The 135,598-nt window shown below is 34.3% G+C and overlaps 2 protein-coding genes across 2 annotated transcripts; one reads left to right on the forward strand and one right to left on the reverse strand.

Annotated features, from left to right (window-relative positions):
- The first annotated feature begins 50,351 nt into the window (after positions 1 to 50,351).
- Positions 50,352 to 90,257, forward strand: LOC147077490 (uncharacterized). The gene is made up of 4 exons (XM_085941706.1): positions 50,352 to 51,206; positions 74,812 to 74,964; positions 76,248 to 76,387; positions 90,152 to 90,257. Exons 1-4 carry the CDS (start codon positions 50,415 to 50,417, stop codon positions 90,255 to 90,257), a joined length of 1,191 nt encoding a protein of 396 aa, XP_085797832.1. The 5' UTR covers positions 50,352 to 50,414.
- An 8,803-nt stretch (positions 90,258 to 99,060) lies between these two features.
- On the reverse strand, positions 99,061 to 101,736 carry LOC147077491 (uncharacterized). Its single transcript, XM_085941707.1, has 2 exons — positions 100,861 to 101,736; positions 99,061 to 99,090 (listed from the first exon to the last, which is right to left on the reverse strand). Exons 1-2 carry the CDS (start codon positions 101,734 to 101,736, stop codon positions 99,061 to 99,063), a joined length of 906 nt encoding a protein of 301 aa, XP_085797833.1.
- Positions 101,737 to 135,598: the final 33,862 nt, after the last annotated feature.

A 135,598-nucleotide genomic window follows, 5' to 3' on the forward strand; every position in this document is an offset into this window, starting at 1 on the left:
CACGTGGCGGATATACCATGCCAACAGAAAGCCACGCTTGTTTCAACATTATAAATCAGTGTATCCCTTGAATTTTATAAAAATTCATATAACCACCTTTCAAGCACCCCGTGAACCTAATAAAGTGGATCAGTGTTACTCCAGATAATTTACCTAAAAAATATTTATATAATATTTCTAAATATATAATTGGTTAATTTAATAAAACGCAAGAGTTTTTAGTGCTTCATCAACTTCCGCGTCAGAGAGGCAATTTTAAAGTTATAATGTCCCTCTGAAACGGACGAAACTGGTCCAGATTTATTAAAAAGTGAAAATAAAATAAGTAGGTACTTATAATTTTTCGATTTATTAAATTAATAATACAATGTAGTTTTACCATTTACTGACAGAAAAGACATGTAAAGAAATTCCAATATGTAATTGACATAATTCATTATTTTAAAAAAATATTTATTGTTTTCCCTTGTCAGCTACACACACCACATTGCGCCTTCAAGAATACATGTCGCTCTGAAGTCTATTAGCATAATACCAAGTCATACCAACATTATGTGGGTCTCCAGTTTGCACTCTATAGATAGATGGTATATACCTACTTTACAGGAAGCCAGAATCTGGAAGCAGGTTGAAGTTTTCTCTCAAAACTCAGTAAAGCTACCTCTAGCCTTCTTGGTACCAAGTTTTTTTGCTGTAACGTTTATCCTCCAAACATTATGAATCCAGCGGGCTTAAGGGTGTATTTTTGTCTGCTTCCTTATTCATTAGTTTTTTTGCAATCTTTAACCGTTGTACCCAAAAAGCATCTTTTTATGTCAAGTTGCGTAAGCTTTACAATTTTTTTAAATTTTATCTTACATTAAGAGTTCATGTTTCTGACAGGGACGTGAGGGTTGGTAGCACACATGGGTTGAACACTTTACGCAGACACAATGTGAGGTAGGTCACTTGAAGATACTATTCAGGAATGCGAAAAGGATCAAATGCATACTATGAATAATATTGTTTTAAAAAGGTTATTCACCAACATGTCTCATTTCATGTTTTTTAAGATTACTAAGTTGCGAGGATCTATATGAACATACATTACATTTATAAGGTTTTTCACCAGTATGTGTCATTTTATGATTTTTAAGAACATCGAGTCTCGAGGACCCATATGAACATACATTGCATGTATAAGGTTTTTTACCGGTATGTGTCATTTTATGTTTTTTTAAATCATTGAGTCTCGAGGACCCATATAGACATATATTGCATTTGTAAGGTTTTTCACCGGTATGTGTCATTTTATGTCTTTTAAGATCATCGAGTCTCGAGGACCCATATGAACATACATTGCATGTATAAGGTTTTTTACCGGTATGTGTCATTTTATGTTTTTTTAAATCATTGAGTCTCGAGGACCCATATAGACATATATTGCATTTGTAAGGTTTTTCACCGGTATGTGTCATTTTATGTTTTTTAAGATCATCGAGTCTCGAGGACCCATATGAACATACATTGCATGTATAAGGTTTTTTACCGGTATGTGTCATTTTATGTTTTTTTAAATCATTGAGTCTCGAGGACCCATATAGACATATATTGCATTTGTAAGGTTTTTCACCGGTATGTGTCATTTTATGTCTTTTAAGATCACCAATCTGCGAGCATCTATATGAACACACATTGCATTTATAAGGTTTTTCACCGGTATGTGTCATTTTATGTCTTTTTAGATCACTAAGTTGCGAGCATCTATATGAACATAGTTTGCATTTAAAAGGTTTTTCACCAGTATGTGTCATTTTATATCCTTTAAGAGAACCAATTTGCGAGGATCTATATGAACACACATTACATTTATAGAGTTTTTCACCAGTATGTGTTATTTTATGTATTTTGAGCTTACTAGATGTCGAGGATTTATATGAACATACATTGCACTTAAAGGGTTTTTCACCAGTATGTGTCATTTTATGTTTCTTAAGATCATAAATTCGCGAGCATCTATATGAACATACATTGCATTTATAAGGTTTTTCACCTGTACTTGTATTTTTATTTGCTTTAATATTACTATGTTGAGAAAATACTATGATTTGATTTTGATCATCAATCACGTCCATGTGATCAATTTTGTGAGTCTTTAGAGCATTTCTGCTATCAAAAACTGCGCTACAAATGCAGCAAATTAAATTACGTGAGAAATGGATTACTCTTCTCAGAATAAGTCGAAGTTCCTTCGGCGTATCTTGTTCTAAGATTTCTTTTTTAATGTCTTTCTCATCTATCGTGACTTCTGAATACTGCATCATTCTATCCTGGATTCCACCATCTGAGGATTGTTGACTGTCGCCTGTATCGTGATGCTTTGTGAAAAATCCCTTGGTAGAAACCTAGAAAAAAATTCAATATTATCAATTGTTATGTGTTATAATATTCCATTTGTTATTTTTTTTCACTTTGCTTTTCAGCATCTGCAGACATTATTAAATAACGAAGCGAGAGTAAAATGGCAAAAGTATCGTTGGAGAGTGTGCATAAGCCTATGATACTAACACAAGAGCACTGACCTTCAGTTGGTGTTCGTGGAGGTGAAATTTTGACGACATAACTGCATATTTCAGCCTTATAATAAATCCTGTCGCTAAATAAAAAGACGTTAACCACACATAACAAAACCAAAGTAAGAACCAATGTGTACGTTCCGCAGTTCATACTGACCGGTTTAACAACTACTCAGGATGGGCTGTGGATGCCAAGAGTCGACCTAAGCGGTAAGTATTATAGATGTAGTATATAGGATTTATTTAATATATTTATAGGTATTACAGGTATGCATAACGAATTAATATGTATTTAAATGTTTAATTGTATTGTTAACATAAGATTACTGAGCAAATTTAATATGCCATTACTCAATGTATTGAATCGATTAAATTAATAATCATTATATTATGATTGCCATTATATTATATACAAATGACGTATCAGAATACCAAGTTGTTATATATAATCATGTAAAAAGCAGCATCTTTTAAATATGTATTATTATTATGCAAATTTACGTACATTTAATAATATAGTGCAAGCTCTCCTTCTTATAATTGCTATATAACTCCGTATGTCAGACAGAGCCCGCGCACGGGCCAATTTTCCACACACGTTTTGTTTGAAGTATAAGGTGCAGTGAGTCGAAAGAGCATATACTAGGTGGGAAATTTTCCATAGATAAACTCTATACGAGTGAGCGAGATAATACCGTAATGCTAAAACAGAATTAATTAAAATTTCCTTGCACATTAATTATTTGTGATGCCATAATTAATTTATATAAACATAGATATAAGGCGAACATAATAATATTAACTAATAGACTAAGATAAGCTTAAGCCTTTATAACTTTGTATCTATCATTTAGACGAGTATGTCCAAACATAAGTAGAGATGAAAAATCATAGTTTGTATAGCTCAAAACTGGATGATTTAACCATAAAGTGTAAACTTACATCCTTACAAGTCCAGTCGATGAGCTAAGGGTTCATTATGTGTGCAAACTATTAACTTCTCTTGTTCAAGATGTAACTATTTGAGATGTAAAACTTTAATCCGCGCAGCGTATCTCTTCTTTTTCTGGTCAAACCTGATGAGAAGCCGCGAGTACATCCTAATTACGTGTGCGGTTCTTCAACTTTCTAATTTGCGACTATATATTATTAAGACATTATTAAGACTTTTATAAGTCAATAAAAATTAAATAAATAAATATATATAAATAAATTTGGACTTTATTCCTCAATAAAATTCTACGAATTAGTTCCTATAATTATAAATATAAACTATATATAAGTTTTTCTAAGAACTATATTGTACAATATATAAATTATATTTGACCTTGGCCATGGAATATAAGTAGTTAAAATAACTGAAGTGAAGCACCATCATCGAGTGTTTCCACAATGTACTCTAAGATCCTCACATAGATGACCCCCAGATCACATATCTGAGCTAGTCGAATCTGGGTGACTGTCACCTGCCTAGCTTAAAGGCGAAACAAAGGTCAAAAAAATTATTCAAATCTCACCAAACAACCTCGATCAATAGTATAAACAATATTTTAATATCATACTTCGAAATTCCACATGATTTAATAGAACACTCACTACACGATACTACGCCATAGTAGAGAAAGTGTTGTGGGGTGCGGGAATGACTATTAGACAACGAAACTCAAAATTACTATATCCGGTGAAAACTTCTACGGTTGATTTCAATATTTCGTGAATTTGGAATATTATTATTAAATATCACTATAATTAATTTGTAAATTAAATTAATAACGTTTGGCTTGCCCACTCTTGCGGAACATCCCGCTTTCGCCTATTAATTATAGGTCGTTAATGAATGAATAGCTGTATGAGGTTTTCCATTTTGATTGTATAATCTAATGTATAGTAAGGTGAGGGGTGCAATCACTTATCCATACTAAAAATACACACAACATACAAGGAGAAGTGGACAAAGGATATCTTACTTAAGAGATGATTTTGTATCCACTGCACTAGTTAAAGATGAGAAAGACAATCGAGATTTTGTATTTTATAGCAGGTGATATATTATAATTAGGTACTACATTAAATCACCGATTTCGTGATATTTCAACTCGATTCGCATGAAATACCATTACCTCTCTGTTTTCAAGATTCCACAACGGAAAAAGAGTTTTATTTTTTGCTTAGATAGAACTTACGAAAGGGCGTAACATAAACAATATAACAAATTAACGTTATTTTTTTTTACATATCTTACCTTGCATGACTTATGAGGCACTCGCAGGAGATTAAGTTAACGTACAGTGGATCGCAATTTTAGATACCTATTCACAATAAAAATTGCTTTACATTCGAATGATTGTGATGTATGAATTATGATAACTAAATACTCATGATTTAACGAAAGATGTACAAATCTACACATATATTGTATTAATACATTATTAGTGTTAGCTAAAACCAACAAATGAAACAAGTTAAAGCGAATTAATAATGGTGTAATGAGTTTCAAAGATGCATTTGCAAATTCCAACCATCTATATAAGACAGTACACATTATATTTACTTACAATTGGCCTGTAATCTGAATAGGAACAACCCGGTTGAGGATATTCATCATCATATATTGGGTGTGAAACATCTTCAATAATCTCGCGCTTGACGACGGCTTGTTGATCATCTGTGTTAGATTTTATATTGGAGAGGTCAGCAATTGGGCACTGAAAGAAGCAATTATTGTATTTTGTAAACACGGTAAAACCAGTTTCAGTTCTCGTAACATCCATAAAACAATGTATAATAATTATATTAAACATGATTAAGTAGATAACCAAACCTAACCTATAATATCACATATGTATCGTAGCTGTCAAATTACTTAATCAAGTATTCTTTTAAAACAAAGTTTAATATCATCGCAAATTCCTACATTGTTTGTAAAAAGCAACATATTATTATACTACACGTATCGCTGTTATTGCCAATCTAACGTGTTTGTAAAAGATATCATTATCCAAAAACTAACCTCGAAATTGCAACTTAAAACGACCGCATTCTCTTGAGTTACATGAAAGCGAGGGTCCGGGTAGTTCGGATGGCAAGTCATCGTGTCAAACAAAGGCTTGCAATCTATATCGGAGTGTTCTCCATCATATTCTTGCTTTACATCCATGTTAAGGGTATATATTCCAAAAGAAACGTGTTACGTGACAGACAGGATCCTTCCAAGGTAATGTTAGAATAGTGTTGCCGCAATACTGAAAAGTATTTTCGTGAAAACTACCTATAATAAAAATACACACTTGACACGGTGACACAATTTAATAATATATATGTTTTGTTGTCTAAATAAAACAATGGTATTAAATGATCGTCAGCATTTCCTCAATCATAACGAGAACAGCGCATCTCGGAATATAATAACAAATAAATCAAATTGGATTTTTTTCTCATCTAATGTCAACACTGACGATTTCTTTTTCGTGACGGCTCCACTCGCTACTAGTCTCCAGTAGATATGGGAAATGAGTCACTTAATGAGGACTCCGACCGAATAGCTCAATTACGGATAGTGATTTGTTCGGACTAATTAGGTCAATTGTGTCTTTTGTTGCCGTAATAAAATGTATAGTTACTATTTCTTCCTATACTGCGCGCGCACTCTCGCGTATCTCGTTCGCCTCGAACGACATATTCCGTTCGCCGGGCAGTGTATTCTTCGCACCCACGTTTCTTCCTATACTGCGCGCGCACTCTAGTTCAACGGAACGACAAATTCAGTTTGTCTGGCAGCGTGTCCTTCGCACCCACGTTTCTTCCTATACTGCGCTCGCACTCTAGTTTAACGGAACGACAAATTCAGTTCGTCTGGCAGCGTGTCCTTCGCACCCACGTTTCTTCCTATACTGCGCGCGCACTCTAGTTCAACGGAACGACATATTCAGTTCGCCTGGCAGCGTGTCCTTTGTATCCACGTTTATTCCTATACTGCGCGAGCTGGCGAGCACTCTCGCGAATCTCGTTCGCCTCGAACGACATAAGCGCCAGGTGACACGGGACCGATTTGTTTGCTGGCTAAAGATTAGTTTTAAAAGATACGTTCGTTCGAGAACGACGCATGTCTAGACTCTCCAGCTACAGGACGTACGTTCTAGTTAAGATAAGTGTTCTACGTTTAGTCGGTGTTCTTGACATTGGCATCTGTACCATAATACCAACAAAATTCAATATGTACATTCTTGTTTATCAGATAATAGCATCACGGAATATTATTAATTGTATTTCGGCAACACGTCTTCATCTATACAACAAAACAGAAAGTTGTCAAGTTGTCTCTAGCACATTGCATACGATTGTTGATACGCAAACATGGAAGTCAAGCGAGAATGTGATGGAGACCAATCTGGTACTGAAGACAAGTTTGATGTAACAACTAGCCATCAAAACAGCACTGACACGCTCACCTATATAAAGCAGGAGAACACAGACGGTTTCAGTTGCGATTTTGAGGTTAGTTTTTATTTATTAAGTCCTTACATTTTTTACAAATTGTTTAAGAACATGAGAGGATGTCAAAATTTCTTTCAAAAATCTTTTGACATACCTATCTTTAGACAGATACCTACCTCAATTATATAATTAAGTATTGTTTTAAAATAGGGACACGAGCTCAAAATTGTTTTATTTTTATATGATTACAAAAATGTACTTATAACGTTTCTTTCAGAACCCGGCAACGCGTCTCGCTGAAATTAATCCCGAGATTGATCTCCAGCTGGTTGACGTTAAACGCGAGTTCGTTGCACACTCAAAACACCCATTCCATAATGAAGATCCAACACCTGGTTGTTCGCATTCAGATAACGGACCAGTACAGCAGGTAATTGTATATTATGCGTTATTTTCTTCCGTTGGCTATGTATCCTATCACAGCTTTGTGACTAAATTTTCATAGGCAGGTACATTTATCCTCGTCTCGGTTATACACGCTTCGTACAACTATTTCACTAAGCTATTTATCTGGTTTAGTGTGAGTGGGTGCATTGACCTACAGTGTTTGAAAGTGATGTCTGTCACTGATGATGACCAATCGACCGGTTCTTTCAGATAGTACTTTTGTCACAACATTATTGTTTGTAGGTAGCAGAATAATGCTTCGATGACATTATGCTCACGTCACATGCTGGCATGGCGACTAAGTTAGTCTGTGGTTTCGTCATTCCGCAAAATATTTTGAATGGTCTAATTTCAATGAACTTTAACGATTTATACGTATGCGAACTTAAAAATTTCTTGCGTCATTTCATCCATGCATAATATTGTGAACAATATCACCGCCAACTTAAGATGCGAGACACTGAGAGTATCTTTATGTGCAAGCATTTCTCAAACGAGTGATCCCAGTGTTCAGCTGTCAAAATCAGATTTCAGATTGCCTCCAAAACAACATATGTATAAGGTCTTTCACGTTTTGTATTGAATTATTATAAAAAAATCGCAAATCAAATTTATAACCTATCAGTGTTTATGTTATACCTTAATATACATTTCTGTTATTCGTCAGTTATCAAAGTCAAACTATTTCTTCATGCAAAATCTGTGATAACATCGATTTCCAAAAAATGTCTTATGTAAATAGCATCGAGCTCATTTATATACTACTGGATTAATCATATGCTTCTTAAAATGACGCCCGATTCTCAGCGACTCGGCCAGTGTTAAAACTTACTGTTTTATTATCAGCGGACTTAACTCCCCGATCTAGCTTGCATCTTACTCTAACTAAAGCCTTGTTCGGACTGTGCCAGTGACTTAGTAAAGTAGCGAGTGATTTGGTAAAAAACGGTGTCTGAACAGACCAATGACATTAATATGGACGAATCATCTGGAAAATGACACTCACTTTATTGTTCTGTTCTGTTCTAACGCCATTACAATAAAGGTTATATTGTTATAAATTCTTGATGCTTTTTGTCGGGTCTGCCGAATAGTTCGGTTCGAACGAGTTCGCTCAAATGAACATTGACATTAGAAACACTGCTCTAACGCCATTACAATAAAGGTCATATTGCTATAAATTCCCGATGCGTGATATCGCATAATGGAAATTGCGTGACGTCTACCTATACATGCGAATGCGCGAATTTACTTGCTAGCTACTGTATTGAGTGCGTCGTCCATTAATAATATCATTGGAACTAACAGATAAATTTAGTCGGGTAGTTAAGTAAAATGGTCAGTCAAGCCGATCGTTTTTATTCTATTATTTCGGGCGAGTAGCGATCCCCACCACCTCTCACTATATACTAAACAAGCCACGAAACAAGTCTGAACAGGCGAGCGCAGGCGAGTGCATTAGTTGTCGACTGCCATAGGAATGGCTCAGCGTTGAAAGAAAGATTACTACTCAAAAAATTAACTTATAATATTATTATACTTCAATGCGACAAAAAGTCGCGAACGTGTGTTGATAGATCCGTAGATAAATGGCGATATTTCACAGAAAGCTTGTTGTTATTGAGGATAGGTAAAGAGGTACACATAATCTTATAATTATTATAAATATTATATTATACTTAATATATAATTATTATATTCATTTATTATTCCGTTTAGGTACATTGTACACTCAGTATACACAAGGATATTGTGTCATGTCGGTAGGTAGTGTGGATAATCTGTTGATTAAAACTTTGATAAATAATGGAAATATTTCACAGAAAACTTGTTGTTATTCAAAGTAGGTAAAGATGTAGGTAGGTACACATTATCCTAGTGTTCATTAGAATAATATAATTTATAATAATTCATTTATCATTCTGATTATATTTTGTAGTCAGTAAGTACAATGGAGTATAAAATCAGGGGCGGATCAAGTCAAGCGGAGGCCCTGAGCGGTAAAAATTTCGGGGCCATTCGAGTCAATGACCACGAAAAAAAAAGTTCGAAAAATTTAAGTTAGGAAAAAAAAGTTTTATACGCAGAAAGTCTCATTAATTTAATAACATAAAATATAACAAAGGTAATAGAAATAAAATAAAAAAACATGTTTTAAATAAATTTTCGTCTTGCTTAATTTCTTGCAAATTCGTCAATTATTTTGGAAGTGTCAATTCGGTTTAAAATTTCTTGCTTTATATACAAAATGGCTATACTATTAAAACTTTCTTCTCCCATAGTACTTCTCAAATAATTTTTTACACGCTTTTAAATAGAAAAATATAAAATGTTAAAATGTTAAAAAAATATTTCTACATTTGGGAATGTGCAAGACATTTCTTTGGCGCCTCGACAGATGTCTGATGTGGTTTTAATATTGTGCATAAAGTACCTATTTATTACCTTAACAAACTACAAAAATACATAGGTAAGCATACAAAAATTTATGCAACCACAAAAATATAATAGGTAGGTATCCTACGTAAATTGGTATTCATCAATATGAATTTGGAGCATAAATCGATTTAATTCAACAACGCCGTTTTTGCACAGTGTCATTTGAATTATTTTTAAAGTTACGACAGACGGCAGCACTCTCGTGTCGCGCGAATGGTGTCCTCTTTGAATTATCCGTCGCTCTCTACGCTCTGTTCATTTTGACGCGTCACTCACTAATGCACTGTGTTCGGACACTTTTCAGTTACTAATTCACTAAATCACTCGCCACTCTACTAAATCACTCGGCTGGTCCGGACCGGCCTAAATAGTCAGCTCATGACGACTTGCTCTCTCCGCTCAGACATGAATTTTTGGAAGCTTGCAAGCTTTGGGTTGCAGACACCCTGAGGGTCACTATTCCAAATATTATAAGATGATATTCGTAATATCTTCTTCTATGGTACATTTTTAAAATGACACTTGTATGGGAACTCCTCATCTAGTAGTATATCAATGATTGAGCTTTACATTACGTTTATGGAAGATGTGTTAATGTTAGTATAGTAATTATGGTGTACCTCATCTATCAAAATCAAACCAATCCCATTTTCAAGACAGCTTCAAACCAGCAGACAATACATTAGGGATGGGCATACATGAGGTCAACGAGGACCTCATTCTGGATTTTCATAATTATATAAAGTACCACACCATAGTCACGTTCTCGCATATATCGAGTAGGTTTATAGAAAGTGTTAAATGACATTACAATAATCAATTTGTTTCTGATAGAAAACGCGTTTTATAAAATGATAAAAGTACCTATCTATTAATAATTATGATTATGTCAAGCTTTTTAAGATTGTGCTTGATTTAAATTGAAGTATCGGAGCTCCAAAAATTGAAGTAAAAACAAAGCGTATGTACTAATTTACACCACCCAGTACCACAGTCGGTTTTAATCGATCGATCACTCCGCGCAACACCGACTCAAGTACAAGCCTAAGCATTCGGAAACTTGCCGACAACAAGTGTTCTTACCTCTCCTGCGGCTCCCACTGCCGACCAATCATTATTCTATAGCAGTTATAGTGAACCTATGGCACGCGAATGTTTTATGTTAAAGAGAAAAATTATTACCTTATATAATAATAAAAAAAACCAAAAAAGTGATACAAATAAATATAAGTACTTATATACACTATTAAAAAATAATGACGACATAGCCATGCGTATTTTCTACAGTTTTTAATATTATTTTTACCAGTGGTATTTACCAATAGATGCGCAAACGAAACCGATGAAACTCGTGCATAAATGACAGATCGAATTGTATAAAAATATTTACAATGCTTGTGACCACTGTAGCGAGAGAATGCCTCATCTGTTCGCAGCAATTCTCTTGTGTTTCATTTTGTCAAATTCATTTTGTGTGTAAAAAACCAAGCTAAGTAATACAGTTACAAACTATTTCATTGGCACCAACAAAAATGCCTGTACCAAATAAGAAACAAAAACTTGGTGGAGCTAGTAGTAGTATTGCTGACAGACAGTGAAAATAGAAAACCATTCAGTTATGGGAAATCTATAAAAGAAGCGTGGTTAAAATGCGCTCACGACGTTTTTGAAAAATGTGAAAACAAGGAAAAATATATTCGAAGAATAAAAGATATGCCTTCATCTAGAAACTCGGTGAAAGATAAAATCTCCCATTGTAATTTTTAACCCTCTTTCCCAAAAAAAACGGCTCGGCACATCAGGCAGTCGAAAATATTATATTTTGAAAATTTCGGCACGCCTACCTACGTTAAAAATTGACTAACACCGTATCTAGGTATAATATTTCTACATAGGTCCCTTAATTATAATGAACTGTTATTTAAAAATCTCATAATTTAATAATACTTTTAAATGTCTTTTTTAGGTTATCCCTAGAAGCACTGTGCTGGCCAATGTTGCGAATCTCATATCGTCCTGGGACGTGACTGAAGCACAAGCGTCTAGCGAAGACCTACACATTGAGGAACAAGATATTAAGCAAGAACTCAAGGAATATATTGAAACGTTCAAAGATGTCGCCTGTCGCAACAGTAAACGTGATATTTTTCAATCGATTAATATGGTAAACACAGAGTTATTAGTGGCTGTTATACATCTGGAAAAAAAATCGATTCATAAAGAAAATTTTGTGTGCAGTATCTGTTTTGATTTTTTTTCATCGTTGGACCTAATGTTGCTTCACAAAGCGATACACAAAACCACAATTGTGAAAACGACCGATTCCGTTGCAAGGCTAGTTAATTGTGACAATGCTCATTTTTCAAGATTTCGTTCTAGTCACGTCATGAAGTTACTCAAAATGACTCATTCTGGTAAAAAGCGATTCAAGTGCTATATTTGCAATTACTCAAGCACAACGTCTAGTGTCATGAAATTGCACAAAATGACTCATTCTGGTGAAAAGCCATTTAAATGTAATATATGCAACTACTCATGCAGGCAATCAAGTGACATGAAAAAACACAACATGACTCATTCTGGTGAAAAGCCATTTAACTGTGATAAATGCAATTACTCATGCACGACGTCTGGTAGAATGAAAACACATAAAATGACTCATTCTGGTGAAAAGCCATTTAAATGTGATGTATGCAATTACTCATCCAGACAATCAGGTAACCTAAAAAGACACATAATGAGACATTCTGGTGAAAAGCTATTAAAATGTGATATATGCAATTATTCATGCAAACGATCAGATCACATGAATAAACACAAAATTACGCATTCATGTAAAAAGCTATTAAAATGTAATATATGCAATTACTCATCTAGAGAATCAGGTAACATGGCAAGACACGAAATGAGTCATTCTGGTGAAAAGCCATTTAACTGTAATAAATGCGATTACTCATGCACGACGTCTGGTAACATGAAAAAACATAAAATGACTCATTCTAGTGGAAAGCCATTTAAATGTGATATATGCAATTACTCATGCAAACAATCTGGTCACTTGAAAACACACAAAATGACTCATTCTAATAAAAAGCTATTTAACTGTGATAAATGCAATTACTCATGCAGACAGTCAGGTAACATGAAAACACATAGAATGTCTCATTCTGGTGAAAAACCATTTAAATGTGACACATGCAATTACTCATTCACGACGTCTAGTAGCATGAATAGACACAAAATGACTCATTCTGGTGAAAAACCATTTAATTGTGACACATGCAATTACTCATGCACGACGTCTGGTAGCATGAAAAGACACAAACTGACTCATACTGGTGAAAAGTTATAATGTGATAAATTGAATTACTAATGTTTAGTAGCATGAAAATACAGAATAAGACTGATTCTGGTGAAAAACCATTGAAATGTGATTAACAAAATTACTCATACAGACAGTCAAGTACTATGAAAAAAATACAAAATGACTCATTTTGGCAATAAACTATTTAAATGTAATTTATGTAATAATTACTCATGCATTAGATCTGGTAGTATGAAATTGCACAAAACGACTCATTCTTGTGAAAAGTCATTTACATAATTATTATGATTAATGCAATTACACATGCATATATTTTAATAAGATGAAATAACATGAAAGGGCCCCTTTTGGTTAAAAGCCATTTTGTGTAAATTCTTATACGCATGACAATTGTCTGTAAAAGACACAAAAATTAAAGACGCTGGCTGTGCTTTTCAGTGAACTGTGAAGTATTGATTCGTATGCTGCGAGGGGAGGGTATGTCTAGGATGCCAGTTACTGAACTTTTATGCTATTGAGGCTGGCTCCATGGTTTGGTTGTCAATCTTGGTCGTATCATCAGTCTCGTTCGGTATTGTTCATTGGGTTATCCGGTGCGTGCACTTGGCGGCTTAGCTTAGGTAAGTGTTTATATGCCCACGGTTGATGAATGACTGATCGTTATTTGTCGTGCTGGGCAAGGGTCAAATTGTCAGGTGGGTAGGAATTTATCTATTGTATTAGGGCCACCCTAATTGGCGTATTCAGACAAGGCCATTTGAATGTGATATAATTACTAATGCATAACTTCTGGTAGCATATTTCACAACTACTTATTTATTTATAAAAAATCCCGCATTTTTAGGACATTATTTCAATATAATATATTATACCAATAAAGGTGTTGGCTACCCGTTCACCATTTAGCTATGATAAAGTATCTGTAGTTAAGACTTTGAAATAATGGTCAGTCGAGAAGGGACCGAACGTGCGTACGTCATTTTTATCATCAACCGATAACGTAAACAATTAATATTTTTGTAGCCCATTCTATAGCGACATAATATTATTATGTAACCGTATGTAATATTATTTTAAACCATACAATACTAATTATTGCCTCTGTGCTAAATACAGTTTTTGAACACTTCAAACCCACTTGCTCTAAGAAATCTCGTTTGTTGTTTGGTGTATTTTGGATTTGTGTAAGTGGACGTTAGGTCTTAGTAACATAAATTGAAGTGTATCGAACTCTACTATCATAAGCTACTTGTTTTTTTTAACCATATCCGATCGTAATAGAAACACATGGGCCTCCAACAGATTTTGTTTTTACGAGAAACGAATGTCAACACTTTCTCATCCTATTAAGTCCATACTCTGACCCTACATAAATTAAAAAAAATATGTGTACATGCCAGACCCAGGATTAAAACCTTGACCCACGACGCTATAAGCCGACGCTTAAGCCGTGCGGCCATCGTGGGATCTAGGTCATATTATTATTCATATAAAATAAAAATATTATTCTATCTATAAAATATCTTGTTTTATGTATGATTAAAAGGCATAATTTCAGATATTTTATAGATATATGAGTATTTTTTATCAAAGTATATTCTGTTATGGTTTGGTTTCGCATAGTTTAAGGCGATAGACATTTTTTTTTTAAATTCACAATTTCAACTTGATCAATTAATAAATATTTAGGTATCTGAAAACATTGAAAAGAAAAATATTTTTTATTTTAAGTCAAAAGTAAACTTACAATTGTAAAAAAATGTTATAAAATGTAAAATTTGTCAAAGGACCCCATCTTATTATTAAGTTGGTAATATATAGGTATTATTAAAATTTATTTTATTAAGTTTTCTATTTTGTAATTGAGAGATTTTTCACTCGTTCATAATTTTAATATTTTCTATAATTATTTTAAAAACCATGGATTTTTCTAAAAAAATAAATGTGTGCAAGCTTCGTATTTTTACGCTAGGTGCCTTTTCACATCTATTCTGTACACAAGATTGCTATCGAGGGTAGTTTTTCATTTTTATATCGAAGTATTAGCACGTTTTGTAACAATTACAATAAGTTAGCCGTCTAAACAGTCAAAACTGGCTATTCCGCTATAAAATTTAACACAAAGAGGTGCTGTTAAACATAGCACGTATTGTAACAATAACAACCAACTTCTTGTAATTTTTACGATAAGCGTTAATACTTCGACACAAAAAATTAAAAACTACCCTCAATAGTTGCCGATAGCGGCCGATATCAGTCTTGTGTATAGAATAGATGCGCTGGTAGGTGAAGACATAATTGAATCGTAATACGTGTGACGTCACTAAACACAAAAAAAAATGTACAACTGTCATCGTATTTTCGTTTATGCCTGTAAATTGGTGTTATTTAATGTTCTATGCATGCTCCTCTTAGTTGTTAAGAGTTTGCCTTGTTATGGTAATAATAGTTATGTCCAAAGATATTGGAATTGGTTCTGTCTAAATAAAATGTCAGCCGACGGAAGTTTTTGTTTTGAATGAATGAACCCAACATTTTTAGCCGTTGACAAGTAGAAGGTACCAACCTGCTGAATATGACGATATGTTGGTTAAAAACTGTTTTAGTAACAATATGTATTATATTTTATATATAAATAAAGAAAATCGGAAACTTATTTGGTTTTAATCGCTTTTATTCACACTATCCCATTCATAATGAGTAGCACCGGTTCGCAAAAGGAAAGTACATTAATATGAGGTTCATCATTGTAACCCATATAGTTATTGCCATCTCCCGTCAGAGCGAAGAAGATGCATTCTCTTTCTTCCCTCGGTATGCTGGTTACTGGTCATCGTCTGTTATTTGGACTTGGGAGTGAACAAATAAATACCTCTGTAACAGCGATAAACGCGAGATGTATATTATGTTTATAATTGCAATCTCTGGAAGCTTCGCTTTCCATCTTGCTATTAACGAAAAGCGCTACAAGCGATCTCCCATCACAAAAGCGGTGGACACAAATACAGCATTGCATTTTTTTGCGTTCTGACAAACAACGTTGCCTGATATTTATTTTCTCGTTATCGACCCATTACTATGAGTCAGCTCGGAAATGGTTCCAGCCTCTCCAGGCCTTCAGAGAATAGTGTGACATTATATTATCTTCTTTTAAAATCGGAGACTTTTTTTTAATAAATTATTGACGTAGAAGTATCTTTCCAGCAGGTATGTTCTTAACGGTCATCACTTTAGTACGTTTCCATTATTTTCATTGTCCAAATTAATACTGAAGATATTCCATTCATCAAACAGTTATCGGCGGCTATCTCCAAATCGTAACATAGCGATAATTTAGGTTGGTAGACATGTCGGTCAAATTCGGATATGTTCGTGCTTCTTGTGAAGAGCGATCCTAAGCTGATGAAGCTGAATCAGCTCCGTCTAGTCGGTAACTCGGTAATGAGTCAGAATTGACGTTTTAACACCTTTTGATTGTAGTAGGTACCTATTTTTATTGTTTATAATAATTATAATGATCTATTCAACTACCTATTCATTCTACTTCAATTATTCATATTTTTTTTTATATATTTTTTTATTGTGACCCTTGATTTCATAGGTAGTGACACCTAGCTGTTATCAACAGGCTTTACTTGGTGTTCATAAATATTTAATAAAAGCGGACCGAACCGTTACCCTGATATCTACAAACGATTAAATAAAACACCTGATCTGGTTCCCTGCTCAACTACGTACCTAAATGTGTTATCCTTGGGTAAAGTCCATCGCCCGGTGTGTAAAAGAAAGATGAACAAAGATCCAGAAAAAAGGTAGGTAACAATAAAGTACACGAGATGACGAATGCAAATAAATAATCAAAAACGTACCCGATTTGTTTTATATAAAATAGGCGCTAGTATTAAAAAATAAAATGTTTAGGCATTAGTTTTATAAAGGAATTAATTAGTAAATATGTACGTAGTACCAATAAATTATGCAAGGGATGGACGATCGTGCTGCGTGGTTGAGATGACGTATGCTTTGAGGAAATTAGCATTTAGAAAATACTGTAATTTATAACTATAATACGCCAATTATAGGATAATTACCGAAGAAAGTTTTTATATTAAATAATAACTTCATTTTATAAATTCAGTTTTCAGATGGCAAAACCTGATATGTGCACTTCTGTTAATTGTGCAGGAGAGCTGTTTTAAATTTTGAGATTGTTTGAATCTTCCTGGTGAATAATATGTCTTTTGTTAATAATATAATGAAACGATGTATTCGAAATTAGTTTTAGATATAGAATAAGTATTTCAAAGTTTTGATTTTTCACGTTTGGTAGAAAAAAAGATTTTCCAGATTTGCCATGTTACCATTTTTTGCCATCTTATGTTCCAATAAGATGTTATTATATGGTAAGATAAACTAACATGATAGGTATGTGAGGTAATTGGATAATAAAACATCAAAAAATAGCTTAACATAATATAAATATGTTTAATGCTTGACACTTACTAATTAAAAATGTTACATAATATGTTCATTGGCATCAAATATTTTCAGAGGGTTGCAAAAAAATTTCCTAATGAGAATTTTCCGTTCCATGAAATAATATGAATTCCACATTAGGTATGTTCTTACAGGTACATATAGGTAGGTACTAATATATAGAAACGATTAAATCATTATAAATTTTTTTTTAAATTTTAATCCTTAGCAATATCTTTTACGTCTACATTGCCCTCAAGTTCATTGCCATCAAAGCCATCTAATTTTTAACAATTTCAACTTATTACCTTTATCTTATTTGCGATGAATTTATGAATTTTTAAGTACCTAGTTTGAAAAAGCAAAAAAAGTATTTTGGGACATTTTTATCTTCAAACGGCTTTCGATCTCAGGCCACTCTTACAAATTGGAATCAATTCCGGAGTACCATATTTTTTAAGTGCTTCCTTCTTAAGGTCTTCCTCTTAAATCTTGTCCGTGAAAGCCAGCTGGTGATGAATTTGTCAGAACGGATTGTTATTGTACCTAGTATCTGTTAATTCAGCACCACTAACTGACGTTTGAGAATCAGATTCGACGGATTTTGCTGGACAATTAATTCTTACACCGACTTCCGGATCATTATTTGCACCTGATGGTATACCTATAGAGAGAGAGAGGTATTTTTAAAATTACGTTACCTATGAGAGTATTCCTCTAGTGGATTTTTATTAGGGGTTTCTTTATCCTGCTGGTTCTTCGTTCTTCGTTAGTTCCAACCATCTTGTCATCTTAGTCATCTTATAATACCTACCATGATGTTAGCAAACAAAATATCGGATGGCAAAATCACAATAGGTATTGGCAGATATTATGTTTTGTCATTTATTATAAATTTCACTCAAACCTTGGAAACGAAAGATGGCAGAATGAGATATTTTGCTGTAGGTATAAGCTTCTGTCAACTTTCACCAATCAACATTTTGGGGATATAACAAAATGCACAACACTCATAACTCCAATACTAGTGGGTCTCGATATATTTATATTATTGGGTTTAGCCATCTTATAGATCTCAACGAGAGGAGTCTGAATATAATATTAGGTAACTCAATTTCGTCAAAAAGTCAAGTTATTAGGTTTTGTCATCTAAAAACTGACATAATATGGTAGTACCTAGGCAGGTACCTATTTATATTATCCCCCTAGAATCCCAAAATAAAATAACAACAAAAAATAATAAAAAAAATAGTTGTTGCAAATTTCATTAATGTACTTACCTCCAATAATAGACTGAACTAGCCCTACTTATAGCTAATTGGGGGGGGGTGTTAATACCTTGTTTTGAATGACAGTAAGTTTAAGTATAGGGCTAAAATAAATAATGTTATTAAATTAAAGAATGGAAACCAATCCTAACCTAACGTAGCAAATAATGCAGTATAAAAGGCTTTTTAAAAAAATTCTATGCTTTGGCTTCCTGTAAACCGACAAGAACCAACTAATGTTTTAAAATAATATGGATGTAACAGTAAAAGAATATTGTATTTTCCCCATAACGATAACGTCGAATCTCTTTTTATTTCCCCAGAGAGCATAGACAATTATATTTTTTAATCGAAGTCCTGATGTCTATGGTAGAAACCATAGCATATTTGCCAGTGAAACACGTTAGCCTGAGGTCGTGAAGCTATTGACAGATTTTAATATTAAATACCGCATAAAATGGAAGAAGAAACCGGTGATTTATCACATGACGAAACGGCGGAGGTAATCAGCGACGGTGCATACCTATCGATTGACGTAAATCACTTCAACAGCAAGGGTCGATTTGACGTGTCAGTCAAACAGGAAAACATCGAGGACAACAACAGTATCCACTTAAAAGAGGTAAGTAGATTTCTAATTTGTTTAGGCGAAGGTATTTAAAATTCTGTTTCAAATGCGCAGTAACTATGCACGACTAATCTACATAGTGAACATCAAATTGAAGACAATATTGTTTTAATATCTGACGGAACAAACACTATGTAGGTAATATACAGAGCTTTTTCATTCGATTTTACGAAATAAGTATTGCAAAAGTAATCACGGTTCTTGTCTGTTAAGTGGAAGCCAACGGCAAACAAATTTAATACAAATACCTTCTATATTAACTATACTAGATTAAGGTTAGGTTGGGGTGAATGTTATAGGCTAAGGCCACATAGTCAAGTGCCTTGCTTGGTAACTACGTGCTAGGTGACATATCCTAGCGAACGGACGTACACTATACCATCGCAATGCCACACTGCACGCTTCGCGCCTCGCTACCTGATTATTAGTCACCTCGTGAGTCAAACGTGTTGGTTATTATTATTGTATCACCTAGTGATTTTGCATGATGGCGGTGTTTCTTCAGTATGGCAAATGTCAAACACAGTATATTTTGAGGTTATGAATAATGACGCATGGGAAGAACAATTGACAGTAGGTACGCACGCAACAAGTTCGAATTTGAGATTTCCGAAATTTTAAACTTAAATTCACTGTGAGAAGTGGCTTTCTGGTTAGTTTTGAGAGTGACATATTATAGTTTTTGACTTGAGAGCTCCTAAATGTCAAATAAATTTGTACCTAAGCACGTAGCGTGCAATGTGGCGGTGTGAGTTTAGTAGACAAGCATAGTACCTACCTATGTGGCCGAAGCCTTAGTAAAATAATCTGCTGTTGATTAACACAGTGCATCGTATTAACCATGATCAGTTGAGTAGGTAATAAGACTTTGATTTAAGAGACGCTTTTAGTTTTTTAGTGTCGTTGTCTATGGGAAAATGCATGAGATTTCATCTCCGCCGTGCTCGGCGACGGTCGTTGCGAGTTCGCTCCATACATATTTCAATCTGCGAGTACCTATTTTCCTAACACGGCAAGGTTGAATTGCTTGAGCTCAGACTAAGGCCATCCCCTCACACAGAAACTAAAATCCGACAAACTGGCTGCTGATGGAATTCATAAACTGGCCAGTTACATGCTTCGCACACCGGGCTACTGAAACCCAATAATCTCATAACCTCAAACTGTCAAACCCATTGTCTTTTCTACTTCATCCTAAGCTTTTCCGTTATATCTTTACGGGAATATTCTGGTAGCCTGTAATTATTCAGGCAGGAGTTTTTGTAAACAGCTGCCACATGTTTTAAATTAAAAATAGGTTCGCCATCTCTAAATTTGGCGTCTTGACTTGTTATTGCTTGTGTATTTCAGTTCAGTGGTACCAATTTTGGTAAGACTATATGATTTTTCATCGAACCTACAGATATTGGTACTACTGTTTAATGGATGACTGGAAACGGAGAGACTGGGAGACTAGCATGGCGCGTCTCCTCGGTTTCAGTTGCGGAGATTTTGAAACTGAGAGGTTCCAGTCTTGCCGTCAGCGAGCCTCCATTGAAATACATTAGCTGGATACTGGTGTTTCAGTCACGTCTCTTTTGAGTATCCACGTGAGAGGATGGCCTTACTATGTTTCTCTATATTCTCCTGAATAAACCCGAAGAGGACCGAGCGTAACAGTGGGGTAGATCAGCTCAGCTAAGTTTTCTTCTTCTCACAGGAGCGCGGTCCTGTGGCAGTTCTTTGTGCCTATCAGCAGAAGCATAGGGCAGATAAAACCATAATGGCGTATACTATTTGACAGAAATATAAATTCCACCCTTATTACAACGCCATGCTCACGTTAATATTACAAATATTGTTTAATTTAATAAAACGCATTTTTGAGGCAGACGAAACCGGTCCTAATTTATTGATGGATAGTGGAATGTACCACAAAAAATGCGTTTTAATAAATTAAACAACAATACAATGCAGTTCCACCATGAATTGACAGTTTACAAAATAAAAGAAATTGATATTATGTATTATGAAGGTACTGTTATGGAACTTCATATAAACACCTTTAATATTTAAACTGCCTTTATTAGAATGTAATATCTATATATATATATATAAATAATGTTTGTTTGTCTGTCTGTCCCGTATGCGTTCCTCCTATCATTCATCTGATTGCGATAAAACTTTGGTGAGTGGTTGTGCGCAGACCCGCGAAGGTTTCTGAATTGGTACAACCACCTTCTTTTCTTCTATCTTCTTCTACTCGTATGCGTTCCTATACCAAATTTGGAAAATCTATGCTTCTCACATGGACAGCTGTATGTGGCCGTTGGAATTCGTGTACGCACTAGACGGAAAAACAAAAAATATTGTCTGTCCAAAAGCACTCCAATAAACAGAATTAAAACACAAACAATTTCTTTCTTTGAGTGGCATTGCAACGCATGCCGGTACTAGCTAGTATATTATATTAGTTTATGATTTACTTGTTAACACTATGATTTGATACAGTGATTGAATGCAGTCGATGCGTCCTTCTTTAAACTTGAGTTAATACTAAATTACGAACCTATTTTGATTCATTATAAAACAAACATTATTAATATTACGCATGGCAATCCATACGTTTAGTTTGATAATAACAATGGTACGATAAAGCAAGTCTTTATCAAATGTATTTCCAGCCATTCATTAAGCTTGCTTATTATTATTTGATAAGAATACAAAGATAGACTCAAAGCTGTGGGGCTGTGACCGTACTGGTTGTTAAGAAATAATAGCAGACTAAACGTATTCGACATGAGTTCATTTTTTTATTCAACCATATTTTGTTCGTCGGCTATCCGAAGTCAAGCTCGAAACAATACAACATGGGGACTAAGACTAATCACTAATGCCTCGTCTGCCGCAAATCCATAAATCAAACCTTCCAAGAACGTCAATCCGGTGTTGCATATGAAAACCGCGCACATCTACCTAGCGACAGTTGCACATAACATTCGAATCGTATAGGTAGATATTTTGATGCGGCGATCGTCGGTAAAGGAATGACCAATTCGTTGGTGTTGGTATACGTCCTGGCGTCCTCGATGCTCGACGTCTATGCCGCTTGACACGGTCTTTAAGACCTGGCAGCGAAAGTGAGACGAATCGACCAAGGGCCGGCACACATACACGTTTTTCCAGACAAAAAGTGGCGAATGGAAATAACCAAATATCTGACTCCTGAACATTACACCAGTCAATTTTTGACCGGACATTGTGGATTCGCTGGCAAGCTCTATGAGCTTGGACTTGCAAGCCGTCCGACATGTCCATGCGGAGGGGAAATACAGGATGCCAACCCCATGCTCTGGGTATATCTGAGAATGTGCTCTGAACGGGAGGAAATTTTCAAGTCGGTCCAACCAGCTGTTGGGCCCATCGGCCCGTCCGACCTGGTTTCTACAAAGGCCAATTATTTTGCTTTTAAAAAATTTGCGGCGTCTTACTACGGGCGTGAAGATCTCTTCACATAAATTTTGCTGCCCGTTTCGTTCTTTTTTTATTTATATCCAACGTCACTTCATTTTCTTTTTCGTAATTCCCATATACTTTTTCTCTCCCTGGCACTTTGCATTAAAGTAAACTCAGTCAGAGCTCACTATGAGCGTAGCAACCTAAGTCTTGGGCATCATCTCCCAGGACACTCCCAGTCCAATTGATTTCAGATGTTTCATATCACCAATTGATGGGTCCCGTTATACGCTCGATTAAGACCGAGCGTGGTGCGGGGCGGGGTTGGTGGAGGGCAAATTCTCAAATTAAAAAGTCGCATTTTACCAATTTTTGCAGATCCATTTGTCAACGTGTGTTTTGTGAATAACGCTGACGTCTTTGGCACATTCTGGGTGGACGAGTTTTGACGTGGGGCCGGCTTAACGTTAGCAGACACTGCGTTGTATTTCGAGCCATTAGTTCCACAAACGGCCGCACATCTTTTCACAAATCTTTGACTGTAATTTCGATAATAATTTATTGAGGCGCCTTTGATCTGCGTCACTCTGACACTCTAGACCAGTGGTTCTTATGTGCGGCCACCAGAGGATTTTACTGCGGCCACCAGTGCTTTACAGAATAGTATTTCAAAAATTTACTTATAAAATTAGTTGAATACCTTACAGACTTGTCTTAAATTTCTTTCCACACTCAAATGATCCATAATGTGTTTTTGTAATGAGATCATGTGTCTGAGAATAAAGTCAATTCAAAGAATTAGTAACAATTTCTTAATTAATATTGTCAATTTTTCCTACTACTGTATACTGTGAGAGATCATTCAGTGTAATTCACTTCATTAAAAACAAATATCAAAGCCAGTTCATATTTCCATTGCATTTAAATAAATATATCTGTACTAAAATGTTCAAATGCCTACTGTCTACCGTAACTCAATTTGGAGAGCGCTTGTGAGCAGGTATTAAAACGGCCAATACTTAAAATTTGTCGAAATCAAGCATGGCAGTCGTAGGATAATGGTAATGCACAGGGCGCTATACCCAATAGACGCAGGTTCGATTGTTACCTTTTTTCGAAAAAGATTTTTTCTATTGGCTATATTTTCTCACGAGTGTTTTCAAAATTATGTATGTTTAACATGGTAAGGTAAATACATATCGCACCCTGAGATCTATAAGGTCGTTACTGCAAAATAACCTAAAAATGAACACATAATTTATTTTTTCACACGAAAAAAACGCACTCGATTGGATTCGACGTCAGAGTGACAGTTGGTACTTTAAAAATAAAAACAACGATAAATAATTGTATAATTTAGTAATGCAAGTTAAAATTTATAGAAATAAACCAACGGCGCTTCAATAAGCGGCCCGTTTTCTTACGTGTGTAATTTAACAAAATAATTAAAAGTTAGTAGAAGAATCTAGGTTATGACAAGTTTTGTTTTTGTTTTGTTACGCCTAAGAAGTATGACATCTATCGTACATACGTACACACACCTATTTTTTTTAAAAGTCCGACATTAAAATAAATTATATTTAGAATCCTACTGATGATTAAGTTATTTTTAATGTTCTTTTTTATTTTTCTATCTTTTATATTATTTTTCTTAATTTTTTTATTTCTATAATAAAAGGATTTTTATATAAAACACTTATTTTAATAAAAATTATTATGAAAAAGGTGCATTTTGTTTTTTTCTATTAAAACTTTGGAGCCACATCTGGAAGTTTGTTCGCCAAATCTCAAAATATATGGCCGCAACTGCAAAAATCCACAATATAATTAAAAAAAGATATATTTATATATTTAAGAACTACAGTAGGGTAAAGTACACAAAGTTATTTTAACATGGTACAATTTTCTGCAGTCTACTGCAATTAATTAAATTGTAGTTAATTATTTTACATTCAAACTCAAATTATTTAAGATAATGTTATATGCAGTTACGACCCTATAGATCTCAATGTGCGATGTGTTTACAAAAGGGCAGATTAAAGTACGCAATGTGCTGCAGTTAGCTGGAATATCTCTCGGTGAGTATACATTCACTTTCCAAATGCAGTCGTACATTGGTGGCCACTGAAATCTGAGGATACAGCTGTGGCAGGTCTTATCCAGGAATGGATTGATTGTTACATAATATTATTAAGCATGTTGTTATTTTCAGGATTGTGAAGACAGCCTGATCAATATAAAGTCAGAGAATGATAATTTGGGTGTCATTATCAAACAAGAATTTGTTGACGATGCAATTTGCCAAATCAATAATGAGAATCCTCAACCCGGCCCCTCCGATCGACAATACAGCCCAGTAGACCAGGTACGTTCATTTACAGGTTCACTAATAACACAAATTTTTAAATTTTTTTTTATATTCGAAACATCGATATCTACAGGGCATTAAAATTAATATAGTCACCGCAGTTGTTCTCAACGAAGAAAATTCTGGTCACCCAATTTGGATGTCACTTATTCGAGCACTGCTGGTCGTATATCGCGAACAATATTGGCTTCCACATTGGGTTTATCAGGGTAAACCAGTGACTCCATGAAGTTTTACAGGAAATAATCCAGATATATCAAATCGCACGTCCTTGGAGGAGGCCAATAATTGTCAGGTCAATTTTCGAAATCAACTAAAGCAATCGTTTATGATCGGTTAGGGGAAGAAAATAAATGACAATCGTGTCCTGTTTTCCGATAATATTTTCGTAGTAAAGTCCATTTGTAGCGGTGACAAGAAATCCACAGCTGGCGCTGCCCATTGACGGATTAGGATTTAACCATATGTTAACTCCGTAGTTTTTTATCTCAGTCTTACGGCCATTCACTGCCGATCCATCATTATTCTATAGCAGCGATGTTGAATCTATGGCACGCGAATGTTTTATGTTGAAGAGAAAAAATATAACCTAATATAATAATGAAAAAAAAAAACAATAAAGTGATACAAATAAATATATATGTACTTGTAAACAATATAAAAAAATAATGACGACATAGCCATGAGTATTTTCTATAGTTTTTAATATTATTTTTACCAGTGGTATTTACCAGTCGATGCGCAAACGGTAACGACGAAACTCGTGCATAAATGACTGAAAAAATTAATAGGCAAAATACTCTTCAAGAATTTGTTTAATGTAAATATATAATTGAACAAATCGCTCATAATGCTTTATGCGTGACACATAATATTATTGCACTCACCTCATCAGGCGGCGTAAAAAGCCGCTCCGCGAACTTCTGATTATGATCGATTTACAATGCTCGAGACCACTGTAGCGAGAGAATGCCTCAGCTGATCGCAGCGAATTCTCGTGTCATTTTGTGTGTAAAAAACCAAGCTAAGTTAAACGGTAACAAACTATTTCATTGGTACAAACAAAAATGCCTACAGCAAATAATAAAAAAATACTTGGTGGAGCTAGTAGTAGTAATTCTGATAGACAGTGAAAAAGGAAAACCGTTCAGTCATGGGAAATCTATAAAAGAAGCGTGGTCAAAATGCTCCCACGACGTTTTTGAAAAATTTAAAGCAAGGAAAAATATATTCAAAGAATAAAAGATATGCCTTCGTCTAGAAACACGGTGAAAGATAGAATCTCAAGAACACGTTGCTATTTTTAAACTTTTTAATGCTACTTTTCTTTATTTCCCAATAAAAACTGCTAGACAGGTCAGACAGTCGAAAGATTATATTTGGGAAATTCTATAGAGGTCTTGTCGTGTTCACTTGTCAGGGCATTTCTATTGATTAAGATGGCTCTGCTCCGCGCAATAAGTGAATAGAGACGGCTTAACTTTTTTATAAGTCTGATACGTCATCACTGGTGTGTTTTGCTCCTTAACCTCGTAGTTAATGAATGATCAATGTGCTTTTACCATTGGTGTATGGTTGGGTCTTAACTTACTGATATCATCTCCTTGACAGTATTTGACTTTAGCCGTGTCTAGGCCTTAATGTTTCCACCTGATTTTTTTACTATTTTAACAGCCTAACAAGATAGAAAGTAAGAATAACATAAATATAAAGAAACTACTTAAGAAAAGTGAGGAAGACTAATGAAAAGACAAAAAAGTAACATATTTTTAAATGTATAAGTATATATATCTATTTATACAGAATTTTGGAGATAGCGCGTTTAAACGAAACAGGTGAATTATTGAATGGATCAACGGTGGAGAAATACATTGTGTAATAATTTAAACAAGAGCGCCGCATAAAAGAGTTTTGTGCATGATTAGAATAGCTACGACTGACATGGTTAAATGTTTTTGTTTTTAGATTATCGCTAGAAGCACTGTACCGGCCAATGTTGCAAGTCTGATATCGTCCTGGGACGTGACTGAAGCACAAGCCTCCTGCGAAGACATACACATTGAGGAACAAGACATTAAGAAAGAACTCAAAGAATATGTTGAAAGGTACAAAGATGTCGCCTGTCGCAATAGTAAACGTGATATTTTTCAATCAAATATGATAAACACAGAATTATTAGTGGCTGTTATACAACTGGAAAAAAAATCGTTTCATAAAAAAATTTTTGTGTGCAGTATCTGTTTTGATATTTTTTCATCGTTCGACCTAATGTTGCTTCACAAAGCGATACACAAAACCACAATTGCGAAAACGACCGATTCCGTTGAGAGGCTGGTTAAATGTGACGATGGACATTTTTCAAGATTTCGTCCTGCTCACATCGTGAAATCACTCAAAATGACATATTCTGATGAAAAGCCATTCAAGTGCAATAGAAACAATTATTCATGCAGACAGTCAGGTATCATGAAAACACACAAAACGACTCATTTTGGTGAAAAAACATTTAACTGTGATAAATGCAATTACTCATGCAGACAGTCAGGTAAAATGAGAAGACACGAAATGACTCATTCTGGTGAAAAGCCATTTAACTGTGATAAATGCAAATACTCATGCAAACAGTCAGGTAACATGAAAACACATAAAATGACTCATTCTGTTGAAAAGCCATTTAAATGTGATACATGCAACTATTCATGCAAACAGTCAAGTAACATGAAAATACACAAGATGACTCATTCTGGTGAAAAGCCATTTAACTGTGATATATGCAATTACTCATGCAAACAATCTAATCACTTGAAAACACACAAAATGACTCATTCTAGTGAAAAGCCATTTAAATGTGATATATGCAATTACTCATGCAGGCAGTCAGGTAAAATGAAAACACACAAAATGACTCATTCTGGTGAAAAACCATTTTACTGTGATATATGCAATTATTCATGCACGACGTCTGGTGGCATAGAAACACATAAAATGACTCATTCTGGTGAAAAGCCATTAAACTGTGATAAGTGCAATTACTCATGCAGACAGTCAGGTCAAATGAAAAGACACGAAATGACTCATTCTGGTGAAAAGCCATTTAACTGTGATAAATGCAAATACTCATGCAGACAGTCAGGTAACATGAAAACACATAAAATGACTCATTCTGATGAAAAGCCATTTAAATGTGATACATGCAATTATTCATGCAGACAGTCATGTGTCATAAAAACACACAAAATGACCCATTCTGGAGAAAAGCCATATAAATGTGATAAGTGCAATTATTCATGCACGACGTCTGTTGGCATAAAAACACATAAAATGACTCATTCTTGTGAAAAGCCATTTATCTGTGCTATATGCAATTATTCATCTAAACGATTACACAACATGAAAAGACACAAAATGACTCATTCTGGTCAAAAGCCATTTAACTGTGATACATGCAATTACTCGTGCACAACTTCTGGTGGAATGAAAACGCACAAAATGGCTCATTCTGGTGAAAAGCCATTTAAATGTGATATATGCAATTACTCATGCACGACTTCTGGCAGCATGAAAAGGCACAAAATGAGTCATTCTGGTGAAAAACCATTTAACTGTGATAATTGCAATTACTCATGCAGACGGTCATATAGCATGAAAAGACACAAAATTACTCATTCTGGTGAAAACTCATAATGCGATAAACGTAATTACTCATGCATAACTTCTAGTAGCATGAAAATGCACAAAAAATTCAATCTGGTGAAAAGATACTAAAATTGTGATTACTCATGCATAAATTCTGGTAGAATGAGATTGCATAAAAAGACACATTCTGATGAAAAACCATTGAAATGTGATTAACAATATTACTGATACAGAAAGTCCGGAACCATGAAATACACAAAAAGACTCATTTTGGTGATAAGCTATTTAAATGTGATTTATCTAATATTTACTCATGCATTAGATCTAGTAGCATTAAATGGCATAAAAGGACTAATTCTAGTGAAAAGTCATATACATAACTTTTATGATAAATGCAATTATCCATGCATATATTTTAATAAGACGACATTACATGAAAGGACCCATTCCGGTGAAAAGCCAATTCGTGTAAATTCTTATACGCATGCAAATTGTCTGTAAAAACACCAAAATAAAAGACACTGGCTTTGCTTTTCAGTGAACTGTAAACTGTGCAGGAATGATTCGGATGCTGGGAAGAGGGGAGGGTATGTTTAGGATGCTAGTTACTGACCTTCCATGCTATTGAGGTTGGCTCCATGGCCTGGTTGTCAATCCTGGTCGTATTATCAGTCTCGTTGGGTATTGTTCATTGGGTTATCCGGTGCGTGAACTTGACGGTTTAGCTTAGGTAAGTGTTTATATGCGCACGATTGATAAATGACTGACCGTTACTTGTCGCGCCAGGCATGGGTCAAATTGTCAGGTTGGTAGGAATTTTTGAATGTGATATAATTGCTCATGCATAACTTCTGGTAGCATATGTCACGACTTATTTATTTTTAAAAAATCCCCCATTTTTGGGACATAATTTCAATATAATATAATATTATACGAATAAAGGCGTTAGCTACCCGTTCACTTATTAGCTAGAATAAAGTATCTGTAGTAAATACTTTGTAATAATGGTCAGTCTAGAAGGGAACGAACGTGCGTACGTCATTTTTATCATCAACCGATAACGTAAACAATTAATATTTTTGTAGCCCATTCTATGGCGACATAATATTATGTAACCGTATGTAATATTATTTTAAACCATACAATAATAATTATTGCCTCTGTGCTAAATACAGTTTTTGAATACTCCAAACCCACTTGCTCTAAGAAATTTCGTTTGTTGTTTGGTGTATTTTGGATTTGTGTAAGTGGACGTTAGGTCTTAGTGACATAAATTGAAGTGTATCGAACTCCACTATCGTAAGATAGTTGTTTTTTAATGTTAACACATGGGCCTCTAACAGATTTTGTTTTAACGAGAAACGGATGTCAACCACTTTCTCATCCTATTAAGTCCATTCTCTGACCCTACACAAATTGTAAAAAAATATGTGTACATGCCAGACCCAGGATTAAAACCTGGACCCACGACGCTATAAGCCGATGCTTAAGCCGTGCGGCCATCGTGGGACTGTTAGCTAGTTCATATTATTATTCATATAAAATAAAAATATTATTCTATCTATAAAATATCTTGTTTTATGTATGATTAAAAGGCATAATTTCAGATACCTATTTTATAGAAAGATGAGTATTTTTTGTCAAAGTATATTCTGTTATGGTTTGGTTTCGCATAGTTTAAGGCGATAGACATTTTTTTTTAAATTCACAATTTCAACTTGATCAATTAATAAATATTTAGGTAAGTATCTGAAAACATTGAAAAGAAAAATATTTTTTATTTTTAAGTCAAAAGTAAACTTACAATTGTAAAAAAATGTAATAAAATGTAAAATTTGTCAAAGGACCCCATCTTATTATTAAGTAGGTAATATTAAGGTATTATTAAAATTTATTTTATTAAGTTATCTATTTTGTACTTGAGAGATTTTTCACTCATTCATAATTTTAATATTTTTTATAATTTTTTTAAAACCATTGATTTTTCTAAAAAAATTAATGTGTGCAAGCTTCGTATTTTTACGCTAGGTGCATTTGCACATCTATTCTGTGCACAAGATTGCTATCGAGGGTAGTTTTTCATTTTTATATTGAAGTATAAGCACGCAACGTAACAGTTACAATAAGTTAGCTTTCTAAACTGTCAAAACTGTCTATATCGCCATAAAATTTAACACAGAGAGGTGCTGTTAAAACATAGCACGTATTGTAACAATTACAACCAACTTGTAATTGTTACAATAAGTGTTAATACTTCGATACAAAAAAATGAAAAACTACCCTCAATAGTCGCCGATAGCTGCCGATATCAGTCTTGTGTATAGAATAGATGCACTGCTAGTTAAAGACCTCTCCTCAATTGAATCGAAATACGTGTGACGTCGCTAAATACAAAAAAAATGTACAACTGTCATCGTATTTTCGTTTATGCCTGTAAATTGGTGTTATTTAATGTTCTATGCATGCTCCTCTTAGTTTTTAAGAGTTTGCCTTGTTATGGTAATAATAGTTATGTCCAAAGATATTGGACTTGGTTCTGTCTAAATAAAATGTCAGCCGACGGAAGTTTTTGTTTTGAATGAATGAACCCAACATTGTTAGCCGTTGACAAGTGGAAGATACCAACCTGCTGAGTATGACGATAGCTTGGTTAATAACTGTATTAGTAACAATATGTATTTTATTTTATATATAAATAAAGAAAATCGGAAACTTATTTGGTTTTAATCGTTTTTATTCACACTATCCCATTCATAATTAGTAGTACCTGTTCGCACAAGGAAACTCATCATTGTAAACCATATAGTTATTGCCATCTCCCGTCAGAGCAAAGAATATGCATTCTCTTTCTTCGCTCAGTATGCTGTTGCTGGTCATCGTCTGTTATTTGGATTTGGGAGTGAACAAATAAATAAATACCTCGGAATGGTCTAAAACGGCGATTTTTATTTGACTTTTAATTTTACTATTTATTACATTTTTATCTTCATTGTTTATAATAATCTATTATACTATTCATTCTACTTCAACTACTCGTAATTTTTTTGTAATATTTTTTTATTGTGACCCTTGACCTGATAGGTAGTGACAACTACCTGTTATCACCAGGCTTTACTTGGTGTTTATAAATATTAATAAAAGCGGGCCGAACCGCTACCCTGATGTCTATAAACGATTAAATAAAACACCTGATCTGGTTCCCTGCTCAACTACGTAAATGTGTTATCCTTAGGTAAAGTCCTTCGCCCGGTGTGTAAAAGTAACACGCCGGGCAAAGATGAACAAAGATCCAGAAAAAGGGGAACAATAAAGTACACGAGATGACGAATGCAAATAAATTATCGAAAAACGTAGCGGATTTGTTTTATATAAAATAGGCGCTAGTAATAAAAAATAAAATGTTTAGTCATTAGTTTTATAAAGGAATTAATAAGTAAATATGTACGTAGTAATACTAATAAATTATGGTAAGATAAACTAACATGATAATATGTGAGGTAATTGGATAATAAAACTTCAAAAAATAGCTTAACATACCTATTATATATGTTTAATGCTTGACACTTATTAAAATGTTACATATGTTCATATTGTTACCAGACATTGACATCAAATATTTCCAGAGGTTTGCAAAAATAATTCCTAATGAGAATTTTCCGTTCCATGAAATAATATGAATTCCGTATTAGGTATGTTCTTACAGGTACATATACTATTATAAAGAAACGTTTAAATCATTATATATATTTTTTAAATTTTAATCCTTAACAATATCTTCTACGTCTACATTGCCCTCAAGTTCATTGCCATCAAAGCCATCTAATTTTTAACAACTTCAACCTATTACCTTCTTTATCTTATTTGCGATGAATATGTGAATTTGTAAGTAGTTTGAAAAAGCAAAAAAAGTATTTTGGGACATTTTTATCTTCAAACAGCTTTCGATCTCTGGCCACTCTTACAAATTGGAATCAATTCCGGAGTACCATATTTTTTAAGTTCTTGTAGTGAACCTTTTTTTTGCTATCTCTATTCTTGAATGGTCAATATCACATTCGAGTCAAGTATGATAGGATGGAAGAAATTTTTGGTCAATCATCAGCTTCTTCACCGAGGTATTTTTTATAATGCATAAGTAAACATACATGCCACACTAATATTTCTGTTCTGTCCATCTGCAGCATCTGAGTGTGTAACAACGTGTTTGGTTTCAGGTGAAAGATTCATGATTTTCTTAAATACACATGATGCGATGTCTTTAGAACCTCTCCACCGATTGACTATTGCCACATTATAATCTTCGGAGAATTCTTGAGAAGAACATTTTCTAATAAGTAGTTAAATTGTACGCAAACAATAATCTTTTATGGTAGGTACCTACACAATAATTGTGGATAATAGCAGACATGGTAGAACCTGTTATAAACAACTATAACTAGTTGGTTTGATCTTTCCTTAGCTGTAGTTTATCTCCTGGTTTAGTGTAATAACATTTGTGTGCATCAATGAATTAATGTACATTGTGTTGTTTGGAGATTTCATTCCTCATTCCATAGACATATAACGTTTACATGTAATATATTCATCGCCTTACGTAGGTATCTAATAAGGTTTATTGAATTTGATACCCGTTTTGTTAAATACATCATAATATACAGTTCTCACACTTCCATTTTCCAACTGCATTGTTTTATATTCATCATTACATAATTTTTAAATTTAAATGACTTGGTAAACATATTTAAATAGGAACATCTTCACAAGAGTACCTAATCGTGAGTGGAGGACTACAAGGTTCTAAGTCAGGGGGGGCAAACTTTTTGGCTGGAGGGCCAAATTCAAGAATTCAAAATGAGCGGCGGGCCGCAAGTAAATACTATTTTTAGATATACACTATTTATTATCACGAAAAATAAACATCACAAAATGTGTGTAAAAAAATTAATGAGAAGAATGAAACTATTGTACATTTTTTAACATTTTTTTTAAATTCAGGTGTTAATTTTGTAGTTGATATTCTCAAAACTGCTTGTAAATGGGCATCGGAGATATTTGATCGTAATGAATTTTTATTGAGGTTCATGATCGAAAATGTTTGTTCACATATCGCCCATCCAGAACAAAACAACCATAAGTGCTAAAATAGTGATTTCCAGTTTTAAATGCAACAATTTCCGTAGAATTCACATAATTATAGTATAAAAACACCACTACTGCTAGTCACTCCAATTCATTTTTGATGCTTTTAACATTTAACAAATTTAAAATATTTACAATGAAAAAACAACACATGTCGCGATATGTTCTTTTTTCACTCAAGTCAATGGAGTGCAATGTGGAGTGCAAATGAACCATAAGTGCAGTTGCGTTGTTTTTAGTGTATTAAGTAACTGTTACGCGGGAAAAATCGCGCACAATATCTGTCTGTTGGTTAGCGCCAGAGAAAAACGGTGTCCAGAGGACGATACATGGTATAACTTTTGGTAAACAGCATGTTACCATTTTTGGTAAGATCATTGCAACTAAGTGTGTCAAAGGCACTTGCAATGATAATTGTAAACTAAAATCATGCAAAAAACTTCCCCCAGATATAAAATCGGCCATAAGGGAGCATATAAATTCATTTCCGCATGTAGATTCTCACTACACAAGGGCTAGCACTTCCAAGTGATTCTTGGATGGAAGTTTAACGCTAGCAGAAATGTATGGGATGTATAAGCAAAGAGCTGAAAACCGTGTCATTGCAGTTATGCAATAATATTTAACGAGGAATTTAAGCTGTCATTTTTCTTACCGAAGAAAGATCAGTGCACACTCTGTGAAGGGTTTAAAAATGCTGACACTGATAAGCAAAAGAAATCGGAAAATGAGTATCAAACTCATTTACAAAATAAGCAAATGGCTGGTGATGAAAAACCCTTTGACATCATTGCCGCCAAGTCTGTGGATTCAATAGTACCTAGCATGCTTCTATCTACAAGCCGCGCGTTCCCTGTGATGATGTAACGGTGGTTTACTATAAAAGAAAATTAAATTGTTTTAATTTTACAATATTAAATATAATTATCAAAAGAGGTGAATACCATTTTTGGAATGAAGCTTTGACTAATAGAGGTGCCAATGAAATAAGTTCTTGCGTTTGGATGTACCTAAATGAAAATAGTACTGGCAAAGACATAATTTTCTATTCTGACAATTGCACTGGTCAGAATAAGAATAAAGCAATTGCCAGCATGTATCTATATGCTGTAGGAAACTTGGACATAATGACTATTAATTACCCACGAATACTTGGTTGTGGGTCACATACAAAACGAGGGTGATTCTATGTATTCCACTATTGAGCAACAGAAAAGGAGGCATCTGAAATGTGGTCCAATTTATAATCCGGCCCAATATACTCCTAAAAAGAATGTCAACCCATACACTGTCCATAAGCTGTCGACCTCATCATTCTTCAACTTTTTCACGATATCGACTGCTATGGGGACTAATTTTAATGTGAATACAGATGGTTATAAAGTTTTATGGAAGGATATTAAAGTGATCCAAGTGAGAAAAGAAGTACCTTTTACAATTTTTTTATAAATTAAATTATGCCGAACAAAATTTTAAAGCGATCGACATACGAACGCACAGAAGTCGGCGGTCGACAATGGAGCCAATTTTAGTTGCTGCATACGATAATCCACATAAACTATCAGCAGCAAAACTTAAAGATTTGTTGGATTTGTGCAAGTCTAACCTAATCCCAAACATGTACCATAAAATATTATGATAGTCTTGCGGCAGAGTGACCATTCCCTGTTAATGATGACAGAGAACATGATGATGATGAATAAGACTCACTTGCTAATCTGAGCCACTCCGATGCCATTTACTAATCGTGAGTCTACAGACTCACCATTACTCAGAATCACAAAATTGTTAGAGGAACTCTTTTTATTTGAATGTGTTATGTAAATTGGTTATTTACATTTAGAATATAAAAAAAAATAATACATACATTAACATATTTTTTGTTATAGCATTTAAGTCATTCCAATGTATATTTTTTTATAAAAATAAACACAAACTCTCAGTGTAAATATTTTTCATTGCCACACAAATTCATAAAATTGTAGATCATTACCAAAATGTCTAGTGTAAAAAGACCACTAGTGCTAAAATAAGGCTTTAAAAACATATTTTCAGATTTTTTTGCTGAAAGTAGTTTTAAGCACATTATTTTACTGTGGAAACAAAAAAAAAAATATCTTCATACCTGAGATAATTGATATGAAAAGAGTGTTTTAAATGGTTGAAAAACTTCAATTGCGATTTTCTCGAAACTATGAATTAGCAGTTATGGTTGTTTTGTTCTGGATGGGCAATATATAGGTTGTTCCAAAAATAACGAACATTTTTCTTGCATAATCTTTAAGTTGGTCGAATTTGTCTGAATTTGGAGATTTATTCACGACGATGCAATTCTCTTAAATCAGTGTCACACTGCAGATCAATAATTTCAAGTTGTAGCTCTATCGGTACACTATCAATATCTATTGAAAATGGATCGCGTACTATTGCTAAACAAGTTTTAATCTATTGTAAATATTTTTTAAAAAATACATAAAAAAGTTATTCGTAATGAGAAGTACAATTAATGATATCGGGCCGCAAAAAAATACCCCCCCCCCTGTTCTAAGAGTTTGTCCTTGAAACAAAAGTAACAATGAGGCAGCTTAGAATACCTACTTCATTGTTGGGTTTGTTTTCTTAAGGACGAATACTTAGAACCTTGAAGTATTATGCTAGCGTAATGGCTCTCGTGTTTTGAATGCTTTCTTATAAATGCCTCGATCTGGACTCGTTCATCAACCAATTTGTTTTTTTGTGGATATCTTCCTCTTAAATCTTGTCCATGAAAGCCAGCTGGCGATGAATTTGTCAGAACGGATTATTATTGTACCTACCTACCTAGTATCTGTTAATTCAGCACCACTAACTGACGTTTGAGGATCAGATTCGACAGATATTGCTGGACAATTAATTCTTACACCGACTTCCGGATCATTATTTTTGCACCTGATGGTATATAGAGAGAGAGAGGTATTTTTAAAACTACGTTACCTATGAGAGTATTCCTCTAGTAGATTTATTAGGGGTTTCTTTATTCTCCTGGTTCTTCGTCCTTCGTTAGTTCCAACCATCTTGTCATCTTATAATACCTACCATGATGTTAGCAAACAAAATATCGGTTGGCAAAATCACAGTATTGGCAGATATTATGTTTTGTCAATTATTATACATTTCACTCAAAACATGGAAACGAAAGATGGCATAATGAGATATTTTGCTGTAAGTATAAGCTTCTGTCAACTTTCAACAATCAACATTTTGGGGATATAGGTAACAAAATGCCAACGCTCATAACTCCAATACTAGTAGGTCTACGATATATTGGGTTTTGCCATCTTATAGATCTCAACGAGAGGAGTCTAAACATAGTGTTAGGTAGGTAACTCAATTTCGTCAAAAAGTCGAGTTATTAGGTTTTGTCATCTGAAAACTGATATAATAGGTAATAATATTTAGGTAGGTACCTAGTATGGATATAACCCCCCAGAATCCCTAAAAAATAAATAATCGTAATTGCAAATTACATTAATGTCCCTAGGTACCTCCAATAATAGACTGAGCTAGCCCTACTTATATAGCAAATTGGGGGGGGGGGGGGTGTTAATACCTTGTTTTGAATGACAGTAAGTTAAGTATAGGGCAAAAATAAATAATATTAAATTAAAGAATGGAAACCAATCCTAACCTAACCTAGCAAATAATGCAGTAAAATCGGCTATTTAAAAAAACTCTTTGCTTTGGCTTCCTGTAGACTGACGAGAAACAAATAATGTTTTAGAATAATATGGATGTAACAATAAAAGAATATTGTATTTTCCCCAGCGAGAATAGACAATTAAAAATTGTTATCGAAGTTTTGACGTCTATGGTAGAAGCCATAGTATTTTATGTTTGCCAGTGTAACACGTTAGCCTGAGGTCGTGAAACTATTGACAGATTTTAATATCAAATACCGCATAAAATGGAAGAAGAAACCGGTGAATTATCACATGACGAAACGGCGGAGGTAATCAGCGAAGGTGCATACCTATCGATTGACGTAAATCACTTCAACAGCAAGGGTCGATTTGACGTGTCAGTCAAACAGGAAAACATCGAGGACAACAATAGTATCCACTTAAATGAGGTAAGTAGATTTCTAATTTGTTTAGGCGAGGGTATTCAAAATTCTGTTTCAAATGCGCAGTAAGTAAGCACGACTAATCTACAAAGTGAACAACAAATTGAAGACAATATTGTTTTAATATCAAACGGAACAAACACTATGTAGGTAATATACAGAGCTTTTTCATTCGATTTTACGAAATAAGTATTGCAAAAGTAATCACGGTTCTTGTCTGTTTAGTGGAAGCCAACGGCAAACAAAATTAATACAAATACCTTCCATATTAACTATACCAGATTAAGATTAGGTTAGGGTGAATGGGCTCAGGCCACATAGGCAGTTGCCCTGCTTGGTGGCTACGTGCTTGGTGACATACACTACTATGCGGACGCACACTATACTATTGCAATGACCACACTGCACGCTTCGCGCCTCGCTATCTGATTATTAGTCACCTCGTGAGTCTTCCGGCGAACAAACGTGTTGGTTATTTTCATTGTGTTACCTAACCTAGTGATTTTGCAAGATGGCGGATGTTTCTTCAGTATGACAAACGTCGTGTATTTTTAGGTTATAAATAATGACACGTGGGATGAATTGACATTATGCACCCAACAAGTTATACTTATATTCACTGTGAAAAGTAGCTTTCTGGTTAGTTTTTAGAGTAACATATAGTTGTTGACTTGAGCGCTTCCAAATGTCAAATAAATTTGTACCTAAGCATGTAGCGTGCAATGTGGCTGTGTGTTTTTAGTAGACAAGCATTGCACCTACCTATGTGGCCGAAGGCTTAGTAAAATAATCTGCTGTTGGTTAACACAGTGCATCGTATTAACCATCATCAGTTGAGTAGGTAATGAGACTTTGATTTAAGAGACGCTTTTAGTTTTTTAGTGTCGTTATCTATGGGCGAATGCATGAGATTTTATCTCCGCTGTGCTCGGCGACAGTCGTTGCGAGTTCGCTCCATACATATTTCAATCTGCGAGTATTTTCCTATCCAACCAAGGTTGAATTGCTTGAGTTTAGACTAAGGCCATCCTCTCACGCAGAAACTAAAATCCGACAAACTGGTTGTTGATGGAATTCATAAGCTGGCCAGTGACATGCTTCGCACACCTGGCTACGGAAACCCAATAATCTCATAACCTCAAACTGTCAAACCCATTGTGTTTCCTACTTCATCCTAAGCTTTTTCCGTAATATCTTTACGGGAATAATCTGGCAGCATGTAAGTATACAGGCAGGAGTCTTTCTCAACATCTGCCACATGTTTTTAATTAAACATCGGTTCGCCCATCTCTAAATTTTGGCGTCTTGACTTGTTATTGCTTGTGTATTTCAGTTCAGTGGTACCAATGTTGGTAAGACTATATGATTTTTCATCGAATCTAATGATATTGGTACCACTAATTAATGGGTGACTGGAAACTGAGAGACTGGGAGACTAGCATGTAGCGTCTCTTCGGCTTCAGTTGCGGAGATTTTGAAACTGAGAGATTCCAGTCTTGCCGCCATTGAAATACATTAGCTGGATACTGGAGTTTCAGTCTCGTCTTTTTTGAGTATCCACGTGAGAGGATGGCCTTACTATGTTACTCTACAATCTCCCGAATAAACACGAAGAGGGCTGAGCGCGAGAGTGTGGTAGATCAGCTCAGTTTTCTTCTTCTCGCAGGAGCGCAGTCCTGTGGCAGTTCTTTGTGCCTATCAGCAGAAGAGCAGGGCAGATAAACCCGTAATGGCGTATACTATTTGACAGAGATATAATTTTACCCTTATTGCAATGCCAATAGAGTTCTTGTTGACATTTCTTGTGTAGGTATTATGAAACGTCGGGATCAACTTTACATAAACACCTTTTATATTTAAACTGGCTTTATTACAATGTAATATCTAAATATGATATAATATGTTGTTTTTTTTGTCTGTCTATCCCGTATGCGTTCCTATAACCTTCATCTGATTGAGATAAAACTACTGTCAGTTGTTGTGCGCACACCCGCAAAAGTTTCGGAATAAGTACAACCATCTTCTTTTCCCGATTGCGATGAAACTTTGGTGAGTTGTTGTGCGCACTCCCGCAAAAGTTTCTGAATAAGTACAAACATCTTCTTCTTCTATTCATATTTGTTCCTATACCGAATTCGGAAAATCTATGCTTCTCATATGGACAGCTGTATGTGGCCTGCTCGTCGGCAAAGGAATGACCAATTCATTGATGTTGGTATGACTCGCAGCCCAAGCATGCAACTTGTCTATTGCAACAATAGATTTTTTTCAAATTATAAAGTCGCATTCCACCAATCTGCGGAGCTCCATTTGGCAACGTGTATTTTGTGAATAACAATGACGTATTCGACACGTTGCAGACGAAAGAGTTTTGACGTGAAAACCGGCTTAATGCGGCAAAGACTACGCTTTGCACTTCTTCTTGGTCGTAAACTCATGGCTGAGGATCGTGACCACATTTAATTTCGTCATCCTTTGAGCGACCAAGACTTTCTATCCTTCTCGATCTTCCGATTCTCTCAGGGCAGAATGGATGGTGCCCCCAGTCTGCTCTTCCACTTGGTCGCATTGTATTTCGAGCAATTAGTTCTACATAAGGCCTGACATCTTTTCACAAATCTCTGACTGTAACTTAATAATTTATTGATCTGCGTCACTCTGCCGCTGTAGACGACCTTTGTTATCAAATGACAAAGAACACAAAATGTAACTAAGCAGTGCATTACTTTCCGCAAACAATACACGAAAAAAAATCTACTATTTCCTATATATAATATGTAAAGTTAATACGTATAGAACGAGTCGTTTCGGCTCTAATGGCGAGCTATGTAATGTCTAAATAATTGATGTTTCTTCAATTTGAACAAATAAAATATCGATGTGTGATTAACACAAAAGAAGTATAACTTCTAACGTGCGTACATAAGCACACACCGATTTTTTTTCCGACATTGAAATAAATTATATTTCGAATCCTACTGATCATTAAGTTATTTTTATTGTTCTCTTTTATTTCTCTATGTTTTATATTATTTTTAATATTTTTTTATTTCTATAATAAAAGAATTTTTATATAAAACACCAATTTTATATGAAAAAGGTGCATTTTGTTTTATTCAATTAAAACTATGAAGCCGCATCTGCAAGTTTGTTCGTTAATTCTCAAACTATATGGCCGCAACTGCAAAAATCGACAATATAATTTAAAAAAATATATTTATATATTTAAGAACTACAATAGGATAAAGTACAAAAAATTATTCTAACATGGTACAATTTTTTACAGTCTACTGCAATTAATTAAATTGTTGTTAATTATTTTACATTTAAACTCAAATTTTACTCATGATCATGTTATTTGCAGTTACGGCCCTATAGATCTCGATGGGCGATATGTTTACAAAAAGGCAGATTAAAGTACGCAATGTGCTGCAGTTAGCTGGAATGTCTTTCAATGAGTGTATATTCACTTCCCAAATGCAGTCTTATATTGGTGGTCACTGAAAGCAGAGGATAGAGCTGTGACAGGTCTTATCCAGAAATGGATCGACTCTAGCTGATCATAATGGTGATACTGTTACATAATATAATTAATCATGTTGTTATTTTCAGGAGTGTGAAGACAGCCTGATCAATATAAAGTCAGAGAATGATAATGAGGGTGTCATCATCAAACAAGAATTTGTTGACGATGCAATTCGCCAAATCAATAATGACAATCCTCAACCCGGCTCCTCCGATCGACAATACAGCCCAGTAGACCAGGTACGTTCATTTACAGGTTCACTAATAACACAACTTTTAAACATTTTTTTAATATTCGAAACATCGATATCTACATTGCATTAAAATTTATATGGTCACCGCAGTTGTTCTCAACAAAGAAAATTCTGGTCACCCAATTTGGATGTCACTTATTCGAGCATTGCTGGTCGTATATCGCGAACAATATTGGCTTCCATCGGGTTTATCAGCATAAACCAGTGACTCCACGAAGTTTTACAGGAAATAGTCCAGATATATCAAATTGCACTACCTTGGAGGACGCCGATAATTTTATTGTCAGGTCCATTTTTCGAAATCAACTAAAGCAATCGTTTATAATCTGTTCACGAAAGAAAATAAATGACCATTATATTATTTAGAAAAACACTAACTGAGAGAGTATATCACAACCAATAGAAAAAACTTTTTTGAAAAAAGTAAGCCAACCGGTCGGGAATCGAACCCGGCATCTCCAACGGGTAAACGCCCCAAACTAGTCGCATTCAGCCATTATGCTACGGAAGACATACTAATGACGACAAATATTTAAGCTATTGGCTATTAAATACCTACCACTCAGCGCTCTTCGAAATCATGTTACTTCGGCAATCGATTTTTGTTTATTAAATCAAAGTAGGTAGTTATTTTACTATTACAACGATTACTAACCGACGTCTAGGAATTTCTCCAATATTTTTTACTGAAGAAGCTGAGAGATTCCAGTCTCGCCGTCAGCGAGCCGCCATTGAAATACATTAGCTAGATACTGGCTGGAATTTTAGTTTCAGTTCCGTCGGACTTCAGTTGCGCCGTGGGAGGATGGCCTTAATGTATGTAATAAAAATATTAGTATCGACCGAAAACACTTTTCAGTATTGTGGCAACACTTTTCTAACATTACCCTGAATGTATCCTGGCTGTCACGTTGTTCCTGCCATATTTACACTTAACATGGATGTAAAGCATGAATGTGATGGAGAACACTCCGATATAGAAGGCAAGCCTTTGTTTGACGTGCTGACTAGCCATCCAAATAACCCGGACCCTCGAACTCATGTAACGCAAAAGAATGCGGACGTTTCAAGTTGCAATTTCGAGGTTAGTTTTTGGAAATTACATTATTTTAAAATAACATTAGATTGAGAATAACAATGATTCGTTTAATATTATAAACTGTGCCTTTTTTACAAACTATGTAGGAACATAAGGTGATATTAAACTTTGTTTCAAAAAATTACATGGTTATACAATTTGACAGCTACGATACATCTGTGATATTTATAGGTTAGGTTAGTTTATCTACTAATTCTTGTTAAATATAAATATTATACAATGTAATATGGTGATTACGTGACCCGAAACTGTTTTCACCGTGTTAACAAAATGTTATAATGCTTCTTTCAGTACCTTAATATGGCGGACCTCTCTAATATAAAATCTGAGACAGATGATCAACCAGCTGTCGTCAAACGCGATATTATTGAAGATATCACACACCCATTATATGATGATGAATACCCTCAACCGGGTTGTTCAAATTCAAATTACATGCCAATTGTAAGTAGTTATAATGTGTGCTGTCTTATATAGAAGGTTGGAATTAGAAATGCAACTTTGAAACTCATTTCAGCATTATTAATTCGCTCCAAATTGTTTCATTTAGTGGTTTAAGCTCACACTGATATTTTAAAACAATTTATGTGTAGGTTTATAAATCTTTCGTCAAATCATGAGCATTTATTTATGATGATTTATTATACATCACAATCATTCGAATGTAATGCTTCAAATACACTCTATGACGATCGGTCATATATATGTCGAAAAACCCGTTTCTTATGTTGGCGTCCTGTGTCATAGGGTGTCACAGAGTGTAAATACGATTTCATAGCTGTCATACAATATGTATGTATAAATGTCGGAATGGCATAGATTTGATCATAGACACTAAAACGCTCTTAGCATATATGTGCCCGATCGTCATATAGTCTATTTGAACCTTAAAGCAATAATTAATGCGATTATCTAAAATTGCGATCAATTGTATGGTGAATAAAATTAATCGCGCGTGAGTCCTTTTTAGGTATTTAATACAAGGTAAGCCTATTGTCTATAAAAAAACTACTTGCAGCTGTAAAATACCATCAACAAAAGCAATATCTACGTGAAATGGGGTGAGATTAGACCAATTATTCTATTGTCAAAACTTTATATAACAAATTAATAGTGTAAGCCTCAAATTATACTAAATTATCTACCATGCTGCATGACAACATAAATTTAGGCGTTCCAGCTAAACGGCTTAACAGTTCAAAACTGACGCACTGCGCATGCGTTATAAGTAAACCGGAATAGTTTTAGATTTAACGTTTATTTCTTTGTACCAGCAAACTTCAAACCATTTCCTGACTGTCACAAGTGGTATGAACTGAAACCTCAAACCATTTCTCACGATCTGTCAAAGTAATAACTATCCAGACAGGACTTACCTAAAAATCATAGTCATTTATTATATTCCGTAGCTATGTCATTTTCTCAACATAATATTGCGTTACCCATGAACATTATAAAATTTTTAGGATTAAGAAAAATTGAGATTCTTCTGCATTTATTACGAGAGATGTTCATATTAATATTTTAGACATTTACACAGTAGATTAAATATAGCATAGTAACCGATACCTTATGCCAAGTCCACACCAGAAACTTTTGTCGCCAACCTCATAAAATTTAACGACTATGTATCGGAATAGGGTAATAAAATCGAAGGTGTTGCTACTTTTTGACGTTGCTCATTTGTCCACAAAGAGAAACAACGTCATTTTTTCTTGTAAGCCACGGAACGTTTGCCTGATTATTATTATTTTATCGTATTTGTCGCGAGTCGGGACATGCTATACCTACCTATCAAAAGGCGTTCGATATTTGAGACTGGGACTCATCCACTCTTTAATATAGGTACCTATTATAGTGAAAAATATTATAGGTATTTATTTATATATACGTAGATATAGGTCAGTAGGTACCTACTTCAATTTGGTCAATATCAAACTTCGAGAAAAAGACACCAAAATTATTATTTTACTTTACTATAAATTCTTAATAAAAAGATAAACAATACCAATACGATAATAATCAGTATCATTGTCTTCATCTATGGCATATTATTTTAAATCAAACCTCGATGTAGATGTAGGTAGGTACATGTAAACACTTACATGTAGGTAATCATTCTTACCTATCAGAGAATTATGGTTATATTTTTTTATTGCTCGCGTGTTATAATAATGATGCAATTAGGGATTTCAATACCGGTACATATTTTGAAACCGGTATTCAATTATTTACCGATACCGAAATACCGGTTTCAAAAATCAATCAATGAGTCACCTGTACCTCGACCGCGCACGAAAAGTGACACACGGCGATTACATCGATGTTTCAATTCCATAGAAAAGTCAAAAATTTCAAGTTTTGAGCTATGTTGCCCATTATATTGGTATATCGCTCCTCTTCTGTTCCACAAAATTACAACTCAAAAAAATTACAAAATGTCATCGAAGGGTCGATGTTTTGTCGCTTTTAGGGGTGGCAAAACTGTGATCAGCCATTACTCAAAACTAGTAATTCCTAGTTCCAGCCATCGACATGCAAACGACTCAATTCACTTGTACCTGGAATGCGCACGAGTTTTTACGCGTGAGTCAAATCGCGCCATCTGAACAAGCCCAAAGTTACAATAGAAAGAAGTTACAGTTATATACCACAAACTCATCTAGCTATCTAGATAATAACATTATCTAGCTAGGTACCTATTCTAACTCGTACGGATTAAAGGCATACTAATAATGATTATCAGTACAATAATTATCACATTATAAAATTTTTTAAATATATAAAAAGTTCCCACCTACCTACGTAATAGTTGGATATGCACAAGTAGGAAAGTGGGTAACTCGGTAGGTACAGCATGCTGATGGCCTCAATTAAAAATATACCCCTTTAATTAAAGAAAAAATATTGTACAGAATAACTGCATAATAAATGCATGCTCATTTAAACAAAATTCTACATATTTCAAAAATAAGCCGATTTTTTTTTAATTCGTAGGGCGTGCCACGTTTTTAGATGTAGGTACACATGATAAATAATCTAAATATTCTAAATCGTATTTACTGAATATAAAAAAAAAATCATTAAGGTAAATTGGTAACTATTCAGTTTATTGAATATTTTAAAAAATATACACAAAAATGAAAGAAAATAAGGAAATATAAAAACATTTAATAACACACTAAGTAGGTAATTTATAATACTTAAACAAATTTTTTTATTCAATGAATAATTCACAAGATTTAAGAATGTACTATTATAACTCAATAATACATAATTTTGAAAACGCTTCTGAAAAAATGCATGCTATCCCTTTCTAAAATATTGCTGTCAAATGATGTCACCTAGCACACTGACTTAAGGGGGGACATGCTCGTCGTAGGTCAAAATTGAGTTTTTATTGTATTTTCAAACCATAATCCTGGACACTACTTAAACGTTGTAGATAATCTATTTATAAAATTTTGAAGCCTTATTATCCTTCATATTTATTTTAAGCATTTGATGACTGCATAAAGTATTTTTGTTACATAAAATAGTATTCTTTTAAACCTCTCGCTCTAATGTTTTAGAATATAGTCATATTTCGGTACATAACTGTGCAGTGGTGTTAAGATTTTTTTACATTTATTAATTTTTAAACGCATTTATAAAACCATTAGTATAATTTATTACGAGATAATTTTTGTAAAATATTCACGATAAAAAATTATATTGATAATCTCTGTGATCCCAAATTTGACAAGAATTAGGCATTTTATTATTCAAAAAATCGGCAAGATTAACACATTTGAAGATGATTCTAAAGATATTTATAAAAGGCTATGTCTTTGACCATTCAAGTGTGATAAACATTTTATGAATAATGATTGCTTTATAATAATTATTGAACTAAGAATAAGGTAGTGTTTTTTTGAAATACGCCATTTCTTATGGCATTCCCCAGGGGTTAAGCCACAATATACGGCCGTAGCCATAAATTGACAAACTATAATTAAAGTAGAATACAATAAAAACTCAATTTTGACCTACGACGAGCACGTGGGCCGTTAACAAAAATTTGAACATACATTAATATTGAACATACATCATTTTAAAAAACACTTTCTGAGAAAATATATTATAACCTTCTGGTTGACACCAGATCTTTGAATGTACGTGATGCAATATAGAAAAAATTGTCAAGAACGAGATTTCGGAGAGTCCGAAAATACTATTATTTTGGTTCTGTAAAAAATATCACAAAATGCGTAATAAGTAAGTAATCAAAATAAGTGCTAGACATATGCTCCAATTGATTGGCAATCGCTACCTACACGGGAGAATGAAGAGTAAAATATGTATATATGTATGTCAGTCGATATCACTAAATTCCTGTACCTACCTACTTACGTAGCACTTCGTATTAAAATCAACTGGTATGAATTTTATTAACAATAATTATTAATGATCCATTATTAAAGTATGTTGCTCACTCTTTTGATTTTCCGCCAGTCCTCGAAACAAGTGGTGACTTCGTCTCGCGACAGAAATTCGATCCGCAATACGATAAAAGTAATTAAAACTTACGGACTAAAGTGGTTATTTTTATGATGGCTGACTTCATTTTTAAATGTCGCCACATGTTTATCGCAATGAGGACGGATTTGGCAACTCCAACATTTGTCAACTTAGTTCAACAAACGATTAATGTAATTTATGGTCCAATAAAATATGATAATTATCGTTAAATTTTATGAGGTTGACAACAAAAGTCGCAGATGTAGATGGGACTTTACGATGATATTAAACTTTGTTTCAAGAAATACAGGTAATGGTGCCTTTTATAACTTTTTTTTAGACTAAACATAATCTGACCTTACTTAATCTAACCTAACCCGCTCCTGAGTGTGTGATAATGCTGCATCAAAATGTATGGAAATATCAAAAAATTACAAAAATTATTTGATCTGAAAGCATCTCCGCCGACAGAAAAGGGTATTTAACGTAATTGTCTACGTGGGATAAACTGTTTCCAAACAAAATAATAAATGGTCATGCGGTCATCTGCGGCACTATAACCGAAATACATTTATTATGTACCTACTTACCAATTCATTGTAATTATAACTATTGAACACTTAATGAAGTTACGTTAACTGAAACTGGTTTTACTGTGTATACAATGTATAATAACGCCTCTTTCAGTCCCTTGAAGCGGACCTGTCGGATATAAACTCTAAGACAAATGATCAACCAACCGTCATCAAGCGCGAGATTATCGAAGATATTATTGACCCATTATATTGTGGTGGTGACGATCCTCAACCGGGTTGTTCATATTCAGATTTCATCCCAATACGTGAGGTTGGTTCAATTATTGTATAATGTGTTATTTTTCTTACCATGGTGCAGCCTTATATTGAAGGTTGGAATTTGCAATATATATTATGTTTTAAACTTAGAGCCGTTTCACACACGACACCATTGCCTAGAGACGCTACATGAATAGGCGCTTTCAGCCGGAGACACAAATGTATGAATAAAAAACAGGTAAATAGTTATGTCAAAGCCATCGCTGTGGACAAATATTCTAAAGCAGGTTATTTTATGGCGGGCAGGCCGTAAAACCCAAGATTTACAAAGCGTTCTGACGTCCTGCAATATTGGATGCACGTTATAGTTGCGTAACAGACAATGCATATTATTAACATACAGACGTAACTATTGAAAAATAACACATTTCTTAGTTTATCCCATAATTTTCCATATTAAACATCTATCTGTAGCCTGTTATACCATACCAGGTAGGTTAAGCCAGTTCTCTGGTGCGAATATTGTAAAAAAAATAATCAAAACAATATTTTAATTGTTTGAAATATCGCTCGGTGAGTATATTATATTCGCATGCCAAAGTTATACATTAGCGGTCACTGATAGCAGAAGATAGACTTGTAGGCGGCCTACTTTGGCTGAACTGTGATACTGTTGCATAATATTAATAATGTTATTTTCAGAATCGCGAAAACGGTCTGATAAATATAAAGTCAGAAAATGTAGGAGTGGTCATCAAAAAAGAATTTGTTGTCAATGCAATCCGCCCAATCGATAATGGTAATACTCAACGTGACTGCTCGAATCCATTAGAACAGGTACGTTCCAATTATTATAAATGTGTTTTAAGCCCGATAGAACATAAAACTGTAAAGAATAACACAAGATAAATTTTGATAGTTTTTTTAATTTAAAAAACAGACGTGCATGGCATTTACATTTTTAATGGTTTATGGCATATTGCCACTGCAGCTGTTCTCAACGAAGCAAATACTGGTCGCCCAATTTAGTCCACTTTTTTCGTGCAATGCCAATTGTATCACACGAATAATGTTGGCTTTCAATGCGCCAATTTGCTTAACTATCGGCATCAGCCAGTGAATTCGCAAACCTCCACAGAAAATATCATCTGAATTTGGAGAACATTTGACAGGTCCAATCCATGTGCTAATAGCTGTTAAGCTACAATGAGCTAAATCACTAAACGCAATTTTGCGAGAAAATTCAATTATAGGTTGCGCGAATCGGCAACATATTTTCTAGGCAGATTTGGTAAATTTTTCAACGTGACTCTATTCGTGTTTCTTTGCTAGACTTAACCAATCAGTAATGTGATGTAATCAACGGGTGTCACACATTATACAACGATTTGACAGTTAACAATTTTGTAAGTTCTATCTTACCAAAAAAAAAAACACCTATTATTTACAACTTTACTGCTAACACACAATTTGTTTTTATTTGCTTTAATATTGTTGAATTAAATATATATACAACCCTATTTCTTTGTAGATTTCTTCCCAGCAATGTTTCACATATAATCTATTGGAAGTCGTTAGAAAAGATACGCCTGACAATAACCTGACCAATAACAACATAACAGATTCAACAAATAAAATGGAAAATATGATACAATATTCAGAGATAACTACAGATGTACTAAACGTAAAACAGGAAGTTTCGAAATTATACTTGCCAAAGGTGGTTCGAATTGTGTTGAGAAGAGTTACATATTTTCCACTTAACTTTATTTGCAATAATTGTTATGGAGTGTTTGAATCTGTAAATCATCTAAATAGTCACTACATTTCATGCACGGAGTCTCACCATCAATGCGGTGTGTGTTTTAAAAAGTTCAGCGCAAATAGTAAACTGAAAAGACATAAAATTATCCATACTGGTGAAAAACCACATCAATGCGATGTTTGTTTAAAAAAATTCCAGCTAATTTGTACTCTCAAAATACACAAAATGACTCACACTGGTGAAAAACCACATCAATGTCATGTATGTTCTAAACAATTCTCTCGAATTTCTAATCTTAAAGGTCATATATTGACTCATACTGGTGAGAAACCATATCAATGCGATGTGTGTTTTAAAAAGTTCAACGCAAATAGTAAACTGAAAATACATAAAATGACACATACTGGTGAAAAACCTCATCAATGCGATGTTTGTTTAAAAAAATTCCAGCTAATTTGTACTCTCAAAATACACAAAATGACTCACACTGGTGAAAAACCACATCAATGTCATGTATGTTCTAAACAATTCTCTCGAATTTCTAATCTTACAGGTCATATAATGACTCATACTGGTGAGAAACCATATCAATGCGATGTGTGTTTTAAAAAGTTCAACGCAAATAGTAAACTGAAAATACATAAAATGACACATACTGGTGAAAAACCTCATCAATGCGATGTTTGTTTAAAAAAATTCCAGCTAATTTGTACTCTCAAAATACACAAAATGACTCACACTGGTGAAAAACCACATCAATGCGATGTTTGTTTAAAGAATTTCCAGCAAATTTGTGATCTCAAAAAACATAAAATGACACATACTGGTGAAAAACCACATCATTGTAATGTGTGTTCTAAACAATTCTCTCTAATGTCTCATCTTAAAAGTCATATAATGACTCATACTGGTGAAAAACCACATCAATGCGATGTGTGTTTTAAAAAATTTTGGCGAATTAATCTGTTAAAAAATCATAAAATGACGCACACTGGTGAAAAACCACATCAATGTGAAGTGTGTTTTAAAAAGTTCATCGCAAATAGTGATCTCAAAATACATAAAATGACACATACTGGTGACAAACGACTTTAAGACCAGAATTATTTTTTTTTAATTATTACAAGTTGAAAATTAACCACACCAATTTATCGGATCGTGTACATGTATATTTTCATGGTTACCCACTTAAAAATATGCTGACATGTAAATTAGGATTGTATTAGTTTTATGTTCTATCATTTCATTTAGAAATTTGATAAAAAAAGTTAACTAGATATATTAATATTGGATTTGCTCATAAATATAAAATATAATTTTGTATACTTACTGATCATTGCTGTTACTTTACCATGTCATTTATCACCCAGTGTTGAGGCATATGGCAAGAACAATTTATTTCGTTCTACCTACCTAGGTCCATCGTCACGTCTCGCGATATGTGAGACGAGCAGTGCGTAGATCTCTTTTGTAGCATCGCTGCAGGGAAAGGGAGGGTCGTCCATGGTGACGGAACTCATGAGGTCTCGCGATGGGTTTGTTTTAGATGTTTTTTATATTCAGTATTAAAAAAAAATATTTTAAGTATATTGATTTTTTTTTATATTTTTGTTTTGAAAATGTAGTTTGCAGCCCTGTTATATTATAAGGTTTGGATAATAAAAATTGGTATTACTATTGTATATTATTCTTTCATTATAATCCACTGTAAATTAACATAATAATCACATAATACTTTATAATTAAAAAGTTTGAATACTTATTATATTGTTATTATTAATTGGCTTCACAACCCGGTGTGGATCTTGGCCTCCTCACAAAGAGGTTTCATCACATTATTTTTTACGCGAAATGGACGTTAACCACTTTGCTCAACCAAAAGGTTCATCCTCTGGATTCAAAAACACATTGAAAATCAATATGTGAATTTTGCCAGACCCAGGATTTGAACCCGAGACCCTCGCCTTACCACGCGGATACATTACTACTCGGCCATCGCGGGCGCTTATATTATAGCAGTTTTTATTATTGTTCAGAGTCCGACAAGAGTTTCGATTTCAGTGACATCCCTAGACAAAATGCCGCCCCTAGGCACCGCTAGAATGCTGCTCCATTTTTATACAGTATTTTTTATCATCTTTTCGAGAGTTCAATACCTACCTATCTGAGAAAAGTGTATACCTACATTCCTAACCAAATATATACCACTAAAATTAATTGAAATGTGATCTCTACTTCAATGGTCAATTTCACGAGTCCGCGGTTTCAGATACATTAAAAAATACCTACTATATATATACTATAAGTGGGTATATCTAACAACTTTCAAAACTTGCTGGAAAATATATTTTGATAAATTAATTAAATTAGCATGTACCAACCTATCATTCAAATATATTTCGGAAATACACACGTGTCATTGCTGGTCACCAAGGACGTGACGTCCAAGGATGACAGAAGTAAACTAGACATCGCGAAATACACAGAAAATACAGACTTGTTAAACCTTTTCGATTAATTAATACATTTTGTTTCCAACTAGTTATATCAATTTTTTAATGGGACTATCATTACATACTAAGTTTAGGTAGATACCTATTTCTATATATACTCGTAGTTTAATTTAAAGATTTATATATAAAATAAATAATCTTTCTAAAGTCTTATCGATATGTTGATACAAAATGATTCAGTTTATTGTAAATCCTTTAAGATCGCTGGTACTAATGAGAAAAGTTGTTGGAAACTCAGTACCTACCTACCTATCCAACTCATTTATAAAATAAACAAAATGGCTCGTGGTGAAAATCTCATGTTAGGTACCATTGCCGCCAAATCTGTGGATTCTATAGTAATATTTTTTGATTTACGCTCCTTCCTCAACGTTGCCTGTGGAATGTAAAGGCTTTTTTTTATAAAAAAAGTTAAACTGTTACAATATTTGAAAAACTTAATTAGGCAACAATAAAGGTCAATGCCAAAGAGTTTGCACTGTCCAATATCTTTGGTAAATGCCAGTTTTTTATTAAAACTTTGGCTAACAGAGGTGCCAGCGAAATCAGTTCTTGCGTTTTGCTGTACCTACACGAAAATAGTAGTAGCAGATACATCATGTTCTTTTCTGACAACTGCACTCTTCAGAATAGGACTAAACCAATTACCAGCATAAAATATATCTATCTTTCTAGGTATATGCCATTGGGAACTTGGACATACCGACCGCTGGATTGTAGGTCTTACCAAAAAGTCGTTGATTCTATGCATTCAACAATAAATGGCGCAACATAATATCTGTACCTCAGAAGCTTCAACTCCATTTTTGGGGAAAATGAGTCTTTTTTAAGAATCGTCATGCTAAAGGCTTAATTAATAAAAAGGCCTAGAGATGGAAGTCCTAGTCCAAGATATGCATAGCATAAAGATGCAAATGCCATACCTACCTTAGAAGCAGAGGGATGCAAATCCAATAATCCACTAAGATAAAATTCTCTCAAACCGTCTGCAATATGTACTAGACGAGAACCAGCCAGGAGAACGAGCTTTAGAGGAGGATACAGCACTATGGACCATATCCAAGTCATCGGAGAGCGGTAACAGGAATACAAGCTGCCGCTATCCATGGGTTATAAAAACTATGAGAAAGCGTTCGATTCCATAAAGAAATTTTCAATACTCGATGCACTCAGAAATCAAGGAATCCCCGGGCGCTATATAAATATTTTCAATAATATATACAGTAGCGCAATAACATCTCTATAAACCATCGCGCATTTCCTATCAGCAAAGGAGTCCGACAAGGTGATACAATCTCACCTAAACTATTTACAGCTACACTTGAAGACTTATTTAGGCAACATGACTGGAATGACAGGGGTCCCCATAAATGGAAAAAACGTGAGTAATCTGCGCTTTGCCGATGACATTAAATAGTAGTTTGCTAGACTCAGAAGACCTCAAAAGCAGAATGCAGGAGCTCGCTGGAGTAAGCTACAAAGTAGGCTTGAAAATAAATGTATCAAACAAGAATGTCATGTTCAATTGCGGGCCAAAAAGAAAACCTCACCAATGGCATTTAGCTCGAACAGGTGAAAAACTACATCTATCTGGCACAACAAGTGTCTAGAGATGAATGTATATTTTATGAAATTGTTTGCAGAGTAAAAGTAGGCTGGAGTGATTTTGGCCACCTGTATAATTTCTCCAAAAATGACCTCTCACTGTGCCTAAAGTGCAAAGTGTTCAACCAGTGTGTACTTCCCGTAATAACATGCGTGTGAAACATTGATCCTAAGTAAAAGAGAGTTCCAGAAACTTAGAGTAGCACAACGTGGTATCGAAAGGTGCATGCTGGGCATAACGCAAAAGGTCAAAAAGAGGAATGAGTGGATAAGGGAACAGACAAGGATTAATGATGTGATAGAGTTTGCTAAGAACCTCAAATGGAAATGGGCTGGACACATAGCTCGAAGAAAGGACAATCGTTGGACAAATTTAGTCATCCAGTGGTATTCAAGAGGTACAAAACATCCGCAAGGTAGACCAAGAGGCCGCTGGATCGATGAAATGATAAAGTTCTGCGGAAAAACTTGGCAACGCAACGCACAGGAACGACAGAAGTGACAGCTTAGAGATTAGCGAGGCCTTCATTCAGCAGTGTATAGATTCAGGCTGGTGATGATGATAATGACATAATAAAATTTAAAAAAAAAATGAGTTTGGCTTTATTATATTTATACCTATAAATTTTTTTAACTTATAAATTGTTTTATTTTGGCTAGGTAGAGGCCCACGGTGGACACGGGGCACATGCCCATCCTATTAGGATATGCATGGTCGAAAGAAAGAAATAATATACCAATCTACATTAACAAAATATCTTTAGAGGCAGAAGGATGCAAATCCACACTACGTTTTTTATTTTATTTTTAGATATAAAATTGTATTATATTTATTCCTTTCTTACATATTCCAGAAGTAATTTACTTGAATTAGAATAAAAAAAATAATGATCATTATATGTATATTTTCTTAGAATTTCCGAGTATTCGTTAAAATAAAAATTGTTTTTTTGGCTCTCCTGAACAATTGGGTATTTGGCACTTGCATCCGTCTGCCTCTGAGGTACAGATATAAAATGAGTAATTAATCATACTTCTCATTAAAGTAAATATTGTCAAAGTATTCAGCTTTCTGTGCTTGTTAAGTTTAAGTTATCTATGAGTTGATGAGTCTTGATTGCTGGCGTTTAAGACTGGTTGTGATCAACCAAGGATATCTTAATGGTACCCCAAAATAGCCACACATAGACAGCTTCAGTATTCTTATTTAACGTCTAGGCTTCGACTCCGCAGAGCGGAACGTACCGTACCTACATATACTTATTACTATGATGAATGTAGCATCTGATCTTTGCAATATTGGCATTTAATATAATAGGTACTGGGTGGTTAAGTAAAACCAATCTCCATAAAAACGATTACAATTTCATATCACAAATCTTACCTCAATAAAAAACATACCCCTCCCCTGATAAAAGTTAGCAAACCCTGAGAAATTTTATAAAATAAATAACATTACGCATCGATTTCTGCGAGAGGCGATCTTTGAGTACCTGCCCTGCGCCCAAGGCTATTTTCTGTCCCCAAACCTTGGCCGAGCCAAGGTCGCTTCGATCCCAAGAAACGGTAAATTATCAAAACCCAAAAAGACTTGAGAACATTCGGGAATCTAGCTATACTCTTCAGACTTCCTACGCATCTCCCTCCCGCCCTTCAAAAGATAATAATTAGAAATATTTTCCAATCAGTATGAAAAAAACTGCGAAAGCGGTGGTATCACGCAAGGGTCCACTGCCCACGCGGCGGATATACCATGCTAACAGAAAGCCAAGTTGTTTTAACATTATAAATCAGTATATCCCTTGTGTTATAATAATTCATATAACCACCCTTCAATCAGCCCGTGAGCCTTATAAGGTGGGTCAGTGTTACTCCCGATAATGTACCTAAAAATTAATTATATAATTTTCCTATATATCATCATCATCAGCCGGGGTCAGTCCACTGCTGGATGAAGGCCTCCCCAAGTTTTTTCGAACTCTCTCGGTCCTGTGTCGTTCGCTGCCACGTCTTTCCGCCGAACTTTACCAGTTCGTCAATCCAGCGGCTTTTAGGGCGACCCTGTGGCCGTTTCGTACCCCTTGGGTACCATTAGATGACGGCATTTGTCCAGCGGCCGTCCTTTCGGTGAGCAATGTGCCCCGCCTATCTCCATTTCAGCTGTTTGGCAAAGTCTATTACATCGCGTACTCTTGTCTGCTTCCTAACCCATTCGTTTCTCTTACGGTCCTTTCGCGTGATGCCCAACATACACCTCTCCATGCATCGCTGTGTAACTCTTAGCCTTTGGACATCTCTCGTGTTGAGGGTCCACGTCTCGCAGTCATACGTGAGCACGGGTAGCACACATTGGTTGAACACCCTACGCTTAAGACATAATGGTAGGTCACTCTTGAAGATACTATTCAGACGTCCGAAAGCACTCCATCCCAGCTTTGTTCTTCGAGAAATTTCATCGTGCATTCTTCCGTCTATGGACACCTGCTGTCCGAGATAGACGAAGCTGCTGACTTGCTCAAGTTGGGTGCCAGAAATAAAAATAATCGCAGTTTCCGAAAAACAGTTCCTCATCACTTTTGTTTTTGAGAGATTTATCTTTAGACCGACCGTTTGACTAGCTTCAATATATACGGTTTCATTGATCATTATAATTTCAAAATGTAAATTGATTTATGCTAATCTGATACAAATAAAGTTTGGTATAAATAAATGAAGAAATGATATTCATTTTGTTGTTTTTTATTTAAAAGGTTGTACTTACAAAGTTTTGCTTCTCAAAGAATGAGTGCAAGTATAAGAATAGATACTAAGATGTGAATTAGAAATAAACAGTGGATAGATGAAACGAAATCAAATTATAATAAAATAGCAACATTAACATGTAAAAATATTATAAAATTCGACATAAATGGATGTGAAATAAATAGATAAACATAAAAAGGTTGTCGATATGGAAATAATGTTTTCACAAAAAAAAATCACAAGTTACAGAATCATTGGCATATTTATTTAAACAGTAAAAATGTTGTGAACTCACAATCAATCTTAAAAAAATTATTATAAAAATTAAACCACAAAAATATTGACTGAGGTAAAAAAAATCTAATCGACACTGTCCTCGTTATCTTCAGTTTCCGTTTCTGGAAGTGTGTTCACTTTGTTTTAAGATACCGGTAAACTTTTATACCATCCATGCAGTTCTGTTGAAATCATTCCTAAGTCGTTCGTGATCCTTTTTCTTAGCAATCGATATAGGAAGTAGACTTTTGTTTAAATTATTTCCAGATTCAAGACTTCTTGTGGCTCTAATTCTTGTTATGTTCGTAAATATTTTTTTATATTCACCATTATGATCGTATCGATATTGAAATATTATATTATTTTTCAAATTTAAAACGTTTATTTTTAGCTAATAAACTGTGTTTCTATCATCTATTTTTCTATTACTAATTGTACCCTTGCATAATGCGGCAAAATCGAAAATTTCAGAAAAATCTAACTGCTTTGTCTTATGAGGGCAAGCAGATTTACGATTTCTCATGGAACGGACAGAGCGGAAAATATTCAGCAAATCAATCATGGAATACCCAGACACATGTTTTTTCTATGTTCGATTACGCTGTGGACAGAATCTACCTCCATATGTGTATGACCGGATTCTAGTAATATTTGCTCGATTGTAGATATTTCTGTGGTAGTTACGATATGTAGGAGAAGTGCTGCAATATCCTGATTTCTTTTCTATCCGCCGCATGTATCATAGAATAATCTCAAGTAGTGAATTTCAGAAGGCAGCTGCTTAATCTAGTAAAATAAATCACTTCGTCTTTTTTCATTCAATTTAGTCCAAGAGATGCAATATGCATCGTTTGGTAAAACAGCTTCGTAGACGGTCAAGTTATAAACATTATTTTTGAATAATACAGTTGGGAAGTTGAATCAGAAGGAATTTTCAAAATAGGTACTTTGAATGTCAAAATAAATGTAGCAGTTATGAAATTACGATCTGTCTCGCATCGCCTTTTATCAACTTCTTTTGCTTCATTACATTCCACCTATCTCTGCTTATGACATTGATATTCAACCTCTAAAGAAGCTCTTTCTGTACCAATTGCATTTTGATACCTTTGACAAAGAGTGCAGAGATCTTTTTTTGGTTTATAAAACAAGAGGTTTTGAGAAGAGAGACAACTTTCTCGTCCTTATATTCAGCAACATTTATAACTCGTACACTTAAGCAATAGAGAGTGACGCATCCAAATATTTTTTCGAAGTGTTTTTCCGGCAATAATGTGATTCAGTCACAGGCAACTTTTAAATGTGATTTTTAACCCAAGAGACCGTTTCTTCGGGGGTTTTGTTTATGGAGTGTGTTTTCCTCGTTGGTCAGGTTTTCCATTTAGACCTAAGGATTTTTTTGCCTTGAACGCATTTATTATAGGTCCATCACTAATGTGCAAAGTGCTCATAAAGAATTTTTGACACACACGATGAGCAGTTCCATTTTTTTCCAAATAATATGATCTGGATAATTTATGATTCGGTCTAATATTCGCATTTTTTTTCGAATATGAGAATTTTCATTAATATTATTAAGGTAATCCTTTTGTCTTGAATAATCTAAACTCCAAAATGATCGACAAATCTCATTTCCAGAAAATATATTTGTGCATCGATATCTACATGACTGTAGGTATCAAAATTAACTTCTTTATGCAATTTGCCTGGCATTTCATGATTTCTTACTTTATTGGTTTTATATGGTAATCCATTTTTAAGGAGAGATTTATTAACGTTGACTGCCCAATTACTGACAATTACAGCAAACTGACATATACGTAAGATTGACGTTTGACGCATTGCTGTCAGGCACAAATCAGTACCTATTAATAATTTATAACAAAGCACATGGGAGACTTCAAATTTTATGTCAGGAGAAATATTGCTAGTTTCATGACTACTTGGTGCGATTTGCATTAAATGTCATTTACCTTTCTGTTTGTTGTGATTTGACAACTATTTTTTTTGCTTAGATAGAACTTACGGAAGGGTTAACTGTCAGACCGAGCTGTGATACTGCGCATACTTTTTGACATTTATGAACAGTATTTAGACAGGCAACCATGAATAGAGTAACGATCGAGAACCGATTCCAAATTCTCAAAATAATCTTTGACTAAACGGATTGGTTAATAGACAAAATTGGCGTAGGTATATGGAGTCCAATCTAGGTGAGACCCTACAGACCTATTACATCAAAATAAATGCACTGCTTTTTGCGGTTCACATGCTGGTGAAATCATCAAACTTTATTTAATAAAAAATTAAGCCGGCACTCGCGTTACGCCAATGGATATCATTAGGCACTGGACATTGATCAATGATATTTGTTGCTGTTGCATGTATCCATTGATGCGGATAAGATGTACTACCTACAGGCTGAAACTACGTAATTATAACTGCTACCGAGGATGTTATACGTAGTTCAAATTTCAAGTAATTGATGGTTAATAAGTTGCTGATCAGCAATCACGTCCGTGTGAATCAGTTTGTTACTTTAGAGCCTTTCCGCATCCAAAACAGCGTTCCGAATGCTGCAAATCACATCACAACATCACAGAAGTTCCGGTGAACGGAAGCCGCGACAGCCTCTATGCAAAGCATAAAAGGAGATCTGCGGAAACCCCTACAACTAGCCCGCCTCGACTTAGGCCGACGATTCTCCCTACAGACGGACGCCAGCGAATACGGAATGGGGGCTGTTCTCTTCCAAGATAGGGACGACGGCGATCGACACAACATTTTATACGCCAGCGGTAGCCTATCGGCAGTAAAACGCAACCTAACTTCGCCCTGTTTTTAACAGAAAGTCGTTTTACCACCAAAATATCCACCAATATGTAGTCGTATAGATCTTATGTAGTGCACAATGATAGTGTTAATTTTTATTTTTATTGAAGTAATACCCTTTTCATACTAAATAATACAATAAATCACTATTTTTTTATATAGAAGAAGTTACGGCACGATTCCCTAACTTCGCCCAATGTGTTTTAATAGGTCCACTAAAAAAATATTGTCTTTAGATACTCGAGAAATTTATTAATAATTGACCTTAAGCAAATTGAGGTCTTATGCTAGAGACAATTTGACATATTTTAAAGAAATATCTACGTTGGCGAAGATAGGAATCACTTCAATGACAGTTTCATACAACCTACCAATTTACGCTAGGGCTGTCAAAACCCAAAGCATTATAGTATCATTTTTATGTATTGATTTACATACCTAGTATTTTTTTAATAATGGAAATATGAGAAAAATTGTTAACTGGTGATTCAAAGTGATGAATAGTTTTTAGTCTAAAAAGCATAAAAATAAAAAAACTTTGTGACAACCCTAAAGCCAGAGGAATTGTAGGAACAAGTAGTTCACAAAACATAGCCTGACATTGCATACTCAAAGAATTGATGTTTTATTATAAATATTGGAAATCGCACGTTACATTTGGCAAGCAGGCTATATCACTATATTATGTTAAAAATATAAAGAACCTACCTCTACAAGATTCGTGGAAATCAGCAAAAGTTCAGAGGTATTCCGAAAAAATCTCTTCAAACCGGACTCTAAAAAACGGCACTAACACAAACACGGTGAAAATAATGGCGGTTTGAAAATTGTGTGGTGGCAGGACGAATATTATCTTTAAAATCGCCTTAGTGGCTGAAAGTGGTACGATAGTAAAAACATGAGTTTTTAGTGTTTAATTGATTTAGGTGAAGTTAGGGACACTTGGCGAAGTTAGGGGGTTTTACGGTACCACAGCAATGAACAGGAGGCCCTCGAGATCATCTGGGATAATAAACGTCACAGGGTCTGCCTAGAATGATGAGAGTTCACCCTGGTAACCGACAATAAGAGGCTCACTTGGCTCCAACAAGCGAAAGACCAAAGAGCGAAACTAACCCGATGGGCGATCCTATTTTTCTTTCACCATTACCCACTCTCAAAAATTCCATTTTTGTTTTTATTAATTTTTAAAAACTGCCGTTTTTGTTTCCAGACACCTCATAATCATTCTGCTTCTTGCATCTCACCATTTTAAATTTAGTTCGTCTAAGACAATACACTTTCGGTATAGCAATAAATGTTGGGAACTTTGAAAAGCTTGGTATCAATGTGGGATATAAGCCATTTTCAAAAATTTACAGTAGACACAAACATGGGTGTTAAGTGTCAGTTTTTCATATAAACTACCAATATTAAACTCAATAATCTATAATGAAAACTTCCTTTTTTGATATTTTTGATGGATGTTTTTAAAAGAGCACCACTTGCACTAACATAATCAATCAAAACACGAATTTAGTGGCACATAAGCCATTTACAAAAAAAAACAGGAGACTCACAAACATGGGCATAAAGTGTCCGTTTTTCGTATAAACTACAAACATTAAACTCAATCTAAAATGAAAACTAGCGTTTTTGATACTTTTTGCGGATTTTTTGAAAAGAGCACCACTTGAACTACCATAATCAATCAAAACATTAATTTAGTGGGACGTGGTGCTTGTCCCACTTTGATATCAAGCTATTCTTATTATTTAATCTATGGTTGGTACCTACTTGTGCTTAAAATAAATAAAATTAGCTTGAAAATATTTTTTACTTTAGACGAAACCGCAGTATTACCGATCAAATCTTTACACTGCGCCAAATCTTTGAAAAGAAATGGGAATACGCCCAAGATGTACACTGTCTCTTTGTAAATTTTAAAACCGCATATGACTCTATTGATAGAGAAGCTCTCTGGAATATATTGAAAGAATTTGAAATACCGTCAAAACTTATAAATATAATAAAAGTATGCATGGACGGATCCAGACGGATTTTGAGGTGACAGCAGGACTAAAACAAGGCGACTTCTTATCACCCATGCTGTTCAACTTAGCTTTAGAGAAAGCCGTTAGAGAAGCTCTGAAAGCAGAAGGTGGAGTTACCCTGAATGGGTCCCATAAAATATTGGGCTACGCAGATGATTTGGTGGTGCTCGGAGAATCTGAAGAAGAAGTCAGAGATATTTTCACTCCTCTGGAGGACACAGCGAAAAGGTTGAACCTACGAGTAAATGTGGGAAAGACCAAGTATTTGAAAATGACAAGAGGCATTGAACCCTCTGGAAACATTGGAATAAGAAACTCCTCGTTCGAGAGAACCTCTCTCTTCAAGTACTTGGGCTCCAGCATTACCTCTAAAAATGAAATGTCCCTAGAGCTCTCTGACCGACTGAGAAGTGGAAATGCAGCGTACTTCGCGCTGAATTCCGGGTGTATAACGTGGTCATCAAGCCAATCGTCATGTATGGATGTGAAACGTGGGGTTTAACAGAAAAACAAGAAAAGGCGCTCCAAGTGTTTGAAAACAGAATCCTCCGGAGAATACTTGGACCCGTCAATGAGAACCACCGGTGGCGCATCCGCACAAACGCTGAGCTCTTCGACCGATACCAACCTAGAATCACTAATATTCTGAAGTCAAGAAGGCTCAGATGGGCGGGCCACGTTGTACGATCTGAAAGATCTAGAACTCTCTATAGGATTTACAAAGGCACACCAGCTGGCACTCGACCTCTTGGCCGCCCTCGACGGAGATGGGCGGACAACATTCAAAGGGATGCGGAAAGGCTGGGGATAATCAACTGGGAAGAGAGAGCGCTGGACAGAGATTCCTGGAGAAACGTTGTGCAGTCGGCCATGGACCTGAACGGCCCCTAGCGCCAGTTTAATAATTGAAAATATTTTTAGTGTCTTTTTCCGGGAATAACTTGAATAGGAACCTATGTCTTAACCTAAACGTATTATTTGTATTTTTGTTGAATAATCGTGAATAATTTAGCTATCCCGCATGGGACAATCAATTTTTGCTTTTCGGGAAGTCCCACAAAAATCAAACGTCTGGATTTGCTGATCGTGATCCTGAAATTCGCCTAGGTCAGGGATGGCAAACCTATGGCACGCGAATGTTTCACTTTGGAGAGAAACGAAATATTACTATTTTATATACTTATTTAAAAATGTTTTTTTATTTTTTTATAAAAAAGTTTTACAAATAAATATAATTATAATTAAGTACTTACTTATATAATATAAAACTTACTACAAAATAATAACGATATAGCCATGCGTATTTTCTTCGGTTTTTCATATTATGTTTAGGTACCCATGAGGAAACGGAAACGACGCATTTCATCCATAAATAATGACAAATCACATTGTATAAAAAATTGCAGGCAAATCATTTAAAAGGATATACATTACTTTTAATGTAAATATACGATTGTGTAGTTGGTCGTTAGGATCAGGGAATTAAAAATAAAAATATACAATCAACAAACCTTATGAAATTAATTATCGGCAGTCACTCAAATATAATAACTGCTTGTAATTTTTACTTCCAACATAATCTCTAAAAATGGAAAACCACTCAATGATAGAGAATATAATATGAAAGAAGAGTGGTTTAAATGCTTCCACCGATCTCTTTGAGTAATTTTAAACAAGGGAAAAAATATTCAAAGAATCAAAAATATGCCTTCGGCTAGAGATACGCTGAAAGACAAAATATTTATAACTCAATTGTAATTTTGAAACCTTTTTAATAGAACTCTTAAAAACTATTTCTTTAGAAAACTAAAAAAAAGTTCACCAAAAAAATGCTTGGCACGTCAGACGGTCGAAGAATATTATTTGGGAAATTTTGGCACGCGTACGTAAAAAGGTTCGCCATCCCTGACCTAGGTTTTATATTATGCTTCTGCGTTATATTATAAAAATTAGCTCGTTTTTGCATTTAGTAGCTAATTATTCAATGCATCATTGCGTTATTAATTCATACGAGTGACGTAAAAAATTACACATTATATAGGTAGGTATAATACTATAGCAAAGAAATTACTTATTAATTTTTGATCATTCAAAGACACTAATCCCTGTTTCAGACGGGACACCGGTGGCGTGCTCGTATATAATAAGGAGGTCTTTGTATTCGAACAAAAGGGTATTTGTATTATGTTATTACGCCCCGAGTTAATGAGTCAAAGCGTGTACGGTACACTTTTTCGTCGGCCGCTTCATTTTCAAACCGCCGATACACATGTTTTTATGATCGCAGCCAGTTTAATGTTTTAATTTATATCGCGAAATTATGCGTTGACTCATTAGCTCTGGGCGTTCATAAACATAGTACAAAGTCCCCTTTATTCGAATACAAAGACCTCCTTATTATATACGAGCGCGACACCGGTGTCCCGTCTGAAACCGGGGTAAGCGACAGGTCCATTTACCTGGATCACCCAATGTTAAAACTCCAACTTTTTTTGGGTGCATTTGTTTGTGCATCGTTAGTGCACGTTTGTGCACGATTTTTTTTCGTTTGTGCACATATAATAACAGAAAAATTCCAATTTCAAATTGGGTGTTCCAGCTAAACGTTTGGTCTCTAGTGACTTGATACTTGAACCAATAAATTAGCCTTAAATTTTTTTTGTTAAATGCATCTGATTAGGTATATTTATGTCAACTTTAAACACGATTTTTTAAATTTTTATCTCTTATATTAAGCTAGTAATTTAATTTTGAGCGGCCGTCAAGTTTAAAAACCAAACATTTTTTTTCCACATTTTTTAATTACACACCTTTGAGTATTTTAATTACATGATTTTTCATGAAGTTTTTATTGTTTTTTCATTTAAATTACGCGAAAAATTCGCATTTTTCCATTTTCACTAAGTACCCCGTGAAAATATCCCGAACAAAAAAGACCGCATCCGTTTGGAAAATCCAGTCAAAAGAGTATATACAAAATAGTCAAAACGGTGTAATGCTCACTAAATATGTCCGTTTATACTACCTAAAACTTAAAATTACTACCTTTAAATTGATATTTTGTTTACACAAAAGTGTCAAAATTACAAAAACATTCAACATTCTTAACATTTATCTTTTTATTTATGATTTTGAATAGATCAATGTCAGTTGCATACGGGAAAAGCAGTGATTAATAATTATTCTTAGGTACCTACTGTTTTTTAACAATATGATCCGTAATAAAAATAAATAAGTTATTAGAATACAATTAGGTATGCATATTTTTGAAAAATGCAATATATTTTCTGCAACGATATTTTCTTCAAAAGATAATATTGGAATGACATTTATATTTATTTTGTATATAGGAGTTACCTTGCAGGCACTTAACTCTTCCTAATAATATTTGCATAGGTATTATGATTTTTTTCTTTTTCTCTGTTTCTCCAGATGGTGCAACGTATGCTTGTAGTTCTGGTAGGTATTATGTTAGGAGAGAAGTGTTAGACAAAAACTTCATATTATGCTCTTCAGAATCGATATCAAATGAAGTTTTGTAGGTACTTTAAAAAGTTATTGCCTCTGACGGCTTCGACAATTGTTTCACGCAAATGGTTTTCTTCCGAATGTGTGAGTTTATGAGTTCTTAAACAACGTACCGACCAACATATCTGTTTACATTTATATTTAAATTCATCACGTTTATGAGTTTTTAAATGACATTTGTTTACATTTAAAATGAAATAGATCACACGCAAATGGTTTTTCTCCTGTTTCGTTTTATGAACTCTAAGATAATGTTGTGCCGTGGCTCCGTATAGGTAGTCAATTTATTTAAAAGGTTACTCACCATTAAGTATCTTTACATGTGTTTAAAGATTACTCCGTCGCGAGCATCCAAATGAACATGCATTGCATTTATAAGATTTTTCACGAGTATGTTCTATATATTATGTATATATTCATTTCATGTGTTTTAAGACAACTAAGTCGCACGCATTTATATGAATATACATCGCATTTTAAAGGTATTTCACCAGAATTGGTCATTTGTTTGTTTTTAAGATGACTAAGTTGCGAGCATCTATATGAGCATACATTGCATTTATAAGGTTTTTCACCAGTCACCAAAAATGCCGGCGCAGCTTAAGAGTTGGCCTATTGCGTCGAGGGTCTCAGGTTCTAATCCTCGGTCTGGCAAGTATGCATATTATTCGCGAGAATCTATATGAACATACATTGCATTTATTAAATTTTCTTCAGAATGCGTCATTGTGTCTTTTTAAAATATTAATTCGCGAGCATCTATATGAACATAAATCGCATTTGTGAAGGTGTGCACCAGTATTAATTGTCATTCAACATATTTTAAGACTATAAGGTGTTTTTAAATGACATATTTGATTACATTTCAAATCACAATCATCACACGCAACTGGTTTTTGTCCTGAATGTGTAAGTTTATGAGTTCTTAAACAACGTATTCAATACGTTGCTGCCAAAAGTTGGTTAGTCGATAGTTTAGGTATTTTGAGCTTACCACGGATAAAATTTCTATACTTAAATACGTTTGCTAGAAAAAAAAATCAAGGTCATCCGATTTTTAGAACATTGTATTTTTAGCTAGGTATTCATTATCTTGATAAAAATACGTAATCCTTGATTTTTCAATTTCCCAACTTCAAAAGACTGTAGAGATGTTTACAGTATTAATCTAGAATAATGTAATTACATTATTTTCAACAGAAGGTATATCGAAGAAATATCAGAAACATTATCAAATTACATAAACTTATTCAATGAAAGAACTTAAAGTTCTAATGTGTAAGTTCATAATATGAACAACTTACACATTCAGGAGAAAACCCATTTGCGTGTGATGAATGTGATTTCCAAGATAATCAAATATGTAATTTAAAAATACCTAATAAGCTTAAAACATATTATGGAATGGCAATTCTGATAAAAAAAACCTTATAAATGCGATGAATGTTCATATAGATGCTCGCAAATTAGTTGTCTTCTGCTCTCTTCTTGGTTGTATACTCATGGCTACCATGTCCATTACTTATAAGATCTTATAATCCCTAGTCCCATATGATCTTATTGATTCGATATACCTTCTGTTGAAAATAATGTAATTACATTATTCTAGATTTATACTGTAAACATCTCTACAGTCTTTTGATGTTGGGAAATTGAAAAATCAAGAGTTACGTATTTTTATCAAGATAATGAATAGCTAAAAATACAATGTTCTAAAAATCGGATGACCTTAATTTTTTTTTCTAGCAAACGTATTTAAGTATAGACATCTTATCCGTGGTAAGCTCAAAATACCTAAACTATCGACTAACCAACTTTTGGCAGCAACGTATTGAATACGTTGTTTAAGAACTCATAAACTTACACATTCAGGAGAAAAACCAGTTGCGTCTGATGATTGTGATTTGAAATGTAATCAAATATGTCATTTAAAAACACCTTGTAGTCTTAAAATATGTTGAATGACAATTAATACTGGTGCACACCCTCACAAATGCGATTTATGTTCATATAGATGCTCGCGAATTAATATTTTAAAAAGACACAATGACGCATTCTGAAGAATATCTAATAAATGCAATGTATGTTCATATAGATTCTCGCGAATAATATGCATACTTGCTAGACCGAGGATTAGAACCTGAAACCCTCGACGCAATAGGCCAACTCTTAAGCTGCGCAGGCATTTTTGGTGACTGGTGAAAAACCTTATAAATGCAATGTATGCTCATATAGATGCTCGCAACTTAGTCATCTTAAAAACAAACAAATGACCAATTCTGGTGAAAAACCTTTAAAATGCGATGTATATTCATATAAATGCGTGCGACTTAGTTGTCTTAAAACACATGAAATGAATATATACATAATATATAGAAAATACTCGTGAAAAATCTTATAAATGCAATGTATGTTCATTTGGATGCTCGCGACGGAGTAATCTTTAAACAAATGTAAAGATACTTAATGGTGAATAACCTTTTAAATAAATTGACTGCCTGCCTATACGGAGCCACGGCACAACATTATCTTAGAGTTCATAAAACTAAACAGGAGAAAAACCATTTGCGTGTGATCTATTTCATTTTAAATGTAAACAAATGTCATTTAAAAACTCATAAACGTGATGAATTTAAATATAAATGTAAACAGATTTGTAGGTCGGTACGTTGTTTAAGAACTCATAAACTCACACTTTCGGAAGAAAACCATTTGCGTGATACAATTGTCGAAGCCGTCAGAGGCAATAACTTTTTAAAGTACCTACAAAACTTCATTTGATATCGATTCTGAAGAGCATAATATGAAGTTTTTGTCTAACACTTCTCTCCTAACATAATACCTACCAGAACTACAAGCATACGTTGCACCATCTGGAGAAACAGAGAAAAAGAAAAAAATCATAATACCTATGCAAATATTATTAGGAAGAGTTAAGTGCCTGCAAGGTAACTGCTATATACAAAATAAATATAAATGTCATTCCAATATTATGTTTTGAAGAAAATATCGTTGCATAAAATATATTGCATTTTTCAAAAATATGCATACCTAATTGTATTCTAATAACTTATTTATTTTTATTACGGATCATATTGTTAAAAAACAGTAGGTACCTAAGAATAATTATTAATTACTGCTTTTCCCGTATGCAACTGACATTGATCTATTCAAAATCATAAATAAAAAGATAAATGTTAAGAATGTTGAATGTTTTTGTAATTTTGACACGTTTGTGTAAACAAAATATCAATTTAAAGGTAGTAATTTTAAGTTTTAGGTAGTATAAACGGACATATTTAGTGAGCATTACACCGTTTTGACTATTTTGTATAGACTCTTTTGACTGGATTTTCCAAACGGATGCGGTCTTTTTTGTTCGGGATATTTTCACGGGGTACTTAGTGAAAATGGAAAAATGCGAATTTTTCGCGTAATTTAAATGAAAAAACAATAAAAACTTCATGAAAAATCATGTAATTAAAATACTCAAAGGTGTGTAATTAAAAAATGTGGAAAAAAAATGTTTGGTTTTTAAACTTGACGGCCGCTCAAAATTAAATTACTAGCTTAATATAAGAGATAAAAATTTAAAAAATCGTGTTTAAAGTTGACATAAATATACCTAATCAGATGCATTTAACAAAAAAAATTTAAGGCTAATTTATTGGTTCAAGTATCAAGTCACTAGAGACCAAACGTTTAGCTGGAACACCCAATTTGAAATTGGAATTTTTCTGTTATTATATGTGCACAAACGAAAAAAAATCGTGCACAAACGTGCACTAACGATGCACAAACAAATGCACCCAAAAAAAGTTGGAGTTTTAACATTGGGTGATCCAGGTAAATGGACCTGTAAGCGACGTTTTGTGAACTAAACATAACTTAGGTACCTTGACGTGTACCTATAACAGAAAAAAACGTACATGTCAGTTTACTGGAAGGCAGGCGGGAACACCGGCAATTTACATTACTGAGTACCTACTTCAAAATGCTGTATAATTATTCAAGAATGATAACCTAAAGCTATCCTAAGATAATCCAACAAATAATCCAGTAATCGGCTCGGCTATTTTCAATTTATTCGCCGCTGGCTTCCACTAAATAATTGACAAAAACCGTTAAAGTCAATATTATCATTGTGTTCAAAACAATAGAAACAAATTCCACGACGTCGGTTAGTAATCGAAGTAATAGTAAATAGTTACCTACTTTGATTTAAGAAACAAAAATCGATTGCCAAAGAAGCTTGATTTGGAAGAGCGCTGATGAGTAGGTATTAAAATTGACCAATAGTTAAAATTTGTCGTAATTAGTATGTCACGCCGTAGCATATTGGTTAAATGCGACGGATGGGGCGTATACCCGGGAGATGCAGGGTTTGATTCCCGGCCGGGGTGGCTTACTTTTTTTCAAAAAAGATTTTTTCTATTGGTTGTAATATATACTCTCTCAGAAAGTATTTTTCTAAATTATATATGTTCAATAGAAACCAATGTCATTATTGTGTTTATACGGTTCAATATAGCAAGATGTGTAGGTATTTTGTAATAGGCGAAGTTGTGGTTCTGATTTATCTTCGTTTTCATTCACTTTTTATTGATAAACTTTGGTCAGGGTTGTGAATAAAACTAATATAATAATATACCTAGAATAAATTTAATTATTATTAAAACTGTGAAGGATGGGTCGATAGGGGAACGGGGGCTCGAACTTCGTATGTCTCTCGAACTCTATTTTCTGATAATAATAATGAATTAGGTAGGTACCTACCATTAATTACCAGCTTTAGACTAGGTAGGTAGGTAGGTACTTATTTTTTAATTATTTAATATGGTGAATCATTCAATTGATTTAAACAAGAGCTACTTTGATTTTTTTTATCTATATTAATGATTGTACCTACTTAAGTCTTTAAAATTATCTAATTATAAGTAACTGATGAATACTTTGTTTCACAAAATATTATTTTCTCGATTATAGCAACACCAATGAGGACGCTTCATTTTTCATTTTCCTTTCCGGCACTGAGCCTGGCCATAAATTAATATACGCAGACCAAAGCCCAAATATTGAAGCATGGATACTATTATCAAGCGCGATCCTGATGAGGAAGTGCAGTCTTGGTTTGAAGTACCAATAATTACGAACCCAAACGTCCCGGACGCCTCCACCATAAAGCAAGAGAATGCTGATGATTCAGGTTACAAGTTTGAGGTTAGTTTTTTTAAGAATCTGTCAAATACTACCTACTGCAAAACACCAGTATGGAGTAGGTATATTAACATGTTTCCATATTTTACAAACTATTTAGAAAGGTTTTCAAACTTTGTTTAATCAATTACCCTCCAACATTCAATTCGAGAGCAATTATTATTTTATTTTAGTAATAATTGTTCACGCTAGACTAAGGCAATTCTCTCACGCAGAAACTAAAATCCGACAAACTAGTTGCTGATGGAATTCATAAACTGCCCAGTGACATGCTTCGCACACAATGCCAAACTGTCAAACCCATTCATTGTCTTTCCTACTTCATCCTAAGATTTTTCCGTAATATCTTCACGGGAATATTGTGGTAGCCTGCAATTATACAGGCAGGAGTATTTCTCAACATCTGCCACATATTTTAAATTAAAAATCGGTTTGCCCATCTCTAAATTCTTTCCCCCAAATCTCATTTTTACATTTTGACTTGTTATTGCTTGTGTATTTCAGTTCAGTGGTACCAATTTTGGTAAGAAAATATGATTTTTCATAGAATCTATTGATGTTGGTACCACTGATTTATGGGTAACTGCACCGCCATCTTTTGAATGTCGGCAATGGTGACTGTCTACTGGGAGACTACATGTCGCGTCTCCTCTGTTTCAGTTGCGGAGAATTTGAAACTGAGAGATTCCAGTCTTGCCGCCATTGAAATACATTAGCTGAATACTGGAGTTTCAGTCTCGTCTTTTTTGAGTATCCACGTAAGAGGAGGCCTTTATATGTTGCTCTACATTATCCCGAATAAACCCGAAGAGGAACGAGCACGAGAGTATGGTAGATCAGCTCAGTTTTCTTCTTCTCGCAGGAGCGCGGTCCTGTGGCAGTTTTTTGTGCCTATCGGCAGAAGCGCAGGGCAGATAAAACCTTAATGGTATATACTATTTGACAGAGATATAAATTTCACCCTTATTACAATGCCAATAGAGTTCACGTTGTTATTATGTATTGTGTAGGTACTGATATAGAACGTCGGGATCAACTTTATATAAACACCTTTATATTTAAACTGGTTTTATTAGAATGTAATATCTATATAAAAAAATGAGTGTTTGTTTATTTGTCTGTCTGTCCCGTATGCGTTCCTATACCATTCGTCCGATTGCGATGAAACTTTGGTGAGTTATTGTGCGCACACCAGCAAAAGTTTCTGAATTAGTAAGAACATGCTTCTTTTTCTTCTTCTATTCGTATGCGTTCCTATACCATTCATCCGATAGCGATGAAACTTTTGTCAGTTGTTGTGCGCACACCCGCGAAAGTTTCTGAATAAGTACAACCATCTTCCTCTTCTTCTATTCTATCTTCTTCTATTCGTATGCGTTCCTATACCGAATTCGGAAAATCTATGCTTCTCACATGGACAGCCGTATGTGGCCTGCTCGTCGGCAAAGAACTGACCAATTCATTGGTGGTGGTATGACTTGCAGCCCAAGCATGCAACTTGTCTAATGCAACAATAGATTTTTTTTCAAATTAAAAAGTCGCATTCCACCAATATGCGGAGCTCCATTTGGCAACGTGTGTTTTGTGAATAACAATGACTATTCGACACGTTGCAGGCGGACGAGTTTTTACGTGAGAGCCGGTTTAACGCGACAAAGACTATGCTTTGCTCTGCTTCTTGGTCGTACACTCATGGCTGAAGATCGACATTTTTGTGTTTAAAATTTTTTCAGCTTTGGATAACGCTTATGAGTATTACAAAGGCCAATAGCTAAACTTTGTCGTAATTAAGCATGGCAGTCGTAGGATAGTGGTAATGCACAGTGCGCGACACCCAAGACGCAGTTTTGATTCTTAACCAACGCTAAAGCCGCGCGGCCACCGTGGGTGTCATGTCTAAATAATTGATGTTTATTCAATTGGAACAAATAAATCGATGTGTGATTAACACAAAAACATATCTACAAACAATGAGTTTTTAGTTGAGTATTCAGAATTGTTCACTATAATCGGTTCTATCTGTAACACAAAAGCGTATCTCCGTATTATGAGCAAGGACATAATCTAAAACGTATCTCAAAAACATATCAGCTGATACATTTTTGTGTTTATGGATTTTTTCTGTTTGGAGAGCGCTTATGAACAGGTATTAAAAAGGCCAATAGTTAAAATTTGTCGTAATTAAGCATGGCAGTCATAGGATAGTCGTAATGCACAGTGCGCGATACCCAAGACACGCTGGTTCGATTCTTACTTTTTTTCGAAAAAGATTTTCTCTATTGGCTATATTTTCTCATGAGTGTTTTCAAAATGATGTTTTTAACATGGTAAGGTAAATACATATCGCACCCTGAGATCTATAGGGTCGTAACTGCAAAATAACCCAAAAAGACTTATGAATGCGGTTCGATAGAAAAAAAAAAAATTTTAAGCTCTATGGCATTTACTGCTACTTGGAAGCAGTGGCCTCCTACACCATTGTGTCCATATGGTTATTTTATATAAAAAAAAATTCTGAGCTATATGGCATTATCTTACATGAGGTCCTTTTGCCTAAAAATATTTAATCTTTGGTACAATATTTATTGTACTATATAGCCGTATTTGCAGATGATTTGCATTGATCGAGTAAGTACATTCGCACATATATTTTTAAAGTTATACATCTTTTGTCGCGTTTAGGAAATCAGATCAGAGTGTATTTTTGGCGTGTGATATGTACCACATAATTAATTTGTTCACACGAAAAAAAACACACTCGATTGGATTCGAACCACCGATTGTTCGGTTATCAGCCGAACGTACTACCTTCACGCCACAGTACGATACTGCAATCATGATCGATTATACAGTATAATATTATGGTTTAGAAATGTTCCGTTGCCTAGGCAGCGAATCTATTATTTTTGGCCATTAGCAATTCCTTACCTAAACAAACTAATAAACGTCACAGTGACAGTTGGTACTTTGAAAATAAAACAACGATAAATAATTATATAATTTAGTAATGCAAGTTAACATTTATAGAAATAAACCAACGGAGCTTCAATAAGCGGCCCGTTTTCTTACGTGTGTAATTTAACAAGATAATTAAGAGATAGTCGAAGAATCTAGGTTATCACAAATTTTGTTTTTGTTTTGTTACGCCAAAGAAGTATAACTTCTAACGTGCGTACATAAGTACACACACCGATTTTTTTTAATTGTCAGACATTGAAATAAATTATATTTCGAATCCTACTGATGATTAAGTTATTTTTATTGTTTTCTTTTATTTCTCTATGTTTTATATATATTTTTTTAATTTCTATAATAAAAGAATTTTTATATAAAACACTAATTTTAATAAAATTTTATATGTAAAGGGTGCATATTGTTTTTTTCTATTAAAACTATGAAGCCGCATCTGAGAGTTTGTTTGTCAATTCTCATACTATATGGCCGCGACTGCAAAAATCCAGAATATAATTTAAAAAAATATATTTATATATTTAAAAACTACAGAAGGATAAAGTACACAAAGTTATTCTAACATGGTGCAATTTTCTGCAGTCCACCGCAATTAATTAAATTTTAGTTAATTATTTTACATTCAAACTCAAATTATTCAAGATCATGATATTTGCAGTTATGATCCTATAGATATCAATGTGCGATATGTTTACAAAAAGGCAGATTAAAGTACGCAATGTGCTGCAGTTAGCTGGAATGTCTTTCGGTGAGTATACATTCACTTGCCAAATGCAGTCTTACATTGGTGGCCACTGAAAGCATAGGATACAGCTGTGGCAGGTCTTATCCAGAAATGGATTGACTCTGGCTGATCATATTGGTGATACTGTTACCTAATATTATTAATCATGTTGTTATTTTCAGGAGTGTGAAGACAGCCTGATCAATATAAGATCGGAGAATGATAATGAGGATGTCATCATCAAACAAGAATTTGTTGACGATGCAATTCGCCAAATCAATAATGAGAATCCTCAACCCGGCCCCTCCGATCGACAATACAGCCCAGTAGACCAGGTACTTTCATTTACAGGTTCACTAATAACAAAACTATTAAATTTTTTTTTTATATTCGAAAGATCGATATCTACATTGCATTAAAATTAGTCACCGCAGTTGTTCTCAACGAAAAAAATTCTGGTCACCCGTTTTGGATGTCACTTATTCGAGCACTGCTGCTCGTATATCGCGAACAATATTGGCTTCCATTGGGTTTATCAGCATGAACCAGTGAATTCACGAAGATTTACAGGAAATAATCCAGATATACCATATCGCACGACCTTGGAGGAGGCCAATAATTTTATTGTCAGGTCCATTTTAGAAATCAACTAAAGCAATCGGTTTGCTAATGAAAACATATGACAATCGTGTCCTGTTTTCCGATTATATTTTCGTAGTAAAGTCCATTTGTAGCGGCGATAAGAGACCCACAGATGGCGCTGCCCATTGACTGGACGCCGCAAACGTTATATAGATGGATTAGAATTTAACCATATGTTAACTGCGTAATTTTTGTCTCAGTCTTACGGCCAGTCAGCTTAGCCTGATTAGGTCTGACCCTTTTGATTATACGTGCCCTCAATTTTGAAACTAAGCATTTGACATTATTAAGATTTATCTCTTATATTGTCGCACTCACTTCATCAGGCGGCGGAGGAAGCCGCTCCGTAAAGTTATGATTTGGATCGATTTATAATGCTTGAGACCACTGTAGCGAGAGAATGCCTCATGTGATCGCAGCAAATTCTGGTGTCATTTTGTGTATAAACAACCAAGCTAAGTAATACAGAAACAAACAATTTAATTGGTGCAAACAAAAATGCCTGTACCAAATAAGAAACAAAAACTTGGTGGAGCAAGTAGTAGTAATTCTGACAGACAGTGAAAATGGAAAACCGTTCAGTCTATAAAATCTATAAAAGAAGCGTGGTTAAAATGCCCCCACGACCTTGTTAAAAAATTTGAAAATAAGCAAAAATAATATATTTAAAGAATTAAAGATATGCATTCGTCTAGAAACATGGTGAAAGATAGAATCTCTCATTGTAATATTTAAACTTTTTTTAATAGAATTCTCAAAAACTACTTTTTCATTTTTTCGCTATAAAAAACTTTTCGGCTCGTCAGACACTCGAAAGATTATATTTGGAAAATTTCGGCACGCATGCCTATGTAAAAAGGTTTGCTTACACCGTGTCTAGGTATAATATTTCCACCTAGATCTGTTACTTATAATGAACTGTTATTTAAAAATCTCATAATTTAAATTTTATAATACTTTTAAATTTCTTTTTTAGATTATCGGTAAAACAACTGTAGCAGCCAATGTTGCGAGTCTCATGACGTCCTGGGACGTGACTGAAGCACAAGCGTCTAGCGAAGACCTACACATTGAGGAACAAGATATTAAGAAAGAACTCAAGGAATATATAGAAAGGTTCAAAGATGTCGCCTGTCGCAATAGTAAACGTGATATTTTTCAATCGACTAATATGGTTAACACAGAATTATTAGTGGCTGTTATACAACTGGAAAAAAAATCTTTTCATAAACAAAATTTTGTATGCAGTAGCTGTTTCGATTTGTTTTCATCGTTCGACCGAATGTTGCTTCACAAAGCGATACACAAAACCACAATTGCGAAATCGACCGATTCCGTTGCAAGGCTGGTTGAATGTGACGATAGACATTTTTCAAGATTTCGTCCTGGTCAGGTCGTGAAATCACTCAAATTGACTTATTCTGATAAAAAGCCATTCAAGTGCGATAAATGCAATTAGTCATGCAGACAGTCAGTTATCATGAAAACACACAAAATGACCCATTCTGGTGAAAAGCCATTTAACTGTGATAAATGTAATTACTCATGCAGACAATTAGGTAACATGAAAACACATAAAATGAGTCATTCTGGTAAAAAGCCATTTAAGTGTGATAAATGCAATAACTCATGCAGACAGTCTGGTGGTATGAAAACACACGAAATGACTCATTCTGGTGAAAAACCATTCAAATGTGATAAGTGCAATTATTTATGCACGACGTCTGGTGGCATAAAAACACATAAAATGACTCATTCTGGTGAAAAGCCATTTAAGTGTGATAAATGCAATTACTCATGCAGACAGTCTGGTGGTATGAAAACACACAAAATGACTCATTCTGGTGAAAAACCATTTAACTGTGATAAATGCAATTATTCATGCAGATATCCAAGTCACATGAAAACACACAAAATGTATCATTCTGGTGAAAAGCCATTTAAATGTGATAAATGCAATTATTCGTGTACGACGTCTGGTAGTATGAAAACACATAAAATGATTCATTCTGGTGAAAAGCCATTTAAATGTGATAAATGCAATTATTCATGCAGACAGTCATCTATCATGAAAACACACAAAATGACCCATTCTGGTGAAAAGCCATTTAAATGTGATAAGTGCAATTATTCATGCACGACGTCTGGTGGCATAAAAAATCATAAAATAACTCATTCTGGTGAAAAGCCATTTATCTGTGATATATGCAATTATTCATGCAAACGATTAGTTAACATGAAAATACACAAAATGACTCATTCTAGTGAAAAGCCATTTAAATGTGAAAATTGCAATTTTTCATGCACGACGTCTGGTAGTATGAAAACACACAAAATGACTCATTCTGGTGAAAAGCCATTTAACTGTGATAAATGTAATTACTCATGCACGACGTCAGGTAGCATGAAAATACATAAAATGAGCCATTCTGGTAAAAAGCCATTTAAGTGTGATAAATGCAATTACTCATGCAGACAGTCTGGTGGTATGAAAGCACACGAAATGACTCATTCTGGTGAAAAACCATTTAAATGTGACACATGCACTTACTCATGCACGACGTCTAGTAACATGAAAAGACACAAACTGACTCATACTAGTGAAAAGTGAGAATGTGATAAAGATAATTACTCGTGCATAACGTCCAGTAGCATGAAAATACCCAAAAAGACTCATTATGGTGATAACCTTTTTAAATGTGATTTATCTAATATTTACTCATGCATTTGATCTGGTAGCATGAAATGGCATAAAAAGATTCATTCTGATGAGAAGCCATTTAAATCTTATATTTATGTAATTACTCATGCAAAAGTTCCAGTGTCATAATATCGCAAAAATTGACTAATACTGTTGAAAGGTCATTTTAATGAGATAAGTGTAGTAATTATTTTGATAAGATGAAATTACATGAAAGGACACATTCCAGTGAAAAGCCAATTCGTGTAAATTATTATACGCATGCAAATTTCTTGTAAAAACACTAAAATAAAAGACACTGGCTTTGCTTTTCAGTGAACTGTATACTGTGAAGGAATGATTTGAATGTTGGGAGAGGAGAATATGTCTAGGATGCCAGTTACTGACCTTTTATAGGCTGGCTCCATGGTTTGGTTGTCAAGCCTGGTCGTATTATCAGTCTCGTTCGGTATTGTTCATTGGGTTATCCGATGCGTGCACTTGATATTCTAGCTTAGGTAAGTGTTTATATGCGCACGGTTGATGAATGACTGACCGTTACTTGTTGCGCCAGGTCAAATTGTCAGGTGGGTAGGAATTTATCTGTTGTATTAGGGCCACCCTAATTGGCGTATTCAGACAAGGCCAATTGTGTATGATATAATTACTCATGCATAACTTATGGTAGCATATTTTACAACGACATATTTATTTATAAAAAATCCCGCATTTTTGGGACATTATTTCAATATAATATAATATTATACCAATAAAGGTGTTGGCTACCCGTTCACTAATTAGCTAGGATAAAGTATCTGTAGTAAAGACTATGAAATATTGGTCAGTCGAGAAGGGACCGAACGTGCGTACGTCATTTTTATCATCAACCGATAACGTAAACAATTTATATTTTTGTAGCCCATTCTATAGCGACATAATATTATTATGTTACTATAATATGTAATATTATTTTAAACCATACAATAATAACTATTGCCTCTGTGCTAAATACAGTTTTTGAATACTTCAAACCCACTTGCTCTAAGAAATCTCGTTTGTTGTATTTTGGATTTGTGTAAGTGGACGTTAGGTTTTAGTGACATAATTAAATTGAAGTGTATCGAACTCGACTACCGTAAGCTTGTTGTTTTTTTTTTTAACCATATCCGATCCTAATAGGAACACATGGGCCTCCAACAGATTTTGTTTTTAAGAGAAACGGATGTCAGCCACTTTCTCAACCTGTTAACCTACACAAATTGAAAAACAATATGTGTGCATACCAGACCCAGGATTAAAACCTGGACCCACGACGCTATAAGCCGACGCTTAAGCCGCGCGGTCATCGTGGGACTGTTAGCTAGTTCATATTATTATTCATATAAAATATAAATATTATTCTATCTATAAAATATCTTATTTTATGTATGATTAAAAGGCATAATTTCAGATATGTATTTGACAGATGAGTATTTTTTTCAAAGTATATTCTGTTATGGTTTGGTTTCGCATAGTTTAAGGCGATATACATTTTTTTTTAATTCACAATTTAAACTTGATCAATTAAATAATATTTAGGTATCTGAAAACATTGAAAAGAAAAATATTTTTTATTTTTAGTCAAAAGTAAACTTACAATTGTAAAAAAATGTTATAAAATGTAAAATTTGTCAAAAGACCCCATCTTATTATTAAGTAGGTAATATTTAGGTATTATTAAAATTTATTTTATTAAGTTTTCTATTTTGTACTTAAGAGATTTTCACTAATTCATAATTTTATTATTTTTTATAATTATTTTAAAAACCATGGATTTATCTAAAAAAATAAATGTGTGCAAGCTTCGTATTTTTACGCTAGGTGCCTTTGCACATCTATTCTGTACACAAGATTGCTATCGAGGGTAGTTTTTCATTTTTATATTGAAGTATTAGCACGCATCGTAACAGTTACAATAAGTTAGCCTTCTAAACAGTCAAAACTGTCTATCACGCTATAAAATTTAACACAGAGAGGTGCTGTTAAAACATAACACTTATTGTAACAATAACAACCAACTTCTTGTAATTGTTACAATAAGTGCTAATACTTCGATACAAAAAAATGAAAACTACCTTCGATATTTGCCGATAGCGGCGGATATCAGTCGTGTGTATATAATAGATGCGCTGGTAGGTGAAGACATAATTGAATCGTAATACGTGTGACGTAACTAAATACAAAAAAAAGTACAACTCTCATCGTATTTCTGTTTATGCCTGTAAATTGGTGTTATTTCTAGGCATGCTCCTCTTAGTTTCTAAGAGTTTGCCTTGTTATGGTAATAATAGTTATGTCCAAAGAGATTGGAATTGGTTCTGTCTAAATAAAATGTCAAGCGACGGAAGTTTTTGTTTTGAATGAATGAGTTGAATGAGAATGATTTTTAGTCCTTTGACAAGTGAAAGGTACCAGTATGACGATAGCTTGGTTAAAAACTGTATTTAGTGAAATATGTTGGTATTTTATATATAAATAAAGAAAATCGAAAACTTATTTGGTTTTAATCGTTTTTATTCACACTATCCCATTCATAAAAAGTAGCACCCGTTCGCACAATGAAACTAGGTAGGTACATTAATATGAGATTCATCATTATAACCCATAATATAGTTATTGCCATCTCCCGTCATAATGCTATGCTGGTTGCTGGTCATCGTCTGTTATTTGGACTTGGGAGTTAACAATTAAATACCTACATCGGAATGGTCTAAAGCGGCGATTTTTGTTTAACTCTTTTACATATTGTCACATTATATTAATCCGAGATATATGATTTCTTTACAAATGCAATCTCTCGAAGCCTAAAATTTTTCGCTGTCGTTCTCGCTATGAACGATGAGCCTGCCTTTTTTGCGTGCGGACAAACAGCGTTGCCGGATATTTTTTCTCGTAATCGACCTTAACTAGTCAGAGTCAGCTCGGAAATGGTTCCGGCCTCTCTAGACCACCAGAGGAGACAGCCCCAAATGTGGACAAGTCGAAGGTGAGACATTATGACGTCATTTTCAATTTTTTCAATTTCAATTTTAATTTATTTTACATATTGTGGACATTACAAATTATAAGTTTAAGACGTTCACAACATGACATTTAGAAACAAATAAATATTATTAAAAAAGTATTATGTAATATTGTAATTATGCAATATTAAGTTATTCTATAGTATAAATGTGTAAATACAAAAAATATGAAGTATATAGGTACAAGGAAGTACACCGGATGAGTTAAGCAGACCCTATTTTAAGAATTTATAAAATAACGTCCGCCTATACTCATTCTCACGTAGATGGAATATATCAACATCCGAAGCAATTTGGTTGAACAGAGTTATTGCTCTACCAATTGGCATCACCAATGGCAGGTTAGTTCTGCTCCTCGGGAGAACAAACAACTGATGCTCCCGATTTCTAAGATAGTTATCAGGGACACACAAGTCAATATTACCAAGAATGGCAGAGTTCTCATTCACACCACGTATTAGTCGAAAAAAATACGTGGCCAAATATTGATATCTTCTAGCACTTAAACTACAGTATGTTAGCATACCTAAGAGAAAGTCAGTTGGATAAAGCCACGGATAGTATCCATATAACCTCAAATAAAGGAGTCTCAAAAATTTCTTTTGAACTCGCTCCACCATAAGGTCATATTTCAACTGATGCGGGGCCCAAACAATCGACCCACTCTCAAGCCGGCTTCTCACTAAGGAATTATAAAGAATTTTTAATACAGTAACATCCGAAAAGACCCGGGAAGTACGCAAGACGAAGCCCAACATTTGTAGCGCCTTTTTACAAATGATAGCTATATGACCACTAAATGACAGCCTACTGTCAAACGTAATGCCAAGATCCCTTACAGATGGTATTCGCGAAAGAACTCTGCCATTCATCGAATACTGGAAAAATAATACTTGCGAGGCTCTGGTAAATGATAAAATATTGCATTTTTCAATATTGAAGTCAAGTTTGTTACGCCTGCCCCAATCTAATATATTGTCTATATCAAGTTGGAGTTGACGACAATCGTCCAAGGTGACAACTTCCATGAAGAGTTTCAGGTCATCAGCGAACAACAAAAACATAGCATTTTTAATGACCATTGCTATGTCATTTATAAAAATCGTAAACAGCAATGGCCCCAAGTTTGAGCCCTGAGGGACACCAGAAAATGTATTGAACATCTGTGACTGATAGACGCCATACGATACATATTGTTGACGATTCCTAAAATAGCTCCCGAATAACTTCAGAAAACGATCGGACAATCCAATTAGTTGGAGTTTTTCCAACAGGATGTCGTGATCGACTCTGTCAAACGCTTTTGAGAAGTCATTGTAGGAACAGTCAACCTGATGGCCTCTATCTAGTGCTGACGACACATAATCTACAAATACCATCAGGTTAGTTTCCGTTGATCGGCCAACTCTAAATCCATGCTGCTCATTCATTATAAATGACTCAATTTTTGGATAAATCATGTTATGCATGATCATCTCAAGAACTTTTGCGGGTGCCGAGAGAACAGCCACCGGCCTGTAGTTCTCCACTGATGACTCAGCACCACTCTTATGGATTGGAGTAACCTTTGACATCTTCCACAATTCGGGAAAGATACCCGTCTCCATCACAAGATTAAATATATATGAAAGCGGGCCTTTGACAAAGTCAATACACCCCTTTAAAAAAAATGTTGGGAGATTATCCGGCCCTAAAGATCGTGTGTTCTTTAGCTTTTTAATGAACCTAAACACAATAGCAACATCAATCGGAAGGATATCAATAGATTGGGCACCGCGTGATGGTTTTCTTGACGTTGAGGCAACATCCAGATTCGGACTACTACTTGCGTAGACAGACCTAAAGTGACCGGCAAATGCCTCTGCCACTCCAGATCCGGTCACCTCTTCGCCTTTCCAACTCATTGAATTGGCAAACCCACCATCCCTTCTTAAAGATTTAACATAGTCCCAAAACGATTTAGAATTTTCGCGGATGCAATTTTCTACCGTTTCTATATGCGCTCGATAGGCCAGTCGAACAGCTTGCCGCACTCTTGAGCGATAAAGACTAAATATTTCATAGTCTTGCTGAATATGCTTAGTCTTCCAAGTTCTATGGTAATAATGTTTGACCCTAATGTCCCCGATAATTTCCCGAGAAAACCACCTCGGGTATCGCCTTCCACCACGACATTGCGACTTCCTTGTAAAACACTGGTCAAAAATATTATAAATAATGTTGTAAAAGTGCTGTACCGCGTCATTTACGTCACAAATTTCATACAACTCACTCCAATCTACCTCACCCATTAATGAGTAAAGTAAATCGAAGTTTCCCCCTTCAAACTTCCACCCCCTCTGCAGATTTATTCTGTGTGAGGGAATGTTAGTCCTCTGAATGAGAGTTGGACGAAAATCGTGTAAAAAAGATAAAGTAGGGTGATACGCATCTTCTCGTACGATCGGTGATATACATCGCGAAATCGATATTTTAACGTTGCTAAAAATCCTGTCTAGAAACCCATTAGCAGAGTTAGGAACATCATTGTACTGGGAAAATCCGAAAACAGCACACAGAAATTCGAGTTCGCTCTTGACCCTTTCACTGCTGCGCGCTGAATTCAGGTTAAAATCTCCCATTACAATAATCCTTCTATCCCTAATTAAGATGTCGCTAGACAACATTTTCCCAACAAATAGTTTAAACATCTCCAATTCACTCGCTGGAGGAAAATACACGACACAAACATACGTGGTCACTCCGTTACAGGTTAGTTTTACCCAAAGGTCCTCATTAAGAGTCTCCAAAACATGAAAACGTTCGGCCCGTAACCCTTCCATATTTCTAACTCCCAAAAGACAGCCTCCACCCTGCCGGTGGCCTGTTCCGGAGTCTCGATCCCTTCTGAAGACCGTATACTCACTACCAAAATATTCATGACTGAAAACACTGTTATTGAGCCACGTTTCTGTTAATGCTATGACATCATAATCATCAACCAAAACGCCACTCGAAAACTCCACAGTTTTAGTTCTCAAGCCACGGACATTTTGGTAGTAGAAAAACAGCTCATTAGAGCGGTTACTATTCCGAAGTCAGCTACTTGGTAACCTCGGGGTTTCCACATTTGCCACCCATTCCTTTATAAATGAGTGACGTGGCCAATTTTCAGCCTTCAGAACAGTATCAGTAACGTCAGAAGGGATACCCACCTTGAATGATGCGTAGTCCCCTCTTGATTTAATCCGTACTACTGTAAATTCAGCGGTACATAACTTTTTTAAATATGTCAGGAGATCATTGCTAGTAGTGTCTCGGTGAAACGGGTGAAAATGATAGTGTTTCATCACTGGCTTAACCCGTCCTTCGAGACTTCCACGTACGGCGACTCGGCGTTTCCGTGAAATGGTAGCCCATCCGTCGTCTGTTTTTGTTTTTGCTGCTGAGGTCTTATCTGAGGCCTTATCACACGGTTTTTTTATTAGAGGTTGTGAAGATGTTTCCACATTATTTGGCACGGTACTGGACCCTGGTTTAATATATGATCCTTCACATAGTATTTTTGTTTTAATTTTCCATTGCGACCGTGTCGTCCTTGCATAGGTTGGTGGCGGTGTTGTTCGCGGTGCCGGCACAGGAGGCGAGAGCGAGAAGCAAACAGTGTCTTTCGCTAGTGCACGCGCTGCCGGTGTAGGCGATGTCGCTGGCAATGGTGCGTCAACTACAATCGCACTGGGCTTAATTACACTGGGCTTAATTGCAGTTTTTATTGACACTGATTTATTTTTATTATAAATTTGGTGATCGGTTAGAATTTTTTCGATTGATTCTACCTTTTTTAACAAAATGGCAATCATTTCTGACTGCTTTCTTATAATACACAACAAATCCACATTTTCCACGGTATTGACGATGTTTTTAGACATTGTAATGCAGTTTTATAAGTGAATTATTGAATTTAAACTTAGAGCGCAGACTTGCACGTCTTGTCAGAATAGCGGACCGATATATAAGAAAAATCGGAAACTCCCCTTTTTAGTAAATTATTGACGGTCATAACTTTAGTATGTTTCCATTATTTTCATTGTCCAAATTAATACGGAAGGCTTTCCATGCATTAAACAGTTATCGGCGGCTACCTACAATTTGTAATACGGCGAAAATTTAGGTTGGTAGACATGTCGGTCAAGTTCGGATATGTTCGTGCTGCCTGTGAAGAGCGATCCTAAGCTGATGAAGCCGAATCAGCGCCGTCTAGTCGGTAGCTCGGTAAAGAGTCAGAATAGATGTTTGACACCAGCTCTTGACTGTAGTATTTTTATTGTTTATGATAATTACTAATGTTCTATTAGGTTTTGACGGTTTATTATTTATGATAAATTGATAATATAGGGGGGTTATTACAAACACTTCAACTATTCTTATTTTTTTTATTGTGACCCTTGATTTGATAGGTTGGTAATAGAATTTTTACATAAGTACCTACTCTATTGTATTGATTTGTTATTCAATAGCATTCGTTGTCAGTATTTATTTGCCTTTTGGTGAGTGTACACAGTACCTGAAGATGCCGAAAGGCGAAACCCGGGTCGCAAATAACGACTCAATTATGGGAATAGTACAAAACTTAAATCCATTAGAGTTTAAAAGTACATCTATTTTGTTAATCTTTCATTATTATTATATTACTTTACTTAATTATCTAGTCTTTCGGTAAATTGCAAGACACATAAACACTTGACATCTGTAAGTCTCATGACAATATTGTTTTGCACTACTGTACTGCATCTCCCATGATGCCAATGAAACCACCCATGTTATTGTATTATTATGGGGTCAAATTTTTCTAAGAACTAGGTACCTACTGCACAATGATTTGGTTAGTAAGTATATTTAAAAAGTAATATTTTTCTTGTTTTATTATCTCATTAATTTCTTGCGATGCCCGAAGTCACATAGATCGCGAGCTCCGAAAGGGTTGACCGTCTTAAGACAAGTCTGAATATTGAAAGGCCTAATACAAACGAGGTGTAAGTAACAGGGGGCAAGCACGTCATGGACATGTATTTTGTCGTGGGTTGATTGACCTGGGGTTCCATTTGTTTGCTAGCTGCTACCTAAAGGTCGATTAATGACTCTTTTAATGATAATAAATGCCGGCCACAGACGGACAGTTCTCGTAACAGGTTGAACATGCCAGTTAATAACCATACAGTTATCTTTGGTAGATAATCTGCTGCGCCCATAGACGGACACTTTTCGACCTTTCAGATGTGTGCCATGTTCAAACTGCCAGCGACCCCCCACTCCCGTGTTTTTGTAAAACTGTTGGAATTTCAACTAGCCGAAAGTTCTCGAGTGACATTAGATGTCGGTAACGTAAAGTAGAATATAACACGCGATACAACTACGGCTGGTGTTGCTTGTTATAAAATACAAATTCATTTATTATTAAAAATGAAAGGAGTTTTACCTACCAATAAAACTCTTATTATTCATGTTGACTTTGAAGTCCTTGAGATAGGGTTTGCTCTTTCTTCTTCGCGTGAGGATATATTCTACTAATTTATTTTCCCTTTTCTTGTCGTTGGTCGTTCCTGTTTTTATTTACTGGTCATACCCGCGCGTAATTTTTTTATGTATGTAATTTGGGATTCTTTTGTCTTCATTATGATATGACTCAAGGAACCAGGTAGAAGTTACCTGGACTTCAAAGTCAACATGAATAATAAGAGTTTTATTGGTAGGTAAAACTCCTTTCATTATTCGAATTTGACTTTGAAGTCCTTGAGATATCTGTTTGTTATCATCTGGTGTTGGGTATGCCAAATTCCTGTATGTGACAATGATTCATTGACGAGGTAAAAGACCATCGTGACTTTCCATGTATATGGTTGAATAGAGAAGTTAATGGGTTCTTTTCCCCTTCTGATGGTGGTGTATCCATCGTTCTCTGGTAGTTGTCGTGAAATGTTGACTCACTACGCCAGATACCTCTCTTTAAGATTATCATTGGGTATATGTACAGTTTAAGGAAGTCACCACTGAGCGGACACTGCCTGGTGGTTCTTGTACCCCTGCTTCCAACAGTACTGACCTTATCCAATTCCCTATAACTGTCCTGGTGGCTAGTTTTGGTGATCCTCTTGAAGATATAAATAATTCCGAAATATCACTACCTTCCCCTCTCCTAAGGTTTGACATGCAGACGAGTTTCCGTAACCAGAATAATACTGGGTCGATGTTTTGACACGTGGAAGCGCTTAGCTTCCATTCCGATTGACGATGCTTGGCGGTATTTGTATTTGCGCCAAACATTGGCCATACAATTATGTAGTCACATTTTTCCACCAATCCATTGTCTACTATTACTGAGTAGTGTGAGGCCATGAACCCTTCGACCCGATGCGAGAAGCAGTCGAGTAGGTAGCTGTCCTGCGACAGGTTTCGAATAGGTTGTACTCCACCGGTGTTGTTTTCCTAAGATGATCTACCACGCGTCCTGGATCCCAAACCGGTGGTTTGACGGGTTTCGTTTTATGTACCGAAATTGCCTGTAACATATTGTGTTGTACTACCACGTTGATGCTGATATCTACAATGATAATCGGTTTGCAAAAAGTGGTTATGGCTGACTTATGCACCAGGATGGTGTTGTACGACAAACCCTCTTTGTTGTGCATGTTGCCTAGGTATCTGACCAATTCCATTCGTTGAGGGCTATTATGATCCATTAGGTTCTTGTTACTCATGTCATTGTCTTCCATTTGTTCCAAGCTGGTTTGTAAGTTTTTAGAGTCGAAGGCCGCCATCTGAAAGTAAGGAGTGCCCTTTCTTCCCATTCAATTTGATGTTATTTCCACCCCACCCGAAATTAGCCATAGTTAAAGGAACAGGTCCTGGGTCCTTGGAGGTGGACGGTTGGTCTCCATACCTACTAGTGTCGTATGTAGGTGCGGCATTGTATAAGGAGGTACTATCGCCCTTTTTCGTAAGTCCACTCCCCAAAAGCATTATTTCCAGCTCGGTGCCACTAATAAGTACTTCCCTTTTTCTGAGTTCAGGTGCGCTAGGACTCGTGAAATTAAGTTTGGTGGGGGAAATATCCACGCCAATCTGAAGTCCTACACTCGGCTGAAGGCGTCGTGAAACAGCGCGCCACTGTCTGTAACGTCTCGTGACACATACGTTGCAATGACATGTGCTGTTTCGCTTGCGAATAAATCCACCTCGGGAACAGAAACAGGGGGGTGGTTGCGGTGTTGATGAGGTGCCATTCGGGAATGAGTTGTCTGCGGGAGAGATGATCTGCCACGCAGTTGTGTATAATGTAGTAAACATGATGTTGGCTAGACTGGTAAATACTAGTATCTGTCGGCATAGGTTTAGGAGGGTGACAGATTTTGTGCCGCCCTCGTTGTTGATGTATGGCACCACTGTTTTGTTGTCTGTCTGCAGAAGCAGATCTGATCCTACGATTGATTGTACCTGAGATTGAATTGCAAACATTTCCTTCCTGTTGGAATGCCATACCATGGTAACTGGTCTTGTTCCCACGTACCTGATAGGTGGTGTTCATTCAGTTGGGCTCCCTAGCCTGTGTCAGCTGCGTCTGTCATCAGGAAGTGATTGATGTGTGTCAACTCTGAGGAGCCTATCACCTGGAGCCACCACATGATGTCCTGTTAGGCCTGTGGTGGGATTGTCGTCTATTGGCGAGAATGGGACCTCGACAATATTAATGACTGGAGCTTTGTAAACCTTCCTCGTGGAGGTAGGATGCAAAGTTAAGTCGCCCCAGAAGGGATTGAACATGTGTCTGCCTGAGGGACCAACTGCCTTTTTGTACCTGCGTTGTGTCAAATCTGAGGATCCTTTCGCCTAGGGCCACCACATGATGTCCTGTTGGGCCTGTGGTGGGATTGTCATCAATTAGCGAGGATGGGACCTCGGCCATATTGATGACTGGAGCGTTGTAGCCGTCGGCAATACAACCTTCCTCGTGGAGGTAGGATGTGAAGTTGAGTCGCCCCAGAAGGGATTGGATATGTGCCTGTCTGAGGGACCAACTGCCTTTTTGTACCTGCGTTATGTCAACTCTGAGGATCCTATCGCCTAGAGCCACCACGTGATGTCCCGTTGGGCCTGAGGTGGGATTGTCATCAATAGGCGAGGATGGGACCTCGGCCATATTGATGACTGGAGCGTTGTAGCCGTCGGCAATGCATCCTTCCTCGTGGAGGTAGGATGTGAAGTTGAGTCGCCCCAGAAGGGATTGGATATGTGCCTGTCTGAGGGACCAACTGCCTTTTTGTACCTGCATTAGCAGATGGTGACGGAGTGCTACACAATTCTCCGGCGACAGGAACCTCCGCTTGGTGTGTGTGTCCTATGTGATGTCCAGGGACCCTCATTGTTGGCTTGGGTTCAGACAGGATCTTTTAATATTTATTAACCACCCTAAAGACTGTAGGAAGGTTATCCTGTATTCCACCTGAACCGAGACTGTTTCTCGTATTGGTTGGCTACTAAGAAGTCGTCTAGGTAAGTGAATATTCTCAGCCATTCTTTCGTAGGCGTTCGGCGACCCAATTGGTCAGGGATGCCAACATAATCGGAGCGGTTGGCAGCACGAACGGGAGTCACGTGAATTGTAGGAGCTCCCCTTGGTAGGCTAGTCGAACAAATCGACGATGTTGAGAAGCCATTGGTACCTGGAGGGACGCCTGGCTTAAATCTATTATTACTAGCCAGTCTTCTGTTTGTAAGACGGCTGCAACCTCGTAATGGTGAATTAGTTTGAATGGCTTTGGCTGTAGGAACGCATTCAAACGCTTTCGGTTGAAAACAAGGCATAGAGCCCCGTCTTTTTTCTTGATCAGAAACAGGGTTGAGAGAAAAACTGGGGGTTTGACCCGCTTCTTCTAGAACCCCTGAGTTCTTTAAGTCCTCGATCTCGAGAGTGACCTCTGCTGATTGTTGCGTTTTAAAATCTTTCCGTAAAAGTAAAGAAGGACTTACCAATAGTGGTATCCGGACAAAAGGTATGCGGGCTACGACTATTATTTTTTACCAATGTTGGGGGGGGGGGTACACTACGCCATCCAGACTCCCCGAAAGTCTCTTAGGCGTTCCCCAATGTTGTTGGTCGTCCAGATGCGGTCACCTTCGCTTAGAGTACGGATCCCTGGTGGAGCCCGTACCTCCGATGGAGAACTCCCTTCCCACAGGACGTCGCCCCTTGGGAGTACCCCGGCCATAATTTGAGTTCGAGGGCCTTCCGGGACTTTAAGCTCGGAGGAATCCTTGATAGTGCCTCCCGAGTGAAGGTATCCTTCCGGTAAGGATCTGAGTCATGTTCTCGCAAATTTTATTATGTGTTGTCCCCAAAACCCACTTCGATTTTTTGGTACAGGCTCATCGCTGTTATGATTTTTTGAGGATTGGTTTCCCAATCCACTAACCCTTGCATACCCTTTCAGAAGCTGTCCCGATGGGAAAACATCGCATTCTGGAGGGCCACGATGGTCCTCTTCGTCAGATGGTTAGCTGATGACGAGTGGTCGCACCGACGCAACTTGTCATTTAGACCTAACTCTACGACCGTAGGGGTAAGAATTGTTTTTTGGGCATTGTGCCACTCCTTGCTGGTCCCCCTGCTGAAATAAGGTACGTAACGAGGATACCTCAAACATTAGCATCTTAATCGACGCTCGTACGTTGAACTTTTCCTCCTGTAGCAGTTCTGCTTCGCCGTCTGTTGTCCATTGCTTTTAGAATATCCTCCTCACGGTAATTTAGATGTTGCGCCATAATCACTGATCACTTAACGTTCACTTAACTATCACTTAACGTTCGTCCAAGATAATTTTTTTGATAATTAGAAACGTCAAATCATAGGCTACATCTGAAACTGTCAAAAGGCAAATCCATAATGAAGACAAAAGAATCCCAAATTACATACATAAAAAATTTACGCGCGGGTATGACCAGTAAATAAAAACAGGAACGACCAACGACAAGGAAAGGGAAAATAAATTAGTAGAATATATCCTCACGCGAAGAAGAAAGAGCAAACCCTATCTCAAGGACTTCAAAGTCAAATTCGAATAATATAATAATATTATGTACGCGGAGATCGCAAATATTATATTTTATTTATTTTTACGAGAGTAAAACAAAGTAATAGTTATTTATGTAAACATATTATTTTATACAATATAATATAAATGTTAAAATTTTAGAGAGCATTATAAATATTAAGTTATTGTGAAAATATAGACTAATTTTATTTATTGTACGTAGTGAATATTACAAATTATTAATTTAAGACGTTCACAACATAAATTAATATACCTAATTGTGAATGACAATGTCGCTAAATCTTAATAAAATTTAAGTATATATTTTAATAATATCATAGTAATTAATTATTATACTGATGATTGATGTAAATATAATTTTGTGGCTTATTGTATATAAAATCAATACCTTTATAAATATTACCGTTTTCTTACTTAATTAATACTGTCCATTAAAGGGAATAATTTATTCAAAAGAAAAGATTATATTTTATATTTACACGAATGTGTATAATATTGTTTCGGTGAATCGATAAAATACACAATCCACTAGCGAAATCATGATTTATTTTACCAGCGTCATAGGTGTGTATTTATGTCAATTTGTTTCTAATAAAAACAATTATAACCATAATAAAATCAAAGTTAAATTATTCGTGTATCATCGTTCAAGTATACCCTACCTAAAACTAATTTAAACAATACCCCTGTGTATTATCTCCGCGAACATAACCTCCATAGTTTTTGACACTTGCTCTGCCACGGACAATAACTGTACGTATATGGGCACGTCTGTTGACAGTTCGACAGATTTAAATGGGGTAGTTAAACTGATCTGTGGTGTGGCCACTAACGTACAGTTATTGAACAGTTATTGTCTGTGCCATGTTCAACCTGTTACGAGAACTGTCCGTCTGTGGCCGCCTAAAGAGACCCAGAGCAAGGCTTAGCGTTCTCCGGATTAGAACCGTTTCCTCGTGTCAAGCCTCTCAGTCACCATTAGTGTAAGGTGCAAGACGTCTAGTCAATGAGCTCCCCAAATACGTAGATATTTTCGATGACGTGATAGGGTGAATCATATAGCTATTGGCCGGTTAAGGATTTTTTTGACTTTGGCTGGTTATAACTTTCTTGATATTTAACATTTTTGAAGTTTCAGAATGGAATTGTACTGATCAATGCTTTGCGTTTTCATTTTGTTTAATACATACTTCATTACTTTGACCATTTTTTGATTATTATGGTTTATCTAGATGGAGAGCAAAAATACAGTAATTGGCCACTTTTTTATAGCTATTGGCCCCCCCTTTCTATAGTTATTGGCCACTTCAAATCTGATGAAAATGTGTGCTTAAAAGTGCTAACACAACCTTTGTATATTAACAATTTAGAGTAAATAAAGAAAATATGAGAATTTTATAGAACAAAATAAATATATTAAATTGAAAAAAACATAGACGAAATATAAAAAAAATACAAAGAAATTATATGGTCAGTAATTAATAAGAGTATCTAGTTTTTAGTAATCTCTATTACGAAACAAGTAAAGTTAAGCATCTCTTCTGTATCCATCAAGTCAGAATCTTCTGATAGATTTTCTCTGGTCGATATGTCCAAATCATGGCAGATACATCACTTGGTACCACATAACACAAGTGTCTAATTCTGGGGCATGTTCTTTATGATGTCTTAAAATATTGCCACGTCAATTGATAGAAAACGTTTGAAATTTTGTAGCTTTTTTCACCGCCTATCTGGTGTGTACCATTCTCAAATTATTGTATTCTCTCTTCAAAAACAACCTCTTTGAAATAATCAAAGGGTATAGTTTTGACTTCATTTATATATCATTGTTAGAATTTTGGTTAGGTAAAATTCGTTTTTCTAATCATTTTGTATAATCAACAGCGTTTGCATTGAAGGGAAAGAGGGCACATGCCTGAAACCATTAATTAGATATTCCGGCTTAATTGTATTAACAACTTGTTCGAAACAAAATTGTTTTTGGAGACCACTCATGGACAGCCTTCTTCCATATTTTCTTCACCGGTCCAAAAACTGATACATCTGCTAGTTGAAGTATTCTCATTGCATTACGATATAATGCAATTACGTCGATTTGCAATGTGTTACATAATAATATTACACTTAGTTCGTACGTCATATGCGTTTTGTGTACATCGACGAATAAAATTACTGGAATCTGGAACTGGCAATCGAGTGTCGCCATATTTTGCTGATAATGTAAATAATACAAAAAATGCGTTCTTTTGTCTTTCCTTTACCAATTGCATACACGTGAACTTGCTTCACTCGTTCTTTCGACTATTTGCATGACATTTTAAAACAAGATTTCAACCAACCTATCCCTGGCTTAATATTGTTAAAAGGGTTCGGTCGTGGATTTTTCATTAAAAAAGTTGCACGCTATTCACAATATCGTCTTCTTTCTGGGAAATCCTTTGTTTTCCTGGTCACATATATTATTATCCATTCTGCAAGATCACATTCTTCTTCTTCTTTGCTTAATTATGGATGGGGTCCATATTCAGGTCGACTTGTAGGATTTTTCATTTTGAATCGCAAAGTAGCTCGAGGAATGCAATCATTTTTCGCGGTAGCTCTCACAGATATATTATCTTTAATTTATTCATGAGCTTTATCTAACTGCTGGCTACTATATAGGGTTTTTTTGACATCATGTATAATCTGCAAAAAAAGTACAGTAGTTGGCATATGACGAACATAGTAATAGGCCACCCGGCTAATAACTGTTCATTGGTGTCACAATTATACGAAAAAAATATGGACTAGCTAATTTCCATAGCTCTATCAGAATATGTAAAAAAAATCATATTTTTTTTTTCTAAAACACAGTTATTGGCATAATTGGCCAACTACTGTATAAGACGCTTTTTCAGATACAGTTATTAGCCACCGTTGAAAAGTGACGTTAATTGCTGCAAATGTCAAAAACAATTAGATCCATGGTTTCCATGCAATGCAGGTCAATAGAAAATCTTGTAAAAAACACACATATATGCTGGGATATAGAGTTTTTTAAGTATTTCAAAAGCAGCTTACCTTAAGGATTTCTTAAGAAATGACCCACAAATTCGCAGACTTTTGGGTTTGACAGCCAAGAAGACACCAGCACCTTCTGGTGGTAACTTCTGAAATATGGCATACTAAGAGGATGGGGTACCTATACATGGAGACAAATCGTCGCTATAGGATTTGTTTCCCGAATAGACCAAATGTCAATTTTACAGGAGACGAAAAACAAATTTCACTGTCGTATATTTTAATATCAGTAGATGTAACAATCATTCTTTCTATACTGTATGATTGCAACATTATCTAAGAATAGATTACAAGAATAATATACTGGTATAAATCATTAAATGAACAGAAAATGCGTTTTATTTACAAGTACTCACTGTGGATATTCGGGAAATTTTTAGCGCTCTCTCAGAATAATGGATATTCGGGACAAAACATGGACGTTCGGGATTTAAGACCGTAGCGTATTGCTGCACGGCCCACAGATTACTGAGTGGTCAAAAAGTACGCGCCTCAAATGTTATATTTATTTACACGATAATTGTTAATAATTACCTCTACTATTTAAATACTTAATGATCGTAATTACCCAAGTTCGTATGTAATAATAACACGCGGCAATCGCTTTTTTAGGTTTTTTTTTCGGATTAAGTAATAAAATAGTTTTTAAGTAATTAACTATTTTTTTATTGAACGAATATTTCACAAGATTTAAGAATGTACCATTCTAATAATTGAACATACTTACAAATTTTTTTTAAATCACTTCTGAGAAAATATATTATAAGGTATCTACTACTTCAATTACTAACCGACGTCACGGTCATTTCTCCAATATTTTATGATGGTACTTACTCGTACTTGCTAACAATTTTATATTAAGGCCATGCATTAGTTGAGACACGGTCTAAAAAGATCGTCGCTAGGCTATGCGCGGATTGCGGGTCGCGGGTGCAAATGAGGCATGTCAAACCAAATATTATTTGTCTTATAAATCCAACATGTGTCCATTTAATGTTCTGTTTATTGTTTTATCAGTGACAATAATAATATATTCATTGACATGTTTTCTTTTTAAAGTAAATGGGTTACGTTTTAAGTCATCTTTACACGATTTAGGAATTATTACGGCCGTCGCCATCACGAAGCAAAATGACGTCCTTCCAGCTCTACGTGCTCTCTCAGAATGGGTGCGAGTGCAAAATTTCGTCGCGCCTATGGTAGAAAATTATTTGGCGTTTCACTGATGAATCACCTTAATACTTTTTCCAAAAAAATAAATCTATTTATAAATATCTGTATATTATTATATATATATATATATTTCTATAATTGACAATTAAACTTATTACAAACCACCAAATAAATATTATATATTTACTATTGTAAGGAACAACAACACAAAATAATAGCATGTATAAATTAATTACCATTGGCTGCTAATATTAGGTAGGTACCAATATCCTAAGTATATAATATCCACCAAATAAATAGTTACTAACATACATATTAAATTAAAATATTAATTATCAGCGCATTCAAAAATAAATAATAGCATCGCCTTTATTTTCATAGAAATACCTAGATTAAAAGTAAAATAAAGACAAACAATGTTTGATTAATAATAATTTGAAATAATAATTATTTTTTACGTCATAGTAGTTGCCGGGTCATACTGTAGAATTCATATAACCGTTGGGATTTTGTGTCATTTATCAAAACAAAATGCAGTTATTTAGGTTGAAATACTCACTTAAACAACTCTATTGTAAGTTCAGGGCGAACTGGTGATGTATCAGCTATGAATGATCTCTTCAAATTTGATGAATTCACTATTAAAACAATAGTAACGTTAAAAACAATATCAATAAGACGAAATTTGAAAGAAGTCTCCAGACGGCGGAAAAATATGAAAGTGGGCGTAATTGTTTTAGAGCTAGACAGCGTGAATGTGGGAGCGAGATGCACGGCGTGAGCGCGGTTTGATTGGCTAAAGTCATATTCGGGAAATAAACACTCAGCCAGAAATATATTTCGACCGAAATTAACTTGGATATTCAGGTACGAATAGTTGGACATTCGGGAGAAAACCACGGAGTGATTGTAACTTAACATGGCGTATTCGGGTTTTTTAAAAAAATATCTCTGTTCCTAGATAAAAATATATTGTTTTTATAAATGATTTCGGTAGAGTTCGATAAAAGAAATTGAACTGCATTAAAATGTCGATTTCGACAAAAATGGATATTCGGGAAACAAATTCTATAGCGACGAAATGTGAGAAAAGGATTGCTAACACTTTATTTTATCAACTAGAAGTTGAAATGGCCAATTACTATACCAGTCACCTATAGGTACCTAAGTAAAATAAAAATCGCCGTTTTAGACCATTCTGAGGTATTTATTTGTTCACTCCCAAGTCCAAATAACAAACGATGACCAGCAACCAGCATACCGAGCGAAGAAAGAGAATGCATCTTCTTCGCTCTGACGGGAGATGGCAATAACTATATGGGTTACAATGATGAATCTCATATTAATGTAGTTTCCTTGTGCGAACAGGTCGTACTTATTATGAAAGGGATAGTATGAATAAAAACGATTAAAACCAAATAAGTTTCCGATTTTCTTTATTTAGTTATATAAAAATATAATACATATTGTCACTAAATACAGTTTTATACCAAGCTATCGTCAGCAAGTACCTTCTACTTGTCAATCGGATAAAAATGTTGGGTTCATTCATTCAAAACAAAACTTCCGTCGGCTAACATTTTATTTAGTTAGACCAATTCCAATCTCTTTGGACAAAACTATTATTACCATAACAAGTCAAAAGTTTAATAATTTTCGATTTAAAAGGAGCATGCACAGGACATTACATAACACCAATAATTTACAGGCATAAAAGAAAATACGATGACAGTTTTACATTTTTTTTTTGTTAAGGAGATGCTTTACCTACCGGCGCATCTATTCTATACACAAGACTGCTATCGGCCGCTATCGGCAACCATCGAGGATAGTTTTCCATTGTGTGTATCGAAGTATTAGCACTTATTGTAACAATTACAAAAAGTTGTTGTAATTGTGAAAAATTGTAAAAATTGTAAAAAAACTACCCTCGATAGAAATCTTGTGTACAGAATAGAGGTGCAACGAAGCTTGCACACATTTATATTTTTATAAAAATGGATGTCTTTTAAAATAAATTAAAATAAAAAACTAGTGAAAAATTCTTAAATACATCATAGAACACTTATTAAACTAAATTTTAATAATACCTAAATAATATGACCACAAAAAATATGTACCTAAGTAATAATAAGATGGGGTCCTTTGACAAATTCACGTGTTATAACATTTTTTTAAATTGTAAATTTATCTTTGACTTGAAATAAAAAATATATATTTTTAATGTTTTCAGATAGTACTTACATGTTTATTATTTATTTTAGATAAAATTGTGAATTATCAAAAAAATATCTATCGCCTTAAACCCCGTCGTAACCAAACCATAACAGAATATACTTTGTCAAAAAATACTCTTCAATCAAAAATTATGCCATTTAATCTAATTTAATTAATAATAATGATATTTTATAAATAGAATAATATTTTTATCGATTATAGCTTGGTTTTGGCAGGGCATTAAAATTTAAAAAAAATTAACAAACAACAAATTGTGTGTTTAATCCAAACTCAAACTTAAATCAAACTCCAAAAAGTGTGCACCATATTGTCGGATCAAATGGATCAAAGGACAAAGCTATGAACTAGCTAACCTAACGATGACCGCACGTCTTAAGCGTCGGCTTATGGCGTCGTGGGTTCCGCGTTCAAATTTTGTGTCTGGCGTGTACACATATTGTTTTTCAATTTGTGTAGGGTCAGGGTATATACTTTATAGGTTGAGCAAGTGGCTGACATACGTTTCTCGTAAAAACAAAATCTGTTGAAGGCCCATGTGTTCCTATTAGGATCGGATGTGGTTTAAAAAAAAACAATTATCTTACGGTAGTCGAGTTCGATACACTTCAATTTATGTCACTAAGACCTAACGTCCACTTACACAAAACCAAAATACAACAAACAACAAACAAGATTTCTTAGAGCAAGTGGGTTTGAAGTATTTAAAAACTGTATTTAGCACAGAGGTATTAATAATTACCGGATGACCACATGAACAATAGTGAACGAGACTGATAATACGACCAGGATCGACAACCAAACCATGGAGCCAGCCTCAATAGCATAAAAGGTCAGTGCCTGGCATCCTAGACATACCCTCTCCTCCCAGTACCCGAATCATTCGTTCACAGTTTACAGCTCACTTAAAAGCACAGCCGGTGTCTTTTATCTTAGTGTCTTTTACAGACAATTTGCATGCGTATAAGAATTTACATGAAATGGCTTGTCAATGGGTCCTTTCATGTATTTTAATGCTACTGAATACACGAGTTATTACATTTATCACATTATAACTGTTTACCAGTATGAATCATTTTGTGTCTTTTCATGCTGCCAGACGTCGTGCATGAGTAATTGCTTTTATCACAGTTAAATGGCTTTTCACCCAAATGAGTCATTTTGGTGTTTTCATGCCACTAGACTGTCTGCATGAGTAATTTCATTTATCACACATAAATGGCTTTTCACCAGAATGACTCATTTTGTGTGTTTTCATGTGACATGGATGTCTGCATGAATAATTGCATTTATTGCATTTAAATGGCTTTTCAGTGGAATGGGTCCGTTTATGCAATTTCATGCTACCAAACGTTGTGGATGCGTAAACACACTTATCACATTGAAATGGCTTTTCCACAGAATGAGTCATTTTTTGTGTTTTCGTGTCGCCTAAATGTCTGTTTGAGTAATTGCATATATCACATTTAAATGGCTATTCACCAGAATGAGTCATTTTGTGTTTTCATGTGACTTGGATTTCTGCAAGAAAAATTACATTTATCACATTTAAATGGCTTTTTAACAGAATGAGTCAATTTATGTGTTTTCATGTTACCAGACGTCGTGCACTTATAATAAAGTAAAACTTGAATTAATAAAAAAAAAACTCTTAAGGCCCCACATGCCCAATGTAGGTCAAAATGAAGATTTTATGGTATTTTCAGAGCATAACCCTGGACATTCCTAAAACGTATTAGATAATATATTTATATAATTTTGAAGCCTTATTATCCTTTATATTTATTTTAAACATTTGATGACTGCATAAGTATTCTAATGTATTGAATTATTTTTACCATCATGGGATATGAGAGTTCTTCAGAATGGAAAATTTGTTTGACATTAAAAACTTTCTTTCGCATCGTCAGCACTGCAGTTCGGAGAAATCATAGCAGTGGCAAAGAGTGGAGGTAGGCTGTTAAGGTCTGGCATACAAAGATCACGTATTTCTTTTCATTGGACTAATATAACTACGTGTAGATGGCATTTTAAATTAGGCATAGTAGATAACAGTCTAAAAATATATTCTTTTATCTATAAAATATTGAAAATTATGACATTAAACTATATTTAAATAATTCTCGATGTTCTATAGATTGAACAATATTTGTTATCAATAATTATCGTTTTAAATAGGCAGGGCATAATGAATTTAAAAATAATGATCGCCATGTGTAATATTAAGTATTCTTATTTCAACAAAAATAAATAAGTATGACTGAAATAGTGTGAACTATTTTAGTTGGATCGCCCATACGGTACACCTACATTGTTGTGGTTGTGTTGAGGCAGAGTTTAACTGTTTTTAAAAAAATAACCGGCACAATCTGCAAATTGTATTCATAATTCAATTAAAATAAATAAAGTTGACTGACAAATTTTAGTGTGGAAAATTTACGTGAAATCCTATCAGCCTTCCTCCACCCTTCGCCACTGTTACATAGTGGTTGGACTAAAAGATACCTTGCCATACATAAGTATTTATAATTAAGTGGTTAAAAAACAGAGCGGCTTTTTTTCTTTTTGATAATTGCATTATTTTTAAATTAAACAATCGTAAAACTAGCTTACTACACTCTATTAATATCATCGTCATCATCAATAGCCTAGGTCGATCCATTACTGGATTAGGGCTTCCCCTAGCGCCACGTATATCCACCGAACATTCTCTATTCCATTAATTTAATAATAAAATAAAATCTAGATACCAAAAATCCTCCAACGAAGTTGTGTCAATATCTTTATACGTAAATCTTAATTTGTAAACAATGGAAAGAAGCCCGCTTGCTAATAACATACCACGTTATGTCATAATACTAGTCTCAAATTTTATTTTTACTACCAAATACAAAATCTTCGACCACCCTTTCACACTTCCATACATGTTGGTAATTAGTTGCAGATTATTAATTGGGTTGTAGCATATTTACATGTAAGATGTTCAGTTTAGTTTGGGACAAACGCTTTATTTTTTCAGTAATAATGAAAAACAAATAAAATGGTGAAGAAAAATAATTATTACAATATTAAGTGACCAATAATATATCAGGAATACTAATTAAAATATTGCCACATACAGGTTTCACGCTTCAGTATTGCAATTAGTTGCAGTACGAATAATGTTCCAGAACCAATAAGTATTTATTATTAGGATATTTAAGATGAAAATCAATTTGCAATATTTTTTAAAACACATCGCAATTTATGGTTTTTGAGATTAACAATTTGAGAGAATTTTTTAAAGCACACATCGCATTGATGTGGTTTTTCACCAGTATGTGACATTATATGACCTTTAAGATGAGTAATTCGAGAGAATTTTTTAAAGCACACATCGCATTGATGTGGTTTTTCACCAGTATGAGTCATTATATGACCTTTAAGATGAGACATTCGAGAGAATTGTTTAGAACATACATGACATTGATGTGGTTTTTCACCAGTATGTGTCATTTTATGTTTTTTTAACACACTATTTGAGACAAAAAATTTGAAACACACATCGCATTGATTTGGTTTTTTACCAGTATGAGTAATTATATGACCTTTAAGATTAGTAATTAGAGAGAATTGTTTAGAACATACATGACATTCATGTGGTTTTTCACCAGTATGTATCATTTTATGTATTTTGAGATCTCTAATTGAGACAAAATTTTTGAAACACACATCGCATTGATATGGTTTTTCACCAGTATGAGTCATTATGTGACCTTTAAGACGAGAAATTTGAGAGAATTGTTTAGAACATACATGACATTGATGCGGTTTTTCACCAGTATGTTTCATTTTATGTATTTTGAGAGCATCAATGCGCTGGAAATTCTTTAAACAAATATCGCATTGATGTGGTTTCTCCCCGGTATGTTTCATTTTATGTATTTTGAGACCACCAACTTGCTGGAAATTCTTTTGACATACATCGCATTGATGTGGTTTTTCACCAGTATGTGTCAATGTATGTATTTTGAGATTAGTAGTATAATGGAAATTCTTTAAACAAATATCGCATTTATATGGTTTTTCACCAGTATGTTTAATTTTATGTATTTTGAGAGCATCAATGCGCTGGAAATTCTTTAAACAAAAATCGCATTGATGTGGTTTCTCCCCGGTATGTTTCATTTTATGTATTTTGAGAGTACCAATTTGCTGGAAATTCTTTAAACATACATCGCATTGATGTGGTTTTTCACCAGTGTGCATAATTTTATGTCTTTTCAGTTTACTATTTGCGTTGAACTTTTTAAAACACACATCACATTGATATGGTTTTTCACCGGTGTGTGTCATTATATGTTGTTTAAGATTACCAATTTGCAGAAAAATTTTAAAACATACATTGCACTGATGTGGTTTTTTTCCAATAGTTGTTTTATATAACTTATGATGCTGAGACTTCGTGCATGAAAAGTAGTGACTATTTAGATGATATACAGATTCAAACACTTTATAGCAATTATTGCAAATAAAATTACGTGGGAAATATGTAACTCTTCTCAACACAATTCGAACCACCTTTGGCAAGTATAATTTCGAAACTTCCTGTTTTACGTTTAGTACATCTATAGTTACTTCTGAATGCTGTATCATATTTTCCATGTTATTGGTTGAATCTGTTATGTTGTTATTGGTCAGGTTATTGTCAAGCGTATCCTTTCTAGCTACGTCCAATGGATTATATGTGAAACATCGCTGGGAGGAGATCTACAAAAAGAATAGGGTTGTATATTTTAATTGAACAATATTACAATATTACATGACATTACTAATTGGTTAAGTCTAGCAAGGCAACACGAATATAGTCACGTTGACAAATTTACCTAATCTTTTCACGCAACCTATAATTGCATTTTCTCGCAATATTGCGTTTAGTGATTTAGCTCATTGTAGCTTAACGAATTTGTTAGTATGGAAATATGCTGCATATGGATTGAGACCGATCCTTAAAAGTCCCTTGATTGCATTACCGGGCAATATTTTTTCAAAATGACGCTGAAAATTGCGTTATGGGACATCTGATCAATAATATTTTCGAAAATATAATGACAAGCATTCGGACAAAATGTGCCATACCACGACAGCATTCATCGATATCAAATTTTAGGGGATAAGTCAGGCGATATTTCTTGTGGGAGTTCGCGAATTCACTGGCTGATGCCGATAGCTAACCAACAATTGGCGCATTGAAAGCCAACATTATTCGTGTTATACAACTGGCAGTGCACGAAAAAAGTGTTCCAAATTAGGTGACCAGTATATGCTTCGATGAGAACAGATACGGTGGCAATATGCCCTAAACCATTTAAAAATGTTAATGCCATGCACGTGTCTTTCGAATTAAAAAAAACTATCAAAATTAACTAGTGTTATATTTTTACAATTTATTTATTTAAAGTTCTATCGGGCTAAAAAAAACAACCTTTATAAAAAATTGAACGAACTTATTCTAATAACATGTATTACTACTCTACAGCCCATAAATGAAACGAGTTCTCGCACGTATTTTAAAATGACTTCATTAAGAAGTAAGAGCCGTTTCACACGAGACACTAGTATCTGGACACTGGTGTTTCTCTCTGAATAGTCTAAACACTGCACAATTAATAAAAATTCAAATTTATTTATTTTACATATAAAGAACATAACAAATTTTAAATTTAAAACGTTCATGATTGACATAAAATAACTGTTACAAATGAAAATACAGAACAATGTGAGTTAAAAATATAATGAGTAATAAAATAAGAAATAAAATAACAAAAATATAAAAGTACATGGAAGCACACAGAGTGAACTATCGATAGACACTATCTTAAAAATTTATTTAATGACGTCCACCTAAATTCACCCCACGTAAGTGAAATATATCAATATTCGAAGCGATTTCATTAAACATGGTTATTGCCCTCTCAATTGGCTTTACTAATGGCAGGTTAGTTTTGAACCTTGGGAGAACAAACAACGGATGCCCTCGACTCCGATCAGAGACACACAAGCCAACACCACCAAGAATGGCAGAGTTTTCATTTACGCTGCGTATAAGTTAGGAAAACTATGTAGCTAAATAAAGATTCCTTCTTAATTTTTAGTTACAGTATGTAAACATTCCTAAGAGAAAGTCAGTCGGATAGACCAGAGCTCCGCAACCGGTGTGCCGCGTTGCAATAGCCAAATTTGCGTACATGGCTGGTAATATAGTTGAGCACCTTCATGAACTTAATAAAACAATGCAAGGTCAGAATGAAAATATATTGACGTGTTCTGGTAAATTAGAAGGGTTCAAAAATTAAGTCGAATTTTGCAGAAGGAGTTAACATAAAGATCTAAATATACCAAAGGACCTACCAGACCACTATTGAAAACAGGCAATTAATTTTGGATCCGTCTCAAAAACATTTAACTTTGCTGTAAAGGAAATTTCATCATTACTTCCATACAATCAATGCGACTTGATACGAAACCCTTTTGCAACCAGTGCCGAAAATTCTATAGAAGCGCTTTTCCTATAAATTCGAGAGGAGTTTGTTGAATTGATATACGACGGGACGCTAAAACTGAACTACGCCGATGTTCCATTGTCTATTTTCTGGATTTCGGTTAATAAAAAATATCCTCGGATTTATGACAAGGCTATCGCAGTTCAGCTTCCATTTTCGAATGAAAAAAATCGCCTGCGGCACTATTTAACCACGCTAATATAAATATTTTAAAACATGTGATTGTAGGAGATATTTAATTATTATTGTGTCAATGCTCGACAAATAATAATTCCTAACCCGACAACTAACCATAATTATATTAATATAATAAAACCACACAAAAAAATCGCTGAACATACAATCAATACCATTAATTTAACCTCACACACTATTTGAAAGACCCTATTTTAGAGTATCACACTGTTTTTTGAAACTGGAACAATACTCGAGAGGCATTAGTAAACCTTCTCCAATATAATATATTATCTATATCAAGTTAGAGTTGACGACAATCGTCCAAGGCGACAACTTTCATGAAGAGTTTCAAGTCATCAGCAAACAACATAAATATAGCATTTTTAATTACCAATGCTATGTCATTTATAAAAAACGTGAACAGCAATGGCCCCAAGATTGAGCCCTGAGGCACACCAGAAAATGTTTTAAATGTCTGTGACTGATAGAGGCCGTATGTTTTCCAATAATAACTCCGTACCACTCTTATGAATAGGAGTATGCTTCGACATCTTCCATGCTTCCGGAAAGATACCCGTCTCCATTGTCAGGTAAAATATATATGAAATTGGGCCCTTGACAAAGTCAATACAGCTCTTTAAAAAAATGTTGGAACATATTATGCGGTCTTTAACACTCCCGTTGCCATGAAGGACTCGCACTTTATTTAGGCCCTTAAATCATGGATACCCCATTTATTATTATATACAGAAAAATCTACTTTTAGCTATTTGTAGATAAAATGCTTATGCGTAAAAATAAAAATGCACAAGTAGTTTAATTGAATGTTTTCTATATAAAATTATTCAATTTCCAAAGTCTGATCGATATTTTGATAAGACAGTGATAGGGTTATGTAAAAAGATATACGTTAGAGAAACCCACATCATAATTTTGTAAAGTGAGACACTATTATAAAATGTTATTTGTTAGAACAGCAAGAACAATTGATGTGTTTGTTCAATTTAATTATATGACTGATGCGCTCGTATAAAACCTCCCATAATATAACGAACCTTCAAGTTTAAAATGTTTACTGTATCTGACGATAAATGCCAAACTAACCCTTAATGTAATGTTATTAGTGTTCATTTTATCATGTTAACTTCGCTTCATATGACGTTTATTCCTTAACACTTACCGGAAATTCCCGGTATCTCGGGCAGGTCATAAAAACCTTTTTACCCAGATTTAGAAGAATACAAACCTTTATTACAAGGTCTGTAAAGTTTACATCAGTTTGTGGAACATGTGCATTTGAAAATATACCTACCTCGAGTGACCTGCACAAAAACGCACAGCAAGCGGTCGGTTTGCTTTGTGCCTATGAGTACTTGCATATTCTACCTATATAATAAATTATATTGTAGTTATAAATTACTAATAATAACTTATGCCCGAAAACAATATTTAGTCAGGACATGCATTTCAAATACAACTAGATATTATTTTGTTTATGAAGTATGTAGGTATACAATAGTGGCAGAAAGAATTTTTAGTATTTTCAATAGTATACACGACTTTCTCGTGGTACGAACCACTATGCTTTCTTTCAGTTGGTTACGTCTAATGAATAATTGCTTACTGATATTTATTTTTATCTTTTTTATTTTATACAAAATAATATTAGTGAGTACTGTACGACAACATTATTTAGGCAACAACAGGAAGTCGCTCTTATCGCGTATAGAATATTTCACAGTGTTGTCATTTTTTGCGAAAACATATCCCGCGAAATTAGGTTTTAAGTTTATATCAATTCTATTCTCAGTAAGTTTATAAGTACATTAATTTATAAGTCTAATTATTGTTCAATAAATATCAATAGAATTTTTTTTTCAAATAATTTCACCTCTTAATTATTACTATTATATTAGTTTAATTAATACAGCGTAATTATTGAATTTGGAAGGAAATGTATCATTGAACCCACATTAACTGATAATATTGCTGCAGGTATTTATTAATTAAATAACTAGAACACAAATTATGAGTAAAAAAGTAGAAGTGAAAGATATAACTTATTCAATATTATATTGATGACCCAATCACATGTTTTATAATTTACAAATGATGTCTTTATATCGTATTTTTAGTAAAATTGTTGTAGAAACACATACTGTGAAAATAATTTTCTATAAATTAAATTATATCCACCTTACATAAATTTTAAAACAATATGTACCTACTTATCGGTTTAAAAATTAGGAAAAAATAGGACAATTCATTAACTAACTAATGATCATTTATACTTAATTATTATACGTCTAAAAATATTAATAACATAGATTACGATACACATAACTTTATAATATACAAACATAATTTCCAGTATTTGGGGAAATATTTCTAGTATTACAACACTGAATTTTGACATACCTGACATGACAGGAACCCGTAAAATGGGCTTGTTGAAAGTATTGTATAGGCTCACCTTTTAATACGACTCTTTTTCTTCTTCGCAATAAATCAAAAGTTTACTGATAATAATTCGAACATCATTTCGTATTGTGTTAGACATCTTTTGAATATAAAAAGCTTCAAATTACGTAAATTGATAGATGCGTCCAATACGAAGTGTCAAAAATGTAATGAAAAATTTGGGGGCGTTCCTAATTTGAAACCGGAAGTTCGATTAGCTGTACGTAGTTCACAGATTTGCCACGTAGCCAAGATGAAGTTGCCGGACAATAGGTAGGTACATGTCTAAATAATTAATTATATTGAAACTGTTGCATTTACATGTAGTTATTATACTATAACATTAACTCCATGTTATTATGTCCCTGAAATCAGTGAATTTTAGTTAGGTAGGACTAATACATTTAAGATTACCTACTAATTATTAATTTTGCTTTTAATATCATAAGTACGAAATAATATTATTTTATTATAAAAATGTTATCATACTCAATCTGATGTAGGTATAAACATAATATAATATTATTTCTCTGCACCCCATGTCTGTAAAATCAATTCATTTTATGTTGGTATACCATTTTGGACATAGGCCGTACATAATGGTATTGACTAAATTTAATGTAAATTGCAAAAAATACCTCCATCACATGTATAAAATGTTTTTATGTATTTTGTATATATTATGTAGGTAATGTTATTCTTAATATTTTGCATTTCAGAAAGTGAGTATTTTTCTTAGAAATATAATAGTAGGTAGTTTTATTATTTCGGTTGTTTTATATTATAATATAAAGTTATGAGTCACTATTTAAATTTTAATTAGATAATATTATGTAGATATATTCATTTGTAGTTTGTATAATATGTTATGCTTAGAAAATTAAGTTAAAACGTAGTACAATGAAATAGGCGTAATGGGAAAACCACAGATTTAAAAAAACCCGCAATTTAACTGTACCTCCACGGTGGTGTGGAATTCAGTACAATTTTTGAAGTAAGGGGTCTTTCACACCGTTATCTTCCACCTAAGTAAATCTAAAGATTGTTTTATTATATGTAGGTAAGTATAATGTTTAGTATCTACAAAAATACACAAGTATTAAATTACGGTTCCTATCAAATACATCAGTGATTTCCAAACATAATGTTATTACGCCTCCTTTTTAAAAAAAAATCGAAACTTGGCGCCTCCCCCCTTTATTTCATTAAATAATTCAGACACCTTTTTAAAAAGTCAAAAATGTAGGCACTAATACAAAAATGAAGAAAACTTAAATATATAAATAATAAACAAGCTTTTACTACTTATATTATATTTATTCATTTTTAAATTAATTTGTTTTTCATGCGATGGATGTGTAAAAAAGATTTTGCGAAAAGCGAGCCCCTAGGCCAGGATATTTGTCGGGCCCACCTACCTATCTCTGAGGTTAAGGGCAGTGTGGTACTATAATGTAGTGTTTCCTAAATTATACGCATACACGGGAGGTATCATTACATATATCAATCATGATATAGGTATCACATCAAACGTACAACTACCTACATATTTAATATATCATAGTTTTGAAATCAAATGATTGTTTTTACTATTAGAGTAAATTTGTGAAATAAATAATGGGGAAAGTGCATTAGTAAACTACCAAAGCGCTCAGTAAATAGATTTTGTTTGCTTCAATATATCTGGCGCAAAATCATTTAAAAGTGGAAACATGACGATTATTTTTTAAATTTTGATTTCCAAAGCTCCAATTTTTTATGTATGCCTTCACTTTGTCTTTTTAAATCAGTCAATGCATTAGTGGTCCTTGCATTGATTTATTCACTTTTTTTTTTAAATTTTAACTAAATAGACAAGTTTAACAACAGTTATCATTCGTAAACAAATTTGCCTCAAATTTCTCAACAATAGTATAGAAGTGAGGTATTAAAAAATTAGTCTACATATTATCTTCAGACAGGTTTACAAACAACGTTTTTTAGGACTGTTTTTATGTAGTTCATAACTAGCGGCTGTTTTATAAACTTTATTTGCAAACTGCAATCATGACGTGGCTTTATTTGTGTAAAACTTTTCGTGTCTCCCTTCGCAACACTGCGCACCTACCAATTTGGCAATATATAATATGTATGAAAGTACATTTTTATGGAGATACAATATATTTATTTTAACATAGACTAGAAAACCTCTTGTTATGAAATTCTCGAAAGGTGGGTATATTATAGACTTACTACATGCGTATAGGTACACATAGCGTAGTGATTTAATTTTTATAATGTGTAATTATTTCAGCATAATAAACATAACATTAAATAATTTTAGTGGAAACTATAAGATTGGATTATTTTTGTTTTTAATTATTCTAATATAAATATTTAACGTGTTTTGAAATCCGATTTTTAGGAATACTTAATTACATGATACAATAAGATCAGTGTTTTCAAACTATATTATAGGTGAGATACCCGGCTTCGCACAGGGTCGCTTAGTGGATACATTTACCTTAGATATTTAAAAAATAATAATGAAATTATCTTTTTAATATTAAAATATCTGTGTAATACAATATGACAATATGAAAGTAATTCTAATAGGAGTAAAGGTCAAACAAAAGAACAGTAAATTAAAATAGAATCCAAAATATGCAAACGTTATTAATAGTATTAATATGTAGTAAAAAATTCAAAATTGGATGGAACAAACAAACAACAAACTTTGTATTTTATATAATACTAACCATCCCAGGTGTGCGAACAACAACTGAGAAAAATTTCATCGCAATCTGATGAATGTTATAAGAACGCATACGAATAGAAGAAGAAGATAATTGTACTAATTTAGAAACCTTTGCGGGTGTTGGCACAATTACTGACGAAAGTTTTATTGAAATCGGACGAATGGAATAGGAACGCATACGAATAGAAGAAGAGGAAAAATATTGTTGTACTAATTCAGAAATCTTTGTACGTGTGGGCACAACAATTGTCGAAAGTTTCATTGCAATCGGACGAATGGTATAGGAATCATACGAATAAAAGAATATAGAATAAAGACGATGAAGAAGAAGAAGATGGTTGTACTAATTCAGAAACCTTTGCGTGTGTTAGCACAACAACTGACGAAGGTTTCATCGCAATCCGATGAATGGTATAGGAACCATATGAATAAAAGAAGATATAATGAAGAAGAAGAAGATAGTTTTTCTAATTCAGAAACCTTTGCGGGTGTGCACACATCTTCTTCTTATTCGATGGCGCTACAGCTCAAGTCGAGCCCTGGCCTCCTCCACCGCTGTTCTCCAGCCGGAACGGTCCTCCGCACGTCTTTTCCAGTTCCTGATTTTTAGTATCTGGTTGGCATCTTTTGTAACATTATCACCCCATCGTGTGCGTGGCTTTCCCACTGGCCTTTTCCCTCCTGGGTTTCCTTCGAGGATCTTCTTCGGTATCCGTGACTCAGGCATGCGCTGGACATGGCCTGCCCAGTTTAGCCTCTGGAGTTTTATGAAGTTGGAGAGTTTTGAATCTTGGTATAAGCGGTATAGTTCCGTGTTGTACCTAATTCTCCACTCCCCATCATCATTCATGGGTCCGTATATCCGCCTAAGGATCTTTCTCTCAAAGCAATCCACCATTTTAGCTGCTTTCACATTTAGCGTCCATGACTCGCACCCGTAGTGCACACATCAATTCACCAAAATTTCATCGCAATCGGATGAATGGTATAGGAACGCATAGGTCAGACAGACAGACAGACTTTCATTATTATGTATAAGATATAGTCTATAATCTGCGCGCAAGTGCAAGCAATAAGTTGACAAAGTTTTATCGCAATCGGATGAACGGTATGGCAGCGCATAAAATACGAACAAACAAACTAACAAATATTGATTTTTATATTATAGATTATAATCAGGGAATCGATATTGCAAAATTATAAGTATTTTTTTATATACTAGGTTATACTAGGGAAATTATCTAAAAGTAGGTAAGATATATCTATAGTCTTAGAGGTACAGACTTAATACGTGCGTATAAGTTCAAGTAGCGTAGTGATTTATATTTATTAATGTGTATTATTTCAGCATAAGAAACATGATATTAAAATATATTTAGTGGAAACTATACGATCAATCGGAGTTTTTTCTTGTTTAATTGTTCTTATGTAAGTATATTATTTTAATGTGTTTTAAAATACGATTTTTAAAAATACTTAATAACATGATACAATAAGATCACAGTGTTTTAAAATTATATAGGGAATCGATATTGCAAAATTATAACTATTATTTTATGTGGTGAACGTGATAACGCAAGTCCACACAGATGTTATCCTACCTAATAACATCCCTCGTTCGCTTCGGATGAATTAGCCACCCCACTCTCCGTGAAATGGCAGCGTATGTTGGTTGTTCCATTTAAAACAGACCGAGACACGCCGTGGCTTAGATATGACGTACTTTTATCGATGTCCGATATTATACACGATTATAAGATAATTGCATGTAATATACACAGAATAAAATGTTAAACGATGACTAAACAGTATTTAAAAACAAACTTTACCTTTTGAAGCAATCAATTAGCTTTTAAAATGCCCTAAAATGCCAATTTTCTATCGGTCAACTGAGTGGACTGCATGGGAACGCGCGTAATTTTTATGCCATGGTAAGGGAAAGGTAAAGAGCGAGAATTCTTCATTTTTTTAATAAAATCTAAACACGTCACCCTCATCAATTGAGAAGATGTCAACGGATTGGGCACCGCATGATCGTTTTCTCTACATATATATGGACGCGACATACTTGTTACTCCGTCTAAACGCGACCATTCATCCAGCGTCTCGAGACAGTGGTGTCGCGTGTGAAACGGCTCTAAGATTAAAACACGTACTTATTGCTAATTCCAACCTTCGATATAAGACTGCACCGAGGGAAAAAAATACACATTATACAATTGAACGAACCTGATGTATTGGCCTGTATTCTGAATAAGAACAACCCGGTTTAGGATCTTCAACATCACATAATGGGTCTATTACATCTTCAATAATCTCGCGCTTGATGACGGATAGTTGATCATCCGTCTCAGGTTTTATATTAGAGAGGTCCGCTAAAAGATACTGAAAGAAACATTATGGTTAACACAGTAAAACCACTCTCACTTGAATGACTAATTATAATCAAAATGAATTAAAAGATAACGTGCCCTAGCCTAAATCACAAATGTATCGTAGCTGTCAAAATGTATAATCGAGTTATTTTTTAAATCAACGTTTAATATCATTGAATGTCTCTACGGAGTTTATAAAAAAGCAACATATTATCATAATATATTAATCGTTGTTAGTCACAATACAGAGTGATTGTAAAAGAAATCAGTTTCCCAAAACTAACCTCGAAATTGCAACTTGAAACGTCAGCATTCTCCTGCTTTATATGAGTGCGAACTTCCGGGCTGATTGGGAGGCTAGTCTGCGTATCAAACAAAGGCTTGCCTTCTGTATCTGATTGTTCTCCATCACATTCTCGCTTTACATCCATTTTAATGGTAAATATCTTAGGAAGAACGTGACAAACAGGATCCATTCAAGGTACATTAATTTAAGAGAAGTGTTGCCGCAATATGTAATTATTTATTATGTCGAAATGGCAAAATACTGAAAAGTCTATTCCGTGGAAGCAATCAAACAATAAACTATGTTTTATTGGATTTAAGTTTTGTACGATTCTACTTGAGCAGGTAGTTTTTTTCCAATCGGGTCTTGCCTTTCGATATTTTCAAGCACTAGGTACGCGTATCACCAATGGCAAATACACACTAACAGCGGATATTGTTACACCCATGACTATTGGGCCTCTCCCGATAGTCTAATAATTAATTACGTCGTAATTATTAGGTGTAACAATGTCATCTGACCTTCAAGTCAACAATGGGCGTACGTACGCCAAAATTCTTTGAAAAACTGTCAAAATGTTCAACATTTCCTTAGCACGTAAGAATTGTATCTAATTATAATAATAGTATGTCAGGGAAGAATGTGATTGTGCCGAATAAAAGAAACGAAAGCCAAAGAAAATTAATATTCGGGAGTATGTTTAAAAAAAAGATGGGATCACTGCTCAATACAAAAAGAGTAGGTAGGTAAGGTGAGTCGGGGTAAGTGTGACATATAATTTTATGAGATGAATTTCAACCTGGTTCATGATGAATAGGTATGTTTTAAACAGTTGAAAACTTTACCATAGGATCTACAATATCATTACAATTAATATGTACAGAAGGAACCCACTGTATATCTTACTATAATACGACATTTTAATATTTTTTGATCACTAGTCAGTTTGTCACACTTACCCCGATATTGGGGTAAGTGTAACTAAATTCACCATTGTTCCAAAAGTTCTTCAAAACCGTAACGTATTACATGCATAGAAAGGTAATATATCATTTAATGGATATTGATTCTTAAATTAAAGATTTTGTATAGATTTTCAACAAAAATGATCTATATCATTTTTTTTGGGGTAAGTGTGTCATACTAATGTATGTAGAGCTAGTGATGTCCCGAAACAAAAATTACGTTTTTTATTAGGTAGGTACTTAATTATTTAATGTGGTTATCTCAGCAACAGGAGTGGTAGGTAAATGAATCAAAGGCTTTCGAAGATTGACTTATAATTTTATTTGTCTCGAAAGAGCACAATTACAAAGTATACAATACAGGAATGCAGAGTAACCCTAAAAATAGTCAGTACTTACATGACACGACATGAAACGATTTTAGATAGTTTTGATAAAAATGAGAAAAGGGCATATCTATTGAATACGTAAACACTATGTAGGTATTTATTATTTGATTTATACATTATAAAGAGTATTATACCTATTTAATATATTTTACTCACTTTTTACATATTATTTTACTAAGAGAATAAATTAAAAATAAAATGATTTTTATTTTAGGGGACTTTGAAACTAACCTATAATTTTAAGGGTTTTTGAAATTAACATGTATGATTTTAGAGTGTTATGAAATTTTCATTGTAGCAATGACGCACGAGAAAATAGCAAAGGGCGTTCTGTGGTTATTTTTCTTGGAGAAAAAATAAATATAAGTCGAAGTATTTACTAAATTTAACAATATAATTATGTTTGCGACATATATTTTATTACCGTATACATATACATAATATGTAAGTATAATGAAAAATATTACAAATAATAAAATAGATCAGTAGGTGTTTATTATAAAAAAACTGGAAGATATTTAATACATTTTCGTTGAAAATACTCAATTATCGAAACCAGTTCTGATTATTTACAAATAGGTTATACATTTTTTTTAAATTTGAAATGTTATAATAGCTTCACCAAGAATTAACAGGGTAAAATATTATTTTTTAGCTCGAAACAGTGAGCATTAACAAACAGTTGATGAAATTTAATACACCTAACATGATTATTTTCGTATTATTACAAATTTAAATAACAATCAGCAAAAATAAAATGTGGATACAAATAGAGAGTAAGATATAAAAGAAAAAATAATAATTAATACACAAAAACATTAAAACTCTAGTAACGTTTTGGGTCTCATTCTCGAATCATTCTTTCGTTTTTACTGTACTTACAATTCAAGTTAAGTGCTTACTTACAAAACTATTTATTCTAACTTAATTATTTCGAATTGCAATATTTGAAATTGCATGACTAGGTACCTACTGAATATTGTAACCAGAGATTTTTGTTTTGAAAATTATTTCGCCTCTTCGTCCAGTTGATGGTTGAGGCGATATGCAGATGACATCCTCTTCTTTCACTTCGTAAATGTCTTCTACTCTTGGAAATGAAAACATAATTTCGTTTTCTTTTTTAATCGTCTCAAGTTTTCGAGCAAACTTTGTCAGAATTCTGTCATCTTGCTCAAGTTTTATTATAACTCCGACAAAATGTTTCACAGTTTTTTTTGTAGCAAATTGTACTACAATCCACTTTCCAATCTCTAACATTTCTGAATTAGATGCAACTGCAGTATCATCAAACTGATCAGACAATTAATTGAAGGATCGTTTTCCTCATCGCCGAGCAAATTATTAATATAGTCTTGCATATTATCTTCGCTTTCGTCACTTGATGTCTATGACAAATCTTCTTCTGATGACATGGGTTCGTGTTTTTTTTGTTTTGGTGTACTTTTATCGGTTTCAATACCTTCTTCTGCATGTTAGTTTTGTCTTGCAATGGCTTTATTTTCTTTTCTATTGGGACATTATTTTTCATTCGCTCTATAACATCATAACATGTAATCACTTCTGCTCATGGGGCAACCATTTTTCTCTTATTCTTTATATGCGCCTTACTACTGATAGAATTCAGCAAAAGTGTTTCAAACAAAGTTTTTTCTAAATTTTCTGCAGGAAACTTCTTTATTTGGTAATTGAACAACTTTGCAATCCAGAATTATAGGCTTAGAAGAACATTTTTGAGTCGAACAGTCCGCATACAAATTGACGATTTTTTTTTTCTTCGGAAAATTCGATTTATAGCGATTTTCGCGAATTCGAAATCAAATTTTGAGAGTCCCTTGGATTTCGAATTATCTAGGTTATACGGGTATACAAATTCTTACATATAAACATTCTATTTCAATTACGAACATGTTCGATCTTCGATACTTCGATCGATATAAATAATGCATCATGTCCCATCACTAGTTAAAATATTGACTTTGCAAATTCATACAAAATATATGGGGGAAGTGTGACACAATACAAAGGCACACTTACCCCACGTGTTTACTTTCGTGGGGGAAGTGTGTCTACTTGATTAAAGGTTTCAAATGCTTATAATTCAGTAAAACGATAACACCACGTGAAGCAGCGTATCAAAACACGTATACTCACCAATTTTTACAACCACAATGTGCAGATTTCCATGTTTAAAAAAATATTTTAGTAACAGCTACCATCTCACTCGTCGACTTCAAAATGTCGTCTGGAGAAAATTCCATGTAGTCACCTCAAAAAACATGGTATCGACACCATTTCTGATTATTTTTATAAATCAGTGATTTTGCTATCACCTTTCCATAGATGGCATCATCCAATTTGTAGTAGATACTGAGATATCTTAGTAGCTACACTTACCCCAAAGTCACACTTACCCCGACTCACCTTACTATAGAAAAAATACATAGGTACCCAGTCGAGGGAAAACGTGGTAGGTATTGAAATCACGAATACCCCCCGCGCAAAAAACTTAACAAACAAACGAATTCAGATAATTAATATTATAAGTATAATAATAAGCGATGTTAGGATATAATTAGCATTCGGAACGTAACAATATAAGATTAATTTGGAGACTATTAAACATAAATTTCTTTGTAAAATAACCGTTTTTTTTTAAGCTACGTGTTAAAGAAAAAAAAACACTTCATTTATTATTTAGTTTTTGTGAATCCCGGGTCCTACCAACATCCCGAGCTAGCCACAGGACCCGGGATTTATCTCAATACCTACAGTGATATTTTTAACCTATCTAATAAAATCAATTACACAATAATTAAGTAGGGACACGTCTTAATTGCCTATCCATTCGGTCAAGGATCAAGTAAGTATAACAAACAAGACATTGTCAAAGAGCCATGTCTATCCGTGCATGGTACAAATCACACCCAATGTCCGTGAGTTGTGTGTATTGCACTGACAGATATGTTCTTTTGCCGCGTTTAAGATAAATATTGTATTTAAAAACGTCTGTAAAAGAAAACATTAAAATAGAAAAAATGCAGATGGGCACTTTTGCCATTTGAAAACGGAGATACGCTGATCTCGTTATGATTCGCTCCATTGTTTTATTTTGTATTATTGAATTGAAGTGTGTCACCCGTGTGAAGTGTTAATGTATCTATTATAAAATATTAGTATCGACGGAAAACACTTTTTAGTATTGTGGCAACACTTTTCTAACATTACCCTGAATGTATCCTGACTGTCACGTTGTTCCTGCCATATTTACACTTAACATGGATGTAAAGCATGAATGTGATGGAGAACACTCCGATATAGAAGGCAAGCCTTTGTTTGACATGCTGACTAGCCATCCAAACAACCCGGACCCTCGAACTCATGTAACGCAAAAGAATGCGCACGTTTCATATTGCAATTTCGAGGTTATTTTTTGGAAACTAAATTATTTTAAAATAACATTAGATTGAGAATAAAAATGATTCGTTTAATATTATAATCTGTGGCTTTTTTACAAACTATGTAGGAACATAAGGTGATATTAAACTTTGTTTCAAAAAATTACATGGTTATACAATTTGACAGCTACGATACATCTGTGATATTTATAGGTTAGGTTAGTATATCTACTAACTCATGTTAAATATAAATATTATACAATGTTATATGGTGATTACGTGACCCGAAACTGTTTTCACCGTGATAACAAAATATAATAATGCTTCTTTCAGTACCACCTCAATATGGCGGTCCTCTCTAATATAAAATCTGAGACAGATGATCAACCAGCTGTCGTCAAGCGCGAGATTATTGAAGATATATCAAACCCATTATATGATGATGAATTCCCTCAACCGGGTTGTTCGAATTCAGATTACAGGCCAATACATCAGGTACGTTCAATTGTACATAGGTATATGTGCCGTTTCCTTCCCTTGATGCCGTCTTATATACAAGGTTTGAAATTGCAATGCAACTTTGAAACTCATTTCACCATTATTAATTCGCTCCAACTTGTTTCATTTAGTGGTTTTAGCTCACACTCATATTTTTAAAACAATTTATGTGTAGGTTTATAAATCTTTCGTCAAATCATGATCATTTATTTCTGATGATTATTTATACATCACAATCATTCGAATGTAAAGCAATAATTAATGCGATTATCTAAGATTGTGATCAATTGTATGGAGAATAAATGAAATTACTCGCCCGTGAGTCCTCTTTAGGTAAGTAGGTAATACAAGGTAAGCCTATTGTCTATAAAAAAAACTACTTGCAGCCATAAAATACAGTAAACGGAAGCAATATCTACGTGAAATGGGGTGAGAATAGACCAAATTAAAATAAAACAAATTAATGATGTAAGCCTCAAATTTTACTAAATTATCTACCATGCTGCATCTCAACATAAATTTAGGCATTCCAGCTAAACGATTTGACAGGTCAAAACTGCGTTATAAGCAAACCGGAATAGTTTTAGTTTTAACGTTTAGTTCACTGTACCAGTAATCTTCAAACCATTTTCTGACCGTCAGAAGCGGTTTGGTCTGAAACGTCAAACCATTTCTCACGATCTGTTAAAGTAATAATTGTCCAGACAGGACCTAACCTAAAAATGATAGTCATTTATTATATTCCGTACCTATGTCATTTTCGCTACATAATATTGCGTTACCTATGAACATTATAATATTTTTAGGATTAAAAAAAATTGATATTCTTCTGCATACATATATCGTGAGATGTTCATCTTAATATTTCAGACATTTACACAGTAGAAGTTTAGTAGAATTTGATAGGCATATTATAGCGTAGTAACTGATACCTATTATTCATTAGTTACCATATGCTCACAATAAGCCGCTTTTGGTCGTATTGTCCCATGATTCCACCCAAATTTTCTATGCATAGAGTTTGATTCGATATCATCACTTGTTTGGTATTTAGTGAGAGGTATTGGGGGTCGTTACTCGACCGAAAAATTACAACAGAATGGATTGGATCGACTAAATGATTTTACTAAAGTACTCGACTCAATTTGTTTGTTCGTACACGTTTAGTTACTAAACTTCTCGCCTGATCCGAACCGGCCTTAATAACTCATTTAGTGCTTACACCGTGACTAGCGCGTTTGGAGTAATTGGCCAATCGATATTATAATTAACGTGTTATTTAAATGTGGTAATTAAAAGGTCAAGGTCAGCAGTGATTGTGTTCTCATTTAGTGCTAACAATGCGACGGCACGTTTGCATTAGTTGGCCATTAGATATAATTATCATGATATTTAAATGTGCTAATTAAGTAGTAAATAGTAGGTCATCAGTTAATCGGTTAACCTTTCCCTTACCATGGTAAAAAAATTACGCCCGTTCCCATGCCGTCCACTCAGTGTCCCGATAGAAATTTGGCATTTTAAGGCAATTTAAAAGCTAATTGATTGCTTCAAAAGGTAAAGTATGTTTTTAAATACTGTTTAGTCATCGTTTAACATTTTATTCTGTGTATATTACATGCAATTATCTTATAATCGTGTATAATATCGGACATCGATAAAAGTACGTCATATCAAGCGACTATCGGTGATCGGTTTTTGTTTATTAAATAAAAGTAGGTATCTACTACTTCAATTACTAACTGACGTCACGGATTTCTCCAATATTTCATGATGGTACTTACTCGTACTTGCTAACAATTTTATATTAATACTTTTTCCAAAAAAAAAATAATCTATGTATATAAATCTGTATATTATTATATCTATATATTTCTATAATTAACTATTAAACTTATTACAAACCACCAAATAAATATTATATATTTACTATTGTAAGGAATAACAACACAAAATAAAAGCATGTATAAATTAATTACCATTGGCTGCTAATATTAGATAGGTACCAATATCCTAAGTATATAATATTCACCAAATAAATAGTTACTAACATACATATTAAATTAAATTAACTATCAGCGCATTCAAAAATAAATAATAGCGTGGTCTTTATTTTCATAGAAATACCTAGATTAAAAGTAAAATAAAGACAAGCAATGTTTGATTAATTATAATTTGAAATAATAATTATATTTTACGTCATAGTGGTTGGCGGGTCACACTGTAGAATTCATATAACCGTTGGCATTTTGTGTCATTTATCAAAACAAAATGCAGTTATTTAGGTTAAAATACTCACTTCCATAACTCTACTCTAAGTTCAGGGCAAACTGGTGATGTATCAGCTATGAATGATCTCTTCAAATTTGATGAATTCACTATTAAAACAATAGTAACTTTAAAAACAATATCAATAAGACGAAATTTGTTGACGGCCAAAAAATATGAAAGTGGGCGTGATTGTTTTAGAGCTAGACAGCGTGAATGTGGGAGCGAGATGCACGGCGTCAGCGCGGTTTGATTGGCTAAAGTCATATTCGGGAAATAAAAACTCAGCTAGAAATCTATTTCGACCGAAATTAACTTGGATATTCAGGTACGAATAGTTGGACATTCGGGAGGACACCACGGAGTAATTGTAACTTAACATGGCGTATTCGGGTTTTTTAAAAAAATATCTCTGTTCCTAGATAAAAATATATTGTTTTTATAAATGATTTCGGTAGAGTTCGATAAAAAAAATTGAACTGCATTAAAATGTCGATTTCGACAAAAATGGATATTCGGGAAACAAATCCTATAGCGACGATACGATGACATAAAATATGTTGTTTCAAAAAATGACTCGATTATAAGATTTGACAGTTACGATACATTCGTGACATGTTAGATAAGATAATGGCTCAAATAGACTAGGTATAACGATCGGTCTTATAAATGCCGAAAAACCCGTTTCTTATGTTGGCGTCCTGTGTTACAGGGTGTCACAGAGTGTAAATACGATGTCATAGCTGTCATACAATATGTATATAATATAATATGTCGGATATGGCATAGATATGATCATAGACACTAAATCGCTCTTAGCATATAATATGTGCTTGATCGTTATATTGTAGTCAATTTGAACCTTTACCTACTAATTCAAGGGATTATAATTACTATACATTGTTATATGGATATTCTATGAAGTTTTCGCATTTTGAGGTTAGTTTTTTGAAAATGTTTCCTACGTCATCTTTCACAATCAATAATTTGGAATAATAACGATAAGTATAAGATTATATTATAGGTGTATTGCGTTTTTGACAAAATAGGTAGGATCATTACGATAATATTAAACTTTGTTTCAAGAAATACAGGTAATGGTGCCTTTTATAACTTTCTTTTTAGACTAAACATAACCTGACCTTACTTAATCTAACCTAACCCAACCTTAGTGTGTGATAATGCTGCATCGAAATCTTTGGAAACATGAAACTTTAAATAATAACAAAAATTATTGAATCTGAAAGCATCTCCGCTGACAGAAAAGGGTATATAATCTAATTGTCTACGTGGGATAAACTTTTTCCGCCAAACAAAATGATAAATGGTCATGCGGTCATCTGCGGCACTATAACCGAAATACATTTATTATTTACCTGCCAACTAATTGATTGTGATTATAATTATTGAACACTTAATGAAGTTGCGTTCGCTGAAACTGGTTTTACTGTGTCATCATCATCATCATCAGCCTGAATCTATCCACTGCTGGATGAAGGCCTCTTCAAGTTGCTTCCACTTCCTTCGGTCCTGTGCATTGCGTTGCCACGTACTTCCGCAGAACTTTATCATTTCATCGATCCAGCGGCCTCTAGGTCTACCTTGTGGACGTTTTGTACTTCTTGGATACCACTGGATGACTAGATTTGTCCAACGATTGTCTCTTCTTCGAGCTATGTGTCCAGCCCATCTCCATTTAAGGCTTTTAATAAACTCTATTACATCGCAAACCTTTGTCTGCTTCCTTATCCACTCATTCCTCTTTTTGTCCTTTCGCGTTATGCCCAGCATGCACCTCTCCATACCACGTTGTGCTACTCTAAGTTTCTGGATCTCTCTTTTACTTAGGGTCCATGTTTCACACGCATATGTCACTGTCTTATTTACTGTGTATACAAAGTATAGTAATGCCTCTTTCAGTCCCTTGAAGCGGACCTCTCTGATATAAACGCTGAGACAAATGAACAACCAGCCGTCATCAAGCGCGAGATTATTGAAGATATTATAATATACCCCGTATGTGATGATGAAGATCCTCAACCGGGTTGTTCTTATTCAGATTACAGGCCAATACATCAGGTATGTTTATTTTTAAGTAGATATAATGTGTAGTCTCTTATAGAAACTCACTTCATTAGGCATTACCTATTTTTGAAGGTCTTCAACCGCGTTGTTCGTATTCGGATTTCAGGCCAATAAGTTTATCAGGTTCGTTCATTGTATAATGTGTATTTTTTTTTGCTTGGTGCAGCCTTATATCGAAGGTAGGAATTAGCAATACATGTTTTAAAGGCCGGCCACACGCTCATGCTTCACTACGGTGGGGCAAACCCGTGCGTGCGTGAATTTTACAAGCCGCGCTCAGTTCGTCGACGGTTACGGTCTTTTCATACTTATTTGTTTTAATATCAAAAAAAAAATACATTATTAACAAAATATAATAACCAAAATTTAATTTAAATGTCATCTCTACTTCAATAGACGATATTGCGAGTCCACTGTTTCAGATACATTTAAAAATGCACCTGACAACTTTCAAAACTTGCGAATGACTGGCAAAAATATTTGGATATATTAATTAGGTGCCTACCTAAGTATGTAGGTACCTTACCTATAATTCAAATATAATTCTCAAATCTGCACTTGTCATTACTGGCTATTAAGGAATGATTTCCAAAGACAACGGAAGTAAAATAGACAATCGTGAGCAAGACGAAAAAAATACACCCCTGTTAAACCGTTTATGATAATTAATAGGTACATTTTGTTTCCAGCCGGTGAGCTGATTTTTTTAATGGAAAGATATTTCCGTTATTACTAAGTTTAGGCAGGTACATATTCATATATATATATATATTAATTGATTCTCCTCGATTTGCGCCCTTCGAGTAACTGCCGCCCCCAAGCGACGCTCAATCTGACTACCCCCACAGGACGTCACTGCCACTAGTATATATTATATTTAAGCAAAAATGTTGATTTACATGCGAGTGTATGTTTCTTCTCAATGGCCATTGCTTGGTCCACTTGGATTTGGAGTTTTATTTCTCTTTTATTAACCAATAAACAATAGAAAAACGCTTGTGACAAAAACAAATCGTCACTTGACACGACATTGCTGCGATTCCGAAAAACAGTGTTTTCACGACGACGACTTCTGTCGTAACGTATGGAGGTTTGCGCAGTTTTACTTGTGCCGTGTGGCCATGCGAGAGTGTTCCGTCTTTTTTGCAAAGGCAAAACCGCGCAGGCAAGTCGCTGCCGTGTAGCCGGCGCATTAAACATAGAGCCGTTTCACACGCGACACCATTGCCTAGAGACGCTACATGAATTGGCGCGTTCAGCCGAAGACACGTATGTCGCGTTCATTTATATGCATTTACCATATCAGGTAGGGTAAGCCAGTTCCCTGGTGCGAATATTGTAAAAAAATAATCAAAACAATATTTTTATTGTGTGAAATATCGCTCGGTGAGTATTTATTCGCTTGCCAAATGCAGTTATACATTAGCGGCCACTGATAGCAGAAATAGACCTGTAGGCGGCCTACTTTGGCTGAACTGGGATACTATTGCATAATATTAATAATGTTGTTATTTTCAGAATCGCGAAAACGGTCTGATCAATATAAAATCTGAAAATGTAGGAGTGGTCATCAAACATGAATTTGTTGTCAATGCAATCCGCCCAATCGATAATGGGAATTCTCAACGTGGCTGCTCGGATCCATTACAACAGGTACGTTCCAATTATTATAAATGTTTTTTAAGCCCGATAGACCTTTAAATTGTAAAAATATAACACTAGTTAATTTTGATAGTTTTTTAATTCGACAGACAGACGTGCATGGCATTAACATTTTTAAATGGTTTAAGGCACATTGCCACTGCAGCTGTTTTCAACGAAGCAAATACTAGTAGCCCAATTAAGACCTCTTTTTCGCGCACTGCCAGGAGGGCGATTCACGAATAAAGCACTATGACCGGTTGCGCAACGTAAGCGCAAGCCTACTTTAACTAAGTATAAGAAAAGTCAACCGGTAGTGTCGAGTACAGTATGCAATTGAAGTATACACGCTTTGGCGGTAGAGGCGCTAGCAACTCTCCGTTTGACATTTATTAAACGTCAGAAATTCGTACGTAGTATAGAAGAGGCTTTTTTTCTATCTTTCACATAACTATTACTGCTGATAGTATTATTTTGTGTTTCAATTCTCATTTAAATATTTATTGTGATTTTGTAATACAGAAACACACATGTTTGTTTGCAAAATACAACGGAAATTCCGTGTTGTAATATTGTTATATTGGAGACGTAACTAGCTTGTTTAAAGATTAATTGGCTACGTACTTCAACAATGAATGGTTTCATCATGCAATAGGTTCGTTTCTTTCAACATGAACGAAACAAATCAAATTAAACCATAGACAATATACATACAAATTGTAGTTGACCGGAAATGGTTTGAGATTTGACGTTTGGTTCAGTGTATCATTGAAAATCAAACCGTTCTCGGACCATCAGAAATGGTTTGACATGAAACGTCAAACCAATTCGGACGATCCATAGACTAATGGCAATCTGTCAAAGTGTTGATAAGCATTATTCGGCATTTATATATCGTGAGGTGTTCATATTAATATGTTAGATATTTACACCATAGGAGTTCACTTGAATTATATGTATTATAGATTAATAATCAATACCTATTATTCATAAGTAACCAAACGCGAACAAGACGCCGCTTTTGGTGTTATTATCTCAAAATCCAGCACTATTTTCTATGCAAGTTCGATTTAATATCATTACTATAATTATTATGTCAGACAAAGAATTTATTTTCATTTTATTTATATTTTGTAACGGAGATTCTAAACTACAAACTGTGTTAAATCAACCCGGAATGATCTTTATATTACCTAACGAATTTAATATGTTCGATTGTCGTCTAAGTCACAATATCATACTGTCGACATGAACAAGTGGTCAATAATTATGAAAAGCTCTAATCAAAAGTAATTTTTAAAAACTCGTCATACCTATAAATCTTATAAATTAACTAAATGGCTACCTATTTATGAAACATTCTTTATATTTTGTATATTTAAAATGAATGAATACGACAGTTTGTTAAATTTGTGTTATTGTAGACCATGATAGGAGGTTAGAATTTCATAACAAGTTGACGTTTCAAATATGTTTCTGTTTTAGAGACTAATATATTATGAATTAATTTTAAGTACTGGAAACACTAATTAGTTGTCAGAAAAGCGTTTCCGTGGACATTCTACCAAACGGTTCCAAATCAAATAAATCCAACGTGCCATTTGATTCGTTCAGTTCAGGTTCAATGATACGAACTTAACGTTAACTTACTTTCTATCTTACTCTAACGCTTTGACATGAGGTCGAAAGCCGAATGCTTTCTCACTCGCACTTAGATATCTGGTATCCATTTCGTTCGAAACTCTATACACACAATATCTCCTGTAAAACTAAACATTTTACGTACTTCAGTTAAAACGGTTCGGTGACATGTTTTGCAGTGCTTCATTCGTGAATTGCCCTCCTAACACGAAGAATGATGGCTTTTAATGCGCCAATTGTTGCTTAACTCTCGGCATCGGCCGAACCTCCACAGGAAATATCGCCTGACTTTGAAGATAGAAGGTCATGCAATCATGGGACTTTTATGGTTCGGTCTCAATCCATATGTGGCATAATTTCATACTAACAAACCCGTTAAGCGAGAATGAGCGAAATCACAAACGCAATTTTGCAAGAAAATGATATTATAAGGTGTGCGAATCGATAACATTTTTTCTAGGTAGATTTGGTAAATTTGTCAACGTGACTCTAATCGTAATATATAATCTAACCTCATTAGGCGGCGGAGGAAATCGCTTCGTATACTCTGATTTTGATCAATTTACAATGCTTGAGACCCTATTTCAATGACACCAACAAAAATTCCTGTACCAAATAAGAAACAAAAACTTAGTGGAGCTAGTAGTAGTAATTGGATGTAGTTAAGCAGAAAACGTCCAACCCACAAATTGAGAATTTTCTTTTTATTGCGTATAATCCTTCAAAAAGATCAATATTTTAATATGGCGAAAACGTCCAACCAGAAATATACACCCAGAAAAAGTTATCGACGTTTTTTCTAACCCACATACTAACAATTTACGAAAAATAATATCGAGAAAACGTTCATTTTTATCCTGCTTTTTTATGGCAATTAGACAAAACTGTAATTTTAATATTGTCAGAATACGTCCATGTGGGTTGGACTTGTTAGGAGTTTTAAAAATCTTCGCATGTATGTAGTCCATGTTACTTGGACGTGTTAGGAGTTTTAAAATTAATAGATTATTTTTCGATAGAGATATGATACGATACGATTTTATAATAGAGAGTTATTTCTCCAAGCCTAGATAATTCAGATATCGAGTCGACTGTTTCCATGGATACAAATGATGTCAATTCCTCATCTCTTGAAAATTCGTCACAAATATTTACCAGTCGTCCTAAAAAAGGTCCGAAGCCAAAATATAGGCAATCAAAGACGACATCGAAGTTGAACAAAAATGCTAATAAGCCGTATTGTGACTATAAAGGTGTACTCAAATCAGGCAAAGAAATTATTTATTATTACCTATTGTAATTGTATAATGAAATGCAATGAACAAATTACCGAAGAAGAATGTAAATTCGAATTCAAACGTTTTTGGGAATTAGGTTCTTATAATTCACAAACAACATTCATCACTACCCTTGTGACTGAAACATCCAAAAAACGGTGTTATGGTAGAAATTCTACAAAAAGACAATTCTCCAGGGTTAATACTTTCAACAAAAAAAGAGTAAATATACCGAATGATGTTTTGCAAAACAATCAATATAACTCCTACCAGAATAAATTAACACTGCTCCTCAGAACATTTCAGGCCGTAAGGAACTATTGGATCAAAGAGGGTTAAAACAAGGTGGGTTGAACAAAGTACCTGAAGAAAAGGTGAATGCTGTCATTAAACAAATTAATTTGCTTCCAAAATATACCTCACATTACTGCCGTGGAGACACGGAAAGCAATTTTCTACCACCTGACATGACATTGGCAAAAATGTATGCTATGTTCAAAACGGATGTTAATAATCCTGTAACCTTTGCTATCTATAAACAGATATTTTATGCTTAATTCAACCTAAAAACAAAACCGCTTAAAAAAGATACGTGTAACGTTTGCGATACATTTAAGGTAAAAATCGATAACGTAAGCGATGGTTCGGAAAAAGCTCAACTTATCACAGACAAAGAGAAACACCAGGCTTTAGCAAAAAATGCGCAACATTTGCTAAAATTAGATCTGCTTACAGCAAAAAACAGAGACGACACAGAATGTATCACATTTGATATGCAGAAGACCCTTCCCTTACCGAGAATTTCCACTAACATCATATTTTATAAACGCCAACTATGGCTTTATAATTTAGGCATCCATAGTGGAAAACAACAGAAAAGTTTCTGCTATGTATGGTTAGAAGGCATTGCAGGAAGAGGTTCTCAAGAGGTTGGGTCATGCATATTAAAGCATTCGAGTCACATATCTTCAGCAGTTAAAGATTTAATTTTATGGTCAGACTCATGTGGGGGGCGGAACCGAAATATTAAGATTACCCTCATGCTTAAGGCATTACTTGAATCAAAGCCGTCCCTCAATACAGTAACACTAAAATTTTTGTGTAGTGGACATAGCTATCTGCCTAACGACAAAGATTTTGGTGATATTGAATGCAGTCTCAAGCACCAGCAACAAATATACACTCCATTCGAATATATAAACATAATGGAAAATTGCCGCAAGAAAAATCCTTTGATTGTTACGCAAATGAAAAGCGTTGATTTCAAGGGTAGTAAAGATCTAGAAAAACATATTGTGAATAGAAAAGTCGATACCAATGGCCAAAAAATAAATTGGCTCAAAATAAGGGCGATAAAGTTGATAAAAGAAAAACCCATATTTAATTTATATCAAGAGCAATAGTTTTGAAGAGGATTTCGTGGCAGTAAATATACAGCGCAGGGGTGTGTCGACTGACAATTTTTTAAGTCTATTAACTGCACTATGGCCAAAAGGAAAAGCAATTGCTCTTCCAAAATTAAATGATTTGAAAAGCATCATGCATTTAATTCCAAGTGATGCAAAAATACACTATGAAAACCTTACGGGTTCATCAAATATTACCGAGGATGTGTATGGCTACAATTCTCAAATATTAGATTTTGAACCTGAAATTTCAATATGACATTAAGTACTTACATATAAATTTATTTTGACCACAGTGCCCTTACCTATTTTAAGTTCTAATGATTATCGCATGATCCTTTTTATTAAACAAATTTCCAATAAATATATTGTGTAAAATAAATGTACTAATATAGTGTTTTATTTATAAAGAAATATTCAAATAAAGATGATTGTCCCAAGGTTTTATATGTTAAGATCAGTACAATATTTAGGAAAATACAAACACAAAACAATCAGTTTTTAATTTTCAGAAAACATCCAACCCTCAAAACACTCAATAACTTTTAAATTAGTATGTTTTTCAAAAATCTAATAATCAATTAATATGCACTATAATTCCATGTAAGTATTTAAATTATAAATTCAACCTAAAAAAGATAAAAGTCATACTAAATGTTAATTTATTACTTCAAAATTTCAAATGCGTTTTTCTCAGTTTGTAAAATTGTGGCTTGGACGTTTTCTGCTTAACTACATCCAATTAATAATTATTAGAATATAAGCGATATTACGATATTATTAACATTGGGAACGTAACGATATAAGATTAATTTGGATGGTACTGTTAAACATAAGTTTCTTTGTAAAAATAACCGTTGAAAATATAAAGCCACGTGTTCAACAAAGAAAGACTTTTTAATTAGGTATTATTTAACTCTTTAGTGCCAGACCCAATTGCTCACGTTAGTGTCACCCGTGTCCATATGGACACGCAATTATTGTAGTACAGTTTACTTTGCCTAATTTATTGTTATTTTAAAATAACAATTTGGTTTATAAACGTTAGTCAGTTGAAATAAGTACACTGCTTCAATTGTTCGTCATTTGAATGATCTAGCTGACATAATAAAATAAATATCAAGTGTCAAAGTGGCCATTTATTTTATAATCACAAAAAGGTGTACTTATGTTAAAGGTAACCGTGGTTTTCTGATTATATTGTTTCAAAGAATAATATTTCTGTCATTGAATGCATTATAAACGTGTGCAGTTTCATTATATGTAATTAGAAATGGAACTATTTTTGTTTATGTGGTGTTATTGCATAATCAATTAATGCGTGTCCATATGGACACGCGTGCCACTCAACACTACAAATTTAAATTATGATTTGTTATCACTATATTTTTTATAAAATATATTATTCTCATTTTGTCAAATTATTTAGTTTCTGGGATATGTCCAAGATTGAAGAAAGAGTAATGCTGCTAAACAATGCATTGGATGCACTTTATGAAGCTAGTGATGATGATAATGTCGACGAATATAATATTATTATATATCTCACCACCGACCAAATCCTGTGGTTTTAACAAATGAGGATGGTGGTGGAACAATCGATAATTTACATCATCGACGATTAAAAGCAGATACACAAGTGAAATCTAGGAATGCAAGAACATAGATTGACCAATATTTATTTATTTTAGATATCTTATACTGCAACTGGAGATTCTACACGCAATTACACCTAGCTGCACAAAATATCAATTTTACGGGAAAAATGTGGAAAACAAGAACGCTGATGGATCTTGATAGGATGGATATTCAAAACTATGTACATCAAAATCAATGATTCTAGCAGATATACGATTTAATGGGTTAAATTATTGTATTCCAAAAATTTATAAAAAATCGACGCTGTGACCGATTTTTTTAAAAGAAAAGGAAACATCTAAATCAGAACGCAGTGAAGAAAATGCAATATTAGCTTGTATGTAATGTGTATTGAAAACTATCATACTTTATAATAATTCTACTAATAAACCATAGAATCAAAAAAAAATATGATAACATAAGTGTCACGCGTGTCCATATGGACACGGCTGTTTTCTCAGAACTCGGCAATAATTTGCAAATTTTATTTTTAGTATTAATATCCTGTTATATTCCTGATATACAAAAAAGTAAAGAAATAATTTTTAAAACAAATAAAAATTCATGTCACACCGACTACAAAATTTCTGTGTCCATATGGACACCTGTGCCACTAATGAGTTAATTTTTGTGAATCCCGGTCCTACCAACATTCCGAGCTAGCCACAGGACCCGGTATTTATCTTAATACATGCACTGTTATTTTTTTTAACCGATATAATAAATCAATTAATACAATAAAATAGGGACACTTTATTGCCTACCCATTCAGTCAATGATCAAGTAAGTATAACAAACAAGATATTATTGTCAAAGGGCCATGTCTTTTGACGTTGCCTTGTCTATCCGTGCATGGTGCAAATCACACCCAATGTCCGTGTGCCTGGCTCAAAATACGGGCGGCATTTGGTTTGTATTGTACTGACAGATATATTATGTTCTTTTGCCACGTTGAAGATTATTATTGTACTATTTAACAACGTTTTGCTATTTGAATATTGAGATGCGCTGATCTCGTTATGATTGAGGAAATGATTTCATTTTCGCTCCATTGTTTTGTTTTGAAAACAAAACATACAAATACTTAATTCATATTGAAGTGTGTCAAGTGTTATTGTTCCTATTCAGCGCCATCCTTAGACTAATCCAGCCTGAGCATATTATCTTTTTGCACAAGTAACGAGTGGTCCACTGTTCAGCTGTCAAAATTAGATCCCAGATTGCTTGACATAGTGATTCTCCCTTTCACGTTTCAAATTGAATTAACTTTAAAAATCTCAAATCACAACTATATTCACATATCACAACCTATTAATAAATTAGGTATAAATAATATACATTCACATTATTCATTAGATGTCAAAATCAGACTAGTCCTTCACAAAAAAACCGGTGGTAATATCGATTTCCAAAAAAAATGTAGCATCGATCTATGCATTACATTTTGAAAGTGTATTTAATGCTAGTGTATTATTTGTCACGTAACTATTCGAATCAAACTTTTCCCTGTGTGAACACGACAGACGCGTCAGTATAAGCACTCTATAGAACAATGACAGGTTATGCAAAGACAAAAAACGGGGGGGGGGGGGGGGGGGCGAAAAAAGTGGGACCAGTTGTTGTGAATTAACGGCTTTCTACTTGAGTCGGTAATGACCTATTATAAATATTAGTTTCGACGGAAAATAGTTTTCAGTATTAATTGTGGCAACACAACAAATGGATCCTGTCTGTCACGTAACACGTGGCTTCTGGAATATAAACCCTTAACATGGCTGTAAAGCAAGAATGTGCTGGAGAACACTCCGATATAGAAGGCAAGTCTTTGTCTGACACGCTGACTAGTCATCCAAAAAACCCGGATCCTCGCTTTCATGTAACGCAAGTGAATGCGGACGTTTCAAGTTGCAATTTCGAGGTTAGTTTTTGGAAACTAAATTCCTTTACAATCACTTTAGATTGAGAATGAAAATAACAAAGATTAGTTTAATATTGTAAACTGTGGCTTTTTTACATACTATGTATGAACATAAGGTGATATTAAACTTTGTTTCACAAAATTACATGTTTATACAATTTAAGCTATGATACATACGTGTGATATAAGTTAGGTTATCTACTAATTCATGTTAAATATAATTATTATACATCGTTGTATGTACGTTTCGTGAACTGAAACTGGTTTTACTGTGTTTACAAAATGTAATAATGCTTCTTTCAGAACCTTATAGCGGAACTCTCTGATAAAACATCAGCTGATGATCAACCAGCTGTCGTCAAGCGCGAGGTTAGTGAAGATATACCACACCCATTATATGATGATGAATACCCTCAGCCGGGTTGTTCGAATTCAGATTACAGGCCAATACATCAGGTACGTTCAATTGTAGGTAGGTATATGTGCCGTTTTCTTCCCTTGGTGCCGTCTTATATTGAAGGTTTGAATTTGTAATGCATCTTTGAAACTTCATAAGGGACTATTGTAATAATTTTAAGTCAATCTTGTTTCATTTATTGATTGCGGATTAGATTCGAGTTATTCGCGATTGCTAAAACAGATCTTTTGAGTCAGTATTGAGTAGGTATATAAATCTTTTGTTTAATCACGTAAGTAAGTATAATTAAATATGGTGATTCATACATCACAATCATTCGAATGTAAAGCAATAATTAATGCGATTATCTAAAATTGCGATCAATTTTATTGTATGGTGATTAAATTAATCGCCCGTGAGTCCATTTTGGGTACCTATCTAATACAAGGTAAACCTATTGTGTATAAAAAAACTACCTATTTGCAGCCGTAAAATACCATAAACAGAAGCAATATCTACGTGAAATGGGATGAGAATACCAATTCTATTGTCAAAACTTTTTGTAACAAATTAATGTTGTAAGCCTCAAATTTTACTGAATTATCTACCATGCTGCATAACCACATAAATTTTGGCGTTCCAGCTAAACGGTTTGACAAGTAAAAACTTTCGCACTGCGCAAGCGTTATAAGTAAACCGGAATAGTTTTAGTTTTAACGTTTAGTTCACTGTACCAGCAAACTTCAAACCATTTTCTGACCGTCAGAAGTGGTTTGGTCTGAAACGTCAAACCACTTCTCACGACCTGTCAAAGTAATAACTGTCTAGACAGGACCTTACCTAAAAATGATACTCATTTATTTTATTCCGTACCTATGTCATTTTCTCGACTTAATATGTCGAGAAAATGACAATATTATTGCGTTACCTAAGAACATTATAATATTTTTACGATTAAGAAAAATTGATGTTCTTCTGCATACATATATCGTGAAATGTTTATATTAATATTTTAGACATTTACACAGTAGGGGTCGTATGCATGAGATTCCCAAATCTTTTATAGGCTATATACTGCTCATTTGTATGCAAGATTGCAAATGTAATTCGTTGTTTAGCGACGCCACGATGGGACGTCATAATGTGTCATGGCGTCCAAATAAAAGCAAACTTATAAAATATCATTCCCCGATAATAAATTTTAAATTTTGAAAATTTTAAATGTGTCTGAAAGTGTGCGAACGGTACCATATAAATTTAATGATTATACATGACTAATTATTATGAACTTTAAATAATTTATCAGTTATTTTATCACATTTATTTTACAATTCTACTGCACGAAAGGATACAGTATTGCCAGTAAACATTTCCATTTGGTGGCAATACATACATATATATCTTCACTTCACTTTGATCACTTCTATTAAGAGATGTCAAAACGAATAAGAATAAATGATAGAAATGCAAATGGATTAAGATAATAACATGTAATGATCTCTGTATAATATTATCATTGATACCAATCACCGTATGACACTATTTATGTTACCAATGTATTTGAGAGTTGTGCTTAGTTTATTACAGTTATCATACAATAATTAACTAGGTTGGTAGGTATTATAATATTTTGAAGAATGCAGAATGCTTCCAATTGCATATTTTAATGCCAGATACAGCAGTAGGTACTTATTTTTGCGGTCGTTCAGCGGAGGAATTTTATCGTAATCTTCTTCGACCATGTCCGATCCTAATAGGATCATATGGGCCTCCACAGAGTGGAAGTTTGAGTTAACAGAATTAAATTTTACGAGAAATAGATGTCAGCCTTCTGCTCAACCTATTAGGTCCATACTCTGACTCATACACAAATTGAAAAACAATTTGATTTTTTCTTGCCAGACCCAGGTTCGAACCTGGGACCCTCGACACTATAGACCGGCGCTTAAGCCACGCGGCCATCGTGGGTGCATATCATCTTACGTAAATCCATCATATCTCTCCATGAGAAATACTTCTTTTTTGTAACTAAGCGAAATACGAGGTATTGTATCAGTAACCTACTATCTATATTATAGACTGGATCAAAATAATACGTATTTGAAAATGATTTTACTAAAGTACTCGACTCAATTTGTCTGTTCGTACACGTTTAATTACTAAATTACTCGCCATTCGACTAAACTACTCGCCTGATCCGAACCGGGCTTAAGGGTGTCTCCATAAGCGCAGCGACAAAATCAAATCTCATTGACGTGCTTATTCAATCGTGAAAACTCAACACCTGAGGGACAATTTTTAAACCAATTTTTAAACGAAGTGCAGTGCGAAATGCAAACAAGAAGCAAAACGCAATAGTATCTTTAAAGGAGGTATAATGCTTCGAACGGTGTCCAATAATGCACCAAAAATAATAAAGTGGCTTTTCCATGCGACCAAAGCAGTCACTTGTATAAAAAGTTTGATGCGTCGACGTTTGACAGTGATTAACAGGTAACTCATATAATATGCTCATTTGATTATTGTTAGGTGTATAATGTATTATATATTGTCATCTGATACTACGTATCTGTATATTATACTAAACATATATATATATATATATATATGTATTACATAATGGTTATCATCCAGCGGCAAAGGGTGTACATAGGCTGCTAATATCCAACATATATAAATAGTACACACAAAACTTCTTCGTTCGCATCTACGTATTTGTTTTCATTAAACTAAGACTAAAATAATTTACTGATGTTAGTTTTTAAAATTTAACTAAAACCATGCGAAACCAAGCCTCAATATGTTATTAAATCATACAGAATTTTGGATAATTAATAGATGGAAGAATATTTTTTATTTATTTTGGATTGGTATAGGCAAACCTTAAGCATTTTAAAAAACTAACCCAGCCATCTGTAATATGTACTCTTAATTGAACTAAAACGAACAAGTATAACTGCAAGAGTGCACTATTTTGTCGGATTGCCCATAACATTAGAATGTCGTTCGGTGATATACATTCACCTGCCAAATTAAGTCATACATAGGCGACCAATAATTATTGAAGAAAGGCAGCCCGAATTCGTAACTATCGACTCGTGTGGTCGACAACCGTGTGGGATGACAAGTTAGTATCGCCCGTTTCATGTCGTATACGATAACACCTATTTTTGAAGCCACTCGCTACGGACTATTTTAATTCGCGAGTGACCAGTTGGCAACATCGCCAAAACCGAGAAAATCGGTGTCTATGGTACAAGATGAAACGTCAAAAATGAAATGTCAAACGAAATCATTATTTTTGTTGGTGATGTTTGTGTATAATTCCTATAATATTCGATTGATTTAGTATAATATGATATAGATATATGTACGTAGAATATAACCTTACATAATTGCGAAATCATATGATATTATTACACTGTAAAACAAGATTTAACAAAATAAACACAATGTCTTCAATAACATTTATTTGTATGTAGGTATTTATTCATTACAAACCATTATAAAACATTAACATAATTAATTGAACTCAAGATAACAGAGTATTAAGTAACATTGTGAATAGGTAATATAATAATTCGGCATCTTTATTGTTTATAAATTGGTAATGCCGTGTTCTTTCCGTCAGCGAACTCATTCATTTTGACGTTTTGATTTTCAAGGTCACTGTCACATACGAAACGAAATATCAAAATAAACATGGAAATCGGGTAATAGGTACATGAATTCACGTCCTTCGTCTTGCAAAAGTAGCAAAAGAATGGAGAGGTTTCAATTAAGTGATCTTAATTGAAATGAGGTAGGTGAGGTTATGTCCGTCTCAACATTATACCTACCTACGACTTTTTAATTCTCCATGGATATAATATTATAAACGTAATAATGTGTCAAAATATAACATACATCTTCTATGTCTTTGATTAATGTA

Source organism: Rhyacophila brunnea, unplaced genomic scaffold (assembly GCF_057557595.1).
Source record: "Rhyacophila brunnea isolate RB1 unplaced genomic scaffold, BYU_Rbru_1.0 scaffold_13, whole genome shotgun sequence".
Taxonomy (NCBI): domain Eukaryota; kingdom Metazoa; phylum Arthropoda; class Insecta; order Trichoptera; family Rhyacophilidae; genus Rhyacophila; species Rhyacophila brunnea.

Excerpts from the sequence above, each read along its gene's own strand:
- LOC147077490 (XM_085941706.1), top strand. The coding sequence starts at position 50,415 with ATGACTCACACTGGTGAAAAACCACATCAATGTCATGTATGTTCTAAA. Across the intron at positions 74,965-76,247 it reads AATACAGCCCAGTAGACCAG|ATTATCGGTAAAACAACTGT; the intron begins GTACTTTCATTT and ends TTTCTTTTTTAG. Across the intron at positions 76,388-90,151 it reads CTCAAGGAATATATAGAAAG|ATGCGGTCACCTTCGCTTAG; the intron begins GTTCAAAGATGT and ends TTGGTCGTCCAG.
- LOC147077491 (XM_085941707.1), bottom strand. The coding sequence starts at position 101,736 with ATGAAACATACCGGGGAGAAACCACATCAATGCGATTTTTGTTTAAAG. Across the intron at positions 99,091-100,860 it reads AAAAACCACATCAATGCGAT|AAATCCAAGTCACATGAAAA; the intron begins GTGTGCTTTAAA and ends TTTTTCTTGCAG.